At 33.1% G+C, this 121,896-nt stretch overlaps 5 protein-coding genes and 1 non-coding gene across 16 annotated transcripts in view; 1 reads left to right on the plus strand and 5 right to left on the minus strand.

Moving 5' to 3' along the window:
• LOC110992348 (protein suppressor of sable) overlaps positions 1 to 3,899 on the plus strand; it is a 6,603-nt gene extending 2,704 nt beyond the window's left edge. For all 4 annotated transcript variants that reach the window (XM_022258114.2, XM_022258115.2, XM_022258113.2 and 1 more), the window contains exon 2: positions 1 to 3,899. This exon is cut by the window's left edge and continues 233 nt beyond it. In XM_022258114.2, coding sequence (XP_022113806.2) covers positions 1 to 3,284 — 3,284 coding nt within the window. In that variant the 3' untranslated portion in view covers positions 3,285 to 3,899.
• Positions 3,900 to 4,010: 111 nt separating this feature from the next.
• On the minus strand, positions 4,011 to 5,519 carry LOC110992366 (intraflagellar transport protein 22 homolog). Its single transcript, XM_022258147.2, has 4 exons — positions 5,412 to 5,519; positions 5,054 to 5,226; positions 4,601 to 4,800; positions 4,011 to 4,355 (listed from the first exon to the last, which is right to left on the minus strand). Exons 1-4 carry the CDS (start codon positions 5,454 to 5,456, stop codon positions 4,231 to 4,233), a joined length of 543 nt encoding a protein of 180 aa, XP_022113839.2. The 5' UTR covers positions 5,457 to 5,519; the 3' UTR covers positions 4,011 to 4,230.
• Positions 5,520 to 6,098: 579 nt separating this feature from the next.
• On the minus strand, positions 6,099 to 6,170 carry Trnaq-cug. Its single transcript has one exon. It is a non-coding gene; the product is annotated as a tRNA-Gln (tRNA).
• A 7,007-nt stretch (positions 6,171 to 13,177) lies between these two features.
• LOC110992386 lies at positions 13,178 to 30,224 on the minus strand. Its single transcript, XM_022258188.2, has 4 exons — positions 29,904 to 30,224; positions 18,721 to 18,853; positions 13,811 to 14,901; positions 13,178 to 13,316 (listed from the first exon to the last, which is right to left on the minus strand). The coding sequence occupies exons 1-4, from the start codon at positions 30,183 to 30,185 to the stop codon at positions 13,191 to 13,193; spliced, it is 1,632 nt and encodes a 543-aa protein (XP_022113880.2). The 5' UTR covers positions 30,186 to 30,224; the 3' UTR covers positions 13,178 to 13,190.
• Positions 30,225 to 68,406: 38,182 nt separating this feature from the next.
• On the minus strand, positions 68,407 to 121,167 carry LOC110992367 (kazrin). 8 transcript variants are annotated; one of them, XM_022258150.2, is made up of 20 exons: positions 120,999 to 121,167; positions 93,291 to 93,481; positions 92,183 to 92,450; positions 91,686 to 91,928; positions 87,752 to 87,873; positions 87,076 to 87,238; positions 83,108 to 83,235; positions 82,647 to 82,823; positions 80,992 to 81,136; positions 80,457 to 80,600; positions 79,002 to 79,092; positions 78,056 to 78,243; positions 77,329 to 77,513; positions 75,396 to 75,605; positions 74,939 to 75,097; positions 73,184 to 73,307; positions 72,440 to 72,584; positions 70,348 to 70,459; positions 69,710 to 69,990; positions 68,407 to 69,512 (listed from the first exon to the last, which is right to left on the minus strand). In XM_022258150.2, exons 2-20 carry the CDS (start codon positions 93,324 to 93,326, stop codon positions 69,368 to 69,370), a joined length of 3,066 nt encoding a protein of 1,021 aa, XP_022113842.1. In that variant the 5' UTR covers positions 93,327 to 93,481; positions 120,999 to 121,167; the 3' UTR covers positions 68,407 to 69,367. The 8 variants fall into 8 exon arrangements, with proteins under 8 accessions (XP_022113842.1, XP_022113843.1, XP_022113841.1 ...); XM_022258151.2 differs by having other exon boundaries at positions 80,457 to 80,594; positions 81,001 to 81,136; positions 91,686 to 91,940; XM_022258149.2 differs by having other exon boundaries at positions 80,457 to 80,594; positions 91,686 to 91,940.
• LOC110992369 lies at positions 111,014 to 113,409 on the minus strand. The gene is made up of 2 exons (XM_022258156.2): positions 112,594 to 113,409; positions 111,014 to 112,492 (listed from the first exon to the last, which is right to left on the minus strand). The coding sequence occupies exons 1-2, from the start codon at positions 113,365 to 113,367 to the stop codon at positions 112,034 to 112,036; spliced, it is 1,233 nt and encodes a 410-aa protein (XP_022113848.2). The 5' UTR covers positions 113,368 to 113,409; the 3' UTR covers positions 111,014 to 112,033.
• Positions 121,168 to 121,896: the final 729 nt, after the last annotated feature.

The following is a 121,896-nucleotide window of genomic DNA, read 5'->3' on the forward strand; positions in this document are numbered from 1 at the left end:
ACAGGGAGAAAAATAAAAAATCTCGGAAAAATGCTAATCCTTTAGAAGAAGATTTTGCTGGCAATATTGAAAAAGCAATAAGAAAAGCTATGAATAGAAATGAAGATAACGATGGTCACGTTGAAACTGACGTTGACGAACGGCGGAAGCATAAGAGAAGAAAAAAATACGAAAATAAAGATGGTCCTAGTAAAAAACGTAAAAAGCAAGATTTCTCCGATGAAGTGGATGAAAGCGAGATGATGTGTGTTCGAGGTGCGTCGCCTGTACATAATCAATCACAAAATGATGACTTCCAAGAAGATGAGCAAGAAGAATCTTATGAATCGGATAGTAGTCAAGATTCGAGGGATAATCATCGCAGGCATAGAAATCAGCAGAGAGAAAGAAATAAAAACAAAAGTGATCGGCGCAGAGGGAACCATAACATGCAAGATTCCGAAGGTGTGTGCTTATATTTCATGCAAGGCAAGTGTCACAAAGGTGATGACTGTATTTATTCGCACGACGCCCACCCACCGCGTAAAATGGAGCTGTGTAAGTTCTATTTAATGGACTGTTGTGCAAAAAGAGATAAATGTTTGTACATGCATGCCGATTTTCCTTGCAAATATTACCATACCGGTCTTCCATGCGTATACAATGATGATTGTAAATTTGCCCATGGCAAACCGCTTAACGAAAATCTAAAAAATATTATACTTAAACATATCGAATCGGCACCTAAAGAAATTTTAGGTGATTTTCCTAGGTTAAACCGTGAAGATGCTATAAAAATGATACAAACTACTCAACTCCAACTAAAACAGCAGTATCCCGAGGAATCAGATAATCAGGAAAAATCTATACCATCATTGTTTGAAATTAACATCCCTAATCCTCAGAATAACGCAGAAATTATAAATAATTTTAATATGAGTAATGATAGATCAAATAAAATATCACCAAAAGTCCGACAATCAAGATGGCAAACTGATCAAACTTCAAACGCAAATTTATCACCAAGCTATAGTCATTCCTCGAGTGTTTTAAGTATTAAAAATTTAACCGGAGTTCTAACACCTAGACAAATCTTAGATCTTAAAAAATTGGGTATTGATAACTTAGATCAACTGGGTCAACTGACAGTATTACAATTGAATGGTATTGGAATATCCCTTAAACAAATAACTGATATACAATTAAATACTATGAGTATTCAGAAACTCGGTTTAATTAATAATTCTGAACAACAAATGCCGCTTATTCCGACTGGAACTGGTAGTAAAGATCTAGATTTACGCGTACCGCCAGGAAATATTACAAATAATGTAGCAATATCGACTGGTTTTCCAGGTCAAGATATTGATATGCGGTTTCAGTCTTCTGTGTCTGCAACAAAACATGAAGATTCTTTAACAAACAGCACCCAAAAACAAGATGGTCAGCCTCCAAAAGATACAATTGATATTGACCAATATACTAAAGATGCATTAAAATTTGCATCAAAAGATAAAGAGAACATTGACATTTCTAATGATACATTTGAAGCTGAAAAATCGATTACTCAAATTGAAACAAAAGATGTCGATCACAGAGTGCTTCCTTATACTGACGCTGAAACAAAATTTACCACATCAAATGTAAATGAGAATGCAGTTCGGCTAGAAAGCGATACAGACATAAGATTCCTTCAACCAGATCCAATATTTAAAAATCCAGCTAGAAGAAATCGGCGTTCTACGACAGACGACGACGAGGAAAATAATTTGCTTATTGATGAGAAATGGTATTCCAGCGACGAGGAAAAAGGTTCAAGAAAGAAATCCCCTAATTCTTCGCCGCAAAAGGGTTTCATGTCTCCGCCGGCGACACCGACGCCGCATGTCATAGAGCCTTCGGCCGTCTTGAGTAAGATAGGAGACTTATCGAAAATTGATATAAGTGAGGAAGTAACTAAATTGTTGAATACCATGAAAAATAACATGCATGAAAATATAACGCAAAATAATCAAACCGAGTCAGTTAGTGTATCACGGGATCCGAGATCGAAGCGATCGCCAGATAAAACTGTCGAGACGCCGAAATTAATTCCACAGAAAAAGCAATCTAAAATATCTATTTACGATTGCGTCGTCGGGGAACCGACGGACGGCCGTAGAAGAAGTGACGTAGATCTTAGACAATCTGAATTTAATCCCACTTTTGGTGACACGGACTTGAGACAGAGCGCAGGCGGAGATATCGATTTACGATTAAGCTTACCGTTTAAGGCCATACCTAATTACACTCCAGCCTCTGAAATAAACGGCTCCATTAATAACCATCCCCCTATACACTACAAATTAGTCTCCATTTACATACCCAGACCTGATTACACAGATATTAAAAATAGTATTGCAAAATCGCAGGCTCTAGTCGATCCGCGGTTAAGAAAAGTATTTAGATTATCTACAGAAGAATTCCACAGTGATACTGAAAAGCCTACACCCAAAACGGCACCTGTCACTTCGGCTCCGCGTGTCGATCCGCGAAGAAAGCCTAAAGAACCCCTCGAGAGTGTTAGTGTCGAACCGAAACCAAACGCGTTGGACTTACAAACGATATTACAGAATTCAAACTGGTACAAAGACTTGAGTTCTACCCAAAAGATTTTTGTAAATCAAAATTTAGCGCCTGTACAGCAACAGATTAAGCAGTTTCACCAGGATAAGACGCCCGGGAAGCAATTTGACCTCGCCGCGATAAAGAGTAGTTCTATTCTTTGCGGTATATTTACAAATTTAGGTATTACGCTTGGAGAAAATGCTGAATTTTCTTTACTGCCTAAACCAAAAGAAGCTTTACTGAAAACTCCAATAAACTTTAATCCAAATCCCATAGCATTCGGAGCGAATAATATGAACCCACCGGGAGGGATGGAACCCGGTATGAACATGATGAACGGCCCGCCCATGGGCATGGGGGGCGGTATGAACAACATGAACGTGGGACACATGCACGGCTTCAATCAGTCCATGTCGGATCCGCGAAACGGACCCACTCCGGGCCTTTTGGGCATCGCTCCTAACATTCCACATAACTTCAATAATAATAAATTCGGTCCTGCCAACAACTTCGGTAATATGGGGTATAACGGCCCAGGTAATGACTTCAATTATATGGAGGAACAGAATTTCCAGAGATTTCCACACCGAGGCGGACATCGCGGCCGCGGCAACGACAGGTGGAATCGCGGCGGGTCAAATCGAGGTCAAAGAGATCGAAAAAACTTCAACGATCGTGGTAATTGGAAAAATAAGTAATTTTATGACTTTATAAAATTGTAAATATAATTTTAAACAAATTAGGTAATACATTTTCTTCCACACCAATTATATTGCTAAATGTGATCTAGGTGATACATTTAATTATAAGGTTTTACACTCACCTGGGTAGTCTTTTTATAATTAATGATGAATTATATACAATATTATTGAAATAATATTTATTAAGGATTCTTGATTTTTTTTATGTACAAGTGAAATGTAAATATTTCTTACAATATGAAGGAACAAGCAGAAGAAGTTAAATTTAAGTTTTTAATGTTCAAGGTTAAGTTGATAAAGTACTCATTATGCGAGCCAAATGTTTTAAGACTGAGCGCGGGTTTATAATTGAGTTTAAGTTATTATAAGTAAGTACTACGTTAAATCAGCATCCCACAGCAATCGAACACAGGTGATTAGACTTAGCTAATTCAGTAATGTATTTTATCGTACGTGATTCAAAGCAATATCTAATAGGAAGTCGTATATTGATAATATAGGTGAATAGTCTGAAATCAATAGTTGTAATATTATAAGGTACGAAGCATATTTAGTTTTGTGGAACTTGTAAAAATGAAAGTCCATTGGATTTAAATAAATTATTTATATATTTTTCATGTATTAATTCAGCACCTGCGATTAATGTACCTCTTTTACAGGGATGACTTATGTATGACTTCGGTGACAATTAATGGATGTTTTTCAGTAATGATGCACACCTCACTGTTTTATGGGGTAAGTTGCCTTTCCCAAGGTATGCTTTTGAAAATATTAAGGAGGGTTAGGAGAAACATATTTAAAAAAATATCTTAACTTTTCCTCAAATAGATAAATCTCATCTCAATATCATCATTTTTACCTCAGATCTTTGACAATTATACACGTGAATAAATTCTTATTTTTACCATGTGGGATATGTATCCACAAAATTAATTTTGAGGCCTTAATTTTCACTTTGAGAAATAGATTGTAAAATCGATGACACAAAATTTATAAAATCTAATTTTACCCGATCTCTTCTTGTATTCATATGGATTTCTACTTGGGAAACTCTTGAAAACGTCGGAGCTAAAAAAATAAATAATTATTTGGCACAAAATTAAAAATTATTACTGAATGAAATGAAATAGTGTACTGAAGTTTTCCCTAATACAATTTTGTATCGGACCCGAAACGAAGATACTTTGACAATCTAAAAGCTGTTTCTATGGTAAGGTAAAAAGATAAAACGTCCAATATCACTCATTCCATGTCATTAATGATTTTATGACAATCTAAAGTATTATATTCTTGAAAAATAAAAGTGTACATACATAAGTTGAGAACACCATCATCCTCTTGGCCGTTGGTGGAGTTGCAGAATACAACACACTGTTTTGTAGATAATTTTGGTTGCGATACGAAATAATTGTATAAAAGTTCCAATTCTCGTGGTGCATTCGTTGAGTTAGACGAACATACAAATATAACACCGTTGACACCAACTCGAAGAGCAGGCCAGCAGGATTCAAACCTGTTCAATGATTCATAGAAATTTATTTAGTAATGGTATTTATAAATTACACCCAATTGTAGATCTAAATAAACATTTTGAACTGGATATCTTAATTTCATGGTTAACTTTAAGGCATTGCTGCTAAGGAAAGTTATGGTTTATAGTTGGAACTTTTAATAAATAAATTATAAAACCTACGTACTAAAGAAGGGACAGCTCAAAAATAATCTCGTAAAAATAATCGTAGCAGGTGAAGATAGATTAAACTTACTTATGATCTCCGCTGCAGTCCCAAAGTTCAATATCGACCTTGCACTGTTTGTCGTTTATACTTAGATTTGGCAGTTCAAATTCGACGATTCTAACACCCTGAGTTGGACGCGGTTCAGAATCTTCATAATTCACAGCCTCTGATATGAAATTGGCTAGCAAAGACTTGCCACTCTGCAACCACAATAATTACATTGTTTGTGTATATGAAATCTCCATTCCTCTCACGGATAAGCCATTTTAGAGTCGAAATCATTGACGGTAATTCCATAACCGCTACTTAGCTATGTAAGATTTATAAAAGAATCTAAAAAATTCCGTACACAATCAACATAACACATCAATAAAACAAAACTTACTTCAGAAGGACCTATCATAAGTATCTTGAGCTTTTGAATTTGCATTTTAATTATCGTAAAAAAATAAAACTTTACTACTTAATTAATTACTATTTTAGTCCTGATTTGTATTAAACACAACACACTTTGAAATGACAATGTTTTGTTTGTAATCCTTGCCTTGGTTACCATGAAGGCAACACATTCCACATTATCTAATCAATAGACATACTAGAAATATAAAACTTTCGACCACTAATAAAAGAAGATGATCTCATATGTTGGGAATCTCTTCAAATTGTTTTTCAATTTCAATTCTTCAAACCGTATTATATCCAGCTCTTTAACACACATACATCTTGTCTAACTGAGTCAGAATCATTTGAGCTCACCATACAAACATGCAATGTCAATGTATATAATATTATAATCATTGATCGTTTTGGTAGATTAGAATTACACATACATTGTTCCCATGTTCGATACATCGACTACTACTTACAAAACGCCTTAAGAAATGTTTAAACCACAAAGTATGATTTCGTCTACCGGGTTCCGGTAAACTGAAAAGAAGCATTTATTAACGAGATTGCTCCTGCAGCAAAAAAAAAACAGTAATTACTAGTTATTAAAGCTTTAAGGCGAACTCTTACTAATACATTACGACTGCGACATGTATTCTTTGCTCACATGTAACAACAAAAACTCAGGTTCCACCGAGATTTGAACTCGGATCGCTGGATTCAGAGTCCAGAGTGCTAACCGTTACACCATGGAACCGTATGAGTCATGAGACAAATTTATCAATATATGTTAATTAATCGAGTGAAAACAAAATTTAATTTACTGTCATTGACGAGGATCGTTTCACAGCGTTTCCTGCTTTTCATCATTCCTGCTTTTATTAATTGTGTGGGTCAATAAAATACACTGACATCATATTGAATATTGTTTGTAATTATAAATATTTAAAACAAGTAACTTAAAAGATTTTTATATTTTAAATTTGTATTTAAAGATTTTTATACTAGAGAAGCAGCAGATAAACGGCAGGCAACGCCGCTAAACAGGTAAAAAATTATAAATGAAAAATAGAATCGGGTCTAAAGCTAAAAATAAATATGGAACGATTGTATTTAATATAGGAAATGGTTTGAAAAATCATGCAACGGAATTATATTTTAGCACGCGAAGGCGAAGATATTATTTAAAGATCAGGCACTTCTTAGGAGAATTCCTATATTAGTGAAATAATCACTGTTTCTATTATGACTTCTTGATATCCTAACTGTGATCCACAATAGTGAGCCCATTATTGTGGCTAACCACAGATTTTGTTGTGGCATTGTACAATTGGCTCTAATAACGCCTTTTATGCCAGTTCCGTTTTATCATACTCCGTTATACATAATTATATAATTTTTAATTACATTTGGTTTTGATCATTTGAAAGAAAAATGAAAAAAAAAAGCCAAACTAAAATTTAAATATACAAACGTAACTAAAGTTAATTGTGTGTTCAAACTGTTAAGTTAGGTGGCATATTATATCCAAAATCTTACATGATTAAATAAAATGGACTGTTTTTAAAGTGAAACTTCTATATCGGCGTTGGAAAAAATTTACCGTCACATTTTTCCGAAGTTGAATCGAAGAGATTCGAAGCCATTAAATATTAATAACTATAACAATTATAATAATTCTATTACAATTAATGAGATTCTCTAATAATCTTAGTAGTAATAATGTAAAATTAAATAATTGTATTATTTGTATTCATATCTATGATCATAAAAGCCTTTTGTTAAACTTTATCTAATTTAACTTTATTAAATTCGAAAAATAAGGTCATAAAGATGTTTACATCTTACGTGTGTGCACTAGTAACCGCATACTTTTTTTATTATAAAGTATTTTACAATGTACTTGTTAAATTTGGAGGCGCGGCGTAACTGGAAAGCTTTTTAATATTTATAGTCTACAACAGATGGCGCCACGTACACTGTTCATACACCGTTTTAGATCAAAGCTTAGTATTGCACCGTAGAAATAATATATATTCGTTATCATTATTAAGGCGTTTTGACTATTTTATGTAATGTTATTTACACTTTATCTTGGAAATATTTTAATATACGTATATATTTCTATATAAGGGACTTAGATATCACAATGCTAACGGTAAATGATTAATTACGTCTCAAAATATTACATAAAACATGGCACGTAATATTTTCTCATACAATGTTGTCAGGATGGAATATTTCATCTCAGCACCATAAGTGGTGAATATTGACCTTATTATTATTGATTGGTGATTGATTATATATATGAAATATTGACAGCTACGCATATTTTTAGAATTATTAAATGTTTCTTGTTGGATAGAAATCTTTCTATTACGGCATATATATAGTAGCCACTCCATACTATACATTTTTGTTGCTACATATTTTGTTAAATCCATAGTTGTTATAATAACATCGATGCATTATTATTCAAATAGCGAACCTTATTATCTTACCAATAAATCAAACAAGCATCCGGGTTCGACGTTCTATCCAGCTTTAGACTAAGCAGGAACCTAGCTATCCTAACGTTCCTAGGTCATCGACCGAGCGTTAGGTTCGCAGGACGATATATATTTTAACTTTATTGGTTTATTAATAGAAAGAAGCGGTGTGTCAGTTTCGAAGGTCTAAAATAATATACTGCTATTTATTTATGTATCTATTTTTTTTCAAAAGAATTATAATGTATAGAGATCAGATCATAATATCAGATATCATATTAAAACTAACATCGACATATTTTGCATGGGATTTTAACTGAGTTGTTCTTTAAGAGATAATTAATAGCCACAAAATTCATCCTTAAATTTTGCAATAACACTGGTCGTTTTATTATAGGAGATAATTGAATAGATGACTCTGACAACTGCACATCCACAGAGAAAAGAAATGAAGAAACGAATTTATTTAATTCCTCGCCACTTCTGCAGAACAAATGTAAAGTCATGCCCTGAGGATTTCAACGTTTACAAGTTGTTGAGTGAAGACATGCTATTTAAAATCACTAGTCATTCGAAGACCTCCCTCAATTTAATTAAGAAAACAGCGAGCGAGTGCAAGAATGGCTTGGGCGAACATCTAGCAGTTGAATTGGGTAAAACGAATTGTTGTTAATATGACATTTAACATAAGTACATATTAAAATAACGAAAAACGTTTAATTTAAAAAAATATTCTAATAATATTTTCGCGTCTACATTGAAAATAACGGATATGGTCTGTTTTTTCAAAAGGACATCTCGGTAACTATTATAACTCACCTTATTGTCGTACACACTAAAGGCCTTAATATTAATTTTCTTAACTTTAGTATGTGAACATTATCATGAATATTCTTTATGTAAGCTGTTGAATGTATTGTAAATATAATAGTACTCATAAACAAGATTCATACTAATAAACCATTATAAAAAGCTTGCTTCGCGTTCACATGTTAGAATTTAATGAGCTCTAAGCATTAATTGCTGTAATATAGTAAATTGCTTTAGTAACTATAATTTAAAAATAAGTGTAACTATCACCTGCACCCGTTGCTTGCCTGTAATTACAAATAAAATCAATAAATTTTTAGTTAGAGTAGATTCCCGTGTCTCAGTATTGCCATTGTAATACAGGAATTGAATTTTTTTTATGTGATAGGAGGCAAACGAGCAGGCAGGACACTTTGGCTAAAGTCTTGAGTGACACCAACAACGCCGGGATGCCGGTATGTTGCAGGCCATACAGGGAACAGAACGCTCTTTTCTTGAAGACAACTTAGTTGTATCAGTTCGGAAATACCTAGCCTGGCAGCTGCATCCCCAAAGACGTGTTCCGCGGCAGAAAGTTCCGGGCGGGTCGTCGAGATGTCCACATCATCATACCCGGATGTAATTCAAAAACTCCAAAACCAAATTCACGATGATTCTTTATATAGAATAATGGTTAAGTGCATTGTGTCAGGCATTGAAGGTATCAACCAGTGTGTAAACTAAGGATCATTGATAAAATTATCATATAAAATTATAAACAGATTCTAGGTTTCAAATTCCCTGATAAATTAATCATAAATTCTTACCCTCAAGCACCGTACTCATTACTTACATATGGAGGTATGTAGATTACTATCCATGACTAGGCATGTGCCATTGCAAGTAATTCATATTACTCCAATGCTGATGGATATCTGATGCATACGATATGTTGGAGAAAATGATTTATGTACTTAGATTGAGTTATTAAATGGCGCTTTAACGATAAATATTAACTTAAATTATTATACAATAGCAGATAAAACATTTGAGCGTGTTCTTGAGTGCCCGAGTAACTCTCTGTTTAACTTGTTTTTTCTATTTGTTTTTTTTTTCACTGGCATTGAGAGTGGTCATGTGGCCATGGCCGGCGGTATCACTTAACATCAGGTGAGCCTCCAGCCCGATTGCCCCTTGTTCTATATAAACAATAAAAAAAAACCAATGGAAAAACCTTGGTACACCTTGATTTTTATTTAAAAAGCCATCTAAAAGGTACGACCTGGAGGTAATAGAAACAATTACCGACGAAATAATCAGTTCGAAGATGTTTAACGCTTCGTTGCATTTACAGAAATATAATGCAATTGACGTAGTTAAATCAAAACTAGCGGCCTTGTATTATGAGCAATCTCTTCTTAGATAAAATAAGCGCAAGAAATGCAAAAAAGAGAAAAATACACATGAATCACGATAACTTTGGAAGGAGAAGATGGACATGTGGACAAGTAGTGTCTGATATCTTTAAGAAGTTACCTTAAAGATGGTAACAACTGCTACCATGCAGCATGCTAACGAAATAGTGCACACTTTAAAATAAGGCTTTTCGGTTTAAAAGAAACGTATATATACTTTTCTTTAGTAAAATCAAAACTGTGTTTGTGCATAAAATTTCACAAATAATATTATCACGTTGATATTGCTACGCGAGTAAATTACTTGATTATTCAAAAAGATAAACAAAGCTCGTAATCTCGCACTAAATTCCACTTTATCTCTAATATTGTCATGTTTGTATACACGCTAGGTGATACTTTTAAAATAAAACCTCAAAAATTAGCTTTAAATAACAAGTTTATACGGAAATTTAATTGAAATACCTGACAAGAATGTTGACTTTTATCGTTATTTGTTGGTAACTGGTTTCCATTATTTTACTAATTACATTCATAAGCGTTTTCTAAATTAAGTTGTTTTTTTATACAATAAACGTTCAGCTATAATATAAAAGGAGTCCGTTTGTTATTTGACAGCAGTCCAATTTTTTTTTATAAAAAAAATCCCGTCAAATATATTATCTCCTCTTTCGGGTGTTAAAGTCACTATGAAGCAGAGGTGGTCTTAACATCAGATGAGCCCTTATCCCTAAAGAAAACCTGCCTCTATTTTTAAACTATGTGTCAGTTGCATATATAGATTTCATAATTTTATGTCAATTCCCAGCAAAACACCAACTCGTGACCAGTAAAATGCGTTCCATAATATAAACACAGTTGATGCATTTTATTCAATAACGTCTCCACAAAAGAGGTCGAGAGTTGCAAAATCGTGACATTTGGATAGCTATTCCAGATAAAACAAAATAACGGTCACGATTGGATTATTCAGCCTGAGAGAAAGTTTAATACGCAAAACAAAGTTTGCTGTGATTTTTACTCGCGAAAACAATCAGAATCGCAGAGGCAAGACGTTAACTTTTTTTATAACTTTCAATTCATATAGCACGATTTAAACTTTCGATACTAAGTACGCATATTTTACCTTTCTGTATATATAGAATTGCTTTATTAACGTTTCTTTCTTTTAACAAACCGAGTATTGATTAACCAAGTGAGATCTATTACAGTCTCTAGAATTTGAGTCGCTTAATAAGTTAAGTGAAATGCCAATCAACCGTTAATTGTTCATAAAAATTTAGATAATAATAACAGAAATTTCAACCTAACAAATAAAGTATGTTTTCTTTTTTATAGAACAAGGGGCAAACGGGCAGGAGGCTCACCTGATGTAAATAAATTAACGGAGTTCGTCGCAGCTAAGTTCCACAAAGCGCACTGCACTGATTCATTTACAGCCTCCGATAGCATCTCAGTTTATTGGACATTGTGCGTACGGTCTGATGCTTGATAAAGTGATATCAATGCTCACTACATTAATCAGCCTCTACCACACTGAAGCGTACAATGCAAAGACTTTTATTGCGTCCACCGCGAAAATTAAACACTACTCAGATCAAAGATAGCCTGTAATTGGATTTCGATTGCAATGTTTTATTTATCGCGTGTGTCGCAGTTGAATTGTTCAAATTATAATTAGCTCTGTGATGCGTAAAGTAAATAAAGAAATTAGCTAAGGGGAATTGTAAAATCCTGTACAGCCACCCAATGTGGCTAATTATTATAATTACCTTAGGTATTTGCTAAGTGCAGCAGAATTTTTTGACGATCCATATAAAAAATGTTTACTTAGAAAAGGGTGTAATGAGATGCACAGAAAGTCTGACCGATTACGTTGGTACTCAAGTTGTCATGCAAAATAACAATGAATTTAATAACATTGTTGATGAGCAAAAATTGGCCTCTCATTTCATTGCAATGCCTCTCTCGTGTATGCTATTAAATTTAATGTAATATGGAAATTAATGTGCTCACTTCATCAGCGGGACTAAACTAACTTATACATAAATTACACAAATGCAATATTGAAAACAAACGAATTTTATTTTACAAATGAAATATTACAAAGAAACAATTTCTTAATTAAATCTCTGTGATCGAAAAGGACCTATCAAATTTTAATATTTTACCTTTCTGTGTGTGCTTAAATAACTTTTCATTCTTTAAACAAATCAACTACATATTTTGCTAATGAAATTTGTTATTCCGAGAAGTGATAAGTTGAAAAACTTAAATTGCAATATCGCTTTGCCAGAGGCAACGACATGAACTCATATTCCCACACATTACAACGACATTACAGATTTATTTTGTCACGGATGATTACATTTCATTGTGCGCGAAATAATTTAGCAAGCCCTTTTTTTACCTTTCAACTAATTAACATTGCCGTGAAATACAGAACACGTTGGAATTTAAAGTCGGTTTCTTTGCAGTTTTGAAGCCAGTTTGACTCGCTGTTATTTTGACGTGTAACAAACACATTTATATTCGTAGCGTGAAGATTTATCTCCATAGGCGCCACTCACGTGGTTCTAAGGCGCTGGACGTAATTATAGAACTACTCAGGATTGCCATGAAGTATTTCTTTTGCTCATTTCCTTCCAATACATAGAATTTCTTACATTATGTTTAATGTGATTAATGAGGTACTAGCGAGTGCTCATTATGGTACCAACTTATCAAGTTTTATTTAATTGGTTCCACAAAGCTTAGAAATAAATACTGGTCAGGGTAGGTTATATGGAATGTAGACGCCATTCCGTACTGTCTTAGGCTTCGTAAAAAACTGTATGTTTATGAGTATGGACATAATATTGCCCATTTATAGATCGAACCTCATACTAAAAGTGATCTATTCTGTAATGTGACGTTCAAATTATATTACCTACGTTTAGTTAAAGTAAATAATTATAAAAATTTATTTTACGATGCATATAAAGTCTATATATAGTGCAACGGTTTAAATCTAGCAGTATCCACTTCCTGTCAAGTATTCGTTTTAGCTTTCGTCAAATAATGAACGATAATTTTAGAGATTGTTCATTTGCAGATAGTGTTGGCGATGGCTCTCGCGAGGCGTCTTGATAGATGAAGTGCAGAGCGATCGATGCGCGAGCGTTTAACGTATTCCGCACATTCCGGCACCATCGTGAAGTTGCAGGTCTCCTGTCCAAAATAAATTAATAAAAGTTATTTGAATCATATACTTATTTATTTCATTATTATTAGGTTATGTTATAAAAAAAAGAACACGATGTCATTTGTTTTATTGGAATGGTAACACCACGCTATTTCATAGACATCTTACAGGTTGTAAAATGTCAATGTGTCAATTGTCAAAGTCAATTTGTTAGTAGTGCTAAAGTCCTTTGCCTTTCCCATTAGGGATAAATTGAAAAAAAAAATTGTTAGTAGTGCGTTACACCACCACCGACCACCAATTTCGTAATTACTAATCGCGTTGAATCTGCGACATATATGTTTAAACAATTATAGTTGTAGATTAGTAAAGTATTGAATAATCTTCTTTAGCTTATGTTGCAATAACAAAACTTTTGTCTTACAAAAAGATTCTTGGATAAGCGTTAATTTACATTATTTTAAATTAGAAAATGGTTATTCATTTCTTAAACAGACGTTAGGATGTAGGAAATAATTACCTTGTAATGATTGAGTTGTACTTCTTTGTATGGTGCCGCCCAACCAGTAAAACCCGTTGCACCGATGCTGGCCAAAGGGTAGTGATTAAACGCTGTTAAGACCTTTCTAGTTAGCATAAAGCTCTTGCTGTAATATCCTATAGGGCTGATTGTGGCCGAGCTTACTATGTTTCGAGATAATTTTGGCACATCTAAATTGTTTGTACAGTCATTTCGTTCTCTCTCTATTTCGGTAATGTGCTTGTTAATCTCTTTCTCTGTACTATGAAGATCAAATATTTCATTTAAAACTTCATCATCTATTCGTACGTCGTCGCGCTTCATATAAAGTTTCACCCTATTTCTATTATCACTAGTTTTATTATTATTATGTAAATGTTGCATAAAGTCAAAGAAAAATACATTACGCACCAATATAGCAGAGTGATGATGAGGATCCCAACCTTGGCGAGGCAATCGTTTTAATAATCCATGCCAATTATAGGTTATTTTAGGAACTAATACCTCGTCCACATCTAGCGGAACAATAAATTCCGTTTCCAGTATATTTCTATAAAGACAGTCGTTATACGATACTAAATGATCTCGTCTCCTTTGCCAGAGGGATCGTCGAGCTGTATTTTTAATAGGAACTTGAAATAGTCTAACGAGTCCTTGGGACTGATAACGACGCAAGGTAGCCTCTGTATTTTTATGTACGTTATCGACGTAAAAATCGATAACCTCTGCGCCTAGAAGTCGATTTGTTTCTATCCACTCTATTAAGGATGGGGAAATGTCCTTTTGAAAATTCATATCTTTAACACATATAGTAAATGATCTTTGATACTTGTTATTTGTTTTTGGCACGATATGGAATCCATTTGTCGGGTTATCGCAAGGCTCCGTGACAATCGACACGTCGGCTCTATTGTTCAAAGGTTCTGTTAGCGGACAAGATAGAAGAAAGGGCGTATCTACATCGTTAGTCGATTTGTCCCAATCCTGCCACCAAATTTCTAAGGGCTTCGCAGCTACTACTTCTACGGAGCCACCGTCGTGAAGGACGCGCGTTTGACAGAAAAGGTCTTCCAATGAAGACAAATTACGACCTGCAAAATGGAATTATTATTATTATTTAATTGAATTAAACTAGTTTTATAAATTTCATATTCAAATGACGTTTCAAGACGGATGTAACATATTTAAATAAAACTCTGTGTTCGTGAGTCGCACAGGAAACTCGTTTGCAGAATTGCATGAAATTATGCCTTTTGTATTTAATATATAGTATCCTATAGGTAACAGGAATAAAATTACAGGAGCTTATATAATAGTAATTTGTTAGAATCATTTCCTTCGGTGGATCGCATAGCGGTGTCTTCCCGGGCTATCATTACAACGGTTTGTAGGCTTATGGCAAGCAACAACTGTGCCTATCATGTTGTTGGGAAGACACTTCCTGCTTTAAAACCAGTTAGGTTAAAGAGTTTCAATTTTGCGCTTGCTAGAAATAATATAGTAGTGTAATACGTAATGTATTTACAATAAAATTGTATAGTTGAGTAGAGTATGATACTGTATTAATGTCGTTGTGAGATATTATAAGTATTTTTAATTATGTAGTCAAGTTATTTTAATAAGGCAATGCTCAAACCTACCTACCTTTAATTTTGTAAATAATATCAATAAATACGCGCTTTATATAATACAGAGGTTTTATTCATATAAAATGAAGTTATTTTATATAGTGGCTATTTTAGAGAATTAACGTACTGCAGTAGGTAATAGTTACGTTTAAAGCAGAACCTCTATCTCCTATCCTTCTACCTATCACTTTTTGCTCTTCTCTGAGCTATCTCTTAGAAAGGGTTGCCTGGAAGAGATCGCCTTGTAAGCGATTAATGCCATAGCACTTTTACATTTATAATAGTATTTTATGTTTCATATTACTTGTGTGCACAGAAGTTTAAATATATAATTTATAAGTGTTTCTTAATGTAATTTGTTACATTATTATACATAACAAATAAGTGAGCAAAAGCGTTGTTTCTATAAAGTATTGTCGCAGGTAACATAAATAAAGGCGCAAAGTACAAAGCAAAATTCTTTTCGTCCCCTGAGAGAATTGTCTTAAAAGGAAAAGGATAGTTGTGTTTTAATCCGAACGTCAGTACAATATAGGATAGGCGTTTATCTCTCCCGGGATGGAATTTACACGACGCCTCTCGACTCGAGTGACAAATGAGTGCCTGCTTATCGCCTGCGCCCGCGTCGCTCTCAAACACTCGCGTTTCAGGCCGTATGTTACCTCGATAAAGGGTATTTTACTCAGTTTATGCCGCAGTTAGCATAATCTGATGGCTAAATAGGGTCAATCTGATTTATTTACCACAATTAAAGCTGTTTCTGTCTGAAGACGCAAAATGAGTGCGAAACGACGCATGTTCCAGGAATTTGCCAAAATCAACGAAGCATTCTTCATAACATCTATGAAAGTGTGTACACAAATTAAATAATTAGTTTTTTTAGTTTATAATACAATATATAGTTTTATGTTTGTTACATATCCAATGACACCCCCTTTACCCCGACATGGACAGCTTTGATCGGATACTTCATACGGTACCGGTCAAATTTTCAAATTAGTAATAAGTCTTAAATATAGATATTTGTTTTCAGCATCTAAGCAACGGAGGCTAGTTCTAAAATAGTTTTATGTTAAAAACTATGTCTGTTATAGTTAAGCGAGTACGAAGGGTCTTAAATCTTGTTTTGAGATTGAGATAAAAGTGTCATGTTCGAAAATAAGCAGTAGTTATTCATTATGTAAACATTTTTTATTAAATTTATCTGACACATCGCGGCTATGCGCCCACGGGCCATGCCTGAATCAATAACACTCGTCAACCGAGGCGTCTACATCTTAAGATGAAATGTAATATTAATTAGGCTTGTTCTATATCGATTTATCTGGCAAATTAACTGAGTTACTAAGCCGCTATTCAATATACTGCTATTTTTATTATATATGCATTATTTTATTTATAGCAATGTAAAATAATCATAATCAATAAGTCACAAACTTTATTATCATGGTAGGTAGAAGACTTGAGTGTATACCAAAGTGATACACTTAGCTTATCTTAGGATTTCTTTTTTAAATTGGTCCACGCCTATCAATATTTAGTTTAGAAATTTAAAGTAAGAAACGGTTTTTAAAACTTCAAAGTATTTAAAGATTTTCAGTGTGCTATATAATGTTTACTACATCACAACATTCAAACATTATTCCTCCTTATTATACATATTTAATATAATAATGTACTTTATATTACAAGCTTATTCAAACAAACAGTATTGAATTAATTTTTAAATTCACTGACATTTTAATATAAAGGTAAAATGTAAGATAACACTGGGACGGAAAATATGACATCAACGTAAAGTTGGCCACATAAAAAGGACCTTAGGCGGTAGTGGGCAGATTTTTCGATACGGCTTGCTCTACAGTCCTCAATTAATTGGTTTTCTTTATTTATACGACAAGCAAAATGCGTATGAACCAACAGTTAGATCGAATCTTGTTTAAAAGAAAAGCTTTATGAAGTTGTAAAGATATTATCAATTTAACATTGAAAAATTTATGTTGATTGCTAATTCAGGTCATATTTTTGACGGCAGCTTAATTATCTTCAACACTGGAAGTTGGTGTTTATTTTGTAAGCCTTACCAAGAGATGAGAAGTAAATTTGCTCCTGATCAGTAAAAATATTTCTAAACGTCTTTCTTATTACTATTCTTCTTATTATTTGATTTTATGAAACATGTGATATTGAAAATGCAAGAAAAATAAGGATTCCTACTAAAACTACAATAATGTTACCCAAAGTGTAATAAAATGTATATATAAATATCTTTAGCCGCATGCGCTACGAAAAGTATTGATAATAGAATAAAGAAATGTATCACAATATTAAAGAACATTATTATCAATATATACAAAAATTAGAAAAAAAATGTTGCGTGCGAAGCCGAGACCGGCCGCTAGTATTTTATAGTGTGGGAAAATGTTAAATTTCAGTTTTCATTCATTATTGTCCATTAATGTAATTACTTATGCTTTCTATATATGATTATAAATATTGTTTATCTATGTTATCTGTTTTAAATAAAAAATAACAATTGTTTGTTTCGGAAAACAAGTAGTCCGGTCAAATTAGACTAAAAAATAGGGGTAAGGTTACAAAAATTCCCACTTGGCTGAATATACTGTGTACTTATACATATTATGATGATTACAACTCTTTCAACTTTTTGAATCGTTATATCTCAAAAATGGTGGCTCTTAGGAAAAAAAGTATTTAGACATTTTTTATAGATAATTATCTGATATACAATTTTTGTCTGAGCTAATTTTATGATAAAACTTACCATTTTGCAGAAAATCGCGAAAAACTCGTTTTTGTGACCTTTGACCCCGAGAAAATTTTTTTGCACGTGCCGGATCGATGAGGACTTTTCACATTTCCTTTATAATAGTGTATTGAGCAATCCTACCAATATTCAGCCAAGTGGGAATTTTTGTAACCTTGGATGTCTAAATTGACCGGACTAAAGGTTCCATAACTATGTTAGTAATTACAACTTAATATCCTAAATCTAAGTGTTAGGTTTACATTATATTCATTTGGTTTTGTAAATTGCCTAAGTGTTTTATTTTATAATATGTATGTTAGCTGTAAGATTACTAATAAATAAATAAATAATTTAAACCTAATTGAATGCAACGAAAATTATGCAAGAACTACTTTTGGAATTACAACCTCAGTCTATTTTTTCTTTAGCTGTCATAAACAAGAGCTAATGTACCAGAGTCATGTTCCATACTTATATCATTACGGAGGCATTTGGAGAATGTCCTTACTCACCGTGGAAAATGGCGAGAACGCGTACGTAGTGCTGTGGCGCCCTCTCGTCGTAATACGCAGCATATAATGACACTGGAGTGCCTTCTACTTGTTGCCAAAGGGCTTCAGCTGCATGGGGTGACCACGTGCGGTTCTAGAACAAAACGTTGACATAACCTCAAAGGCATCGTTTTCAGAATGAGTGTCGACACAATTATGTTGAAATTGGCTTTTCAATTAATTATAAATAGGAATATATTTGTTGATATTTTAAGGACCTTTTTTTGTAGTAAAAACTTAAACTTATACTATAAATTATAAGTTATTATTTATGCAGAGAAGCAAGTAGTCAAAAAAAAGTTGTTAAAAAAATATATAAACTTGACAAAACTAAAAAAAATAATTAAATATATTTAAACTGTATGCATCAAAATGGTCTGTCTTGAATTCAAACTTTACTTCTAATAAAGTCTGAAGTGGTTTAAATTTACATTAATCGTATTCCTTAGCTTTTGAGAAAGTATATGTAAAACCTGATTTATTCTAAGTAATTTGAAATGTATCCAGTGAAATAGTACATTCAGTTTTAAACTTTATATAAATGATTTAGAGTTTATTATTTCATAAAGTGGTGTTAGAAGATGGCTTTCAGAGAGGCTTTAATGGTGAGGGAGTCGTGCTTGATTAGCCATTGTGCTTTCTATAAACATCAGAGAGCTTTTTGCAAAGCTCTTTCTCTATTGTTGAACTGCGCAATTTATTTATAAAATACTTAATTGGGTTTAAATAGTATGTTAGCTTTTAAAGTAGCTATTGATTGTCGATAGATTCATATTGTTACGAAGACGGGTCAACTGCAATGTTTTTAGATTTTTCCACTACTTAGAGAACTTTTCAGCAGGCTGAAATATGATTTATGACCGTTTCAGGAGAGGGTCAATCACATATTAGAAAATCGAAATTTACATAATGTTGCCGTAGTTTTCAGGAGGCTGAAACATTTTTTCAGTCGGTTTCAGAACACGTATAGACGAATGGTACACTTTTTAGCAGACCCGTTTTCAGGCGTTTTCAGGCCTGGTTATACCCCTTTGAAGAAGGAATATTCTAGAACGAATTTTCTAGGTGTGGGACAAGCACTGTTTGACACGCGAAAGAGAGAAAAGATAAGAACCTTCTCGAAGCTAGACCGAGAACTCTAGAACGCCGTACGACAAGCACGTAGCAGTGTGCGAAAGAGATAGCAAGTACGCGCGTTCTAGAATTAGGCGATCGCTACTCAGTAGCGCTCCCGCCTAGAAAGTTCTCGTAAACATCGGAAACATCGTTCGAGATTCTTCCCAGGGATATATAAGCGAGCCAAAACGCGATCACTCAGTTCAGTTTTGAATGCGATTCCAAGCGATAAACAGCGAAGAGAAAAAGTGCGATTAAGTGATACCAGTGATAAAGTACTGAGTGATTTAAGTGATTAGTGACAGTGTTTCATTGTGTGTGTTATTAGTGCTTTTCTGTGCGTAATTTCAAGATATTAGTGTAAACGAATTCCTCATAGATTTTATTGAAATAAACCCTTGAATAATTCGACGGCGTTTTCTATCCGATCCCCTAGCTCGTAACATTTTGGTGTCAGAATTGGGGATAGAAAAATGCCAATTACTCCAAGGGAGAATCCAGAGGAGTTTGTAGCAGAGTCTCCAGCTGCGGAGGGAGTGCAGACAAGGGCACAAGCAGCACGTGACGCCGCCCGGAGACAGAGTTTTGATGCGAACCGCGGAATGGGCGAAAGCAGCGACGCCAACATCCTCCTTGCTCTGCGCCAAATGATGGAAGAACAGGCAAGACGACAAGAGGAACAGGCACGACAAATGATGGATGAACAGGCACAGGCACGCCGATTGATAGAGGAACAGGCCCGTCGCCAGGAAGAACAAGTTCGGCGATTGATGGAGGAACAGGCACGCCGTCAGGAGGAACAGGCCCGGCATCAGGAGGAACAAGTTCGACAAATGGTGGAAGAACAGGCACGACGTCAAGAGGAACAGACACGCCAAATGGTGGAAGAACAGGCTCAGACACGTCGTATGATGGAGGAACAGGCTCGTCATATAGGAGAAAAATTAGGAGATCTTAAACAAGAAGTTGATAAAAAAATTGAAAATTTGGAATCTGACGTGGATAGCAAGCTATCGAAACAGGACAAACGGATTCTCGGATTGGAACATGAAATGCAGTGCTTGAAGACCACGGGTGTCGTAACGTCTGTAGCACCATCTGGAAATCTAAAAGTGCCTCCCTTTGATGGTAAATCTTCTTGGGGCGCGTACAAGGTACAGTTTGAGACTGTAGTAGAGTCAAACGGGTGGAATGACGATCAAGCTGTCACCGCCCTTATTATGGGACTGCGAGATGAAGCCCTCACCATACTAGATACCAAGACAGGTAAAGTGACGTTGAAGCAACTACTGGATGCCCTGGAATCACGGTACGGAGATGCACACTTAGAGCACGTCTATAGGGCTCAATTAAAGGATAGGATACAGCAATCAAATGAAAGCTTGCAAAAATGGGGAGTAGAAATAGAGACGCTGGTTAGGAAAGCCTACGCATCCTCACCAGACGTTGCAGACAAGATGCTGGTTCAAGCTTTCGTCGACGGTATTCGTGACCGTGAAATTCGAATGGCTGTGAACCTAGGACATCATAAGGACCTCAAGAATGCTCTTGCCCATGCGTTGGAAGTGGAAACATTTTGCAAGGATTCTCGACCTAACCGTATTAGGGTTGTCACGGAAAGACGTACTTCCCAACGTGGACCCACTTGTTACCTCTGTGGAGAAGTAGGGCATATGAGGTTTTCATGCCCTAAGAAAAATCTCCAAAGTGAAATGAAGACAAGACGTGGGGAGCCCGAAGAAGTGGATGTGACTGCCGCTGAACAGCGGCAGGGAAACGAATAGAAGCCAGGACCACGGGGCGGGTGCTGGCCGGATCTGTAAGGAAGGCCCCAAAAGTTATGATCTCTCAAACTCAGGATGGGAATACCATTGTCATCGACGGAGAAGTTAACGGAACTAGGTGTGAGTTAACCCTTGATACTGGAGCTTCCCGGACAGTTATCAGATACCAACTTCTGAAATCATTTTACAAAAGTCTTTCTGGTGGAAATGTACAGCTCCTTACAGCTACTGGCCAGCACATAACCGTTCGAGGAGAAGGTATCGCTACCTTCAAGATTGGTGGGAGATCATACAGACACAAGGTGGTAATTGCTGACATTGTGGATGACTGTATTATCGGCTTAGACTTCATGAAGCATTACAACTGTAAGATTGATCTGAAGAACGGCACATTCAAGTGTAGAGATGAGGTAGTTTCTCTAAAGGGCAACACGTTGAAAAGTGGGTACGACGTCTATAGAGCTATCACTGCAGATGATACAGTCAGTAAACAACGCGAGATAGTTCAAGCAGTATTGGAGGACTGTAAGGAATCTTTGACGAAAGAAGAAATTGCGAAAGCAGAGAAACTATTGAATACATTTTCAAACATGTTTGCTACACACGATGGAGATTTAGGAAGAACAGGGGTAGTCAAACATCAAATTGAGACTGGAAGTGAATCACCAATACGTTTGCGACCGCGACGAGTACCTGTCGCATATGAAAAGAATATAGACAAGATGATTGCGGAAATGTCAAACCATAATGTCATTGAATCATCTTCTAGCCCTTGGTGTTCTCCAGTAGTTTTAGTCAAGAAAAAGGATAACAGTTTAAGGTTCTGCGTCGACTACCGTCGTCTTAATGATATCACGAAGAAGGACAGTTATCCCTTACCTAGAATAGATGACACCTTGGATACTTTAAGTGGGGCCAAATGGTTTACAACTTTAGACTTGAAAAGTGGCTACTGGCAAGTGGAGATAGACCCAAGTCATAAAGAGAAGACAGCGTTCTCAACTGGAAAAGGACTATGGCAATTTAAAGTTATGCCGTTTGGGCTTTGCAATGCACCTGCCACTTTCGAAAGACTAATGGAGAAAGTACTGTCAGGGCTGATAGGAGAAGCCTGCTTAGTGTACTTGGATGATGTAGTCATCGTTGGGAAAGACTTCGATGATCACATACGGAATCTTCAACGGGTGCTCACCAGACTGCAGGGAGCCAACCTGAAACTTAGTGCTAAGAAATGTTTATTTTTCAAAAGAGAAGTCAGCTACTTGGGTCACATTATATCGCAGGATGGTGTTCGAACAGACCCCAATAAGATAGTTGCGGTAAAGGAGTGGCCAGTACCTAAAGATAAAACTGAAGTCCGCGCTTTCTTAGGCTTATGTTCTTACTACCGACGATTCGTGAAAAATTTCGCGGATATTGCAAAACCACTTCACAGACTCACCGAAGAAAAGAGGCTATTCACATGGGACAAAGAGTGCGAAGATGCGTTCAATGAGCTCAAGAACCACCTATGTGAGACTCCGATACTAGGCTACCCGGATCCAGATGGCGAATTTGTGGTAGATACAGATGCCAGTGGAATTGGCATTGGAGGTGTACTATCACAAGTAAAAGGTGAGCACGAGCAAGTAATAGCCTACTTCAGCAAGTCGTTGTCGAAACCAGAACGGAACTACTGTGTCACTCGGAGGGAACTACTGGCTGTTGTGAAGACGCTGCAGCACTTCAGCAAATACTTGTTAGGTCGGAAGTTCCGTCTTAGAACAGATCATGCTGCATTAAAATGGCTACTTCAGTTCAAGAATCCGGAAGGACAAGTGGCTCGATGGATCGAACAACTGCAAGAGTATGACTTTGCTACCGAACATCGCAAGGGCAGAGCCCACGGGAACGCAGATGCATTGTCTCGAAGGCCATGTGAGGACGATTGCAAACATTGTACAAGACACGAAGGTAGAGAGGTTGCCCATATAAGGATACTAAGGACAGACACCATTAGTCCAGATTGGTGTGGGAAATTAATTCAGGAAGAGCAACAACAAGATTCTGACATTAAACCAATTCTGGACTGGATGCAATCTTCAACTATCAAGCCGCGATGGAATGACGTTGCATCTACTAGCACCACGACCAAGAGTTACTGGGCTCAATGGGATAGCTTAGTTATTCACAATGGAGTATTATGTCGCAAATGGGAAAATACTCGAGGGGATGCATCTCATCTGCAGTTAGTTGTGCCAAGATCCAAGGTTCGCAACATATTGGAAATGTATCATGATGGCTCATCAGGCGGGCACTTAGGAGTGAAAAGGACTCTTCTGAAAATTAAAGAGAGATTTTATTGGATACATTGCCGCGAAGATGTAGAAGACTGGATTCGGAAATGTAAAGCTTGTGCAGCTGTTAAAGGCCCACAGACGAGAACTAGAGCGAGTATGAAGCAATACAATGTCGGAGCACCATGGGAGAGGATAGCAGTTGACATAGCCGGACCATTTCCATTAACAGAAAAAGGAAATAAGTACATCATGGTTGTTATGGATTATTTTACAAAGTGGCCCGAAGTATTCGCTATTCCTAATCAAGAGGCAGCTACAGTAGCTGAGATACTTGTAAATGACGTATTCTCTAGATTTGGAGTACCCTTGGAGATGCACAGTGATCAGGGTAGAAATTTTGAGTCTCAACTGTTTCAAGAAGTATGCCGGTTAATGGGAATTCATAAGACGCGGACTACTCCATATCACCCACAGTCAGATGGAATGGTGGAACGTTTTAATCAAACCTTGGAAAGGCATTTGGCAAAATTGGTGGACAGCCAACAAAAGGACTGGGACAAGTATATTCCGTTATTTCTAATGTCATACCGGTCTGCGGTTCATGAAACAACGAACGTTACACCTGCTTTAGCCATGTTTGGGAGACAACTTAGATTACCAGCGGATATTGTAACTGGACGACCACCCGACACCCCGGAGACTGTTACAGAATATGCGGCGGATCTGCGTAATAGACTGTATGAAATCCATGAACACGTACGAGCATCACAGAGCAAAATAAGTGAGACTACGAAGATAAGGTATGACAGGAAGACGAATCACATAGAATTTAAAGAAGGCTCGCAGGTATGGCTCCATAACCCGACAAAACGCAAAGGAAAATCACCAAAGCTTCAAGCCGACTGGGACGGTCCATACACGATAGTCACGAAGATTAATGACGTTACTTACCGGATAAAGAAAATGAGTGGTTTAAGGAGCAAACCGAAAGTCGTTCACATAAATCGATTGGCGCCCTATAAAGGAAGTAATGATGCTCGGGACGAGCATGTCTAAGGAGAGGGTAGTGTTACGAAGACGGGTCAACTGCAATGTTTTTAGATTTTTCCACTACTTAGAGAACTTTTCAGCAGGCTGAAATATGATTTATGACCGTTTCAGGAGAGGGTCAATCACATATTAGAAAATCGAAATTTACATAATGTTGCCGTAGTTTTCAGGAGGCTGAAACATTTTTTCAGTCGGTTTCAGAACACGTATAGACGAATGGTACACTTTTTAGCAGACCCGTTTTCAGGCGTTTTCAGGCCTGGTTATACCCCTTTGAAGAAGGAATATTCTAGAACGAATTTTCTAGGTGTGGGACAAGCACTGTTTGACACGCGAAAGAGAGAAAAGATAAGAACCTTCTCGAAGCTAGACCGAGAACTCTAGAACGCCGTACGACAAGCACGTAGCAGTGTGCGAAAGAGATAGCAAGTACGCGCGTTCTAGAATTAGGCGATCGCTACTCAGTAGCGCTCCCGCCTAGAAAGTTCTCGTAAACATCGGAAACATCGTTCGAGATTCTTCCCAGGGATATATAAGCGAGCCAAAACGCGATCACTCAGTTCAGTTTTGAATGCGATTCCAAGCGATAAACAGCGAAGAGAAAAAGTGCGATTAAGTGATACCAGTGATAAAGTACTGAGTGATTTAAGTGATTAGTGACAGTGTTTCATTGTGTGTGTTATTAGTGCTTTTCTGTGCGTAATTTCAAGATATTAGTGTAAACGAATTCCTCATAGATTTTATTGAAATAAACCCTTGAATAATTCGACGGCGTTTTCTATCCGATCCCCTAGCTCGTAACAATATATTATTTACGAGTTTTACGAGACATTTTAAGAAATTCTAAAAATAATGAGTTTCCAAGTATTTTCATTGATGTGTTTTTTTTATCGATTAATTACACATTTGGAAGTAAATTTAACTGTTGTGTGGTTTATAAGAAATTTAAATTTGTTGTGTGTGCCCTTCAGGTGCCAACCCCTTAATTTTTTTTGTTTTATTTTTGTACTTTTAGATATATTAAGCAATAATAAATAATATCAAAAATATAATGGATCTTTAATATTATAATTAATGCAACCATGGAGGTCCAAGACTTTTGGAGTTAAAAAAATACCTTTTAATACGTTTTTATATTTTAACGGTTAATTAACAAGTAAGTTTACGTTTTTAATATAATTTTTTTTTTTTTTTCATATGGATAGTTTAATTCATAAAAAATGTTCATAAAACACATACTATATTAATATACAATTACAAACTAAAAATATATCTAATAACTAACCTTAAAATTTAATTATTAAAAAATATTATTAAAAGGAGTCCCTTTAGGCAAGGTTCCGAAGATACTAGCAGCGTTCCCCCTTTGAATAGCTAGACTAATTCTTTGTGCGAGGTAGCTGCCAGCTCTTCGTTCTCCTGTGATGTCGACTAACCTTTTTGATAATTCCCTAAAAAGCTTTAATGCGCTAGGACCCCACGGACCAAGGGTCTCGACACCGAATGGGACAAAATCATATTCAGAGCCTAGACCCCTAGTTAATATAAAATATATTTTAATGTAGTACATCTTAATAAAACATGAGGTGTGCTAAGTGATCTGTTGAATGCAATTAAATAGCTAACCTTCCATTAATGGCGTTGAAACTACACAGTTACCAATTAAAAAGTTAAGAGATGACTAAATGTTAATGAAACATATTAATTTGAGAATATTATGGGTAATTAGCTGATTCTAAATGAATTGCAAGGTAATATTTTAAAGTACATTATATATAAATTTATTCGCTGAATGTATAATAGTCAGTATATTTCTTTATAAATTATAAATAATTCAGTGGCGCTTCAGCTTTTTAGGACTGGGGAACTGATTTCTGTATCTGTTTCATGATCATTTGTCAATCTAATAGGCAAGTAGGTGATCAGCCTCCTGAACCAGACATGCCGCCAACTTCTTGGGTCTAAGGCAAGCCGGTTTCCTCACTGTGTTTTCCTCCACCGTTCGAGGAAATGTTAAATGCGCACATAGAAAGAAAGTCCATTGATGCACTGTCGGGGATCGAACGTACGATCTCAGGGATGAGAGTCAGGCGCTGAAGCACTAGGCCAACACTCTTTATAAATTAAAGCGACATAAAATCCAATTATAAGGGATACATGTTATTATTTATGCATTTAATATTAAATTTTGCTTTGTTCTACCTATATGAGATACTTCTTACATAATTTAGAAATGTATTCTTAGTTAAGGATATAAAACCGGATCATTATTATAAAAGTAGAAACACAGCAGTGCAAGAGTGTATAAAAAATGCTTACGTTCGATACCTTCAATACTAATTTGGCTCCGGTCATGTTATATAATTATTACAATCAAACATAATTCCATTAAGCACAAAGAAATAAGTGATTGGAGTCTTAAATTACATAGCTGCAATTATTTACAAATTTTAAGAGCAATGTTATAAATCAACTACTTTGATTTGAACTTAAAAAAAATATTGAACCGTTCGTGCTAATTTTTAATTTTCTTGTATTTATTTTAAGTATCAAATTTAAATTGACTGAGTCTTTTACCACGTTGGGGGTTTGTATATACTTCCATTATCATACACATTTCTTAACAAACGTAAATATTTGCTTATAATTATTAAAATAATGATGATTCATAATAATTAAAGCACAGATACAGTAATCACGTACTTATATGTTTTATGATTTTAAAATTTTATTAACGATTATTAGTGGCATCTTTATTTTTAATATGTAAAGTAATAATACTCTATTTCTTATTATAATATATTCTGAATCTCTTACAATTGCTTGTATTCGTGTGCGTATGTGTCGGTGGCTTGTATTAGAAATAGCTCAGGAATATTGATTTCTGGTTTTGCATCCACTGCGATAGCTTATCACTATCATTGCAAAACGAGTTTTACTTGCAATGAGGGAAGAACACGTCGTGATTTGATAGCCATATAAAGTATCCCATTCTTAACGCTATTCGAAAATATATTTACGCCTTTCGGGGACGTCTAACTCTATCACAACTCTCAATTATCAACTGAGTTTACATATTTGATTACCAACGAAATAAATATCTCTATTTAATTTAATTAATAACTTGTCGTATGTGAAAGTCTGTGTTTGAAGCCGTCTAGAGAAGCAGACATAAAAGGTGTCTCTGCTTCTAGTGTCACACACGAATTCTCAACGAAAATAATCACACAAGTTGGTTGTCATGTGAGAAAAGTTCCATCTCAATCCCAGCATACATAGGTTTTCTTCAATCAAAAAAGAAATATGCCGAGTAACACCCACAGCGGTCCAAATAAAAGGATAAACTTTTGTTGACACTTTCTAATGTATCATACACTTAAAAAAAAACTTCGTTCCCAATCTTGAAAAAAATGTTTTAAAGAACATGAATAAATTTACGCTATTCCAAACAAGAATGTGTTTAACTTCTAACTAAGTATCTCGTTTATCGCCTTAAAGTTAAACTAGTAAGAGAGAGAATCAAGACAATATTAATTAGTTTAATATCGGCATTTTATGTTGCATTACAGTTAGGCGTAGGGTTGCTTTTTACTGTTGAACTATGCCAATTAGTCTTGAAATTACTGTGCATTCCTGCGTTATTTTTCAACTTTAACAAGGAATATTTTAATAATATGTAAATAGTTGACTCTATCGCCTGCGTGGTACAATAAAAAGTATTTATATAATTTTTATTGTACCACGCAGGAACCTTAGAAAAGTAGGTACAGGTACATACAGTACTCTATGTATGGTATGTTTTCAATTTATAATAGTTATACACCGTGAGTAGAATGCAGGAAGTGCACACAAAGTATAATTCACAATGCATCGTATTTTCCAGGTAACGTTTATATACAATACCTGGATGCATTATTTTAATAATATACTAACTCAACTTCATAATAATAACGCAAACTTAAATTTGTACGAAAGTTTTATAATAAAGTAGTTGGCTCACACCTTGGTGAAGCTAAAATACAACAAAACTATTCAAACTTTCAAGCTTGCTTGTGAATTAAATATTTTCAACTTCACTTTTGTCTTATTACCTGGAAGAAAAATACACGAAACTGTAAACAATGTTACAAAATATGAGAAAACGATTGAGTAATCCGGAGACCTTAGGTTCGATTCGCGGGGAAATTATGGTATGCTAATCAATACACTAATAAAAATATGTAACTAGCTGCGCAACATAGACAAACAAGCAACAATTATGTACACATAGGGAACCATATCATTTATGATACATGTTTTTTTCAAATGATTATCTAACAAATAGTACTCTTAGGGCCTGTTTCAAAATGTATGGATAAAGTGCCAAATAGCTATGCAACACATAAATTATTCGAAAGATAAAAGTTCCAAATAAGATACTTCGAATTTCATGATGTATAGCGCTATCTGACAGCCGTGAAACGCAAGAATACTATTTATCCTACGAATAAGTAATAAATAGCTTATTTGGAACTTATCCGGACATTGTGAAACAGGCCCTTAGTCTAATAGAAATTATATTTGTTTTTCAAGTCTTAAAAGTGCATTGAGCCAGGAAGTAGCCCATGCATATTTACACAGCATTTGAATGCATAATGAGAAGTATCGCAGAAATTATGCAAACTAGCTATTGTCCTATACACTTGGGTCAATTTAACATCTCCTATTTAAGATTAGATTTACCATTCAAAATACCATAATTTAAATATAAATATTTAACCCTTTTCTATGATGTTTTAGATTTTTTTATTTCCTTCCCAACTATTTCTATCATGGAGTATTTACATACCTTTATTGAACTTAAAAAAAACGTTCTATGAAATTTCGTACGAAACAATTGACATGAATGCTGAAAACGGATATGAGAGTAACTAACAATTTCCGGTATGACAGGATATTCCGGAAGTCGGTCACAAGTGACAGGAGACGGTCTATCCATTTCCGCCTGCTTGCCGTCCGAGTAGGCAACAATCGTCTTCATGGTGGAGTATCTCCGTTGTGGAGGACTCCAGTGCGATCTGGCATTCCACTCGTTGACACAGGCGATCCAACTGACACAGAAAACTGTAACACCGGCCAACAAATACTTGGTCACTCTAATTCCCTTCCTAGTTGAACACATTTTGGTACTAAGTCTAAGGTCTACACCGACGACCATTCGAGCGCTGTGCGCATGCGTTCAGTTTGCCCTACCATCGCGAACTGCGTCGGATCAGCTGATAGCGTATCAGCCCTTGCGTTTTCTAAGCTAAGCTTGTTTCTAGTTTTATGTAATGTTACGCGGAACAAGAAATTGTTGTGTTATTTGTCTTTCGCCAATCATGTAGCATGGATTTGATATGGTTCCATAATTGCGGACTTCACGTTTTTCTTTACATATCGTTAATCAGACATAGCCGGTCCTGTGACTAATGAATTAATTGGAATCAATTATATGTGTTATTTTAACGGTACTGAAAATATTTTTATTTTTATATTTACAAAAGATATAATAACGGGTAATTGTTTTTGATATAAAAAACGAAATAGGTAGTCTAAAAAAATAAGAAACATTAAGAACATTACTTGTGCTCATATTTTATATTACGTTCTCAGAAGTTAATATCCGTAATTGGTTTCTTATAAGTCGATCCGCCCAAAAATTAGGGCCAATAATTCATCATCATGGGAGGAGTGGTAGTAATATTATCTTCGTTTTGATAATAAGAAATCAACAGAAAATGATTAACATGTTTCTATGATAATGTACTTTAAATATTTGAAAAATATTACAATAATAGGCCATCAGGATCCAAGAAATACCGCTTTACGCTTTATTAAAAACATGAAACTTTAACAATCTTCATTGTAATAAAGGCGGCAAATAAAACCTCAATCGTAAATAACTTACGACAATTTAATATACACATCACGATTTAAACGCTTTTTCAATAGCTCCAGATTGCATCTGAGTATTAATTTGATTCAGCTACTGTGCGAAATAATTGTATGTCTTTAAAAACACTGATCGATTGTTGGGAGTACTTTATTTCTTAAACTCGGTACATGAAGGATTTTCTTTATCTTTTTAAGGAAATTTGCGATTGCAATTTTGAGGTAGAAATATATCTTTGAAAAGAGTTTCCTTTTCATCATAATATGACGGCTTAGATATATGTATAATATTCACGAATTAATTGCTAAAATAATTTTCTTTTTCGTTTTTTCTTATTTAAGAGCTATTGCTATTAAATATTTGTATTTAATAGCAATATTTATTATTAATAATAAATAAAATAATAAAAAAAGGAACAATTAGCCAATTAGAAATGGGCGTGATTTTAAATTGATTGTCAAAATATTATGAACTAAATTGTTATATATAATATAGTCATTGAAAACCAGTCCTGATATTTTTATAGAAATTAATTTACATAAATCTATTTTAAAATCAATGTAAACAATTATTGTAATATTGCTATATCTGAAATGATTACCTAAATGAAGGATAAAATTACTTCCTGTTTAAGACTTAAGCCGCACATAAGCCTGTTCCACAAATAAGCAGTTACGCTAAAGACGCCGATTGTTATTTTGCGGTTTCCTTCGCTGTTATAATGTAGTCGAGTCGATTAACCGGACTCGATTTGCTACGGTTTATTCAATTTAACCAAATGTACTTGTATACAATGTACTTTATTTTATAGAATTATTCTATAATCGAGAATACATATGACATAAGAAACCGTCATTTGTAAAATACTAAATTATAAATGTTATTTGAACTTATTAATAAACGTCATTTGATTTCTTAATTAACTAGCTATTGATAAACTAATTCTCATTCAACATAAAATGCAGTACTATTTGTAAGATGCAAGTTGAATAATGTATAAAACAAATATAAAGAAAGTGTAGCAGAGCGAATGTGACAGGTTACAAGGAATAGAAATGCAGTGTTTATCAGGCACGGGCATCTTGTTCGTTAGCTTAGAGCTGGCTCGTGTTTGTGGCCTAGTGCTAGTCCGACTGTTGAACCCTCTATCGGCGTTAGACCCAGCTCTAGGGTTACCACAGATCTTAAAATGTATTAATTAAATTGGCAACTTATCTCTTTTTAGATTATTCAACTTAAAAAAAAATATGAAGATAAATTTATCTAGCAATGCACTTTACAATGCACACAAGAGCCCTTTGGCATTGAGAGTGTCCATGTCCGGTATCACTTTACACCAGATGAGCCTCCTGTCCATATGCCCCCTGTACTATAAAGTAAATAACATAGGATCAAGTATAAATTCATGCAATATTCCTTCTGATAGACATACACAGTCCATTTTTAAATGTTCATACTGTTAACTTTTTAAAAATTGTATTTCTATATTAACTACGTAAGCAACAAAATAAAAACATAATTAGCCAATCTTAGGGTTGATAGAGTCCCGATGAAAATACAAATATTAAAATCATAGCGTAGCATTTTGAAGAAAACTGATGTGGGGTTCCCCTGACAACATAGGTACATACAAAAATAAGTAACAACCCTGTGGTCGTCTCTAAAACCGATATGAGTAGTTTCTGTACATTGTTCAAATTATATGGAACGGGAATAAATAAGATATTAATAACACTTTGTCATTATTCTTTACCTATTAATTTCCAGGAACATCTTTTCTAGTAGATGCAAATTATTTTAATAAATTATTCAAATATAATTAAATAACTACTTAAATGTAGTCAAACACTACAACTACTCAAAGAATACACGCTTTACTTATTTTTGAAATTATATGAATATATACCCGACGGTTATTATAAAACAAAATTATTAACATGTAACATGAATGAACATGAATGAAACAATATGAATATATTCAAATGACGAAATATAATTTTTAAATGCGCAAATAAAATGTGCTTACAAGTAACTCAATAGCAATTTATCTAAAAAAACATTCTTATAGGAATTATCACAGTAATAAACACAGTAAAAATAGCGATTTGGAATACTATTAGTAATAAAACATTATTTTATATTATTAGCTTTGGTATAGTCGATTCGAGAAGTCATAACTACAGATTGTATAGATGGTACTGTCAGCAAAACTTTTTCAAAATATATTTTAAAAGCGTTGATACAAATACCCCATTATAAACTAAAATGTCATCTTTTAATATGGAAATGCCTGTAGCATTTACAAGTCATAAACGCTAAGTTCAGACAACGAGAACAATTGAGTCGAATTCTTTGATTTTGCTGACAGTACAAATGGATTTCTTGACAACAACCCGCTAAAATAGCACGCGAAAATACCTAAGTATGACTTTATTAGCTTTAGCACTAAAAGACTCGCATTGACCATGTCCTGTCAAGAGCTATAGAGGCTTTAATTAATGTACGTGTGAACGTAATTGATGCTATACGTTCAGGATTTTTATACTCTATTTCAACCAGTGTGGGTTTTATGTGGGGTAATAGTAGGTTGGCTGGAGATGGATTACTGTTTGGACGTGTTAATTTAAGTTCCATGTACGATTTTTTATATATACATATAATAAAGTAGCCGTCGACTGTATATTGAATATGTTTTAAAGTATTTTGAGCAATAAAAGCATAAAGTATAATCCGAACTTCTCTAAAGTTTTATTTCTTGGAGTATTTATAATCAAGAAATTTCCTATACTACATAACTTTAAATAATAATTATTATACATACATGAGTCTCAAATTGCACCCGTTTTTATGATTTTTAGGTTTGAGAATAGCTTTGAGGTTTAGTTTTAGGTTTGAGTTTAGTTTTACTATAGAATACTAAAATTTGATTTGTGCACAGCCGTGATTAGAACTCAAGACCTTATTAATGAATGGTCAGTTAAGCCACTAGGCCAACACCATTACTATTTAACTGTGTTTTTTAAATTAGTTTCAATGCGGCGTGCGAAGCCGTTGCTGTAAGTAGTAAAATATAATGATGCTTATATATCGACCCGATTGGCTTTATCGATCTAAATAAAGGTGATCACGAAGCGTGAATCCGTATCATTAAACAAATTATTGTTGCTTTTTTGTGATTCGAGGTAATGATATAGTGGTCAGGATATTATCATTGAAGGTTCTAGATTGTATTACCGCAATTCCACTGACAATAATATTATAAGAAGGAATCAACTTAAACCGATATGTTTCATGGTCTGTTATATTCGCTTAAGTTGGGAGTACTCATAAAGAGAAGAGAATGAACCATATTTCTTTTAAATAAATGTCGGTTTGGCACATATTTAAAACAAATGTGGTACCGCTTGCGCTGGTGTAACAGTTATAAATAGACTAGCTTTTTTGAGTGGCAATCACGGTCATTAAAATACTGTACTACACTTTGATCTTAACCAAAAGGGCGAGAAGTTATAAATTTATTCACTGAACACACCTGCAAGCCCTCCGTTCGTTTGACTCATGTCCCATAAAATATGCAAAATTGTGTCTCGCCCAACTACAGTTGCAGGATTTCACTTATCCCGCTGTAATACATTTACAATATAATGTCCTCGTATTAAAGTAAGTACCCATATTTGAAAACATAAATATTAATAGCACATTTGAAATCCTGCGCACACTGACATTACAAATAGAAGGTCTTAAATTAATGGTCTCATCAATATATCAGAATTACATAAGCGAAGAATCCTTTAGAAAGTATCGCAGTTTGAAAATAAAAGGATTTTGAGGAGGCTAAAAGAGAGAATGCCCTGTGGTCAATATAAATTGAATCTACAATGCGGTATTGAGTGGTCGTTACAGTGATATGTGAGAGCGAGTATAATGGATAACATATGGGGATCATCCACTTTGTTCTTTAATCATTTGGTCCTGGTGATCCTGAGCGTAATAAAGGAATACATTAATTACTAAATAATAATGGTTTCATGACATACACGGCTGGTAAGCCGTACTTAGTAGATGATTCTCTACGATGTTTAGATGAAGACATCACATGCTTTGCCCAAGCCTTGTTGGTAAAACACGGAATAAAAAAAAATTAAAAATAAATCAGTGGCGCTACAATCTTTTTACTTCAGGGCCTTAGATTTCTGTATCTGTTTTATTTGATTGGGATTTGTCAATCTAACAGGCATAAACGGTGATCAACGTCCTGGGCCAGATACACGCCCATGTTTTCCTTCACCATTCGAGCAAAGGTGAAATGCGCACATAGGAATAATGGCCATTGGTGCACAGCCGGGGTTTCGAATCTACGACTTCAGGGATGAGAGTCGCACGCTGAAGTTGTCACAACTAAAAATAACTAAAACATACCAAATTTACGAAGTATGTATTTCAACATTTAGCTTTTATTATTATTACCTTAATAGAAGTTTAGCTCTGTTCTAACTTGTAGTACAATGTCTGTGGTTTGAGTCACATAAACAGCAAAGTAAGGCGGAGTAACGCGAATTTTATTACGTTACACGCTTTCCTTGCGGTGATATGAAGAATAAATTTTACAATTTATCAGGCTTTTACATGCTTAAAAGTGTTTCTTGGATAACATTTTATTAGAATTTCCTCGACATTGTACAACATTTGTTTTATAACTAGGACTTTCGCAAATGTTATTTAAGATACTGTGCGTTTTAATTTGTAAATTGTAAAATGTATCCTTAACAGATGTTTACAACGATAAAAAACATGTTTACTTATCGTTCGTTATTCGTAAAATTACATTCACGGGAGTGTCGTTTAAATATCGTATAAAATATTATTGAAAGTTATTATTATACTATTTTAAGTATATAATATTAAAAGGTCGTAAGTGGAATGTATCAGTTTTAATAAATCGCAGTCGCAATCTCAATAAACCAATTTGCGACGGGTCCAGATTCTTACGATACTACGATACATTACAAGTCCTTTGTTTCGGCTGTCCACATATTATATGTCGACGGGGAAACTAAGAAATCGCAATTATTCGGACCAATTTACGGTAATTGTTTGAATACGTACATGATTTTAGGAGTATCATTCGACATTTCTTTTATTTTTTTAAAGCTAGATTCAAAAATAATATATATTTTTGATTAAATATCATATAAAGCTACTTCGTTTTACAAGAAATGATCTAATTAATTGCGCCTTAATGTGCTTCAATACAGTTAAAATTAGTCTATGGTTAACCTGCTGTTATTAATATATTAAATGGAGTATCAGGATTGTTTTTTTATAATATCTTAGGTGAGCTCAAACGATTGTTTTTAGTTTAAGATATAAGCCATAAGAATATAGCAAAAAATAGTGTATGTATTAATATTTATTTATTAACTTCACCACTTTATATACAGTAAATGTAAATTATGGTAAACATAAATGTTACAACAAATTAAATTAGTAAAATTTTCTACATTATTATTAACTTCAAATTTTAGACTTTACCTGTAATTTTTTGCCTAATAATTAGCCAAAATTAATAAGTAAAATTGCGGATCAGATAGGCACTTAACATTACTTTTTTTTAATTTATCAGTGTTTACATTCTCATAAAACTTTTGCGAAGAATTTGAATGAAAGGTGTCTGAACTTCTTGATTAGTTTATGCAGACGGAATTTGATTTTTTTTACTGATTTTGAACCTTGGGATGGGATCAGGGATCACAATATTAATATTCTGAAGGTTACTTTTCTGTATTTGACAATTTAATATTACACAAATGTTTGCAACTTGCGTTTATTTAAAATACCAACATAACATACTTTTTTATGACTCACGTAGAGTTTATTATAGTGCTTACAGATTTAAAAACGTGTTATGTTTTTAGGACATAAAAAAGTCTGTTTATTTTTGATATGAAAGAAACTTTACATTTTAGTACGTCCCGCGTTCACGGCTTGACCAGCTTAGATTACCTACCCGTCACAATAAATTTATTAACGCTTTTGTGTACGCGTCTTGTACACCCAGTCATGTTTGTCTCAGTTAGTAGGTAGCTGATGGCATATAAAATCCCGTAAAGTCTCACGATCATCGATAATATTCTCATAATTAAAAGGTTTCTCGTGTATGTCGAGTTTGAGTTCGATCTACATAATTTGCTTTTATTAGGTGTAATCAGTACGTGGGAGCTTTACTACAATGAAGACGTACTATCAGCATACTTTACTACAGCCATGGACTTTACGTTTAATGCGTTATAACGCTACGTTAAAAACGTAATCTGAAATTCGTTAATGCTGCTTTATTTTATGTATCTAATGTATAATAAAAATTATTCCGGCGTTCTAGGCCAGCTGCGGTACCTACATTTTTATTAGCTACCCGCAATTTCTTGCGATGCGCAGAGCGTTCGAGGTACCAACAAATGGCCGCTCTGCAGCACTTACACACACTCCACATCAACCCACTTTTTACCTTCATAAATGTTAACCAGTGCTTTTCATCAACCATTGTCAGCAAGATACTTTAGACCGAAAGTTAGCAGACAATAATGTGATATTATGATTAGAACTTTTTGAAACGATGATAGCAATCAAATGTCAATAAATTTAATCAACTCAGGATTTAGTTATTTATAAGTATTAGGGAGCCGCTGCTCTTGCTAACAGTACATATTACACAGTACATATGCCTGTTAATTTGCATTGTATTGAACTTAACTGATATGTTTGATGTAAGTTTATTTTAATTTTTAATACACTTATGTTACGGGAATCGTGAATTTTATTTTAAACATGGATCATTTTGTAACAAGGTGTAGAGCTCGTGTAAAAATGTATGTGGAGATTTAAGGCAACATTAATACAAAATAACAAAACTCTTACTCATTAGTAAAATCACTATTTTTATCCTAAGAATGTTGTTAATAACAGGAATACTTAATCAAAATAGGTATAGTATTCTAGGCAAATATTTTAATAAAAAAGTTATTAACAAGGTGGTGATAAAAAGCTGATATACGCAAAAACGATATAATTTGTATGAAGGATGCATTTTATAGCAGGAACCAATTGTTCGTACGGCAAAAAGTCGGGTTAATGTCAGGTTCGCACAAATTAACTATACTTGTATAAAGGGGTTTTTCGCTCTGAAGAAGGCTGCTAAGGAGCTGAGCAAAAGCCGTACACAGCGTGGTAATGTAGTCAGTAATTTAGGTATGCGCATCAATAGATGTCGTTGATGAAGTTCTGTTTAAATGATACACTATTTCATAAAGATATCGATTAAAAATTATGAGAAACATAATCACGAGGCTAGTTAATACTATGACAATATTTTCTAACAAATTCTTGTTTTAGCATAAGTTTTACGGACAAACTAAAAAATTTCATACTATTAGTTACAAATAAACTAATAGTATGAAATTTTATTTATTTATTATATCTATCAGATTATTTATGTTCCCTAGCCCAATTTGTTCTTTTTGTACCATTTATACGGACATTTGTGCATCTACGGATTTAACATTTTGTCAAAATAAAATACACACTTTTCGGAATCAACACACAAAAATCAATAAATGCTTATTACTTACCAAGTCCTGTAGGGTTTATCAATAAGCTGACCGCTTACAAAATTGATTGGTTTAATTACATTAATTTTACTTTTTCGAAATAAAATATAAAGCACTGGTTATAAAACATGTCTCCACGATAGTCGATGATATAATATGCTGCGATCATCAATAAAATACTTATTTAAATCCAGTTTCACAGTAGTTGTCTGTGCATTTTACGAATAAATATTCAGTGTCACATAAAGAACAGCAAGGAATAAAAAATTATTCAGAAGTTCATAATTAATGACGAATGCTCGAACCTCGAACACCTATCATCGTTCGCCGTACAAATAGGATCCACCTTGACAAATTATGAGTCCATGAAAAAAGATTGTATTGAAATTGACACTTAATTTTACTTATGGGGTTCTGTTTAACTTTATAGCCTGTGTAGGTAATTAATATTCTCGAAATACTGGCCTTTTATTAAGTTTAAATTTAGTGGCCGAAATAGGGCTGCACTTCCGAAGTTATAAGGTTACTTGCGTAAACATAATATAATAATTTTAAATAATATTTTCGCATTCTTTAACCAAAGGACACGCCAGTTCCTGTTCAGTATTTTTTTTTGTGAGAACCTTCACCGTTAGTTGATTGATTAAGCTAATTAATTGTAACGGTGAAACGTTGAATCGAATTATATCACGTGTTATTGGTTAATTTATTTATCCTTATCGTAGTTATTTACAAAAACAATAATTATCTAAACAAATATAATTAATATCAGTTTTTATGTTTGTAAATAATCACGTAAAATCATTAGAATGTTAAACTATCCGTGAGTAAAATTTATTATGAAATTATTCAGAAAACATTGTCCAACTTTATAAAGGCGAGATGGGCGCGTATTATCTATATGTATATTGTACAATAAATGTTATTTCAATCGCAGGTAATGGAATCTATAGTTTAACCAGAAATCGTGAGTATAATTAAAAAGATCTAATTAATAAGAGTTATGACAAACATTTCTGAAGAATATATAACGTAGTTTCAATTATTGAAACAGGAATTTGATATGTTGAATTTTTTATTCTTTATATACTCTTATGCGACATAATGTGGCAAAATCTAGAATTCTATAGCTAAAATTTTGTGAAGTAAATTCAGACAAAATTGCAGCTTCAATTACCTACATTGGTTTACTTAACTTTTATTTGACTAGTTATTTATTATTTTACATTTAAATGATGTACATCGTTCAACGGTTAGGTTTAAAGATATTTATTGTCAAATTAGACATTAGTCAATTACATAAAAACACTTATATGCTAACGTTACACTTTGAAAAAAAAAACTTGTTTACAATCTATAACCATAGATTACGGATAGACCGTGATACCTGAAAATATTACAAGAAATAAATTCCAAGATAAGTTTTATTTATACGTCCTTTCCTCTCGGGTGTTGAACTTCCTCACATCTCAAAAGGGAAGACTTTTTATAGAGCCAAGTGTTGCGTAACTGGCCTGATAATGCCACTTTTTATTCTAATTCCCATAAACGGGTTTTAAGATCAAACTTAAAATAAACTCTATTTCGCTACACGTATGGCTGAGTAAAATGGCATTCTATTCGCGGGACTTGTTTTTGTGCATTTGACGTTATAACGTCATATTTGTGTCGCCCTTATCATTTACCGGTTTTACCCAGTTTTTGTTATATAAGTATAAATATTAATATAAGCCTTAATAGTAGGGAAGACGAAGCTAGTATTTCTGTAACTTTATAAGAATGGTAAATACGACATGTTTATATTTATAGTTATATGCAAACCACTTCCGATTTTGTGAGATTAATGAGATTTAAAAAATGAAAGATTTGAGCAAATTAGACATTCACAGAAAATAAATAGGATGTAAAAAATCAATATCGTTTTACTGTATAGCTCCTTCTCTACCTTTAGCATATTTTAGTTAATAAGAGGTTTATTAAAATGACATATATACTGGGCTCAAACTTTAATGCAAAGAAATAACTTAACATAAAATGCACACATTAGCTGATAACGCTTTAGGCAGCGCATTATATGAATTTGAAATGCTATTGTGAGACGCTTACTGAATAAATATCTTACAATACCACCCAAGGGCATTGCATAAAACGTTTCATGATTGATTATTGAAAATTCATTGTGTATTGTTTTAACTAAACTGCATTGTTTTCGTATTTCACGACGACGACCTTAATCTGCCATTTTTTCACGATCAATGTTAAATTGTAAGATTTAAATTAAACAGAATATGTGAGATGCCACCAGTCAAGTCAAGTCACCATCAATAAAGGTTGCTTATAGCATACTCTTCGTTTTACTCATATTACGAATATAGAGCGAGTGGTTTTCTGATAAATTAATTTTTCAGATACATTTAAATTATTGTAGGGAATTTTTAAATTATGTTAAAAAGATATGAGAGTAAAAAATATCTCTATTAGTAACAAAGTACATCCCTATTACCTTTAATTACTTCTCAATAGTAAACCGGCGTCAAGATTAGATAATATCCGAGGATCGCCTTCGGGTGTGAGGTTTTTTCAAATAAAAATCTATTAGATACAGCGGTTCGATTGCATCAATTTATTTCTACTTACATAAAGAACGCGGGTGAACTTATTTATTCCTGTTTTCTTCGCGGCTCATGTTTATTTTATTGAGGTCTGGTAAAAAAATTCTCAGTTCATGTCGTATGTAATAGGTGCGAATTGAACAAGAAAACAATTGTATGAAATTAAAGTGTTTGTTAAATATTAATGACCACAATTTGTGGTAAAATAGGCCGTCGTTAAAAATCTCATATTAAGTATTTTAGATTTATAACTCTTGTTATGTGTCGAATATGTCTCAGATCGATGACTTGTACTCTATATAATTGTATTAAATTGTATCCTTGAAAAAGTATATCTGTATCTAGTAATATTAAATGTTGTGTACTAGTTGTCATACTTATTTTAGTTAATCTTCTTTCGATACAATAAAGCAAACGAGTACGATTAAATTGTATTTTCTCTTCAGCGGCTTCTTTAACAAAAATAAATAATGTCGCATAAAATGTGAAGCCCAGGAGGTGACCACGGGATATCGTTTGACCACACTATTATGGTTATGGGGTAATATATTGGCGTCATCTCTGCATACAAGAATATGTTGTAAGTCGTAAAGTAGTCATAAGTTAGGGTTTATAAGTAATATTAACAATGTATCACGCATGAAGTTTTATCAATAAATTTAAGATTTTCAAAGGAGCCGCGTTTAAAGCTGACTACGGCACTTCGTGTGCGTGAAATTAAATTAAATATATTTTATATTATATTATAGATAAAATATCAATTAAAACAGTCTTCTAGATATTGTTTCTTGTGGATTTTGGTTACCTGACATCTGTAATAGATAATTTTTTCTGGGTATTTCGGGGATACGTACAAATATCTTTTTGAATTGTATATACATTTCAATCACCATAATAGCCACAAACATGTTCTTTTGATATAAATTACCTATGTTCACGAAAGTACACAGCAGATTCCCCATTTATGGTATTTACCTTTTGTTTGAGCTTTTTATAATGGATGTCAATCAGAAGTTTTTTACTTGTGTAATTGCACATCATAAATCTCCGTTGTTGACATGATGAATGCGAAATGGAGTGCGTAACAAATGAACTACAGTTGTACGTTAAAATATGCATCTTACTTTTAAAACGTATAAAATTATAAGAGTAGAAAAGTAACAGTAAAAAATTTCGCTCTAATTATGTGTACATAGTGAACCCAAACCTATCTTTAATATTCTCAACTTATAATTTCACGTTAGTTTCAAAAACAAGAGTAGCTTTTTATCTGTAATATTATTATGTACGACAAACGACTGCTGATAGCAAGTATTAGTTCCACAATGCATAAAATATTCTTTTTTACGCGTCTTTTTTAGAGGCTTATATGTGATCTATGTCATCCGACTAAAACTCATAGAGTAGTGAAATGTATAGTTTACCACAGAGCAGATAAAATAATCATGATAAAAAAGATTTTATTCTATGTTCCCGTATTTTATTAAACTTGAAAACAGTAAAAATAATTGTATAATTACTTAATTAAATACGAACTTTACAACTTGTAATTTTACTTATTTTTATAACAAAATAAGACACTGCTCTATTATTGACACTAATTGACGTCGCTTTTTCATATATCAAGTTTTTCCATGAATAAATTCAATACGTATCACAAAAAGCTTATATTTTTTTCTTGTTTGTATAGGGAATACTACACTTATACAGTGCCTACTGTAAGGTATATATTTGAATATATTTTTAAGGACTATTATGCATTACATTTATAAATTTGTGTTTGTATCCGTTATGTAAGTTTCATATTAATTTTACGAAACAATCGGTTTTAAAAGAGATGAATTAGCTAAAGTGCTAATTCGTCTCTGGTTATCAATAAAATACAATAAACTGGATCATCTGGTTTTTTAACAATGTAAGTTGAACTGAATTTTGAAAACCAAGTAGGAAACCTTTTAAATTTTAAGATTTAATCATAAATATCAAGCCGTTTATTTTTAAAGTACCATCAAAAACAAGTAAGCGTCAACACAAGGGCGTACCATTTGATTAATTTCTTTAATAAGTCCATGGCCTTAACACAAAGAAAAACTTAATTAAGCTTCAAAATTATAATAAGTCAATCAGATTATAACATGAAAAGAAATTACTGCACCTGATACTGCAATAGCGGCACGTTATGATGGAACTTTTGAGTTACATGTAGCCTTTTTTTAACTTTACATTTTTCAATGGGCAGTTAGAATCTAGCTAAATTGTAAATACCATATTTGTCATCATCATAATTATTGTAGAACACATAATGTGATAGTTATAAAAATATTCTTTTACGTCCTGTCTAAATAATATGAAACAACCTCAAAACGTTAAAATGGCCAAGCAAAAGAGATAGTATTAATGATAAATCGGAGCACGAAGATAATTTGACATACCGACTGACATGCTTATCGGACGACATAAAGCAATAGTATTCATCTCAGATGACAGCTCAATTACCTCTTAAGCATATTGCACCGGGCGTATTCGTGATACAATTAATACCCGCATTGCTTTTACTCAGCGGTTAAACACAAGCTGTATAATAAAGACAGAATCGAAACCGATGACACTGTGTTTAATTCTCAAAATTCATAGCGCTCAAATCGGTAAAAATATAAAATAAGTATTTAAATATAACCGTGTTGGTCTTGTGGTTCAGGGTAGTTTTCAAGGCTAAGGTCGTGCGTTCAAAACACCTCCAATCGACCTAAATTCTTAAACGGGGCAACGCTGCCAGTATTTTCGGAACCTTGCCTAGTGTCCTCCTTTTAATAATATATTTTAGTTATTATATTTTAAGGTTAGTTATTGGTTTTTGTTATATTAATTTTATGTTAGCAATTTGTTTAAACTCATATAAGTTTAACAAAAACCTATTAATTGAAATCGTTAAGTAGTTGACGAGTCTATGTCAGAAAAAGCTGTCTATCTTATGTTTCATAATAAACGTATTTTAATTTCTATATACAGGTATAAATTTATACCTGTATATAGAAGGTATAAATTTATACTATATAAGGTATAAATTAAGATTAATTTGCTCTATCTTAAATTCCTCATCTCGTTTTAAATATGACTACAAAAATATGGTTAAAAACGTATTATTCATTCATAAAAGTTGCAAAGATTTTTGCAGATATTGAAGTTAAACACGAGGTAAAATATTATATTATATAATAGATTTATGAAATATCTACAATCTCATAGGCTGCCATCTGGTGGAGGAATTTGATAATTTTCAGTAGGTTCTTTGTTTTGTACGTAGTATCTGATTTAGTATTGACAGTAACACATAGATGGCACTCATGAAAATATAGAACATGCACCTCCCGGAGCAGTCAAAATATTTTGTAACCAGGTTTTAAAATTACTTTGCAGCCGTGATGAGTATGAAAGTAAGTCTTTTAATTTGTGTAGAGCATCTATAATAGTGTGAGTTTTCCAAAATTGCTTCAAAACAGCCTCGTACTTTGTACAAATGCTTACTTAACAATTACTATATAATGAGATTTCCTAGCATTTATTAAGATATCTTATTTAGCTTTGTTGTGACTGAATATTTTTTAAAGGTCCGTAATATATTAACTAAAATAGTGTTTTGTGTTTGTGTTTTGAGCGTTATTATTATGGTAATATTTTAGTAAATAATACTCGTATAATTGCTTTATGAAAGCTGTGGAGTTTATAGAAGTTCTTCATCATCAATTACTTCAACAAATTAGGTTTTCGAAAGCAAATTCTCGCTTAAATAATGATCATGGGTTATTTAGAACGTATCCCAATAGAATATTTTTTCCAAATTAGTTGTTTTAATTGAGTTTTTGTTAATGATAAACGTACATAAAAAAGAGATAAACTCCTTCTTTTTGGAAGCAACGTTTCATTACACTAAACTACAATACGAGAAGCTAGCATAATAGATTAACGTTACAAGCGCATTCACTTTATTAATATGATTTCACGTGGGACATTTAAAGTTAATTTCGCTTGTGGAAGATATACCTAAATACAAAGTCTTAAACAGTGAGCCCATTATTTGCACGTGGTTTGCTTTGCTTTGTACCGTCAGCATATCATATATCTTTATTCTACATCAATAATTTACAGTAAATTGCTCTTCTCAATCCTGAGGTAGTGGGTTCGAACATAAGCTGTATTTATCTCTCCATATATATACGCGTCACCTTAAACAGTGAGGAAATAAGTGGGGCATGTCATAGACACGACCTGTCACAGGAGGTTGGAAATTTATTTGCCTAAATAAAAATGAACCCAGATGCGGAGATCTCAGCCCAAGACTAACAGGCGTGGTAAGCACAGAATTATAATTATTAAAAATTAAATTAATTTAAAAATAAACAACACGTTTTTGTGACGGGGCCTTGTGTACTAAAATTGATGATTCCTTGTTAATATACGAAATAAAAATAATTTTGAGCATTATGTAGTTGAAATTCTCTTTGTCTGCAGTCTGTACCTTTAAGGTGAACGGTTGCACGGCTGAATTTATGCTGATTTTATCACCGCTACATGTGCGAATGAAGTCTCGAAGGAATATGTCTACGCGTATAGAACATGCAACATCACTAAGTGTATTTGTAACCCAATGAATAACGTATTTCATTTATATTAATTAATTAATTGATACGCCTTTATACTTCACGTTTATAAATCTGTTTCATGATCATTTGTCAATCTTATTGACAACCTGCTGTGACACAAGCCGTCGACCTTTTTGGGCAAGCCGGTTTCCTTACGATGTTTTCCTTTAACTTTCAAGCAAATGTTAAATGTAAAATCGGGGACCGAAGTTGGGAATCTCAGGGATGAGAGCCGCAGGGTGAAGCCACTATGCAAACACTGCTCTTTGTTACATTATTTGCTTTAATTTTTATTAAACAGGTTAAACAAAAACGTAAATATGGTGGATAAAAAGAACTCAAAAGAGTATCTTCGCGTTTTTCTTGTTGTTATTTTGCCCACTTTTAGACAAGCGGTGATGTATGTAAATACGGTTGACAATCATTTGATAGATTCACCATAAGAATTAATTTAATAGTTTAATATTCTAATGGTGCATAGTAGATAAGAAAAAATATTCGTTTTTCAAAGATTCTTTTAAACTATATTTCTACCAGTAGTGTAATAATTGTTGTTTGAACTGACTTTACATTTACCTTAACTATTTCAAAACAGTAGTAACTCAATGTCGATAAAGTAAAATCATATATCAAACTCATTTATCAATACGCACTGACCTAAAAACTGGCCTACCTTTTCATCGGTCGTTCTACAAGCAATAAAGCTTTATTATCTGTTTTAGTACATGTTTTATCGCACCTAGCGCCAGAATTTTAATTTAATGTTTAAAATTATGGGTCTCAGAAGATAGTGACAGCAAATTTCAGCATAAAGTCACTAGTGGAGAATTACACTAGATAACGTTAACTGTGTTAAATTTTATAGAGTAGAAAATAAGGTGAAATTTAAATGATCACATGTTATTATAAAACAAAAAAATCCTCTTTTATCTGTCATAGATTTTTGACTGAGTCTTTGTGCCTTAAAACAAAGTATCTTTTAAAAGTTTAACTACAAAGAGACCTTTGATAATAATGACAAGGCAAAACGCAATGTACAAAAGCTGCAGCCAGGGTCTATGATGAAGCCGGTCACTATCAAATAAAAGCTACCAAACATCAGCGTAACTATCGAGTAAAAAGGAAAAACAGAAAGAGCAGTTTCAAAGAAAAGTGTCCACGGAAGCGGATAATATGGAAATATTCTTTGACAAGACCACTGAAGCAAAATAAATGAAATAACGTATTTGGGCTACATAATTTCTAGTACAAAACATTCCAATGGCTAAAGAGTTTTATGTGGGTCCAGCATTTTCCGCATATCAAACATATTATTCGGTTATTTAAGGAAATCCTAGGTTTGAATCCGATAAAGCATAAAGTAAATTAAGAATAAAAGAAAATGTTTTTATGTTTAGACATATGTTTGACTCAAATTTTTGTAATAGCGCACTATAAATTTTTTAACCGCTCCCATAGGCTGAACATGACTTGTGAACTGTGACATTACATGCCTTAGCCTAATGAATAATGAAACAGGCAATCCTTCGTCAAGCGTTTCAATTATTTTCAAACCCTCAACTCGCATAATTAGTTAGTCTCGGCGACATTGACGAAACTAAGGATTATTATCTATCTATGGTATTAATGGAAGTAGGGGTCTTAAATATTTTGATGTTTATGTTCTGTTTAGTAATATATGGTTTAGTAGTTTTATTGCTATGCGGAAAGGACAATACAAGCTTAGATTACTAGTTATTTTAAGTGCAGCACTTATATTCTTACAATGTTTATAAATAATTCGTTGTTGTAAAAAGCGTCCAGTAACAATAATAATAATAATATTTATTTGCAAGAATATCATACAATAATGTTTTGGTGATACAATCTAATGTTCGCATATTCTTATACACATACAATGGCGTGCAAATTTGTCTTAAATTGAATTTTACATAGATATTACAATTAGTGAGTTATCCTGAAAATCTTTTTCGAATGTAAATAGTTGATGAACGGCCGACATCTGCTGCGGCTTTCGACGGAATTAATATGGCCCGTTATATACGAGTACGAAATCGGAACCGTCCCATTCGTTCCTGCAATTCATTGCCCTGGAAGCAACGAATTTGCTCTCTAAACCTAAATAAGTTCTTTATTTATTTTCGCTTTGAATAATTATCTCTCTAATTGAGTAAATAACAAATTACAAAAGTAACACAATGGTTTTTAAATCAATGGCGCCGGATGAATTAGAAAAAGCTTTTTCGTACACAAAGGAGCTGAAATACAATAAAATCTTTTGATATAAGTCAGTAAATGACGAATTTATAAGAATTATTAACAGGAACCGAACTTAAATTACTAGACTGAAGTGAACCGAGATCTTAATAGTATTTTTTTTATTTTCATACTTTCTTTGCTGTCCGATACAGCTGGGGACATAGAAAAAACCGATAACAAATTTTTAAAAGAAAATGTACGTTCTTTTTATGGAAATCCGTTGCGAACAAATTAGCGTCGTTGAAAAAGTTTGAGTAGTTAATTTTAAGTCTCCTTTATAAAAGTTATTCTGCAAAAAATAAGAACAAAATATTATTTTTCAATTTATATGTATTTTAATTTTTATTTCGTTGCTGACACTACAGGTGTTATTGGAATAGAAAAGAAATATTATTTAGGTATTTCTAATGGATCTGTTTCCATCTGGGAACGTAAACATCAACGTTGGTAATCACATTTATAGTAGTCTATAACTCTCTCATATGTCTGCTAAGAAGTTAGCTCCTAAATCATTTTAATAGGAAATCAAGTTGAGTTTCTGAGGAAGTTCAGTTTTAATAACTGCAATTATTACCACACTTACCTTGGAGAAATTTGTGGAAAGACTTGAAGAATCGATTCACTAGTTTATCATTTTGAGATTCTAGGTTCATATATATATATATATATATATATAAGAAAATTTCTTAAAAAATTGGATATTTTTGACGTCATTAAATTGAATAAAATTCATGAATAAATGGTTTAATATTGCTTTTCATTAAGGTACACTTTATTTACCAGGAAACAAACTGTGTTTACATACTCGCTTAAATGAGGTTTTATTACATTTTATTGACAGAGGCGAGAACAATATGAGATTTATTGTTTTCACCAAATTACCTTTAATGAATATGTATTGTTCTACTATACAAACGAGTTGAATTAACAGACAGATTTATTTCTATGATTTAATCCCTTCGAATAAAAGCAATTAAAACTTCCGAGTAAAATTGTTAACAATCTCCTGTCAATAAAATGTAATAAAACCTCATTTACGCGAGTATGTAAATACAGTTTATTTCCTGCTTAATAAAGTGTACCATAATGAAAAGCAATATTAAACGCATAAAATTAATAATTTCAAACTGGGGCGGAGCCTTGTAAAAGCCTACTCGATTCGATGCCTTTGAGTTTCCATTTAGAGCTTTTAACCATGACCTAGAGGCTTTTACTATATATTTAGGTAGTTAAGCGATGTATAATTTCAATAAGACCTAAGGACGCATGAAGTTAACAAGAAACTTAAAAAATAAGAATAACGGAAATGAGTGTGTTTATAATTTAGCTGAACCGACGGAATATGCTTGAATATAAATGATAGAAGTAGTTACGTAAAATCAAAGCCTTTGGTTATTTTTGTTATTACTTATTTAGTTAAAAAAATACAAATTTGGTAGAGTTTTCTATTTGAAGTCTCTTATCTATAGTTCATAATTACATTATACACTTGATCTATTAAAGTAATAATAATCTATTTACATCTTAATTCTTTCACGTGGGTACCACTGAAAATGTCTGGAATTGGCTTAGTGGCCTGGAATACTTAGAAACATTGCTCATGAAGAGAATTGAATGATTTATTATGACTTTCGTTGTGGGCTTACTCAACAACAAAGCTATGATTGTCTGCGATTAGCATTTCTTAATGAAGCCCCATCTGGTGCCACTATTTACAATTGGTTTTGTTTGGTTCGAGTTTGTGTATGTTGTAAGCGTGGACGAAGCAATCTCAGTGATGATCCGTGTGAGGGATTTCCTTTAACAGCGACTACTGAAGATAACATCAGTGCTGTGACGCATGGTAGAGGAAGATAAGAGAGTGTGAATGTAAGTGAATGACCTATCAGCAGATACGGGCAAGCCTAGGCATTGGTATGAGTCAAGTTTAAATATTATACACGAACATTTTGGTGTCCGAAAGCTTTGTACCAGAAGGATTTCCCATACTTTAACCGAAGATCAGAAACAGCTTCCCATGGACTAGTGTCGCCAAATGTTAGATAAGTTCAACGGCGGTGACATCAGTCAGATTTGACATCGTCAGAGGTGATGAAAGCTGGATATATTACGACGAACCCTAAACCAAAAGACAATCAGCTCAGTGGGTGTTTCCTTTCGTGGATCGGCCATCTAAGGTAAAGAAAGGAAAAACTAAAGGAAAAGAGATGAAAGGACAGTTACTGCAGATTGGTATGTCAATCAGTGTATGCCTGTTGTCTGGAATAAAAATCGACTTCAGCGCCCTCGAAGCATGATTCTCCTTCATCACGACAATGCTTCAGCGCACTCCGCAAAACGGACTGTTGAATATTTGACTATGGCAGGTGTCGAGACAGTCCTGACTTGGTGCCCTGCGACTTTCATTTATTCCCTAGAAATAAAGATACAATTCGAGGTATTCGCTTTTCGAACCCAGAAGATGCGGTGAGAGAGCGCTAAGGAAGACGGCGATGATGTTTAGAGAGAAACGGATATTACTTCGAAAGACAATAAAACTATTCAACATTACGTCGCTTTGTTATTTTCTAAACATTTTCAGTGTAACCTAGGCATCAACAAATTGTGCAACTGCTTCTATTGTGGTATAGAACTTGGCTCCCATTTTGGTTTTAAAAGATGTCATAATAGATTAAGGTTCTATATATTAATATAAATTTATTTTGTTTTTTATATATTCTTCTGGTTATGCACTTCTTGCACCCATCATTTTTTTTTTATTTATTTCTTTTCTTACTAGGGTTGCCTGGAAGAGATCGCTTGTTAGCGATAAGGCCGCCCGTTGCATCCCTTGTAATTTATATATATTGTGTTATTTGTGTTCTTTAGCAACGAAGTGTAAATAAATAAATAATTTGAGTGCTAAGTTTTCTGAGGAACTCGGCAAGCATTCTCGTCGCATACTTATAAGGTATGTACGACGTAGGTACCTACGTTTAAGCTCATACTATGGCACTTTTAAGGTCTTTATCAAACTTTAACGTAAGCTATACTTAGGACGACAGTCATGCATAAATAAAATGCTTAAGCGCTCTTTGTGGATAAAACTTTTTAAATTTAAAGTTCGGCCTGAATTAGGGCATCGAAACTCGGTTCAATTCTGAAAACCCGGGTTTTCGGGTCTAAGAGTAATCAAAACCCGGGTAGACCGGTTTTTTCGAGCATTTCGATCTTTTGGCCTCAATCAATTGTAAGCATTCATGGACCCGTGAATGCGTATGAGACCTAGATTTCGAAAACTGCTATCCCTTGCAAAATTTGGTGAATGTAAAGTGATCCCTATATATCTTCTATTTTTCATAGATGTCCATTCATCGAATGATATCGAAAACTTCTTTTCATCTGACAGTATAATTTTTATCTCCTTTATTATTTCTAGCTTCCTTTTATCAAAGTCTTTGAGAATTATTTGGCGAACGGTATCAGCAGTAGTTGGTAATTTGTTGCCGGTCTTTTCAGAAAGGTACTTTAAATCTTGTGATTTTGAGAACGTTCTAAGAGAAATTCCATCAACTGCAGCCATATGAGACACCATAACCTGCATACTTGGGTTGGCATCAGTCTCAAATGGCGCCGGTATTCATCACCCGCGCAACGATACACCCTCCCCTCTCAACTGCTCCACAGTTCACCCCTCTCATGTCCTGAGATGGACGCGCATTTAACTTGCATGTCTTGTTTATGGGTAGGAACGTAGCAAGGAAGCTACTTTTTGTGTCATAAATAATAATTTATCAAAGCGAATTTTTATTCAATTTACTTATTGCATTCAAAGTGCTTTAAACTTAATAAACAACAAAAACAAAAGTATAAAAAAAAACCCGAAAAACCCGAAAACCCGAGTTTTAAAAATGGAAACCCGGTTTTTTTTGTAATTCTCAGAACCGGGAAAACCCGGGTTTTTACGGCCCGGGTAAACCCGGGCTCGATGCCCTAGCCTGAATACTATCAATGTAAATAAGGCAAGTTAGTAATTAATATATGGTTAAGAAATACCAATAAACAGAGGACAGGCCAAAAAAGGTCGGTTGATGACTTGATATAAATAGTTTGAAAATATTGGCAAAGACTTCTTCTATGGCTTGGCTTTTGGAATTGGCTTTCATCGTTTGGGGGAGGGTTGGAGCAGGCTTTCATCCAAGAGAAATCCACAGGTGACTTACATATTAATACTTACATTTAGCTAAAGTTGTTAAAATTTAAAAAAACTAACAAAACTATTAACAACATTTAAAATGGAATTTATAGGTTATGGAAATAAAAAAGATTAATTAATTAATAAATCAAAATCAACTAATTTTTACCCGTACTGGATAGTTTTAATTAATTACACTGATACACGAAATTAAATAATATCTAATTCCTACGCCAACACAGCTACATATACAATAATTTTAGAAGGTTAAGTCTGAGCTTTAATTAACATGATTAAAATGATAACAAAAAGAAAAGTTTTATATACATTCGGCGATAATTATTTTTAAAAATAATCATATAAAGAATAAAACGATTGTCTCGTCCTATGTATTTCAAGTGTTCTGGAAATCACTATCATATACGTTAGTGCGAAAAGCGCAGTGTAAATAGTGAGAACGTGATTGTGGCTTTATGTATAGCAGGATCGTGACCTAACTAACGTATATCCGTGATCACATTGAACACGAAGATTGCAATTCGGCTTTGGGCAGAACCCGTCTGACCATACGTTTGAATGTGAGGCTTTGCCCATTGAACTCTCTGCCACGAACCTGTATGAAGTTTCCGAGGCGAAAAGCAGGAGATGCTCTGAATACGAATGGGCTTTAAATCGTATATTTTGATATAAAATACAGAACTACGAGGTGGAGTATCGAAGCTTTAATATCGAGAGATTCTATTTTGTAGCCAATTTTATTTGATTTTAATTTAAAAGTTTCAGTCAAATAATGCCTACAAATTTTGCGCATATTACTTACGTTTTAATTCTGAGAACTGGACTGATTGATTACGGTACTGCACAGCCAACATTGATAAAAAATAGAACCATATAGTTCCAAAACCTACAATATAGTACAACGTATTCAAACACAAAAGCTTGTTTGCAGAGCAAAGACAAAGGCACGATTAGTCCGAATTGCTCATTAAATTACGCGAACAACATTCCGATGAGTTTACCTGTGTATCACAAACCACATTGCTTAACTACATAACGTAATTACGCGTAGATCTATGTAGGTAAATTGTTTCGCTCGTTTACAGCATCCAACGAATAGCAGGCATTATACAATTCAAAGCATTCGAGAGACTGAATTCAGGCTGTGCCACTATATTTAATGCTCCAGATTGCGAAGCATGTTCTAGGCACTCCATTTACGACAGATTCTTTAAGGCCCCGTCAAAATTTTGTCAATTTAGTTTCAATTCCTATTTCGAATTACAAGAATTCATTTAAGATTTTATACCAACATGCCTGTTTTAATGTTAGCTTTATGAATAACTAAAATAAAACATTTTATACGAAAGTTAGAATTATGTATTTATTAACTACAACCTGTAATAACGATTAAATAACAAATAACTTGAAGGACACATGTTTTATTCTGCATCTTACCTTCACAAGTTATTATTAATATATTATATATTATAAACTCTTATATATTTGAGTGAAGGTTGGCCTATAAAAAATAACACTGGTTAAATAGAGATACATATATACAAGCTTCAATCTGTATTTTTCGATACAGTTCAAACCGGATAGTTGTTAATATTCATACGTAGTTTGCGGTTCAATTGATTCTGTATTTCACATTTTAATGTTATTCGTTTACGTGTTTTGCTTACAAATACATATTACAAGTTCATAATGTTGGTTGGTACAAAACTGGATTCGGTGTTACTTATAGGTAAAGCAAAAATGTATCTATGAAAATATACTGTCGGTCGATAGTATGCAGTATAAAATGATTGTATTTCAAAATGCTAAAATGATGTCTTAAGTCTGTTAACCAGTACAGAATAATGCCTAAATGGTTAATATTAGTGCATACTAGCTGAATAGCTACCCTGAATTTTTCGCATTTAGATCTTATGAGTCAATATGAGACAGGATTGTACGGCATGCCGATTTCAGAATTTGTCGTGGTATTTTATTAGGTAAGGTATTGTAATCAAATTCTTCAGCATATACAACATCACGTTACATAATTTATTTCAGATGAACAACGAGTTAGAATACATTTGAACCTTGGTAGGGTACAGTCAGTTTGTTTTTAAAAATGAACTATTTGCACAAGAAAACCTTAAATTTTTCGAGCTTGTAAAAATAGCAACTCTATATTTTAGTTATGGTACTATCTATTGGAATATGGGAACGTAATGTATTTTCTCGCGTGTTTGGGTTTTTTGTTGCTTGAACTGGAATCCAATAGGTCAGCATATACAAATATCATTCATGGGAAACACTTTTTTTCTTTTTTTTGATAGTTTTTAAGTACAGTATCAAATTTAGAAATTTCATTAACGTTAACTCTCTAATCGAAGCTGTGGAGCAATTTAAGAAAAAGAAGCAAGTGAAATGTACAATTATTTAGGATAAATATTTATTTATTTATATTTTTTATAGATAAGATTTTTTTATGAAAGTCAAGTAATACAAGTTAAATCAAAATAAAACGACGTTAATCATGAAAATGTGAACTCAGCAATTTCTGTGAAAAAGAGCACATACACAAAGGACAAAACAATTACAGCAACGATTTAAAAAAACGCTTGAAAGCAGTTGAACATTGAAATAGTCCGTGTTATAGGAATTCTACGAATATAAAAGAGAACGCGAATCCCGATGTTAATTTGTTTAATAGATAAATTAAATGTATTGCATGAGCGAAGAGAACCAGATAGGCGATACCTTTAACGCTGGTAGCATTTCCTCCCTGTATTGCGATGCTTCATACTTGAGCGAGGAAAGCACCAGCTCTGTGGTCACCGGTACCATCTAAAAGGTGCCAATTTGAATCTTTAATTAGCGCCTGTGAACAAAAAAAATTATGTTTCAGGTTTAACATCAAGTTAGTAGTTAAGTAGTTATTAAGACCCAACAATGAGTGATTGCTTCATTTAGTTCGACTAAAATCTATTTCGTTCGTTAATTAAAATTTCCTTTAGTTTTTCTCAGCTACGAGGTTCATACATCAACGTCAGTAGCTTTGATGCATAAAGGAGTTAAAGAGAAAATTTATAATGATAAATCGTTGTTTATAAGGGCAAGTAGATAAGAAAGTTAAACAATTATCTGAAATAATATTAAAAATGTGTGTATCCGATTTCATATAAAATGTTAGGTTAGGCTAAATTTGTATTCAATGTAATATTTACTTGTGTAAAAACTATTGCTTTAAAAATTATTACCAATACCCGCTATCTTTATGTTAAATAGATAACACTGAAGGTTTTCAATTTTTAGAATTTAGTGTGAAACCTGACAGCTAAGGAATAAATTTATGACATATCCTATATAAAACTTCAGCTTTAATAACGTAACTCATAAAAATAAATTAAAAATAATCAAGCCATAAACAAACTTCAGGGAGTGAAAAGGCAAAATAAGGTTTTTCTCAATGTATTTAGTTCCAGGTCAGCGGTTCATCAAAGTCGATTTTCTTTCGTTTAATTGAGCAAAACTCCGTTGAAGTTATATTTACAACTTTTACTTGGAAAACAAATCATTTGCACAGACGGTACTGGAGATCGATATTTTATCTCTTTTAGTTAGGGAAACATAAAACTAAGAAATACATATACATTTGCTGTAGATATGCTTATCTTAGGTGTATTTATGGAACGGCAGTTTGGTAAATACAATATTTTATTATTATGGAGTCCAATTAATATTTTTAAAGTTCGGAAGACCTGGATAGTGATATTATTCATTAGTTAAATTATAAATACCCAAATCCTAACTAAATCATTACTAACCACCAAGAATTGGTGGCTATCACGTATCCTGGTAACCCGGAGTCTATCCATAGGTCTTTCTAGAGGTAAAACCTCATTGAGTAGTCAATAAAATCAGGCAAAAAGTGCCTAGTGCAAACAAATGCAATATTAGGTTACCCGAGATAAAAGATCCTCACTGAAGGTAAGTTTGTAAATAACTATAGCAGGCAACTCTTGCTATATGTAGGTTCTGTAAGCGATTGTAATTCTGCTTTTACGTAAACTAAACGCGGCCGGAAACCCTTAGCGAATAGTTAAAGTTAATGAAGGCGAGCCAACGTTGCCTACTTTTGAACTTCATATTGTTTCCGCAGCTCGCTGTTTCCTTTTCATAGCTCCTGTTTATTGGAGTTCTTCCAGATTGCGATTGTGGCTGGGTAATGTTAAGTGGTGAAAGAAAAGGTATAAATGCTAGGCCGTTACTTTCTATTACGACCTGCGTCTGGAGAGAATAAAAGATCTTATATAGTGTGTTTCTAATTGATGCACAACATAATAATTTTTTTTTGTATATATTGTTAATTTTTTTTGGTTTAAAACAGTATCGTATCGACGAAAAGACTATACAATTCTATTTTTTTTTTTTGAGGCCGTCAGTTGTTTTTTTTCTTGAGGGTACTGACGACTGAGACCGAAACTGACGATGCACCGGGCTGTACGCTGTTTTAATCAATCTCAACCAAACAACCAAAAAAAAGTAAAACTAATATTTTTCCAGGTTTAGCTATAGAATCAGACAAATAAAAAGAATTATGATTAAACATTTAATCATATTAACGGTATTTTTGAAGAAATTAATGAAATTAAGAATTTTGTTATGGAATAACTTCTTATTAATAATAATCTTAAATATAAAGATACTACACGAAGTTCGTAAGGTATAAAAGATATTCTAACAATTTAAGAGAAATAAACAAATATACTCATTGCTATATTAATGGCAAGCGTGACCAAGTTGTATAGATGGATATCATTGATATACATCACAATCATTGACTGTGCAAATTATTGCAGACACGAACCACGAACTATATTGCACCGCATGCAAGTGGAGTGATTGTATTTGCTCCATTTATTCACATTCAAATTGATTTGTCTTACCCTATTTATACCTTGTACGTAATATTTATAATGTACAACTATTAAGGGACAATGGTTTCATATGAAACTAATTAATGAGACGCACGTTGGGTGCTATTCTATTTTATAATAAGCTGCAGAGGTAATGATATAAAGAGTTACCAAAACAATGTTATCGCATATAAGTTCGCTTGTAAGCATTAAGGGATACTTTACATAATTAATGTATGATAGTTATGATATAAATGTATGTAGTATACAAAAACTAATCAGAAAATGTTATGATTTTACCAGGTTGTCGCTTATTGTCCGGTGATAGTTAATAACTGTAGCGAAGAATAATTTTCCTCTCTCGAGGCTTTAACGAAATTAGCTCCGAGATTGACTTTGAAATACGATAAATATACAAATTGCATACGTAAATTCTAGAAAGTAGTGTTATTTTTAACAAAATGAAAATCTACTATCTTAAAACTTAGGTTTAGATAATTTTGAAAAGTAAAACATTTAAATACAAATTTTTGTTAAGAAATTCGTGTATTAAACCCTAGTTATTGTAGAATCTTTGTTAATTTAAGGTATATAATACTAGCAGAGCCCCGCGGTTTCACTCGCCTAGATACCCGTCTTGTGGTAGTAGAAAGTCTATTGAGACGGACCTAATTATTACATTATTATTATTCCTATTTTGCTTAAAATAGTAATAGGGGAAATATACCCTATGTGAGTCTGTGAAGATGCAGTTTTGCAATGGTGAAAGAAATTTCAGGATTTTCAAATTTGAAATCAATCCTTTTGTGTAAAACCATTACAAATTTACATTCATACGAAATGTTGTTAAATTTCGTTAAATAGACTAAGAACTGTCCTTGAATTTATTTTACAATTAAAGGACATTGTCCGTTTGTAGTTTAGTTAAGCCTCGTTGTTAATGATTACGTAAACGTAAAACATAGGGAGAAAACCAAGTCATAGAGCATCGTTTTGCAACCATTTTTATGTCGCGACCCACGAAAAAGCCAAAAATTTAAGTATAATGGTCTTGCGAAAACGTCACTGTAAGTTTTATAACACTACACTATTCATTATTTATTTCGTTCCATTAATAAATGAATATTTTGTATATATGTAGTTTGTATTTATTATTTTTCAACGGACTGCGGCCTCTTTTAAAAACTAAACCCCCCGCTTGAGAAACGATGTCTTAGACTAGGAGAACAAAGGTCTTTTAAAGGCATACTCTTTCTTATTGTATACGTTGCAATTTCCCTTTACTTTATTTTTTTATAATTTAATTGAATCATATTACGTCTATCGGTTAACTTACTGAATAGTAATAAAACTTAAACGCAATAGCTTGCATCTAGGCTAGGTAAAACTTATTCCTGTAATCATGTAACGATTAAAACAATTTGTTCCACGTTTACCGATTAAAGTGTTAAAGTATCATTTCTATTTGGATGTAACTGGTATTTTTTTTGAACTAAAACGAAGTATACAACCAACAATAATATAACTTAGATAAAATTTTCTGATTACAAAATCCATTAGTAATAATTGAATAAAATTTCAATATTGTCACATAAATAATAAGTATAAGGCCAAAGAGAACAAAGAACGAATTTCGTTCACAGATTAGAAATTGACTCTGTTCATTACAGTGTAATTCGACGTAACGAAGTAAATGTTTAAATGAGGTAACGTAATAACTTCTCGTTATTAAGAAGCGGCGCGTATTCTTGTACTTTCGTGAAATTAAAACCGCACCTGTCTCCGAGCTTTATTACGGGGACGTCTGTAAAATATTTTCTAGGATATGACGGGACCAACGTGTCGTAAAGTGGGACGTTTATTGCGTTTGATAGTGTCTGGGTTGAGGTATGTTCATCCATATAAACTTTGGGACGGCAACAAGTTGTTGGTGTTCTATTTCATAGTAGGTGCTGGATCGGTCTGCGTAGAGTTATTAATGCTATATATGTTCTTTTACAAGATCCTATATAACATAAGTATAAGCAAAGATATAGCCCGTACCATATTTTTTCTCTTGATTTTTATTAATCAATTTAATACCCAGTATCATAATGCCTTGGCGTGGATTTTAAAAGGGAAGGAAAATCCAGCTTGAAAACAAAAAAGCTTTGCGTACTTAATTTTGATTTCGGGTAAAAATATCAAGGACGTATATAGCGTTGAAAGCGGCTTACTGAAAGAAAACAAAATTTCAGCCGACAGATTTTCATGTCAGTCATGTCAAAGATTTTTGTTAGCGAAATGAATTCTATTTGAAGAAATCAACATATTGTTTGAGACGATTAAATTTATTTATATTATATATATTTGTGAAGGACTTTACATTATCTTGTGCCCAATGAACGTTTTTATAAAGCCCTCTAAAATACATAGATAATATACGTATCTTTTTGTCTTAACAAACTGTATTTATTGTATTCTTATATAACGAGAGATCAGAAATTATTAGGAATTAATAAGAATGAAGCAAATACATTTGTACTTAAGTAAATTGATGACGAACGTCGTATCAGGTATAAATCCCCTGTGTAGGGCTTTTCGTGGGATCATCTCTTCGATATTCTGATTGGATGGGCTTATACAACGAATTAGGATACACCAATAAGCTTTGATTGCGAGTGTCTCCACTCATCCCGGCGAAATTAAATTATCATCTATCACAACAAAATGAATTTATGATACAACTAATCAGTAAAGTGCAAAATTATTGTTTTAGAAACAGAGCTTGATAATAACTTGACTCAACGAGTAATTAAAAATGTGTTTATACATTTTTCATACTCGGATTATTATCTTGACGTATTTTGAGTAAATCGTATTCGGCCTTTGTCTAATAAACATGTATTATAAGCCTTTTGTATATATTATATAATCGTGTAAAAAGACACAACAAAATATTGACGTTTTTATATATAGAACAGGGGTAAACGGGCAAGAGGCTCACCTGATGTTAAGTGATACCGCGGCCCATGGACACTCAATGCTCTGGCATTCTGGGCTCGCGAGTGTGTTGCCGGCCTTTTAAGAATTGGTACGCTCTTTTCTTGAAGGACCCTAATTAAACCCCCGTCGAATTGGTTCGCAAATACTCCAGTAGAACTGTTGATTCTATGTGTGCTTGTTTCGCTCGGTTGTATTTGAAAAGCATTAACATTATATATGTCAAACGTTATAACAGTTTCATTAAATAAAACTCAGTTCCGTGTGGTGCACAGTAAACATAAATAAATTACTCGCATGAAAAGCCTTTGACATAGACGTGATGTGCAGGATTATTTATTCCATAGCGTACTCGCAAACAAGATAAACATGAAAGCAATATCCTCTCGTGTTATCGCAGGAATATCATAACAAGTTGGAATTGCTGACAGAAACTATGCTGGGATAACTAGCACGTACGATTAATTGTTTATAAACTAGTAAAAGCGTTAATGAATTACCGAGGCTCAGAACTCAGTGGGCACGGCAGACTTTTACTCATTATAGAGTATATTCAAATATATAATTCCGACTTAAAAAACAGATTTTAATCCAGGAACAGAACCGTATCTACTCTCGTATAATTAAAATAAAATGCACCGCAATCACGTCTCTAGGGCCGCCATTGCAAACACGATAAAACATACTAAACAAAGGACTGTACATCCATTTCCACTCAGTTTAAAGATCTGTGCAATCCTCTCAGTGCTCTTTGCCCTGGGATATTGAAATAAACATGTTACACCCTTTGAACGTTTACGGGAAAACAAATCATCTTGAAACTCTTTCAAAATTCATGCCAAGTGTACAACGAATTTGTTTTATGTTTCCTGCTTTATTTGTATTTGTTTTGCTGTTTTAACGAGCGATTCTTGTTTTTATTTGTAGAATGATTGGTCGATTCATGTTACGCATTCAAATGGCAATTCGAATCAATATTGATTTATTATAATCTCATTAGATTTCATTAAAAGAAGTTTATTATTATTTAGCAAACGAAGTCTCTCGTCGCTATTTTTAGTTCATTTTATAAAATTCTGTACGTGTTCTAATCTACTTGGAAATAATTAAATTTAACTAGATCAACATTGAAATAAGTACGCAATTTTCCTGAAAATAATCAGAAGCTTAGCCTAGTTTATAAAACCTGCCTTTTGTTTAAAACTCCGAGTCAACTTAGAAAGCTTCTTAAGAAACAAAGGAAATCGGAAAACTGTCAAGATTGACGAAAGTAGGATTCAATAAGAAATCTTACTGAATTCGAAAGTAGGTAGTTCGTCAAGGTTCACGCACAAGTGATTTCCAAATGAACTGGCTTCTTAAAGTCGCCCTAACAACCTCTGAGGCTTCGCGGGCTGTTTAACCGACAATAAGTTTAGATTTCTGCCGAGAAATACCTTTTACAGGCTTAGCAATTACTTTCACGTTTAAAGTGTGCGTTTTGGAATTTCTTTTACTCTATTTGAATGAAATCTTGTCAATAATTTTAGGGAAAATCATGGTTAGTGTAAAGGAAAAAACGTATAAATAAAACTGGACTTATTGAATGCAAGTGCTGTACTCCTTTTGTACGAAAAATTTGACAAATGACAAACATTTTTTTATTCATATACCTACTACTACTATAATGTAATAAATGTAAAAAACTAAATAAATAATGATAAATGGATATCGCCTGAGGTCAATTTAGTTTTTATTACATACATTATTTTTGTATTGGCTAGATTATACAAGTCAATAAAATGTAATTACATTGTGTCTAATAAAGGCAAATAAAACTATTTTTACTACAGCAGAGAACTGAAAGAAATCCCGTTATTTTAATGTGAGATGTTTTAACTGGAAGCAACATGTTTCGCTTCAACTAGAGGAGATTTAATTAAAGCTTTACTACCTAAGAGATGTTTGTCGTCTTAGTCGGGATTAGGGGGACACACGCAGTGGTACAAAACCAATTTTCTCTATTTACGATGGCTTAGGGTAGAAAATAACAATATTATTTTAGGATTTGTACCTAGGTAAATTTCATTACATAGAAAAGCCTACGACCTGGAAGTTTAAGGTCCACATTCTAATTCGTATCTCAAAATTCCAATCTCGCCTTTAGCGCTGTTAAATTGTTTGACAGCTCTTAAAACTAGGTTTAAGTCTGATTGACGTTCTGAGTATTGGTGCAAAGACTCTAATTGTAATAAAAAGAAATGGAGATATAGCAAAAGTAACGTAAAGAACTGCTTAGCGATTAACGACGAACATGCGAATAGTTATTTCATTTGGATTTGAAATTTCCTTCCATTTTTGACCAATTGAAACAATTGTATTTTATATAAGTTAAGTATAAAGAACAACCTATTCTAGTAATTCTTTAAGTTCTGTTAACATAAATTAAGTATGGCTAGAAGCCGATACAGTAGTTTTTCATGTCTTTAACAAAATGTTGGGTAACATTGTTGCCCGATTATTCCTATAATTGCTTTCATTTCTTAAACGTATTCGATATCTACAGTGTAAAGGAAATGTGATTATAATATGAGCTTCTATCCACACGTTGAAGCAATCAAACCAGAGCGTCTCCATGAGTCGACTAAGCCGATATCAGACCGATTGCGAGCCGATAAGCTGCGTCCGCGACTTCTCACCCGAGATGCCACTTACGATCACAGTAAGCTTCCACATCCCAATTTAAAGTTCAAATCTCTCCTTCGGTTTAAAGTTGATATTCGGTAACGCTCGTGAGGAAACTTCTTTGCGTTTAAATCATGGAGATAAGGCAAGCTGATGAAACTGTACACGTATTACGATTTAAAAAGGGGTGTGAGTCTTATCGTTTTATATACTGAACAAGCCGAGCACGCACACTCATATCATTTCTGCTTACACTGGGTTTTCAAAGTTTTATAAGCACCACAGCTGTTCTGATCTTTAAAGAACTGCCTATATATTATTTTGTAGTAAGTTATAAGGGGATTAGAATTGTACAAATAACAAATTTACATGGTGACATCAGAAAACTTAAGAGTCAACTTAAAATGAGTTTAGGACAATACCCATATTACATCAGTTAAGAGTCATTCTATAAACCGACATTAAACAGTTATAAATAACAGATAATATGACTAGGTACATATCTAATTCATAGAAAACGGAATACTTCTGGGAACAATATCAGGTGAGAGCCAAGTTGGTGAAGCTTTATGAGTTAGCGACGTGTCTGGAGCGTGCAACCTTATTCGAGAGCATTGCCCTAATGCTATATTATTAACACTAACTGTAGTTACTGTTTATTGTAATTTAGTTCAATATTGTATCACAGTTAAAAACTGCAACTTCCTAGGAATCCTTTAAAAATGTAGACAATTATTGTTTGCATCATTCATATAAGGACGAAAATTGGAAATAATTTATAATAATAAACATCAGAGATGAATTACCGTTACATAAAGATTAATTGTTGAATAAAAATACATGCCCTCCCTTCGTATAATCGTATTGATCATGAATATTGTAATAGGAAGAATACTCTTGGGTCTTTGTACACTGACCACAGTGTGCTTTTACCAAAATCGCATGAATATATTATATCAAAAATACGATAGGGGACATCGATTCGTCTTCATAGATGACACACGGGAAGTAAGAAGTAATCATTTTACTTGCGAAATATTGAGATAGTGATTTATTGTATACAAAATAAAGAACAACATTAATACTATAATAGATTACGAAATTTGGGTAAAACATTAAACAGTTGGTGGTGGTGTGGTCTCTCATACATCTCTATTACTGCCCCCTTGCGCAAGATATATTAGAGGTATAGTTTCTATGTTTTACATCATACTATAATATGGAACAGATGTCCAAAACGACGGAAACCAATATAGTATGTTCATGTGAACAAATAAATGAATCAGTGGCGCTGTTACCTTGTCAGTGTCCTTGTGTTCTAGGCCTCAGATTTCTGTATCTGTTTTATGATCATTTGTCATTGTTATAAGCAAGTAGGTATTGTTATGTATAAATTATTGTTAATGTTATGTTACACCCTATGTAACACTTACCGTCGCATTATTGGGTCTAACGCAAGCCGAATTGTTACATATAATGTCATTAAGAATTGGTGGCTTCCTTGATATCGAATCAATATAATTGTAAAATGTCAAATACGTTAAAAGCTGAATGCGATATACGAGAAATGGAAAATATTTTATTCAATTGAAAGGGTGCTGTAAGTAATTTTCATTTAACAATTGGCTAAACAATAGCGCCAAATTGAAAATTTGGTCCAAAATCAATCAGATCTCCTCAGAGCACATGAAATCGGATTAACTCCGGCCTCGTACACGTAGTGCTTCACGTAAAATCGTTACACTTCGATTCCAATACAATTCCCCGACAAATGTTGGTTGTATTTTGTAGCGATTATGGTATATTCTCGAATGTAATGATTGAAGGCAAATAGTTTTCAATTCTTTGGATAAAATAAATTAAAAAATAAAATACGTTTATTTTGGAACATAAGACCATCAAGGTATCACTTATTCCACGTCATTAAATTCGAAACTGTGTGCATCCCTACTCATGGGCAAAGAAGACAGAGGGTGTAGGCCGAGAGAAAAAGCCAGCGTAAAAAACTCTCGGTACTCTTTTAAAAAAGCAAATCATCAAACGTTACTACAATATTTAAAACAAATATAGCAAATTAATTAGAAGTAGCCTGCCCAGAGCTAGTCCCAGGCCCTTTTATCAACTCGATAATCGCTAACTTTATAGTAAGCCTTTTTACACAGCTTTTCTTTAATATATTTTTTTTAATTTATTAAAAGGCAGAGATAAAGGGGCCTCTGGGATTAAAGAAGAGTATCCCTTTTCCCAGAAAATAATTACTAACTTTAGATAGTCTAGTACGGAGAAATTGCATCCTGCGTTTGTTCCGAGTATTGACATTGTGCGTATGTTCTATTCTAGTATACTTATCACTATTTTTCTATACATACTCACATGTCACTGTCAAAATAACTTATCACGGTGTCTTTATTTTAAAACCCGTACGTTTTTTGTATTATTAAGCGTTACATATGTTGTGTTTGATGAAGGTCATCAAATATTATAAAATTAAAATTATGTATTTCGAACAGATAGGTTTATCTACTTGTGTATATATAAATTATGATGTTAGTTAAACGCGTTTATATTGTGTTTTACTTAGGAAACCGCGTGGGTGTGAAAGGTCATAGATCCATAGACGATTGAATTTGATGCCTTCACATCTACAGGTGAGAATTATACGTACCGTATTTTCATTAGGATTAGAGGTAGAGCTTGTCCTTGCTGAATTATGCGTCGAAATTACTAAAATTATACCCTAAAATAATGATTTAATTCATTGTAATCTTTTGATAAAAATAATTAAAAGACTAAAAAATTAGAACACCACAGACCGATTTTTGCTTCCATTAAATGTGAATCTTTATGTATATCGGAACAGAAATTGAGTTACCATATTAAAAGACACCGTATATGTCCTTTTACTTTGATTATAGGGAAATGTTCTAGTAGCAGAGGCGTATTAGAAATTGACCAAAATAACACTTTTAAAAACTTCACAACCTCTCACAACTATTTTAGAAAACTTTCATTGAGCTTGAATATGTTTTAATAACTGATCTGTGTATTATTTTTCGGATATAACATATTATTAACTAGCTGTGATTTCATTACTTCTGTGTTACCTTTACCTCGATATTATAGAAGTTTTTTTCTTCAATTTGAATCGGTCCAGCGAGATGGTATAAACTAAAGATGAGTTGTTTATAACACTACACACTGTACTTGCATAAATGTAAGAGAAAAAATAAATGGTATATTTTGGCAAGCATAAAATTTAGCCATACCATTGTATTGTTCAGTCAGGCGTCTGCTGAGTGCTCGCTCATCCCGATTGAAATGGTAATGTGACCTCAGCCAACGGTCTAATTGCCATGCAAATGTACTTGACTTTCAACTTAACGTTAATACTTGTAACGGGGGTATTCGGAGCTTTTGTAAGCTCTGTTTAGAGGTCATTTCACTCGAATACTTTCACCTACTTTTAGGTTTATGTAGATTTTTAAATGTATGGGTCTTTGAATCAGTAAAAGTTCATTTATTGTGTTAGGATTACTTTGACTACTTAGTAGTTTTGTTTTTGCATTTCCTTTAATACTTTCTTTACTGGAAAATCTAAGTTATTAAATCATAACTGAAATATACTATATATAACTTGAGGACAATATTAACAAATGTAATTAACAAAAAGGTATAAATAAAAATAAAAATAGTTCTAACATAATCTGAGTGAAACAAAGCAGTGACTATCAAAAAACGTGACGATGGGCTGAGTTAAAAAATCTCTCCCAAATTTACTAAACTAAAATTATGTGTTTCGAATGTTTAAGATATTTTAAGATGCTCAATCTCATATTATCTGAAAATATACCTAAAAATTCGAAATTTTTATTCGATCGTAAATGAATTTCCTAAATATCTATACAAGAAAGAAAGTACTTGGAATATCTACCTAACTCAGAAATTAAACTTATGCAAACTTCCACTCACTACCAACCAATTATTGAAGTAATTTATGCTAAATCGGGCTCTGGCGTGTTCATTGTTATGCAGCCGGATTTAAAACTACGACAGCTCAATATAGAACTGGGACTGGAATGTCCTTTCAAACTTTTTCTGTTTATAATGGAAAAAAATTATTGTTTATAGAGAAAGTTTGTGTTGTAGTTTTAAAGCAATTGAATTTGCTAAGCCTATTACAGTACTGTTTTTTTAATTAATACATTTCACTCATTACAATAATATTTCTGAGAATAATTGCTATTGTTGTTGGAAAATATTGACAAAACACAATATTGTAAAATTACAATAAAATATAAGGCTACATTAACATTTAATAATCATATTATGATAGTAAATATTTTAATTATTTTTATGCCCATTTCAAATTACTTGACGCTACATAAATTTTAAGTAATAAATATTGTTGCTTTTATGTTGTAATTACACACCAAAATATTAAATGCCGGTGGGGCTTGTTTTATAAAAAGATGCAATAATCACGAAGATAGCTCGGCCTCGTTTCATAATGCCTTCGAAGCGGGATGTATTTAATATCGTCGTAATAGCACGGGATGAGAATAAAAATGTGTCGAGCACTATGTACGTTCAACTACATATATTTCGTAACGAACAACCGGAAATTATGCAAAAGTATGAAATTCATGATGTTTTTTGTTATATCCCAAAAAAATGTAGTAGTCAGTTAATCACATTTTTTAAGAAAAAATATATGAACTGAATATATAAAAATTAAGTTAATAAATAAATCAATAGCGCTACAACTGGTTTTAGGTCTGAACCTGAGGCTCTGAATCTGAATTTCTGTCCATTTAAATGATAATTTGTCAATCTAATAGGCAAGCAGGTTTTCAGCTTTTTGTGCCTGACACCCGCCGGCGACATTTTGGCTGCCTGTAACCCAAGCTAAGCAAGTTTAAATGCACTCATATAAAGAATGTCTTAGATACAGCCGCGGATCGAATGGACCTCAGGAATGAGAGTCGCAGGCTCTAACACAACGCTGCTCTGAGTACATGCCTTGACTGAAATCAATGAGACGAAATTTGGTAGGCATGGGATAAGGGAAAAATTATTACAGGAACAATTTTGTAAGGTTAGACTGATAATATAACATTATCTTTGCCTATACGTGCATCTATAAATAGTAACAAACAATACACAACAAGTAGGTGAGGACGTAATTATTAAATAAAACTGAGCATTATAATCAAATATTTGAGGTTGAAATTGAAAATATTTGAATAAAATGTGACATTAGAAATAACAGTAAGAACGGAACAACGAGCAATACTCTAACCAGGAAGACGGAAAAAGCAGTCACCCGAAAACTCTTTCCAAAAACTAAAGTTTCTTATTTAAGAATCGAAAGTTTCAATATACCTATATTTGATACATATTACAACAAACATAACTATTAATATTAGTTATAATTAATAATACTTGTTAGGTATAAAACCATTCAGTAATAATTTCATATGTCTAAAATGTATACTCTAGACAAAAAGTCGTTCCACATTGATTATGATTTACACAATAATGTGTGGAACGCCGGAATCAGGATAATAATAGTGCTTTAAGCGTGATTGGCTTTTAAGTAAATAAAACACTTAAATACAGTAAACATTTAATTAATAGTTATAAAATCATTTCTACCGCATATCACTCTTAATAAGTTAATACAAAATAAAAAAATAATAACAAAAACAAAAAGTGTAAAGCTCGCTTCAAGTCGATAAATTACTTTAATACAAAAATTGACTAATTAGTAATTTGATTAAAACTGATTTGTTAGTTTTTATCACAGTGTAGAAAAGAAAAACATCGTACAACGACATACAATACAAAATATTCTGGCTTCATTGAGAAGATAATAGATGAGTCACCAACACTGAAATAATGCAATTTACATTACCAGAAATATCTCGGCTATTTGTCGTTCATAAACTATAATGTTTTGTATAATGTCATTGCAATATAGTGATAAATCAGTACAAAATAAGTCTTTAAATGCTGAGTCATAAGACAATTGATATAGTCAGTCCTTAATTTAAACTGGTATAGGATATGCTGCATAATATGTAGGTAAGTTAGTATTAGCCCTTATTTAACACTTTGATTTAAACTAGTAATATTTATTTATTGAACATTAAAACATTGGTCCTAATTGGTTTACCATTGTTGTTTCAACTGTTGAGTGCGTAAATATTTCTTTGAATACCTAATTACACTCTTTGATCAAGACGTTGTCCATATTTAAAGTAAATCAAACAGACGATTGATTAAAACAGTGTTAATATTTTTTTTAACAAATAATTCTTCATATGTTGGTTTTTACTACATATTTTCAAAGGCGATTCCGATTTCAATATGCAGTTTTCATAGCACTAAATTCTATGTAAGGTAAATCAGCGCTACAAATGTTGAGGGCCTTATCGAAGTAGAGTTTCGTATTTATATTGAGACATTAAGATTCTTTGTTAACTAATTATCTAGTCAAGCGTTGATAACGCCATTGCAGTGGTAAGCTTGCTGTATCCTTTTTCCTAATAAGCTGATGAGCACTTTGCCATGAAGCACATTTGAGTTTAGATATGTTAGATAAAGGCAATACGAGGATTTCAAACTGAGGCTTTACTGCAGGCGTTGATGTCGCCGATACTTTTGACTCGTCTGTGCCTTCTTTGCCTTACAACCGAATCGTCCACGGATTTGGAGGGCAGGGGAGAACTCACCCTGTGTGAATGATCCACCCTCTGGCCGTATCTGTAAAAACAATATTGATAATAACCAATATTTATTATGATAGTATATATTGAGGATATGTGAAATCTAGCCATAAATTTATAGGTAGCGTTATAAATATTTATGCTCTTAACTAATATTAATCGAAAGAAACTAAAAATATCTAAAAATCTCGCAATGTCGCATTTTATCTCGAACTTTCCTTCGAAGCAACTCACCTGTGCGTAATCCCTTCTTTAATCTCGTTCAACCTCTGCAAGCTATCTCTTGTAGACACGCTAGACTGTGAGTAAAGGCTTAGCGGTGTGTATATGGGCTCGTATTCTTGCACCGTGGGCGGTGGGGCATAGGTCATACTTAATTGCGAGAGAGTTCTACCCCCTATCGGTGGGGAATAGCACATCTGATACTGGCCTAGACTAGAGCTTTCACTGGAACTCGATGGCGATTGTCGATCGTGTTTAGCCTTCAACGCTCCTAGTGCGCGGGTGATTGAGCCCTGTTGAATAGTTTTATCATATTTTAGGCTATGATGACATTGCCTATTTCAACATCCAATAAAAAAACTGATTCCTACAATTGTCTATACGAATCGAATAGAACAAAGGTATTTCCAATTATGTAATCTTTTGTGAACGATGATTTATGAAACATTTGTTGTGGATTATGAAAAACGTTAATAATTACACTGTTATTACAAAAGTATCGGCCAAAGCGAACAATAATTATGACTGTTTCTTCATCACTGAGCCTTATGTTCGTTTTATGCACAAAAAGGCCTCAGTATTAACTTTATGCCTCCCAATGAAAATATTATTTTCAGTATAATGCCATAATATTGCTTTATTATTCTTACCCGTAAGCTATGTCGTCTTGAGTCAGCATTGAAGTCTATTCCAGGCAAACCAGTAGCCACTGATCTGGAGAAAGGTCTACCTAACATTCTTATTTGATGGCCGAATGTGTTCCTGAAAGCGCTTATATATTAATATTAAATATTTTTCAGAATAACACCGAGAAGCTATACATCAGCCAGAGATTTATCATTTCGTTACCATTAGGCACATTATTGTCTCTAACACAGAAAGCTTCATGCAAAATATTTGCATTTTTTTGATTTCACACCGGTCTTTAATTTAGAAAATGAAAACTTAAAATGAATCAAAGATTATGTACAGAATAAACTCAGCTCACACCAAAAGCATGATGCACGGGAAAAATACAAATCATGCTAATGTGTACAAAAATAGTGAAAAAATTACCTAGCACAAAAACAAACGATGGCTACCAAAGAATAACATTGTATTGGATAAAATCGATTCAACATTTAGAACTATGCAATAAGCTTTAACAATATGGAACTTGAAATCTTTTAATTAAGTTAGATAAAGCTTTTTTGCCGACAAACTTTTTACATCAAAAGAATTCGGTGTAAGTTTCACCAACGTTTCCACCTCCTAATTTTCACTTTGACTCTTTGTGACGAAAATTGTTCTAAGATAAAAGAAAAGATAGGTGAGCACTCGGCGCGTGCCGCTGGATTAACTTTCTCGAAGCGGAACAACATTTTTCTTTGGTAAGAAGTCGATTTCACAAGAAAATTTGAAAAGAAATTGAAGCAGAAATCTGTATAACAAGAAACAAAATTACGTATGGTTATAAACAAAGTAATCGACAATGTTTTATGAAATAAATTATCGAATGACAGAGTGGACTAAGCCCGAAAAAGGTGCGCTCTAATGATGATGACAGAGAGGCATTCATGATTTATCGATAAAATGATTTACCGTTCTGCCTCGATGATCGCCAAGATAGGGGTGACGGACAAGATAATGACTCGACAATTTCATAGTTTTCTCATTTTTGATTTTATTCACATTCATATGCCGAAGAATACCGTTACAATTGATCTAATATACATACATAATTCAATTTTACATTAGGAATGTATACAATACAAGTCGAAAACATAGATATCTTACAATATTAGTAATGCTATTTATTGTATTAATCCTAAAGCTATTTGATCGTGAACGGTTCCGATTTAATAATCAAAATTTATTCGATGAATTTAAATCGTTTCCTTTAAATTCGTACGATAAAAGGAATGCATTAGTAAATATAATAATGAGGGACGATTGCCTCCTATAATAAAAACACGAAGCATCAAATGCTACGCGCAATTCATCTAATTTGAATATCAACGTTCACTAATATTATCATTGATTCGAATCTGAATTACATTAAGATGTGCCAAAAATCTATAACTCCTACGGGTCGAGTTCCGATAGACCGGTCTATTGGGACACGAATTCTAACAAACACGACGTGGAACGTGAATAAATGATTGCGGTTGTTCGTCAAACTTTTCGAGACACTTCACTTACAAACCTCGATACCTACAATAACTTATCAGTCTTCACCGTTCGTAAAGTTTCCGATCAAAAAATCTCGAACGAGCAAGTTTGACGGAAGAATTCTATAAAATACATTTCTTGCAAAGAAATTCTTTAGTGGAAAAATAGCACTTTACTATACGAGTATAAGGGGACTTTACATAGATACACGCGCGGGGACCGGACTCGAAGCTTTATTTACTTTTTAAACGAGAGCTTTTTAACTTTTCTATGTTTATCTCTGTTTCGTGGACAACATGGATGCTCGGGCAGCCTCCACTTGCAGTTCTTCCACCTGGCAAAATATCGTATACCTGCAGGATTGCACCTCACATTATAATTAACTACCAGGTATCGCCTACGGGTCTGTGACTGTGTTTAATTATTCCATGCAGTGCCTTTCGTATTGGAAGAATGATCAAATGCTCAACTCAATTCTCGTGGACTTTATTGAAAGCGTAAAGTGAACTTTGTCCAGTGACTCTCTTTACCTAAACATTTGTTTTGATATTTTGATGTAATGTGTTCTCGTTAAAGCCACAAAATGTTTACCTTGCGGGGATGATGAGAGCGTCGAACTCGGCCACCAGATGTCTTCGAATTATACTCTTCGAAGGCGGAATCCCCAGAGCAGTGGCCATCGTTTCTCCAGTGAATGATGGTTCCAGTACGACTAATCCTCCGTGAACTCCGCTATCTAAATAATTAAAAAAACATATGTGCAATTCACACATGGTAGAAGTGAAACCTTCAAAAACATTTTTTTTATTATTAATCATATATAAATTAATCATTTTCCATTATCTAAATGTGTGTGTTCTTTTAAAACAGTATATTTTAATGATAAATTTTAATTTATAAGTTTAATATAAATTTTTAATTTTGGAAAAACTAAAACATCGAAAGTTTGAAATTCGATCAAATGAAAAAGCGGCAGTAAAGAGAGGCTGTATAATGCCTGCTATCTCATTTTCTCCCACGTTAAATCATATGATGAATTGATGTTTCTGTCTCTCTTTACCGCTGCATCCGGTTTGAAATCACGACGATTCGAAAGAAGTTTATCTATCTCATTTTCTCCCACGTTAAATCATATGAATTAATGTTTCTGTCTCTTTTTACTGTCGCTTTTTCGTTGCATCCGGTTTGAAATCACAACGATTCTAAAGAAGTTTCACTTCAATAATAATAATTGACAAACAATATAACAAAATAAACACTAGTTGCTATTGTTTGATGAAAACGAAAGTTAAACAAAACTAAGTATATATATTCTGCTTATAACAATAAAGTTACCTTTGAGATTGTCAGCAAATTCACCCAAGTCAATGTTGTGTGCCCAGCGTATAAAGCGCTGGTTGGTCCACACCAAAGGATCTGCGTCAACATTTTCACATTGATGACGACGAACAGCTAAAGCCTGTCAACAACATCCATAATCACCTTAACAATAAGAATAAAATACGTGTTATTTTAGTTTAGGTAAAATATGTTTAGAATTTAATAATATTCGTTATAATAATCACCACAGAACATGACTTCTATCCCATTATCACTGGATTTTTTTATGCAGAACATTTAAGCATATGTACTGCAGAATAGCATCATACTCGTGAACGGGTGCTACTTGAGGTCGTACTTGAATTCGTGAATGCGACGATGTTAGTTGTTTCTACTATGTATTTGCGTGTTGTTCCCACGAGAATGTAAGTACGTGCTCCTATTTCACCATGCCTCCTGATCCTCTATCAGTGATCTTTGAAAATCTGAGACACATCTTTGTTTATAATTAGTATTATTTATTACTTAAGATATAATGTGAAACGAAAGAAAAAACTTGGCGATTAAAATGAGTGTTCATTGCCAGTACTTCTTTTCCGTTCTACGTGGAACTTTTACTGCCAGATCTCAAATCAAGGACGTCCTTGCACTGGCAGTAAATGTAAAATTAGAAGCATTCAATATATATTTCTTTTTTCACGTTCATAAGTGTACATCGTGTTACCTATATAATTAAAGGATTTTTGACTTTGACCTTATGCAGAAAATAAAAGCGTATATAGCACGCAATGCCTACGCTTTGACCTAATAAGATTACCTCCAGGTAGAGGCTACGCTGTAGCCCGAAGCTACGAAATTAATATAACAGAACTCAGTGATCCGTATGATATTATTTATTTGTTGTTCGTATATAGTACAATTGACAGAATATATTCAATTAGGAAAATTGTGCAGTGCTTTCTCGCTATTTAATTATGGAAAATGCTGTACTCTTATGACGCTGAATTCTCACAAATTGATTGATGGATTTTATTTTATTTGGACTGTAATTTTAGGTACAAAATAAAGTAATATACACTGTTGTATAATAACACAAAATGGTTTTGATAAATGGATACAAAATGGCGGTTTTTGAAACGGAATAAATTGTTATAAGTTTGTTAATAAATTATATACGCAGATAATATGAAAAACGAGATAAAAAATGAAATTTCGCTCACTGTCACGAATTCAAAAGAGGTTCGAGTAAGAAATGATTAACGACTCTTCTATTGGGGAGTTCGTAACGAAAAACATTTTATAACGGGCTTCAGTGCATAATCCCCTGTTTGCTTTCACCTTTCTCGTTTATCGAAAAACAAACTCCGGCTTACGATAAATTATTTCCTTGTATACAAAAAGGATATGGTAATTTTGCCCCATTTTAATCCACATATAAAAAAATTCAGATGATTATCATAATATAGTCCATTCATTCTCTATTTATTGAAATTATGGAGGAAAAACAACAATTTTATTAGTTTAATTAAGCGTAAGTCATAAAAGAACTAAAAATTACATATAAAAAAATATATTCAAATGAGTTGGCGAATTAGATTTATCTGTGTCGTGAGCAGCCAGTATTCTTTTTGACATAATATGCATTCGTAAAATAAAGCTAGTAAAAAATATTAGCAGTCCATTGTAATGGTTCAATTTATTACTACATATTCAGTTTAAGAATAATGAGCGTTCACGACGTTTGATCAATTTAGGTAGATAAGCACGTACCTGGCGATCGTACTTCATAATTCGGAGCAAATGGATCCCGTGGACGATTGAGGCTTGATGAAATTTCCTCGTCACACCTAAATACTTCTCCAATTCCTTTTTGCTGATTGTGTCGAGCATTCGAGCGTCCACCAAATTCGCCAAAAACGACTCAGCATACTGTACATTGATATTTTATAAATTAATCTTTAAATTTCGGATATTACTGCTCACGCCAATTTGTTCGATAGCAGTTTTTGGTAGGAGACTAATTTATTAATTGGTTTGTGAAATTGAAAAACTAAAAGTGAATTGCATTTTTAATCCTCAGACGACAATTTGCAGCAAATAGCTTTCCAATTTAACGTCACGTTCAGTCGGTAAGTTGTTTATTTATTGTGAATATCCATTTCAGTTGGGTTCAGATTAACCAAAAGTTAGGTTAATCTAGTAGGTATGGGTAATCTCATCGACTAACCTGCGACAATCCGAGGTCAGGCAGCCACTCCGCGGCGACCCAGGCGTGCGACAGTTGCCCAATGCTGGGGTTCCGCACGAGGTCTGGCCGTCGCCGCTCCTCGATGGCCAGCCGCAGTTTCTTCCTGTGCATCGGCTGTGTAATCCCCAAGCCGACCTCAAGGTCCGTGTCTGTCAGCTCTAGCAAAACCTGCCCATTCAAAGCACGGATCTAGAAACAACCAGAACACAATATTTGACGCTTCTATTGCGTCATCTTATAATTAGCCAATTTGTTTGTTCTTTTGAAGAAATTTTGTATTTTGTTTTGATTGTTACTATTATAAATAATTGAATGATTATTTCCATATCTGTAATCAATAGTAAGTCATTTGTAAGAACTTTTTGATAAGATGTAATGAACGTGATAATTGGTCAAGTGTTTTTTATTGTAAGTGTGTGAAAATTTTATAAAATAGGTCGTCAACAAATCAACTTCTTGATGTTATTTTGGGAGCCTGTATGATAGGATTTGCCCGAGCAATACAGTACTTAAAGATCATGTCATCAAATATTATCAAACAACCGCGACGTCACATATCAAAATTTTATAAAATAATTCCGTAATTTGCTACGAATTATAGAAATGAAGTCCTTAATCCCACGTAGGAATATGCAATCGTTAACATTTCACCCTAATTATCGCAACAATTGAACCTCCAAAATAAGCCTCTAAATAATAGCAATATTCCCGGCACGTAACAAAATTCACTTCAATATTTGCAAATGAATTCATTATGAAGCTGGGTTATTTCGCCTATGTCCATATTTCTCTTATCACTTTATTTCCAAATTTAATTAAAAGTTTGAAGCTGTTGTTTGTGTTTGGTAAACGAACATATACATTAACAAACATATATTTTATAATATAGGTTCCAAAGAATGAATATTATCCTACATAAATAATACTGCCTTTAAGCCACCATCACACGGCGTTTTTTCAGATACTCAGTTCGATTCCGGCGAATTATGAGCAAAAGTTTGGTTAAGATTTGCGATGCTAATGATCAATAAAACGGACACATAAATATGTCTGTCCGAGCTCTATTGACTGTTTATATATTAATTTGTATCTTGATTATTTATATTTTCTATGATTGTGTAAGACACTTTAATATGCCAGGTATAGAAAAAAATCGCTCAAAAATATTTTTCCTAAAGGTTATTTTTCTTATATAAATTATATTTTTTATTACCTTTCTGACAAAGTTATAATTATTTCCATTTGTAAATTTGATTAAATAAAAATATAGCATTAAATTGCTTAACTTTGATTACAGTAAAGGAAATCAACTTCCAACGCGAATCGTGATTATGAATAATAATATTATGAATTTATCAGGGTTCTACTGAGAATATAAATCTTGGAGTTCGGAATAAACAAACAAAAATATTTCCCCAAATAATTGATCGAAGATTGCTTTAATGTTTTGCCTATGGATTTATCGGGAAAGTGCTTTCATATATTTATTGGAAAACTCATTATATACTAGGGATCAGTTAGCGTAATATATATAATACATATGTCGATTTGCAGATTAATATTAGCCAACTATCACTCAGGTCGTCTGAAAATTCGATTATTTTTAAACAAGTCAAGATAAAAATATTTTTACACTCTGACAATTTACAACCAGGAAGATGTCTTTGATATTGCAGGTTGTTGCCTGTAAAAAAAAAACAAATGACATAGGATTCTCATATTACATTACCTCTGACATATAATTACTGTTTTCTTTGAAAATGTGTATTATTAAAAAAAACTGAAATAAAAAATCTCAATGTATAGCGATTAATACACGCGCAGTTCAATATTATTTCATCACAAAATATATTTTTAAGAAAATGATACACACATAAAAGTAACTGTAAAAAAACTGTGTACACAAACTCACCTTTCCACTCTTGACGTTATCGGCGATGGTAGCAGCATACTGTGGCATTCCCAGGGCCAGTTCAAGCCAGGCAATGATGGCCGGTGCTCGCCATCGCGACAAAGGCAGAGAGGCCGCCTCACGCAAGGCCGACTCACTGCCCAAAGGCGACCAAGCACGGCCGCTGCCGCTGGCATACACTGGTTCTTGGAAAGTATTTTTACGTTTTATTCTAATGCCTTTATATTGCTCATATGCCTTTATGTCATTAATTGAACTCTAGAAAATATTCTAGAGTTCAATTAATATGTTATTACGTGCAATTGTGAAATGATTCAAATAAACTTAAGTAGTTAAGTAGTTTAAGTAGTTTAATTAGTGTATTATTTTTTAACACTACTACATATTTGCTAATATGTCACACAGTAAAAGTAATATATATATAAAGCGATATCGTTTATGCATGAAATGAATTCAGACTTTAACCGGTAGTGGTCTGCAATCTTAATATAATTAATCTCAGTCTTTTCCAAAGTATTATAGATGCAAATAAATATAAGTCCCACGTGACCTAAGAAGAAAAGTAATGTAAAAAACCAGTACTATTTATGTGTCGTAATTTAAATCAATTAGCTTACACTGTTTTTCAAATAGATATTAATATTTTATTGATTTGAATTAGCTTAAAACAAATATCAACCGAAGCATGCAGACAGTCTGTTAATCCTAATTGAATCAAAAATCCTACCACTTTCATGTCCACTAGAAGCCGCGCTGCCTGACTTGGTGCGATGTCTACTTCTCGCGAAGACTCGTGATATGGAGCCCCACGCGGAGCCCCGGCCTCTGCCCGATTTGCTGGCACTCCCACGTGTCCGCATCCCTCCCAACAGCGCTGATTCACACTCCCCAGGACTCGACAGCTGTTCCACGGACCTAGAGAAATCTTACTTTATAATTTAAGCTAAAATAAACGGGAAATAAAGGAAAGGACCACGGTCAGAATGCGCTTAACAAGCGTAAGCCTAATCCACTAGCGATTACTAAACGATTATTACAGGATTAACGTGAAAGTTATTGGTTGAAAACGGTAAAAGATGCTGATCTTGCAAATGGCTGCCTATAATATATATACTTGAAACTATATAACATTGTAAAACGCATAGAATGGTTAAAACGTCTAACTTGTACTAATTAAAATGACTACACACGTGAAAGTTTAATTAAGTTTACGTTAAGTATGTGATAAACGTACGAGTATGTTAAGTCACCTTATCACATTAGCAATGTCGTCATTTTGTCCTAAGCATTTAATCTCGTTAAGAGGCCTTCAAACGTTTAGTTTAATGTCTGAGACCCTTGCCCAGATCCTTTTACACTTTGATGATCATGTATCTATAAGTTCTTATTACAGCATAAGCTCAATGATTTAATTGGTTTTTACAAATAATGATTACCGTGTCTTGATTACGGGCTACTAATTTATTCTAGAGGCCGCAAAAGCTGCAGGCATACATTTATAATACAGTAAAAAAGGCACAAATTAAAATCGAAACTTCATTTTAATTTACTCACACTATGAAGCCTTTATTTACAGTGAGTATATGATCCACAGATTGCAAGTATAAAAATTATTTAATAAATTATAGCGTATGAAATGCCTGAAAGGATTTGCCATTAAATTAAGTTAGTACCTGGAGAGCGAGCCAGCGTCGACCGAGCGGCTGAAAGGCGAAGCGCTATTGTGCGGAGACAGCGTAGGACTGCAGTCACGTGGTGTACTCACTTGAAACAAAAATACTATAAGCTATTGTGTCGATTAATAATCTCTATAAACGCGATAAACTTCTAATGGTTTTCTGTAATTTAGGCGTTATAGAAAACAGCTGGAACATTGCGAATTGAAGCAAAATGCTAGCGTAGTTCAGTAGTTATAATTAGTATTTGATTTATAAAAAACATTACTAACGCAACACACAGAATAGTAATAATAAAATAAGTTTTTTAATCAACATACATTTTAAGTGTGTAATTGTAACTGGCCCTAGCTTAACATTATGAGGAATGGATTAATTATAATTAAACACGTTATTTGGTTTTACAATTATTAATATTTTAACAACAATTGAGAACAAAGAAGTGTATGCAGTTTGGTAGGCATTTTACAAAAGTAATTACAGCATTATAGTTAACTGCAATTTGTGAAAGCGAAATAATTGATCAATACTTTTGAATCCACGCGAAGTAAGTTTACATAGCGACAATGCCCCGGAAGTAATAATGTTAAAAGCATTTCAGACGTTAAGTTGGTTTGCTGTGAAATCCATTAAAATTAATTTCATTGCGACGGAATTTTCGATAGCGATTTCATTTTACAAATTCATTTTAATAACTATGTTAATTGAGAAACCTTTTAATTAAGTTTCCTATATTTTGTATAGGAGATGGATAGATATTATAATTATAATATAACATAGATATTATTGGAGATCTTGGACAGCGTTATTAATAATGCAACATCTATATTTAGAACATGATAATACTGAGCTGCCAAAGGAAAATTATTATAAGAACCGAAAGATTGATGGAGTACTTAGAAATATTAAATACCTTAATTTCAATTATACTGATGTAGAAATGTTCTAATATTTATACCTAAATGTCATTTGTGAGACCGATATATTTAGTTGCACATTGGCTGAAATCACAAAAATACAAAACTTAAAAACAAAAATAAACGTTTATTTATTCATTTATTAAGTCTACAACATCATACATATTACGAAATCTACTGATATTTTATAAAATCTTATATCTAATATGTACGACAATATATGTAAAAATAAGTTATGCTAAAATAGGAATTAAAAAAAAACAATTAAAAACATAAACAAGATAAGATCATTACACAATAAAATAAAATAAAATGCCTTATTTATAATAAGTTGTTTAGGTTTTAAGTTTTTGCTTGTTTTGTTTATATTGTGTTTAGTTTAATTTTTATATCACTATCTTTCTATTGTATTAATATTAAGTTTCTGTAAAAATAGGAAACAAAGAAAATAAATAAATAATTGTTCTGGTGTAATATTGCAGCTATGAGGGTGCGTTCACATTCTGAGAGAGTTGGTTAATTCGGTAATACTTACATTGATATATAGGATGCGCAGACGACACGAGAGAGACTGCATCTGTATCGTAGGGGTCTATATTCAGTGGAGCGCCCTCTGCCGTAGAATCAGAGAGATTTCCTCCGCACACCGATGTGGCACCCCCATCGCTGCTACCTGTCACTAACATTAATGTCATCTTCGTGTCTTAAGTGCTACAAACCAATCTTATCTGTTGAAATAATTAAAGGACGTCTATTTTTTACATTTTCACATTTAAAATGTACACTAATCTATTTTTTCACATTTTTCATTTTAAAACAATTATTCATTTCAAACCGATTAAAACCAATGAGAATAAAATAAGTATATTACATACGTTATGAAATACGATTTAATATTAAATACGAAAATTTAATTCAGTAAACTTCTGTACTTTAAGCTACTATATTATGAACTGGCAAAAAATGATTATCAAAAAAGTTTAATAAAAATCTACCTAAAAAGTTACATGAAGTGTACCACGTATTTTTAAAAAAAAAGCTTAAATCGAAGTCCTTCCTTAACTGTATACCTCTAACACCTGAATCAGCGCTGCAGCTGCCCCTGTCTCCAAGAAGACCTGAAGGACCACCGAGGATCATAGGTGGACCGATACCCAACGATGCCACACTCTCTCCCTCCGAAAGACATCCCGCTGCCTGGAGTTGTCTACGTGCCTATTGTAAAAATATACCAATCAGCTGACTGATTTGTCTAAGCTACAGTGATTACTATTATTTGAGGTTAGGGGACTTGACATATAAAAAATCTGTTAAATTAACTAATTATATTTGGCTCCATTACAAGTTGCCGAGCAAAAATATAAACAACGAAAACCGAAGTTTCAAGTGTTTCGTGCTGTGGAAACAGCTGCGCTTATTTCTCTTCACGATTTCAATCAGTAATTTGAAATTCTAATTAACACCGTGTGCTGATGATGGATGAGAATTTACCGGACCAATTCATCATAATTTCTGTCGATATTGCTCTGTTTATAGGTTATAATATTTACCCGAACTTGTGTAGGTGTAAGAATGATTGATCTATTAAAGTCATTATAACAAAAACAACAATACATCCGTAAAGATTTGTTAACCACTGCTACTTCTTATAATTTGTGAACAGCTTACGTTCTGCGAGAAAACCTCGAGCCAAACTCGCGTCACTTACGTGGGACAAGCAATATCATCATAGGAACATATTTGTTCTGTATTCGGAGGAAGGGCTTATATAAATGAACAGGTTGGTACATTACATAGAAAATCAAGCACATAAAATAATTATTCGTTCATAATACAATCGTATATTACAAGAAAATAAGTATCTAAAATAGTCTCTCTTTGGATTCGATCTTTGATATTTCTATGTTATGTTTGTGACATTCTCAACAGATAATAAGAATAAACGATCTTTAGAGACATAAAAAATGCGGGTTCGTCAAAAAATAGTCTTGATTAAATAATCAACAACTAACCCAAAATTATGCACTATTAAAATAATGTTAACGGAGGCCTAAGATAGTTCACGGAGAGCCGAGGCTATTATCATTCTCATACGAGCTCATTTCCTATGGGCTTCATGAACGTGACGTGGGTTTTGTCTCTAGTGGCAAGTTATATTACTGATTTAATGGTTTAGGCCGATGCCTATCTTCTCTGCCAGGATATGACAGGCAACTTTGAATTGTAGATTCAGTGATTTGTACATAATTTTTTAAATATAACACATATTTGCTATCGTCATAATTCGTAAATAATTGTTAGTTTTGAACATTTTTTTTTCATTGGCTTGAATCTTGTGTAAAATATTGGTTATAGTTGACCGAACTGTTCAACTCATATGAAAGTACTTTAATTGAACTATTTGTAAAGAGCGAAAGCTAATATTTCTCCGACATGGCTTGTCTGAAACTTCCTTCGTGTGGCACGAGTCTGGGCGAGGTATTAGTTGCGGTTCTAGTCATAGTTCGGACTTCGGACACGATCTACTTGACTATCGTGGTTTATCACAATGGCTATTTGACTAACGTACTTTAACTTTGTAATTCAGTGCTCTCTGATATTGAACTTTACGCAGTCAGAGCTAAACAAACATGTACTCGTATATAAGTTGTATAAATTGATTTGAATTTAACAAACATTTAACACACATATATATTATTATATATATATAGCTTATTTTACATACTTCATATAATTGTTCCCTTGCATGTCGTAGCTGCGTATCTCGGGCACTTAACGCCGCGGCCAATTGTAAGGACCTCTCCGCTTCATCTCTGGCGTGACGCAAAAGAGCAGCCCGCTCGCGTTCCCGCTCTGCACGCTCCGCTCCCAACGCAGAGGACGCGCCGCTTCTTGACCGCATCTGTGAAACCAAATTATGTTTTGTTTGTAATTGTTTTCACTGTCGATTTATTTACACTTACGCGAAAAAAATTTATTAACTAAAATGCCAATTTGTCACTAGAAAACCTGCCTATGCAGATCAGAACAATATAAATTGTTAAATGCTAGTTTTGAGGCAATTAAATTTAACATACAAAACGTCGAGACTCTTTAGGATTCAGACGAGTCCTGATATTTTATTCATCATCTCAATAGGTTTATATTACTTGTAATAAGCAGAGAGAGCTCAAATATCACTCGAACCTGTTCATAATTTCTAATGAAGTCCCGGAGCTCCTTCTCTTTGTCCTCAAGAGTCGCGTAAAGCTGCTTCATTTGGTTGAGTAAATCGAATTTCTCAGCTTTAAGCCTCTTCTTATCAGCCTTCAGAGCTAAAATATAAAGTATAATCTTGGAAAAACTATTTTCAGTTTTGGACATGTACTGACATACATTTTTCCTATCTAGTTTTTGCAACGAGTATAAGTTTAAGTTAGTTTATTAGCTTAGCTCTACAATGCGTCGGTGTAAAATGGAATTATGTAATTTAGGTTATAAAGTTATATGTATTCATTTTATGTCTTCTGGTGAGTTTATTTACTCGAGCTGACCGCTTCTTAAAGATATGCCTTGTATTCGGTAGCCTTCTTTCAATGACTCTTGATATAAAATAAATATGTCTCTTGTTATAATATACTATTTTAAATAGATTCTTAAAATATCATCCTGTCTGTCATTTTTCCAATACATATATATTTTTTTAAACTAAAATTATATAATATGCTGTCAAATTAAGTGTCAAATAATATAATAATAAATGTTAAAAATTTTGGTCAATTAATCAAATGCTTGTTATTGGGTTCACATATTCTACAAAAATTCACCTTTAAACACGTATTTTTATTCAGTTAGTATTTTAATAAAAGGGATAAAATTGAAATCGTTGAATATGAAGCAGAATATCGATTTCAATTACGGATAACTCGAGCAAATGAAAATTGAATGAACCCAAGTTTTCCAGTTTACAGCTTGTCGATTTAGTATGTAAAAGTTTTGGTTAAAGTTATTTACTTCCGAAAATTACGTAATATTTGGGAAAATGAATTTACATTAATTTCTTTTAAATAAAGGATTTTTTCGAATTATATTTCATGTGAATCATATTAAACTCACAAATATTTACCGATAGGTCTAACTAGTGAAATTAAAAATTCCAGTACATTGATGTATGTGTATGTATAGCAAGTTCTCTTACTTGTAAATTGTAAATACCTGATTGGTCAAAAACATAGTTTTTGAATATATGAGTTTTTGAATTCTTCGTATTTACATTTGATATAGATGGAAAGTTGACAATATTAATGAAAGAATAAAAAGCGAGCTTTAAACGGAAGGTATAAATTACGTGAGCATTATCGCTGTAAAGGACAATAAACCCGGCTGGCGATTAGCAAGGCTCAGTTGCGCAGATAAGCACACTTTGATCGGCATTTTATAGAGCGAAACCGTTTGACGTAACATTACGCTTATCCAATATTATATTTGGATTTAATAATAATAAAACTGCAAAGGGTTTACGAGCTTCGGGTCTTTTACTTTAAGTAGCATGTGGTATTACGCTTTCAATATTGAATATTAGTTTTCGGGAATTCCTAAAAGTCCTATTTTCTTCATTTTAATTGATTGAAACGTTATCCTGTACACACGTCTTACATTAAAAAAATCTACTTATATTAATTATTCTCGACTCCACTTGAACACACAAACATATTTTCTGCTTTTCAAAATCTGCCCAGCAGTTTAGGAGTTAAATTATGAATATAGGCACAGAAGTTTTTATATATTACAGCAGATAAATAACATACATATCGACTGCGTCGCCATCTGCCGTGCTTATTTGTGAACCTAAACGATCCAAGGCGCCACCCAAACGCATACAAAAAAAGTTAATTGAAATCGGTCTAGCCGTTTAAGAGGAGATCAGTGACATGCACACGACCAGTAGAATTAGGCATTTCAAAATACAAATGCCACTATTCATATTTGTATTTAAAAAAAAAGATCAATATTATCAGTATTTAGTTACTAAAATAGCTTATATGATAGATCATTTCTTATTTCATAGGTTGATTGATGTAATTGCAGGATAAATACAGTATGTTACATGCGATTGAAATCATAAATATTAAGTAGACTTCACGAACGCTTCACTTGCTAATACCTGATTAAAAAACTTTCTAACCCTTTGTTTTATTACACGCACTTGTATCCCCTTTGCGGTGTGTAACTTTACGTTCATGCTTCAGTTATCGGCTCAAACAAACGGGCCGTTTGCTGCTTATTCAAAATGTTAACAACTACACTAACGTGTTAAAATGTTCTAATAAAATGCTTCAGTACATTTTACGAATTGGAACGAACTTTTACATCAGGCTCGATACTTAGGAGTCTATAAAACTATTGTCTTATCCCTGATTCCATTTTTGGTTACACAATAATAAGTTTGTAACACTTGGTTGTTTTAATAATCACTAAACAAATGAGCAATCTTTATATGCCCCCTAGCGCACGAGTCGTCACACACACTTTTAATATATTATAGATATATTAGATATTCCTAATATAATAAACGTTTATTATATTAGGTGTATCTGATAAAGTTAACGATTGACGAAGGCTTACTTTAAAGTTAATGATTATCTAGTTTTTACCTAGAATTAGGCTAGACAGGCTTCTTCTGATTAATTTGCTATATTTGTTTTAAAAAAATAAGTGTTGTTTGCCATTTTGTACGATGATTTGCTATTTTAAAAGAGTACCGAGAGGTTTTTAAACCGGATTTTTCTCTCTCTTACACCTCTATCTTTTCCAATGAGTACGGATGTCTGTGATACAATTTTAATGACGTGGAATAAGTGATACCTGTATCTTATATTTCATTATAAACATATTTGTTTTAATTTTACTTATTTATTTTGATTTTATTCTCAAACATTAAGCAAAAATATCTTCAGAATCAATTACTTGCATACCTTTATCATTACAAAATTAAATTCATAAGTGAGTAATGTTAATAAAGGCAAAATCTTGAGAATTTAACCCACAAGTTAATATACACATTGTACGAAATATAATTTCACTATTATAACATAAATTGAAAATAGATTACGTAGTAAATTTATCTCAAAAGCCAATATAGTTCGGTGTTCGCGAAGGTAATGACATTAGTGAAATGCCAGTGGAAGTTACAAACCAACCCACGAAAACGTGACCCGAAAACCAATTCACAAAATCATTCGGACTCTACCTATCTATAACGTAATATAAGATTATTATGTCAACCTATAAGTCTGAAACGACTATTGTATGTATGAGTCACTTTATATGTCATATGTGTGTCATTATGATAGATTGAACATAATACTTCAATTATAACCTACATAATATAAAGTAAGTGGGTAGATAGTACACCATTACAATATTTATATATTTAGCTTATTTTGTGTTAGGTATTCTAGAAAATATATTAGTTTAATAAATAACCAACACTCATTGTATAGATCGACAGCAAAAAGTTATGACATTATAAAGATAAAAGCAGTAGTACTGATATTTCCTTGTTCACAATCCCTATGAAAAAGCACAAGACCGTTGATTAAAGCCTTTACAGGTGGATACAATTTTCGTTCTAATTTCTCTCTTTTTAATTCCAGTAGTGTTCTTTATCGTCTAACACAAAAGGTACAATTAAAAATGCTAATAAAAGTGTTCTTTGTGCTAATAAAAATAACCTAATGACGCTTATTCAAATTTCAAATATCTAATAGTAGTAAACTCGTCAAATTCTCTGTATTTTAAAGTAATTTGTTGTAAATTTTCAATGAAATTTTCTTATTAATAAAATCAAATCATTCTTATTAGACTGTTTCAGCTCTTGTTCTACTTAATTCTATGAAACTGAGCTTACGCTGTGGGATGGTTTGTTAAAAGAGTTTGTTAAATATTGTTTAAGATATTTTTTTACTGTAAACCAAAGGCTTTTAGATCAACTACATTAGGCTTTGTGTATTATTCAAAAAACACATAATCAGTATATTTTCTTAACAAACCTACTATTCTGTTTCTTTTCAATACAATGCAAACGTAATTTGAATGAATAAGTCTAAAGACTTAGTTATTTTTATAAATCCTTTCAGTGACAGAATGAGTTGTATAAAAACATGTATACTAACAGCTAACAGCTTCCCTGGCTAACAGCAGCTCTTTCTCCATCTGCTGCGGGTCGAGCGGCGGACTCTCCTCTTCCTCCCCCTGAGCCCTTTCGATAAGGGCGTTCCCCACTTCTCCCCTCTCCACAGCCGCTACGAGCAATCGTCGAACCCGGGTTAACTCCGCCTGTATCCAAGATTAATTGCCATCGATTTGTTAACTTTCGAACACATGCGACGGGTAAAACATTGCAGTCACGCAACACGTGTCCAACTGTACAATATTTACCATTTTATCGTGAAAATAACTCATCAGATAATGGTTAAAGTTGCAGACATAAGATAAGGCTTTCACTCGATTGTCTTTCCATTAATTATTAAATCAACCTTATCAAGTGTTGCATTGCGTACACAAAAACCATACTAACGTGAATTGTTTAATGAAACCGTCAAAATTTACGGTAATTCGTTTTTAACGACTGTATTAGTAGTTGGTAGTTATATGTACAATGACCAATGAAAAAATAAAATTAGACTAAAAATCTACTTAATATAGGTTTAGTGTGATTACTTGATTACTTGTGATTATTTTAAGGAAGAAAGTAATTTGAAAACCACAAATGAATACATCTCTACAGAATATCATAAAATAAGCTTGTACCTAGGCAAAACAAAATGAATCGAGATGAATGAAAGTAACCTGTAGCCGTTCGTTCTCAGATCGCAGCCGTCGAGCCATTTGAGCGGCAGAGAGCATCCCGGGGGATGCGGGAACATCTTCCTGACGCGATCGGTCCGACCGACCGCCTGGAGACGCCGCATCTATTACATAATAATTTTAATATCATTTCCACGGTATCTCAATTTAAGCAGTGAATATCTAAGTTCCACGTAGTAACCAACTTATTAGTTATATAAAGGCTAGAGATAAAGTTTCCTTTTCAGATGAGTCTTATTAGATACAGTTTAATTTGAAACTCTAACAATTTCTTTAAAATTTAAACCGTAGATATTTTTGATTTCGTTACGGTACATTATACATAAAAATCACATTCAAATGTAATTTTATAAACTACTTAAGTAATAATCAATTATTTTACTATAGTTTACGTGGCCTAGGGATTATTTTGAATACCAAGAAACGCAGTGCAGTGCCGTTAATTAGCTACTAAAACCTCTATACCTCTTCTGACGACATTGAACATCTCGATTAAATAATTAAATAAGAAATAATACAAAAACCCATTTTAGCTGCTCTCTGGCAGCATAATTCTATTGATCTTTGATTTTCCCTTTAATAACTTGTGTAGGTGGTATTTGTTTATTTTTTCTTATTTTGTATAAAATATTATCTTCAAATTTGTCTATTTAATTTAGGTTTGCTTTATTGATACTGTCACACTGGTGTCACATTATTAAACAGAGTTTAATGAATGTCAAAGTCTTGCCTGCTTTACGCCGTTGACTTGCGAACTGGTAGTAGTAAATGTAAATTTAGAATCAATTTAATATCTTTTCTATTGAGTTAGGATTCAAGACCATTATCAAATATAAAACGATGATATACTTAATATAGCTTTATTTACATAGTTATGTAAGAGGCGCCATCTTGACTTTGGATAATGCGTTCAGGGAATGCAGGACAGTACTGATTGAGTATTCAATAGAGTTGAGTCACAATCTCTCCTTCTGCCTAGCATAGTCCAGAACCAGCATAGTCTAGATTACTAGTTCTTGCCCTTATGATCTTAATTAGGAATTTCTTCATGAACTGGATCGTTTTCAAACTGTCTATCCGTTTCATATTTGGTCTAAGTAAGTTAGACCATATCTCTGCGTTCTATAAGCAGCTAGGCTGGTTACCCATTCATCAACAGCGTAATGCTCCCGTTCCTCACCTATTATATTCCATCCTATTTAATCCTAAAACTTCTTCTTATCTTAAGAACGACTTCAAATTTATAGGAGCTCATAGCTATAGCCTACTCTATTCTGAAAACTAAATTTCATCACATAAAATGGCTATGGAATTCACTTCCTGTCCTAATCCGCTTAGTTTTTCCTGTAGTGTTCTTAAAATTTGCTATTTGCTAACTGGTTAGCTGGCCAGATTTTATCGCAAGCGTTCGTACTAAGTTTGAAGTTAAAAGAAATTCTTTTTACCCACTGGTTGCCAGAATGATATCGCTTGAAAGCAATCGTTTTTATTTAATTATTTAAAATAGAAAGAAGGACAGCTTTTTATTGAATTACTTTAATTGTCTTGTATTTTTGCAACGATGTGTACCCAAATAAAAATACTATTAAGTTTTGTTTAATCATTACAGAAAAATAAATTAAAACTTTAAACAAACTGAAAATAATACAAAACCTTTTATGTATTTTACAATATGCAAAAGCGATAAACTGAAATAAACGAGAATGTAATTGATTTCTCGCAACGATAAAATAACTATACAGCCTGGCTGCTGTTACTTCTTACAAAAAGGTTTTAGTTAACTTAACAATTGTAATTTATTTTAATTAAAATCAAACTATATATGGACGTTCTATATTCTATAAAAAGTGTACATATATGTTATCTATATATTTAGTAAATTAATTTCCTTATCAAAAGTCTATGACAGACTTTATATGTAAATAATGAGGAGTAAACGCCCGTTCTATAAAGCATTATATTTGGACAATCTAAACATCGAAAACACGAAACTCCTCTCAGTCAGGAAAGTGGTTGGTCCCGTCCAGACAAATCGATTATTTGAATGTATCACGCATCGCAGCGCGGCACAGGTGTAGTGGCTTTGATTGCGATTCACCAAAAGAAATAAAAACATCCTTAATTGTACTGAAATTCTATTGAATGTCGTTAACACATTTGAAGGTACTATACAATACATGGCAAAAATTTAATAAATACGTGGGATGTTCTCTTTCATCGCCTTTCGCCTTTATGTTGCCTTTCGGATATCCTTCTAATTGTTATATTGGTGCAAGTATACGAAGAAAGCGCCCAACCACAGTTCCAGGAGTAGGTCTCAGAACTGGAGCTGGGGTCACCAGTTTAGTGTTTAAGGTACACCAATGAAAACTTGTATTACATGGCGGTTTTAGGGCGACTGACCTGATCCACGTGCCAAATAAAATTACGAAATTTCTATATAGACATAATTACACCTCTACAATATTATTTAATATAGCTTAAGCTTCAGATAACTTATTAACAATCGGAGATGAAATTTAGTTACCTACTTCGAAATAACTTTTAATTGCTATCTAATTATTATCAACAAAAATATGTGTATAAAACGGTAATATTATCATACATAGTATATACATAGTATGATAATATTACTAAAACTCCAGCTTTAAAAGCTAGTATGGAAATCCTTTGTTCTATACCATGATGATGGTCATGAAAATATACCTAGGTGTTTACAAATTTTCATCGAAATCGGTCTATACAGAATAAGATATCTTACTACTCGTTAAAACTTGGAAGAAAACTGCCAGCTAATCAAAACGACGACAAGTCTTAAATGACAAACGACAACATCACAGTTCCTTCATTGTAAGCCGGCTGCAGTTAGTGCAAATGAGCTTATTCCCCAAGGCAGCCAGCTCATTAGCGCACTGGGGCTGCGAGGGGAAGACAATGTATGAGAACTGCCTAATATTTCCATTATATGTGGAAAAACGGACACCAATTTATGGCTTATTATTTCGTTACATCCGCATTATTTTGTCTTTTAACTTTTTATTTACTTCGATGCTATTTTTACAATCTTGACCGATGCTATTAAACTTGTGCATGTTTGTATGAATGTTAGGTCATAGATACTGAACCATTGATTTCAGATTCAAGCACATTAACTCAATTTTAATTACGAATATACACCTTTATCAGGATATATCTAATTAGGTTTTTCGTTCATGGAGTATAAATTTAATTAAGGAATTTTCACAGTTTGTCTCTAGAGGCGAAAACTGCGGACTATTTACATTATTGATCATACTTTCATTGTTCAACTAATTAGTATTCAGCAAAGCTTATTCGAGACATTAGTGACAACACTCGTAAGTTTAAGGCAGCATTAAAGAATCTCCAAGTATGTCGTAACTTACTTCATCACCAACTCAAACAGCCCGAGTAGTTACCAACTATTATCTCCCGTATAGTCCGTAACTCAAACACAGGAAACTTTATATTTTTCTTCGTAATATTTTACCTTACAAACAATGGTATTTGCCAGATAACAATAACATAATTGCTTCTAAGCCGAGATTAGCCTGATTGTTTGCAATTTCAGTGCAAGAATAGCAAGAACCCTTTCTAGGAAATACTAATACCTATAGGTACATGGTAAGATAACTTATGGAGCTATTTTCTACATTATTTTTGTTTGTAAAAAAATATAACACACTAATCAGCAGCCAGCATCGGTGAAAGCAGAGAGGAAGCTCTCTTAAAATGATCTTCTACTATGTAAAACAAAACAATAATGCTGGTAACATTCTCTTGAAGGAATGTCTGCCATGTCAGTTAATGAATTTCGGTAATTCCAATAATCGTATATTTAATGTGGCCTATCTATTTTAATATATCAAGCCCGATAACTTGCTACTTAAAAACTTACCTCCATCGAGTGTAGCCGTAATATCAGCTCTAGGTTCCGGTCCATCGCTACTCCGACCTGGTGAGGTGGCATCAGGTAACGGCACCTCCTCTTCCGAACTATCAGCTGGATCCAAAGGATTCTTATCGCTTGTATTGCTATTCCCTATTTCAGCATATGTGCCACTGTCACTACCATTTTGAGCCGACCATTTCATTGGAGAATCGAGTTTACCATTCGTATGATTTTCTTTATTGTCATCATCTGGAGAAGAAACTGTTTTAGAGGTTAGACTAAAAAGTAAATGACATCCATGATTAATTAGATATTATTCCAAAGCAATTCTTAATTGAACTGATCTTAGAGAGAGGTTTATTAGGTTTTTTTGAAATTAGATTCGAACAAACGTAATTTGAAACGTATTTTGAACAAAAAAAGTTATTATGTATGTTTTCTGCTTTTTGTTTGAATTTTAAATCATTCCTCAAATTATAAATGAAACGTTTTAGAATACCAACCAATAAATGGGTTATCTTTTCCATTTCTAATAGATAGTCTAGTTGATCTATTAAGGGTGGCTTGGTCCCCGTTTAGAGATCCGTTCCTTGGCTTGTCGAGTGTGCTAATAAGCAGTCGTCTTTCGGGAGGCACTGGTCTGTCCAAGTCCGACCTATCGAGAACTGAACATGCTGGAGTGATGAGAGGATCAGCAGGTTCCGGCTCCGCCTCAGTATCAACCCTCGTCCCCACCGACACTTGTTCATCGACCATTTTTCGAAGTTTCGCCTGGACATGGTAATTATTTGTTAATTTATTGAAAATTCGATTATGTGCCTTATTGAAATGGTGAGTTATCTGATAAAATAATTTTATTTTGAATATACTGTCGTGTTTAGAGCAAACATTTGTTTATCAAGCTTGTATTGTTAAGACTGAATTCTAATAATATAATGTCTCTGCTATCAATAGTATAATGTATAATGTGGATAGTGAATTTCATCATCCAACGAGGTAAAACCAGTAATCTAAAAACTATTACTACTTAAAATGCGTTTAGCTAATACTGATATACGAATCGAAATTTATATTTAACATAGAACATTTCGATAGAAAACTGGCATTACTTAAACCAATTTGGAACACGGTTTCCCTCACTGCCATTAATCACGCTAAGGAATCTAATTTGTTTTATATCTAGGCCACAATAGGAATATTTAATATTGCATTCATAAAAACAATGCCCGCTCCATTTAAACTACGAGTTATGGCGGCTCTGTGAGTTCATTTCATAAACATGGACTCATATTAAATGACTTAGGTTTCGACGACCTTCCGTCTTATCATTTTCTATTTATCTAAACAGCATCGTCTATTCACTTTCCAACCTGTCATTTAAAGTAATAGACAGTTCATGCGTTGCTCAAAGTGTATTTTACGTAGCGTACTCTATTTATTTTGGGATATATTGTGAATTATTTTAATTTATTCCAGCTTTACTAAACAAAGCTAATATTTTTCATTTTATTATTGTAATTACTATGTAGGTTAAGAATATTATAAATACTGTATATTTTTCTGTTGGAAATAAGTTTAATTATATATTTTACTCTTAATGATAATAATCACCTGGGCGTCGCCTAGTATTCGGCGCATTAGCGCCATCAGGCCGCGGTGGCAAAAGCTGTCATGCTATCCACCTGTACCTCGCATTCTTGTTTTGTTCAGCACTTTATTCAAACAAACTATTGTCTGTCGCAAAACTGTTTTAATAAAGTTTCCATTAACAGGTGCTCCCCTTTCTCCCTTATCTGTTTTTCCTGAAACAATGAAACATCTAACATTTTGAATAGCTCGTGAAATTTGTGTTTTAACATTAAGTTATCTTAAACCGACGTTTATCAGCCATAGTTTCTAATATTATGTAAACGGGAGTAGGTACACATTTTAGGAAAAAATTGGTCATAGTGTGGGGGCGCACGTCTGTCGAAGTACATTTTATATTATTCCAGTTCTATGTTAATGTAAATATCGTAATTTCCTGAGCTTACGATATTTACATTAACAATAAACTCAACAAATGATGTTGAAAAGCCATCTGTTGAGTTTCTTTCGTATCAAGTACTCGTATACAACTAATCCTAAATTTTAAATAAAAACAGTTTCGTATATTTGTTATCTGTCATATGTCATATGCCTATAGTTAATACATCTAACGGCACGAATGTGAAGTGAATGTATCATTTTATACCTACATTTAAGTTTAGAGGCACAATACCGCGCCCGCATTCATTGGCAATAAAAGGACTATTCAAAGCGAGGTACAATAGCATTTTGTTACAATTCAAACATTGTTAGACATTACTATATACCTCTATTTATAAGTTTGGATTCTTACGAAAATATTGTCTTTTACGATACGTACTACTACTATCTATCAAATATTACACATTCACATACTACTTACTATCAAATATTATCTATGTAACAGCCATTTGTGTGAAATATGTAGGTATTTATTTACATGTGCAGTTATTTAATGTGTATATTAAGATAGGAAAAGAAATTATCCACTTATATGTAGTCGCAGATGCTTTGTCACAAGTTGTTTTACATCATTCACTTTAAACTTACGTAGTAACTTATTACTCCAAGCATGTAGCTTTATGTGAGTTACGTAAAAAGCTGAATTCATCAAGATAATCCAAGTGTCTCATTGGCAATCCAGTCACATCCTTCAAGATTTACATAAAAGGGTCTTGCGCCAACAAGGGCACTCCAAATTTGGTTTTGTAGGTTTTTTAACTTATCTCTACTTTATGTTCGAATTTTTTTATTTGGGGCAAAATATGCCAAAGCATGTATTTCGTAGTTTTCAACTTTCTCTTCGTTCAAATTTCCAACATTGTGTCGAAAACAATGTGAGGTAAATGTTACAGATGTTTTTATCAATAACTTCCATGAAAACATTATAATTAAGTTAAATTATTAAAATATAAATTTTTTTGTATCCTAATATACGTATAACGAAAAGAATACGATGCAAGTAAAAGGTAATTTCCAGAAAACTTACATTATTATTCTTACTTGCGCTTATTTGTACTGAATTGTTTAAGTTTCAGACTCTTATTTTATTGGTATGCAAACGTATTAGATAAAGACTTTTTACTACTACTAACAACCTTAAGAAGTCTAAATATTAGAAAAATAAAGAAGATTAAACATGCAGTTTTCAAGAAAAGTAGTGCTAAGCGCCAAGTAGGTAACAACGTATAACATTAATCAAAGCTTACGTAGCCTTGAAGTATGTGAAAGGGGCGTGTCAACATGCAAGCAACTTCAGTAAGTTACGTGCTTCTACGAGCTTCGTTATTGCGGCCTTTGAATACTCCACTCCTTAATTAAAACGTAGTCAGAGATTTTATATCTCATGTACCTGCATTATATTCAAACATTAAGCATTTGTTTATTAAAATCTTATTTTTACATTCTATTTTTAACTTTATAAATTGAAACCTTGTGGACGAACCCGTTATCGATAAAATCTATTTCTATTGTGAAAGAACATTCCGACAGTTAAACAATAGAGGCAACAGAAGAGAACAGAAACAGTCCTTATGAAATTATTACATAAAGGTACCTTTAACAAAACTTTAGTTTGGCAAAGTTTACTTATAAGCATAAGTCAAAAATCTTTCTCACGAAAAATTATGTTTATCATATTCTTGTGATATAATTAAAAAACTTGAATAATTCGTTATTCAAGTTTTTCTCGTAATTTGCCTAACATGTAAACAACTACTAAATTAAATAAAGAACCCACGTAAACGATGCCCAGGTGCTTTTGAGTCGAACTTCATCACAGTACATCACAAGTTGCAGAACGTTATACATACATAATGGCCTCGTAAATAGTAATTTAATGCCCCACCCTTAAATCCACTCTTTATTGCCGTGGAGTATATTTTATTCCGTTTTAAGTTAGAAAGAACTGTCTATTATAAAAAGAAAATGTAGACTGCAAGGTGCTCTAAAAATAGCCAACATTGTCATCCTGACCTGGAACATTTACTCTGTTTCCTCAACGAGTTACACGATACAAAATCGTCACGAATGATAATAAAGGCTGGCCAAAGTTTGATTTAAACGTCCGAGAATGGCCTTTCTCACTCCATTCTTTGTGTGTCTAATGTAGATATCGAAGTGCGATAGTCAGATACACGCAATGCCTAACCATTGCTTCGCATGAAAGTACGGGTAGGTTTAATACGTTTTAATCTACTCACTCAGCCGGAATTTAAATTTAATTTAAACCCTTTTGAAAACCTTTGATACATTGGCTATGGTAGCATTGTGGCCACCGTATAGCACCAGCAGCTACTATTATTAAATGTATTTTATAGACAGTTATCCAAGTTTTTGAACTTCAATACAAGGTTCCCTATCCTCACACCGACAGTTCGTTAAAGTAAATCAGTTACAACGAGCGTAATACAAATTCTTCTTATGTAGCACGTGTCGAGTCGATATTAATATTTAGAGTAAATATGATCCTATGTAATTTAGGACAAGTGTCTGATATCCATTATCCTCAAAGGTGATTGATACCAGGCACTCTCTACCCCTTTGTTCCTATAATAATATCCGAGCTCATACATCACTTATTAGTTGATGCTGATCTTGAATTAAATTATTATTATCGTATGACTTACTACCTACCTACACCGTCATTTATAATATTTTTTAGCAAGACAAATAAATAACATATTGTATCAAATGACCAATTACCAAAACTATAAAAAACCATATTAATTTAGTATTTTTTATTATATCTTGTGTCACACCGCGAGATATAAAAATTATATATTGTGTATTCACGAAACCAAACTTTCAGACATTCATAAAGCTAATGGAACCTAAATTTTTACGAAGCAACGAAATAATGTAAAAAGTTTTTGATTTTGAAATAATTTACCGCTTAGTTTTATGACAGTTTGACGTGGAATTAGTTTATATAGAAGCAGTGGAGCAAGGCTTGTGGGAGATACGTAAGCGCTAAAACTTTCAACGTTTCGCGAAATTCTCAGTAAGTGCCGCTGCAGCATCAGCAGCGTTGAGCTGTGTACCTTCGCCAAACTTTGCGGCACGCTGCACAACTCGCTAACTAAATATAAAGAAGCTTCCGAGCCGTGCTGCTCCAATGAGTTACGTACTTAGCAAGGTTTTGTACTAAATACCTTTTCCTCTTTTTGGACTAGTTTTACAATATTTCAATGCCGTTTATAAATCGTGTTTAATTTTAACACCAAATTTAAATTGCATTATAATTAGTTGCATACAATGTTTAATTTACTACTGCTTTACGTGTTTTGTTTAATAAAGATTTGATGTGGTCATTAAAAGAAACCAATCCACAAACAATGATTTATTGCGCAACAGGTGTTTCCTGAAATGAATTGTGGCTATTATATATGTATAGATTGTACAGTTTGTTCATCTGTCCATAAATCATAAAGCAATTCATTTTAAGACCCGTCCGTCCGATACTGGTTAAATATGCCATTTATCATTTTGAGGCATTCGCTCTAAATGACCTGGGAAGTCTAATCTGTAATCATGACCTAAAAGCTGCATTAAAGATTGAACAATTGCTTTAAATAAAATGTATTTTTCATTTGAAGATTAAGGGTCACTGAACGAATGTAACCTCAAAACATGCTTGAGTCAAAAAAATATGTTATGATTTCGGTACTTAATATTTTACAGGGATTTTATGTTTTTAAATAGATTTCTTTAATAATGTGCTTTGTTTTAGCTAGACGATGTTGGCGTATTTATACATCGAATATACATACTGAAATTTAAGTTTTGTTGAGAGTCTTGCTAGGATTAGAGAGATAGATTATGACGGCATACAGGTCTATTTAATGCAAAGACAGAGAACATGAGTTCAACGCTTGAAGCTGAGACGGAAGCAACAGCTGGTAGAAATATCGCGCTCTGGCACCACTTTGGGATGGTACAATGGACAATTTAATTACCAAAGTTATTACCTCCTTTCTTATAATATATAGGATGTACATGATTTTGTTAAATAAAGTTCTATGCTAAAAGGTCCCTAAAAGTATTAGTTTATGTAAATGGACATCTATTTAACTGTAATGCATCACATCACGAATAAATAAACAAAAGCACATTATGGCATCTTTTCAACTAAATTCTGGGAGTCTCGAATGGAGCAAACAGTCTCAAGTGACCATCGACTCTTCGCTCCACCCAGACCATTAACTAATAGTGCTTTCGAAGCTCTTTATAAGCCTTGATTGCCTTCAGGCACAAGCAGAGAAATATTTACTAAATTCTTATTGAATATACTTTATCCTAATCGTTTTCAGTACTTATTGACAGTATTCACTTAATTGTAAGTATACTTTATCACATTAATTCACTGCTAGATTCCATATGTTATAATTTTACTTTTTAACCTAGTTTATTGAAAAAAGGAATTGTAAGTACTGCTTAATAAAGTCAGAGTCTTCCTAAAATTCTCACATCCTTTTGGTAAAGTGAAAAATATATTCATGAATTTTATTATAGTTAACTAAAACCCGATTACCTATTAGCGAATCACGCAGATAATTCAAGTTCATACACATCTTTGGATTAAGCATTTTTAATTGAGTGTGACGAAGTTTAAAGTGGACTCTGAATATTTAAAGCGTGGTTATTGTGGAACTAGTCGAAACAGTAATTGCATATGTAAATGGAGCCCTGTGTGGGTTAGAGAGGTCGCGACCTGCAGCTATGACCTTGTAGCGTACGAACTCCTTGAACGCTTCTTTTAACCAAAGCCGGTAAAACATTTATGAGGATTCTGTTACAAACGAACACCGTTTGACATAGTTTAACAATTGAAAAAGAGTGATCATTTTTCAAAACGTTGATGATAGAATTAAAATATCATCTCAGTAGATCTGTATCGGTAAGCACGATTACGATGATTTAGCTAATGTAATATAAAATATAATCAAATAAACCTCTTTAGGGCTTAGCATCAGATTTCTGAAACTATTTCATGATCAGTTGTTAGTCTAATAGGCAACTAGATGATCAGCCTTCTGTGCCTGACACACACCGTCGTCTTTTTTGGGTCTAAGGAAAGACCGGTTTACTCACGAAGTTTTTCTTCAACCTTCAAGCGAATATAAAATGCGCTCATACACAGAAATTCCATTGATGCACAGCCGTGGATCGAGCCTACGACTTCAATGAGACTCGCACGCAATAGTTATTTTAATAAACGACTCTGGGTAATGCTGTTTACATTCATAGTAATTAAATCAAGAAGTTTTCAATAACAAAAAGCCGAATAATAAAATTGTATTATTGCAGTTTAAACCCATAAATGATTCCCCATTTCATGAGGCGTACAAACATTATAACTTCAAATATCCGGCTATAACCGGTTCAAACCGAAATTCTACGTAACGAGCGTTAATTAAAAAGCCCAACGTTGAAGCACTTGCTAACAGGGAATCACAACACTCGTGCCCTTAAGTACTCCGTGTCCTTTAGAAGGAGCGCTTAAAGGTACGCCTCGAGCCGTTTGGGGGAGATACGGCACCGCACTTTATAGGAAACTCAAACACAGATTTGCCTGCATCTGATATCATACGAGAAGTTTCCACACGCATTTATTACAAAGAAGAGATCGTGTGCCACATAATTAATTTCCATTCCTCCCGAAACAGTCTAGTCTATATATTTACTGGATTTTAATTTGTATTTCAAATAAATACCTAATTCGTTTTTTTTTATAATGCCATGAGAAAAGTAATTAAAAGTAATTTTTCAAGAATATTCCATTCTGCATTCTAAAACTTTCGCGAACGTAGGGAAGTTTAAAATGCACCGAACATGAAACATGTTAACATTTAAAATTTAAGAAGCGCATACTTCGCGAAAATTAAACTCCTTGAACAGAAGAGCTTTATATAAAATGCTCAGGATACTGTTTGCCAATATTTATACTAGTAATTGTTCTTAGTCTATCTAAATAATAACATGTCGTAGATTCAACGGCTTAGAACAGTTTTTAATGCCAAAATAAATAAATAAAATAACTGCCTGTCACCTTTGTAGTTTTTTTTATGTTAGGAGCATATACATAAAGACAAAATATCAGCAAAGTCTTAGAACGAAAGATAGAGAAACATTTAAGAAATACTTGCCTTCAATTCACTATAAGTTAAGAGCCAATTATTCACTCTAAAACCTACGAAACATAGTTACCAAGCGATTGAATACAAATTATAACGGTTACAATTTAAGCCAAACGAGTCGACAAAAACAGACTTTTCGTCGAAAATCAATGCTATAGATTTAAAATTTAAGGTATCCGATACAAAAAGCACGTTATAAAATGTGGAGTGTAACCCAGTTTGCAGACAGACATTGTGGAACATCTGTTCTCTGAAGTTCATGCGTCATAAATTTCACTCATGATTTCCAATTGAAAGAGATGCTTCACAAAAGCCTCATCCCGTTGTAAAGATGCCAACGAAGATATCCCATTGTCCATAACAAAAAGGTCACGCCTGAATATTTTCGGTTCTGTGTAAAGTGTAGGTTTAAAAATATTGAAAGGAAAACGACCAAACTAACATCTGAAGAGATATTGGTTCAGTTATTATACGTCTTTTTAATAATGCAAAGCAAAAACGTACTACTAAGTAATATATACACGATAAACCGCAAATGCCCAAATACGGTATGGTCACGTAATTTCAGTCCTCGAATGGAAACTCCTTCGAACTGTAAACACTTGATAATTCTGTTCAATTAAATTCCCAGAACGCAATAATTATCGATGACATTCATCAATGTTCAAAATCAATTGATGTTTACTGTGTACTAGAAATTAGACCTTTAATTATATTTTTACTATATTTAGTTATCAGATGCATTACCATACAGTTGTGCTCAACAGTGGCGAAGAGTCCATACAAGCCGATTCCCACCGGGTTACCTTTCAAAAATCAGTTCCATATTCATACAAAAGTATTTACATTCTATTTCATTAACAAAGTATTATTAATTAAATGCCTGCGCGATTTACAATAGCAATAGTAATTCTTAGCAATACCCTAAGTATCACATTTCATTTTATAGTCGTAAATTAATCAGCGCGTCAATTTTTCGTACCTAAATTACATTAAAGGTAACTCGACGAATTACAGCTTATCTCGGCCAACGTTTTACTATGAGGCGAAAAGAGACAGAGCGTGTCAAACCATCTCTTTCTAATGCTCGCTAACTGTACGTAAAATTTAAAGAAAGATAAGGCTGATCGCGACCGGCTTGCAGTTCTCTCCTCTCCTCTATTAGAAAGAGACAAAGAAATTATTGTTATTGAACCACGGCACGGGAGAAAGAAAACACGACAAAATTAAAAAGAATTAGCGTTATAATGAAATCCTTCGCAAGTCATATTCTTTTTATTTTGGCATATTTTCGCGTTCCATTTCGTTTGGTTGAAAATAGATTATTTTTAGTATGTGACATGTGTTCCTATACCACTGGTGCGTGATAATTTCGTTTGTTATATTTTAATATTTGTGTTATTTAAACTGTGACTGATTCTGTAAGGTAATTTAATCGCAGATTTGGTTAAATACTGTGGATTTTGTTTGTTATTATGGCTTTAATTCATAATTATAGAGTGCTGTTCAACATTTTTTTGGACCGGCATCCCTTTGCCAAAATTTCACCCTTCGCCACTGGTGCTCAATCATTTTTTCTAGTAAAACTGTTCTACGGGCCATGTTAAAACTTATACACGATCATTTAAAAAATAATGTCACAAAAGCATATTATATGGCTTAAATGGCATGATACCGTAAATAACTGTCAGCAACAAAAGACGTAATTTAACTTAAAAATTTCTAATTAAAGACACAAAAGACTGTTAAGGGAGCAAGTATTACGTGTAAGTGGGGGTTTAGAGGGATCGTGAGTCTTAAAACGTTTTCACCTGGCAATTTGACGAGGTTACCCCAACTTTTAATTACGGGCGGCTAATAAATCTACGGCCCCGAAGGATTTAGATCGAGACAGGTTACAAATAGTTGCTATCTGCGGAGATAACTTTTATATATTTCCAATGCTCATTTTACTTCCCTTAGATAATAATAATTAGAAAAATTTGTTTTAGTGCTCATCTTTCAGATAATACATAATTAGTAATCCTAAGTTACATTTACATTTACCCGACTTATAATACTTTTACAAAGTGTTTTTTTGAAGAAATAACAAATGCATTTTTACTTTCATCTAAACTAAGTTTTAAATTATTATATTATATATTATAAATTCTATTATCAAACACAAGTAATACATAAATAAATAAGTACAATTATTATATTATACCTATTTATATTGCTATATGTACGTATAAAGCTTAAATTTTCTATGAACTATAATTTAACGTTATCGAAATCGCATTAAGCGCACTGAGATACTTAAGGGACTCACTAAAAGTTCTATCAACATCTGCCAGCGTTGGGCCAGATGCCAGAACAAACTGGCAGATAAACTTTCCAGGAAATCTGATATCAAGTCCCTGACTAACTGTGTAATATTATCTAAAGGTCGTGTTGCGTCAAAATCTATATGAGAGATTCACGTGGGACGTATAGCCGACATTTTTCAAAGAAATTGACTGCATGAAGAAATTACTTTGCTATGAATAAAATAACAATGGCATGTATTATTTTGATAATTTTTATGGTAAAGTATTGTATCGTAAAACATTGTATTATTTTAAAAAAACTTTAAGAAATTAACTTTCAGCTCTTCACACTCGTCTTTCTAACAACCGTAAAAGTTTGTTTAGATGAATGAAACTTAAGGTAATTAAGCTGATTGTTAATTTAACTTCGCATTTATGTTAAGTATGCCGGTGCGTTTAGAAGAAATTACTGAAATATGAACTTAAAAATATTTAGTTCAAGTATTTGAATACTTCAGACACTTAATTAAACATTTTTTCCCCATTTTTTTCTCGGAGAGTCAACAACTCAGTTTGCTGTTTTGGTAACCTTTTGACCTTTAAAATTTTGAAACATGATCAAGTATTAAAAGAACCTTTATTGTTAATAATTAACATGATATTAACAATTTCATAAAAGTCTTAATCTTTATTTTACATCAGATTTTACACGTCATCACAGTCCTTTGGTTAGGAGTTCCAATGCCAGTCAATTTCTAATTTGTTATTGAATCGAAATCTGTATTGAATATATTACAGTCAAACCAATAATACTAAGGGAAAATAAGTCCCTTTAGTTTATAAGACGAAGTTTAAGGTATAACGAGCAAAGTAGAAGCGACTATTCAATTGTTATCAATCTTATTCAGCCTACAAGTTTTGTTCCATTATCCTTCGGGACTACATCAAAGTTATAATACAAACACTCTCACCACACAATCAGAACAGTAACACAAATAATGTTTGAAAGAGAAGAATAACTGTATTATGATCGTCTTCATGTCATGGAATTACTATAAAAACATTATAAATGACAATAAACATCTCGTTTATATTAAACATCAATGATCAATGCATCAATTTAATATAAGTAAGTAGATTTTTTGTATAGTAATAATTGTTATCTGTGTTTTGTGTTTATGTTTGAACGTGTATTCCGTTAAATATACAAAGTAAAGTATACACCAATAAAACAATATATCACCTCAACAGCCGTCGTTCCCACTTAGGCAATGAGTGTCCATGGGCGGCGGTATTACTTAACATCAGATGAGTCTCCTGCCCTTTCCTATTCTGGAATAAACAAATAAATAAACATGAAGTAATATGCAAATAATTCAGTATAAGTTAACAGATCTCTTGACCTGCATCCTTTAATAAAGTTAAAGAAAAACTTGCCCTAAAAATATAAAACACTCGGTAGAACCTAATGTAAATACAATTTTCACGAAATGTTGTCTCTCGGCGTAATTTTGAAATTCAGGTCAGCCTCATGTCATAAAAAGGTCCCCACTATATTTCGTGAGCAAAACTGCGGTTTGCACAAAGCGCACCCATTACTTTCGACGTATACTCCGCTAACTACCAAGGCTTCATGTTGAATGCGAGTTGAGACTTTTATTACTATTTATCTTTAAAAAAGCAAGAAAGAAATCTTTGTAGATTGATTCGAACATTTACAGGAAATGGTTTTGATACGAATGAAATGATGAAATGGCGTTTTGTATGGGAGGAACAAAGAGTAGTTTTTTTATAGAATATATTTAAGTAATCAAAGTATGTACCATTGTTATCTTTACACTATTAAAATGATACTCTGTTGAAGTACGGCCCGGACAGTATGGTGGATGCCTTTTATTTCATATGTATGGAACTAATATAACAATTTTAACAGCAAGTTATTTGTCTACGCATTGTAAATAAGCGAAGCCATTTGTTCTATTTTCTTTAAATTACTTAGTTGAGTGGTTTTTACCAATATTACTCAAAGCAGACGTAATCTATAAGTAAATTAGAGCAATGTGGAATTTGATTAAATCTTAATCCAATATTTAGATAGGCTGTGGAAGTATTCCCAACTAGTGAGTTAGTATTTCAAACATTTCCATAAATAGTCTCGTCACGTCTCACCCGTGAGTAGACATTCCTTAGTACCGATATTGTGTATCTACTGGAAGGGACTCACTTATTGTATAAAAACTCTTGAAGAATTTTCTTTGAAGTTCGTTGTCTTTGATAAAACCAATAACTGTGTATAAGCATTCTTTAAAATTTCAAAGAGAACGTAGGGTTTAGTATAACATGTATAATTTGTCTGTTGTTATAATAAAAGATAATCATAATGATAATACTGCTACTCAATATAGATGGTACGAGTCACCAAGGTAACCCGTCACCGAAATTAAATAAAAATGTATTTTTTTTTGTTTATTCAGTCTTTTTTAAAGTAAGAACTTTGCCTAGGACTGAATATTATATAACTGATTATCTCTAGATAATGAATGTACTGCAATAGATATCAGTACCTTGAAGCCGTGTATTGAAATAAATAATGTAATCGGAGAAGATAGATACGGTCGGCTAACAAAGCGGTCACTCGGTGAGACAACATAGCCTTAATCAATCGATGCCACACGTGATATCTCAAGCCCTAAAGGAAACCTATTAAATTAGATATAAAAGCATATCTTTAATAAATGCGTGACAAATAAGACTAAATTAAATAATATAATAAAATTATTAGGGATTTCACAAACACGATGGTGACCTTTCCTATTTAAGCAAGGTTAAAAACTCTAGTCTGAAACTACTAAAAAAAACGCAATTCTTGATTTAATTACTTCTAATTGATTATGTATGTTGATAAGTTATTCATGAATTTATAGTGAATTGTATGGGGCTACCTTAGAGTAATTAGTTTTAAAAGCAGTAGATAGCATGAAAGTAATAACTGATGTTTAACATGGCACAGCGCCCAACCTTATCGCTTGTTTTACGATTGTATATTTTTTGCTAAATGTAAACTATAACAATGAAGTTTTCATACAAATATAGGACGCAAAAATGAGCAAACTGGCATTTGTTTCATATTTGATAATAAAATGTTATTTCAAACAGTTTTGTGTACATTTCATGCAATATATTTAAAGGTAATTACATTTTAAAGGCATGGTGTAAATTACTTTATTTATTATTATGACATCATGTTAATGTTCTTAATATATATGACATAATAAAAATCAATAATGACTATGACTATGAGTGCGGAATAATAAAGCGTCACAAGCATAGAGTATTCTTAGGAATCTTATAATTTCATCGTGTCTATGACATAGGATAGCTAAGCCATTATACATATCTGTTCGAAACACTGGAAACGTTAACGCCCTGACATTCTCGCCTGAACAAATGACAAACAGTCGACCCTCCAACTTTAATGATTTGTAGACGCAGGCTCTAGTTTTACGTAATGTGCTTACGAACTTGTGTCAACCACGTCGAGCTTTGTGTACCTTCTGTGATGTGTGAGCAATTAGCTGATTTGCCTCGTATAGGCATAAACCAGGTCTGCTTTATACAATTGCTTCCGAGGAATATTCCCAATAATTTATTAAAACGGAAAAGCTATGTCTTACTGCATTGTATATTCGGCCAACACTATAGCGAAATTTTGATAAAAGATCAAATTGAAACTAAACATTTTATGACATAAAATAATACTGATACGCTTTAGTTTACCGTTTTAATTTTTATGAATTTTATATTAAAGCTTTTCAAAAAACTAAATGTTGCTATGTACCATGTCGTCTATTTTATTAGTAGAAATTTGGTATTTAAAAACAGTACCTGAATGGACAACTAACAGGTAGGCTAAGAGGAAGCAGAGACATTCATAAAGAAATAGGGCCCAGAATGGATGAAGTTTGCAAATGAAGGATAAAGTAGGATATTTAGATATCATTCTATTTATATTTTTAAAGTATGGATTTGATATTTTAAATACGTACGTCTTTATATTAATTAAGATTAATGTTTACGAGGTTAATTGAAGCTTAATCTTAAAATTACAAAGTTAATGAAAGAGGGTACCCGTTATAGTTATCAAACAAAGTGCTCGGTTCATAATGTAAAATTGTTGGCGAGAAAATAATGAAAGATGACGTCACAGCACTCGTGCTTAGGCTTTCAGGCTCGGATATAAAACTCACAACTTTACTAATAACGCTCCTTCAGTCACGTACTTAATTTATTTATGGAACATGTTCGTTTGAGAATTACTTCATTTATTTTATTTATTTCTCACGGCCCCGTCGACATAATCCCAAGGGTCTCTGATAAGAACTCATATAGTTTTCATTTTATTTGCAACTGATGAAAATTTATATAAATTTAACTGTGAATTTCTTTTTTATCTGTCAGTTGTCTTCTTTGCCTATTCAATTATATTTCGCTGCGAATCATATACTGACTAATAAATAAGATATTCACTTACACATATCTCATTTAAAGCCATTTACAATGTTAGGAATAAAATTAATTTTACTAAAAAAAAGTAATTTAAAAATGAATAAAGAAATTAATTTTAAAACATAACCACTTTAAATACATAATATTTATGTCAATTGTAAAACCGTAGATGTAGTACATATTAACATGTTTACACTCAGAGGGTGTGTCTATGGCGTCTAAATTATAGAATAATGCATCGAGCATAATGAACGAGGTAAGACGATGGGCGTGTAACAAGGTAGGGCATTTTGTTGGACGATACGTAGACACCATAAAGTCTAAGGCTACTTTTATTTTCCATAAAAAAGCTCACATTGTATCGGATCTATTTAGTTTAATCTAAGCATTTAAGCATCTAAGTGACTTTCCTATGCACAAATAGATTGTGTAATAAATACGGTGAAGGAATACATCGTAAGGAAACCAGCAGTAAACAGTCCTGCACAAAGAAGGCCGGCGAATTATTATATATCTAATTAACAAATTTACTCATGCTACACTTACCAAATTATAGATTACCTTCTATATAAAATGATATTCTACACTAATTACACTATCTCCTACACTAAACGGCCTTTATGCGGTTATCGATTTATCACAAATCGAGAAAATACTTCTAACAGTTAGGACGTATTTATAACAACAATTATGAAAAAATGACCTTAACAAAACCACAATGATGAATCGTCGTTCATTTTCCATTAATGAAACCAGTAATGGAATGCGTCAGTGGTCATTATGATAAGAATGAAAAAACATCGTCGTTTAATATAGCCAATATAAATCTGAAAAGCCTCGCGCTGTGGAATTTCCCCATTAGATTTTATGGATTTCTCTCTTGCCCGCACATTAAATTATATCCAGAAGGAAAATTAAACGAACGATTGCAGTTTAATTTTCAACTCTATGGGATTTAGTGTGATAGAATAAGATCAATTTGGTCTTAACGTTTCATTGCCAGGCTATAGAATGCTTCAACGTTGGGAATAATACTTTTAAATAGCTTTTAACCTTGCAATGTAGAAATATTTTAATTTTGAATACGTTTTATATGAAATAAAATAACAACTTCCTTTGTCATACACGTACCTTAAGATTCTAAAGACGCCCATAATTAATAAATTATAAAACAAAATAATCTCTTAAATGCGACGCAAAGAGCCCAAAGCTTCATTTAATATTACAAAAGATTTGGTTTCAAAACCACTCAGCCGAAATTAGATAATGAATTAACCATAAAATGTACGAAGAAATCGCTTTGGACTTACAGTTTCAATGGGAAAGATGTTTTTTGAGTATGTTATTTCTCTTTTTTGGGACTAAATACGATTTCAAATCTTTCCTGTGAGAATGTGTGTTATTTATCATACCTTTACCTGCTAGGAAATTTAAGGATGAAAAGAAAATAATATTGAAACTGAAATATGATTTCATAAAACTCGTTAGAAAAAATTAGAAGCATTGGTCTTGTCTATCAATATGCCCAGTTACATTTTTTATTTCTAAATAATTAGGCTACTAAATCTCTAGATACATATTTCCCATTAACTTAACTCAGTAAGTACGTATTCATTTCGTCATGGCCGAGTGTTTAGTCTTATTTAATGCAGTCGACAAATACGAACAGAAATTAAAATAAAAAGCGACCATGGAAGCGTATTTACAGAAATTTAATTAGAGTCCACCCTCAAAACTGCTTGCGGCGTTAATTCTATACATTTCAGAAAGTTTTCTATTTTCTTTATGTTGGCTGTTTTATTTTGTCGTATACACGGATTTTCGACATTGCTATTTGTTTCTAGCATTGTACAATTTGCATTTTAGATGAGCTTATTATTTAGTAGAATTTATTGCCCTAATTAATAAAGAATGAATTTAACCATTAAAATATTCATTTATTTGCCTTTAAATTTATTTAATCACTATGATTACATACAAATAGTGTGTTAATGTTTAACTGTTGAAACAGTAGGATAGGATGCGGATAGCTTCACTTTTTTTTCAAAGCTATGTATGTGTCATACTTTAGCCCAAACCAATAAACATAATATTAAGGTTCATAGAATTCACAAATCAATAACGAATCTGGCGCCAACCCCAAACGTGATTTGAAATAATGATGGGCTCTTCAACAAGGGCTTAATCTCAACACAAACCGGCCCACTTGCTATATTGATTAAAATAAACATTTCACACATATAGGAGACATATAATATGAGAAATAAGTAGAAAAATTCGTATATGAAATGCTATTTTTAACGTTATAATATATAAAAAAAAAACAAATTTCTTTTGGAAAGAATGAAAATGCAGACACCAATTTTTGCGAACGAACCATATATAATTATAAAATGGCTTTTTGTGATAGTTTTCAACTACGTACAGTCTAGTACTGTAATATTTCAATTATTTATCAAACGTCCGACCGCACAGTGCGACCACTCCAATCAATGATTCAATGCACTCACTACTGTACGAAAGGGAGAACTAATGAAGTACTGACCGAATAAAACTAATGAATTTTAGTCACGATTAATTTGTTCATAAATAAATTATGGTAGGTACAATTACGTAGCGTCAAAAACAACATTTGATGAGCATGCATATTGCATTTAAAATAAACATAAATCTTTAACGCGTAATAGCAGAACTGAACCAACAAAAGTAAAAGTACAAGTTATTTTCTGCGCAATGCAAGTATAAAGCTCGAGGGTGTAGTTAATTACAAATTACGGTGTAGTAACATAGTTAATTACAAATTATGATTACCACAAACAAACTATCAGACAGTGTTTTCTAAATAAAGTCATTCCACTGGCTATCAGTGTATCTCAAGTAACAATTTTCGCGCCCACTCATCCTTGTACGAAGAGCGGGCCGACATTAGCTGGGGAAAAATTAGATTCGACCCGGCGCGACAGTGCCGTAGGAGGTTTTACCTCTACATCCCTTTAGCCACTCCGCCCTACAGTTTATCCATTTTATATTTCCTCTTCCTTACAATGGACGATATATTTTGTCATTTTGGGTGTAAACGACGAAAAATGATATAGAGTGATGAGTGTGACTCGTAGATTGCATTAGCATTTTATTAAATTTTATAACGATTTATGTTAATCGCTAAAACGGGATAGACCTAATTACGTAGGTAAGAAGTTAATATGATTTTACTTATATATCATACAATTCTTATATCTGAAAATCAGATTTTTCTGTCGAATTGTTATATTATTGTTTTTTTAATAAGCTTTGATTATACGACCTTCTAATACTTCCTGTAAGTAATAACTGAAGTTGTATATAAGGGTAAATTAAAGTATTTTGGTGAACAAAGAAAAAATGCACATCGTGTTTTAATAAGAGGTGCTAAAAACAATTAAGCGGAGAATGTTAGGCGCGTTAAGAGCCCGTTTGCCGGAAAAGCAAAACACGAACGACTTTATGGCGTCCCTTTGTTTCGCGACTGAAAGGGTTAACGGAACACTTAACCCTACTTCTACAACTATGAGCTGTCATTATCTGTTGATGTTACACGTTTGAAAACTGTTCTGTGCACAGACCAGTACCAAGCGACTTATTTTCATGAGAATTGAGAATTATGGATAGCAGGCATGCGTTTACATTAGAATTACTTTTTCCGTTTGAACACGACAAGTTCTTAAGAGGCTGGGGTGAATAAAATATGAATAGTAGTCTAAGTTTTGTCAATATTATCATTAATAATTGTGATGACTGAACCAATTAAATGAATAATTCAAATATTTTAGGTAAATCTACGATTGGCATAGTTAAAACTTAAATCAGGCTTAGAATAACAATAAAATTACGTGTTTATCCCCTGATCAAGGGGTTCATGCGCATTTAATTTCACGGCTCAAGTAACGAAACCTTCATCGACCATTAAGTGACTTCAAAACTACAATGAACCTGACACCTCGTTGGGTTTGCAATTGTAAAAAAAGATTTATATCTTGTTGGATAAAAATAGTTGCAACATTCGTGGATTTACTTAATGTTGCTTTTGTCCTTACTATTATATATTCAATAGTTATGGTAAGTCGTACGTAGGTATATAAGCCACGCTTGTGCACTCAAATTGTGTAATTCTTTAATATATAATTGAACCAGTGATACATTTCATTGGGTTGGCTTGTTTTGCCCTAAAAAGTTTACTCATTAAGACTTTTTCGTAAAAACCAACTGGTTTTACCTGCACCCAGATAAAAATACATTAATCAGGGCCAATGACCTCCCCAATAATAATATACAGTAAACAACCGGAAAATTTCTGTTTTTTTCTATCTTAAATTAAAAGAATTATCTACTAAGATTTTAAATAGAATAAAAAAATAAAGCATGCAATAGTGCTCTGCCTCACCAAGGTCCTTTTAGTATAACATTATAACATGTCATCTGTAAAGTACAATGCAATAAAGTTTGACTTTAGTTTCAACTTTACTTCAATTAAGATCTCACTTTAAGTCTATCTAAATTGGAACCCTAAGTAGGTATGGTTGATTCCGTAGTCTTCAATACTATACAATAGAATAACAATATCATTGAGTTTCAAATAACGATAAAAAAGAAACTAAGACAACAACAGAGATGTTCAATAACATCGAATGTTCTCGGTGGTACCATTGAATTGTGTACCTGGTTTATTTAGTACATAGCCGGTAGCATGCCGATATTGACACGGGTGCGGGAAAATTCACTATTAATGGCTTGAGGAGGCAAGTACACGCCATGAGCAATTATGTTCCGTCGTACATATTATGTACTTTGGTAGGCTTTAGTTTACAGAAGAGTTTCGGTTTTGAGTCAGTCAACTACAAAATCGAGATTCTATACAAAGCCACCTACTTCCATGCTGAGCTTTCCATGTTATACTCGATACAGAACTAAAGTAGGACTTCATGTGGACATAAGTAATAAATAATTGGAATTTTTAAATTACAAAAACAGTTTTTAAAATAAACGCTATTTCTCATCTAAGAATCTTCAAGAAAATATCTTAGGAAACATAAAATACAATTACCAGCCAAACAATTTCAGAGAATTCCAGTGAGTAACAGCTTGGAAATATTAAAGCGACAAAGAATCTTAAATAATGTCTACCTATACCCACGTTATAATTTTCCGCGGAGACAATTATGCCCGAAGAGAAAATCTTTATGGCGACAATTAATAACTGAGTAATTTATTTCGTCCCAGAAATTGGTTGTAAGTTTTTTAGACAACAACAATGAATGACTTCCAAAGTAACAACTTATGCTTAATATTTTAACAATTGTAATCTTAGCTTATAAATATTTTATGAATGCTGGGTATCATTTAGTGAATAATTTCTTTTAAAGAAGAAATTCACTATTCCATTCACTCTATTTACAAAAATATCTTGGTTTTGAATCTCGTAGTCCTCTATTTGGACATCATTAGTGACCTGATGTTTTATTTCCGTCATTTTTTGCGCTTCCTCTGATTCCGCTGTTATAATTTTCATAGAGATCAGGGCTTCGACTAAACCAAATTGAGAATGCTCCTTCAATTGTTCTTCAAATACTGCTCTGGGATAGACATCTTCGATGTCGATATTACATTCTCGTAATACAGCTGAACAGGTCCCGTAATAAATGTCTAAGAGCTGGTCGTAGTAGTTTGAGAGGAAACGGAAGTCGGTACACATGTAGAAAAAATAAGAGATATCTGTGACAGGTGATGCAAAGCGAACTAATTGGTAGTCGACTAAGATAGCCTCGACTGGTCTGCTTGCCTGAAATGAATTATGTGAATGCTTTAGAAGATTCTGACGTTAAAGACCTTTTGTGTTTACTTTGTAAAAAGTGAAGTCTCGTAAACGAAATAATAACTTACCCTATATTTAAAAAATATGTTATTGTGCCAACAATCCGCGTGGTAAATCACATTGTATTTTGTGGTGGGAGCCGAGTATTTATTAAGTATGAAAGCAATCCGCCGAGAAATATTCCTCAATTTATCCTTGTATTTTTCATTTGATATAACAGAGAGAGACGCATTAAAGTAATAAATCAACGATTTCGGTATTTTCCGTATCTCTGAATATTGGACGTCTTTGTTTAATTGCTGTTTAAACTCCTCAAATTTATCTGGATACAGTTTCGATGTAATAAACGAAAATGCATGTAATTTTGCTAGATTTTTTATGACCAACAAGACATGCTCGAAATCAATTGTTTGGAATCTATCAAAAATCTTATAACCTTCAACGTTATGCAACACTATCACTTCCTTGTTATACTCTATTGATGATAGTATACAGTTGGGAAACTTGTATTTTAAGCCTTCATTGCAAATAAGAGACCGTTGAATATTCAAATAAACTGGTGTAACTATATTGTAAAATATGTATTCTCTTTTATAAGCCTCTCTGAAGCACGCCCGATCTGTAATACTGTGATGCCATTTTATTATTATTCTCTGGTTAACTTTAAAACCATGTAGTTTTCCTCTGATTTGTACTTTATAAAATCCAGATGCAAAGCAATCGACATCTTCAAATCCGAATATAACATTATACTCAATGTCCGTCATTTTCTTGGCTTCGGCAACATTTTCTATTATTGCGGAGAGCTCTTGGTGAACACGGGACACTTTACGAGTACACATACTATATAACGTGTTCGAGGTAAACTATAGTTCCGTTATCACCCTTCGACCACTAAACTCTGGTGATTTTATCTTTCGAGATTACGCCTCTATCTCGATACGCATAACATACTTTAAATTACACAACACTTGATAGATTATTCAAAAGATCCAATTGTTTTAATTATAAACTGCTTTCCTTTGTTCGCCATTGTAACTACAAAATATAGGAAACGGAATGTTTATATCATATTTAAGTGGTTTATAATCAAGTATGTAATCACACGGTTTGTGTGTAAATTTGTAATTTATTTGTTTTCTTCGTGGCACGGATTGGTCAAAAGGGTAACTATTATACATCATATTGATTCTAAATTAGAGAACACACGATAACTGTTAAACAATATTTTTAGTTTATCATAACACATGAGAAGGTAGACGGTCAGGTATCGTATGGAACTTTATCAGTCCGGAACAAGTATGTCCGAGTGAATACGAGATAAGCCAGACGTCACACAATGCCTATTGTGACCTCTCAGTGCATGAGCTCCTATGCGTGAGTGCATCAACTGATTCCATGTAACCAGCTCAATACAACGGCCATACTAAGTCTAACAATAGAACAAAGTGAATGACTTAAATAACTGACTGACGAAATATAAGGATTTTCTAAGTTAAGTCGAGTAATATTATGCTCATAGGTTACCTAAATACCTTGATCAAAACCTAGTAAAGTGAAAGACAAATCGGATGAGTACACAAACAATAAGAAACTATTCAACTAAAATATCAAGCACAAAACATTTTTTCTTGCTTTTACACGCATACGAAGTATAGTAATAATAATTAAAGCAGGAGTACTTTAATTTCCATTCCATTTGGAGAAGCAAATTCAGAAGATATATTCATCCCTCCTGAAGGACATTATAAAAATCCTGAAATTATTGATCTAGCTCAATGTACTGTTTAAATCTCTCCACAAGTGGCGCAGAATATACCTACTCGTATTTAAAGCCAGTAAAGTTGTTTATACAGTTATCATCAAATCGTTTGCATCAATTGGGAAATTGCGAATAGGAGCTTTGCATACTGTGAGCTCAGACCATGGCCATATCTTGACGAGTATCTTATGAAATTCTCTTAAATATTTAATTCATTAAACATCTGTATAAGAAATGTTATAGTTTGGTGCAAATAGTACGTAGTGTCGTACACTAAGATTATTTAAGCTATTTAAAAACTTCAGCAAAGAGCCAATCAAAGCTAAAAAGATCTTTCACTATCCTATGCTTATTTACGTGTATCGTACCAGATCTTTACATCATTATATTCTTATCATATTGAATGCCAAAGGACTGAAAATAAAATTCATGATTCGGAAATTAGTCTAGACTTTTAGGAAATAAACTTTCCGTTACAATTTGACTTCATCGTACGCGTCATGTCTGTAATATTATTTGCATTAGACTTCTTTATTCGATTTTATCGACCTTTTTTAAAGCAACTAGGCTGTTCTTCATCCTTACCTTCGTCTGCCTATATGAAACAATTATTGTTTCGTCAGCAATCGAGCCCATAGCCACCGAGTTATGTGGAAATAGCTAAGTTATTGTTGTTATTATGTATAAGTAGCTATAATACCTTTACATCATTACTACTAATGTATAATTATTACTATAAAATCTAAATAATAGAGACTCTGTTTGAAACAATCACCATTTGGCATTTATTTTGTTTTACCCTTTTTTATAACTACTTGATTTGCCCGGGTTAACAATTAATTATGCCTTCACCGCAAATGCAATCAAGGAATAATCAGTGTATGACAAATAACAGTTTGGTGGTAGTCAATACACAATCATACATTAAAATAATAAGTCTTGAGTGCACACCTTGGTAAAATGTCTCCTTACCAAGAAGACAGGTACACAATATTATCAGTCGTAAGGATTTGGATAATAATGATACATCGCTTCTCAATAGTTCACAAAAACGCACAAAGCACTCACCATAAAATTATAAATTGAGATCATAACTATTGACAAATATTATTACCAAAAAGGTATAAATAAAAATAAAAATGCGTCTAACATAACCCGAGTAAATATCAACAATTACTAAGTAAAACATGTGACGATCGGCCGAGTAAAAATATTGATCATCTTTATCAAATTTTATTAAACTAAAAATTTTATTTCGATAAATTAGATTTGTTTACTTTGCGGTATGTTATAACTGGTTGTGTAGTGAATGACTGGCTTTTCAGTAAAATGGGTAAGCATATTTTTAAAATTGTATTGGCGTAGGTATCCACGTGGTTCAATTTCCGGCAGAAACACTGGACTTTATGCCGACATGTCTTAGAGAAGTCGACGGCGTATGTCAGGCACAGAGGTTCATCACCTGGTCTATTAGAAAAACAAATTATTACGAAACTATATTTAAAGCACACGCATTAGTTTCTAGTGCCATTTCTTTCATAATCATAAAAAAATGTGTATTCGCAATTTCAAGACAAATGTTTAATGCTAAACCCTGATTTCCCAAGAACCGCTATCCGATTTAAAGTAATGCATCAGCACAGTTGAATGTTGAATTGCATTAGGTTCGTTGTCAACAATTGTTATATCATAGGACAGGCCGACCCAGTTTATCTTGGACGGTAGAGGGTTGCAATTCCTTTGAGCTGCACTGTACCGTGGTGTCAGGGGTGCCTTAGGCCCAACAGGGGTGCTTATCGATTGGGCCCGCCCGCTCCCCTGATATTACACCCCAAGCCCACCCTTTCATTACACTGCGTTTATTTGTTTTAAATTCTATATCATTGTTTTCAATGCAACGGATAGTTCATTGTTAATGTTGTCAAAGAATGAAGAGGAAATTTTGTTAAATGTCGCGCCTTTTATTGTTATCTATCACAAACATGCAAATCAATCAACAGCTAAGAAATATATAGTAATCGTATTTTAAGTAGGAAATTTCATTGTTTTTAATATATCTAGTAATATGTAAGCAATGGATGTTATTCTGACTCTAGCACGTACATTCAGAGTTCATTGTAAAGTGATAAATTAGTATACATTGTGACCTAGTTAACACACAATTGTCGGGACATCATGTCATCGTTACATACCTAATCTAATTCATCGAATTCATTTACGTAATAGAGCTTGAATCTATTTATATATCAAATAATAAGTTACTACAATGCTTTGTTATAAATCTACTTATATTTAATCTACAAATAAATGAAATATTATACTTCATTAATAATATTTCATTTATTTGTAAAATTATTATTTACCGTACAATAATAATATACGTGTCTTAATATAACTTTATCAATAAAATTCAGATATTTCACAAGTGTTTTAACTATTAATTAAATAGTTGTATGAATTGCCTTTATGTTAAATGCCAAATGCCGACAGGGGTCCTAACGTGAAGAAACTAAGAATGTAACGATGCTTCTGATTAAACCAAAAAAAATTGTCTATCTCAAAGAAAAAATAATAACGAATAACCTATATATTTCTATATTATATCTATATACATAGATATTAATATTATTATTGGATATAATATTCATATTATTACAAATTTTCTAGTGTCATTTATATTGGAATATAATAACTCCGTGGGTAAAGAGAGACACTATTGACCACGTGTTTTTATATTCTAAACACAAAACAAAACTTACTGCTCCGTGTGTCGTATGAGATGGCAGATTTTTAATAAATAAACTGCTCCTATGTAAAGTAGACGTTTTAGTGTTTAGTGTTCGGTGCAATGAGATATCTTTTTATCTCCATGAAAGATGCGGGTTGTCAGGAACAATTTAGTGAGCAGTACGTGTTTCAATTGGCGAGAAGTGCTCAGTTCCGCGTAATGTAAGTAGCTATCTGATATTTGCATCTCCTTATAAGTTTTATTTATTCAGCAAAATTTTCTCCTCAAAATAGAAATACAAAATGAAATACTAAAGCAGGAATCGTTTGAATACGGGAAGCGAATTCAATGGTTATCGCGGAGTAGACTAATCTCGAAAAACGTTTAATAAGTCTGAATATAAAAAAGGGACTTTAATTATATTGTTTTGAATATCACAATACATTAATTGAAATATGTACTATTCAATTTTTGATTAGTTACCGAAAAAAGGCCAAGCCTGAAGGCAATTAGGCGTGCATTGAACCGAAATCGTTGAATCTCTAGGCGATAAAACTAAAGTTTAAATTCATGAGACTTAACCATGCTATGTATGTCATCCGTAACGTTTATGACAATGGGTCTATCTAAATTAAAAGGTAAATTAGAATCAAAACTGAACATATATTGAAATTTTGCATTACCGTGGCTAATTAAAATAAACAGAAAGCAAAAAGACCAATAAACTAGAAATAATTATAACGTTATACGATAAACAAGCTGAACGTCTTAAACTAAGGGTTATTAACTTCTCAAAGGTCACGTCCATATGACCTGTTCATAAATTCTATCACCTGTTTATTAATGATTACAGTTGTTGTCGCTGTGGGCGTGTACTGAGTTTAACTATTAAAATGAAGTAATAAAAAGGTAAAAAGATCTGTACTTATGAAATGTTCTTCTTCGTGAACAATAAAACTGACCCATAAATTCTATACAACTAAAGTAAAATAAATTAATTTACAAGTTGTAATAAAACCGTTTTTGGATTTTAGGTTTTCTATGAGGCTCATAATTATATTAAGGCATGTCGTCCAAACCAGTCTCAAATAATCGTAGGCGTTGTCAGATACAGGCTTATTATAAATTATTATTATTTATTATATTTACTTATTATAAAAATCAGCATACAGTTTTACAATACAGCTCGTATTATAAAAAATCTGCCTAAGCAATTCGAGCTATTTTTTTTTGTCACCCAAAGTTAAGTAATAATTCCCAAACGATTTGAGGAGCGCAAACGTCTTTTGATCCCTTAAAACGACAAACGTTTAACAATGGCCGTGCCTCATTAAGCGTGATAAATTACGATTTCAGATAATCGAGTATTCAGCAAATAATCCTCTAATCAAAGGCAATATTCCGTATTTGGCAGTTTCGACAAAGCAATTTCGATTGAGTTATTTATCAGGCAAATTAGCCCGGGTTCGATTTTCAAACGCATATAATTGTTTCATCACTGACTATCTTGGTAATTATGTTGGGATGATTCGCCAACTTTATTTTTCTTTAAAAACCTGCCGTTTATAATATTGTAAAAATACACTTTTTTATGAAACTACAACTGATATGTACTAATAATGCCATTTGTGTAGGTGTGTATTAAGACATGTAAATGTTGGTTCTTATTAAACTCAAATTCCTCATAAACTATGCTCGTTTAAAGCAAACATTAACAAGCATCGATCAACTTGTTATATATAGATGGGTGTAATTAGTAAAATCTATCTAGTTATAAATAAAAACCAAAACAATGTCTATTAGGCAATGGCAGATTAGAAGGGAATATTACCTGATATAAAAATTAATAAAACAAACGCAGATATATCAGTCCTTTTTGTAATAGACTTAAAAAAAAGTTCTCATAACTAAATAATAGTAGCCAGTATTAAATTTAAGTTAAATAAGTTTTTACTATTGAATCTAGTCCCCCAATATAAGCTGCATAGGAACGCGTTATCAACGAAACGTTCCCTGTATCTACAGGAGCACGTACAAAATTCATCCTCGCGAAAAATTGTTTCCAGAAAATTTAAAGCTTCGCCCTACCATCGCGTCTGTGAAGCAAAAAAAACTTGTTTATTTCGGCATTGAATACGCAGGATGTATACCTTTTAAACAACCTTTTTCGCGTCAATAAGCGAATGGTACCTAAGTTCAGAATATGAAGGACGGGACATGTGTTTTTGACGTTTGATATGCTATTTTTAAGATTGAATTTTATGTGATAAAGTGCGGAGTAATAATATTCAGAGAACTGTTGTAAAAGATTGTAAAAAGTCGTGTACAGCAATTCAAATTTTGTCGTTAAAAATAATTAAATAACATACGAGGCAGGTAACTTTATGCTAACGGAATAACAGAAGGAAGAAAATGAGGGTTTTTCTTTACAGACCAGTAAGTGGCATTCATCGTAGATTTGGACCATAGACGTTCTGGTATCATGCTGTTTACTGGTATGATGCTCCAGGGTAAGAACGTACGATCTCGGGGTTAGGTTAGAATTGCTATACAATATAAGTAAATAACTTTAATTCTTCACAAGAATTTTAATCATAATCTTACTTTCTCTCGCCGAAGCTGAAAATGTTCTTACAATGGTTGTTATGTCTTTGGGAGAAAACTTTTTCAATTTTCATTCAAACGCCGACTCGACGGCACTTAACACGAAAGCAAATTCCAAAATACGTTTAACGTGAATTTAAACCTTTAATTCTTACAACAAATGTTATTATTTGTGTAACATGTCTACAGTTTTTTGTACACACTTGTTGTTCCATAAAACTCTTCTATAAACGTAACAAATTTCAGAAATTCAAGAAAAGGGTTTTTGTAAGTTAAGTAAGTAAGTAAGTGAGGGTTTCCCGTGCATTGAACGTATTATAAAACGTATATAATGGAATAGCAGTGCTCACTGCTTCAGTCAGTAGCGCCCTTTTAGGTTCTCTGCACCCCAACCGATCTCAATGCAAATTAAGATAAATAGGACCACAAACTATGACCATTTTATATCCAAGATCTTTTTATGAAATGAAAATCCAAGTGTTCTTCAGTTGATTGGTTGTACGCCTCAAATCCGTAAGCAAAATCTTTGAAAAACGATTACTTTTATGATTTTCTTGTATCTAAATACCTTACATCAGTTAATTTACGTATAGTTGGCGTTTTGCCAAATGAGTTCACCGGGAATATTAAAAACATCTATGAAAAGTGGCAGAAATCGGCAGAAATCTGAATTGAGATGTTAATTAATATGTCAAATACAGAAGTGAAATCAGAACAAAAACCTCCAATAGCCTTGTATTGTCTATTTTGAGTGAGTTCTGCCAATTTGTAATTGATACGCTTTCGAGTAATCATTAAATTATAGACCTTTCATCCGAGAAGTCTAATTTTTTTTTTGTTAAAAAATGTTTTAAATTCGTCTTAACCTGCATTGTTAATATATTATATTATGTTATCAGACACACCGCCTGAAAATCTCGGTTTACGCCGACTTCAGTCAGGTAGGAGCTATTTAACACATCTTCTTATATATTAGATCCTATTGATGTACATAATTTATAAACAAAAAATTATTTCAATTTCCCTTCAAACTAGAGAAACTTTATTAATCTAATAGGTTAGTAATGGACTGATCTCAGAAATATTTTAAAATTCCAGTTGCGAACATTTCATATTCATGAAGCTCCTAACGCAAGGTGGCACCTTTCCTTATAAATTATTCCAACCCCACTTTGGATACTATTCCTTTGTCGCGTATTACATCTTATCATTAAAAAGGACAACCGTAGGTATATATCGTTCATATAAGAATTCGCACGTCAAGGTCGTAATCATGAAGACAAAAGAGCATAGACAATTCGTAGAACGAATGTTTGATCAATATCTGTGTCCTTGACATTTAAATCTGAACTACACAGATAACACATTAATTCACCCACCTTAGAGAAATTCCACACTATTAAATACACATCACGCACACAAATACCAGTCACGAATTTGAACGTGTCGTAGTCGAATCGGCGCGTAATAATTCTCGGACATACGTGTTGACTACGACGTAGCGACTCGTAGCGAACGCGCGTAGCTCTCGCGAGTGACTCCGCTGTGAGCCCCGCCGATGCGAATACGGACTGCTAAGCACAGAGTAGAGCAATACTTCAGATCCATCTACGCATGAATACTTATGTACATTGCACGATAATAATCGGTAATAACAACCCAAATGACCTTCAACCAAAAGAAAGAGTGGGGAGAAAAGTTGATATGTTAATTATTTGGCTGTGATTTTCTAATTTTTTAATTTTATTTTTGAGTTCAGTAAGACGTAACGTAAACGTATGCATTAATTTATAATTCGACTACAATAATAACTCTTTTTAATAATACACATTCACAGCAGACGCAATTCATAATAATATCTCATATGAAATTCATCGAAACAACACATAATATGAAATCGTCTGCTGAATTTGCTGGAGACTAGTACTAGGCCTTTATATATCAGGTGATGAATATAAAAGTCTCTATATAACCCTCTACTCTGCAATCAAGGAGCATCAATTGGCGCATGCGCGCGTGACGTCAGCGCGTCTCGCCCCGCACACAAACAGTGGGGCAGCACACGTTCCGTGCCGTCACCCTGCGCCCATTCGCTTCAACAAAATTTATGAAACAGTCCCCGTACCTTTGTTACTCACTTTTAGCCAGCTTCACCGGTGAGACCGATCTGTTTAACTCTGTACTCACTTTTACTTATTTTAACTGGGACCTATAGAAACTTACAAAATCAATGTTTAATTATTAGTATTTTAGTTAAGATACCTATCGAGTTGCTAA

The sequence above is a fragment of the Pieris rapae genome, chromosome 14 (assembly GCF_905147795.1).
Source record: "Pieris rapae chromosome 14, ilPieRapa1.1, whole genome shotgun sequence".
Classification (NCBI taxonomy): Eukaryota; Metazoa; Arthropoda; class Insecta; order Lepidoptera; family Pieridae; genus Pieris; species Pieris rapae.

What these genes read in the sequence shown, in the direction of transcription:
- LOC110992366 (XM_022258147.2), bottom strand. Translation starts at nt 5,456, where the DNA reads ATGCAAATTCAAAAGCTCAAGATACTTATGATAGGTCCTTCTGAA. An exon ending in TTATGATAGGTCCTTCTGAA is followed by an intron (nt 5,227 to 5,411) that starts GTAAGTTTTGTT and finishes TTGTGGTTGCAG; the next exon opens with AGTGGCAAGTCTTTGCTAGC. An exon ending in TGATGGTGTTCTCAACTTAT is followed by an intron (nt 4,356 to 4,600) that starts GTATGTACACTT and finishes TTATTTTTTTAG; the next exon opens with CTCCGACGTTTTCAAGAGTT.
- LOC110992369 (XM_022258156.2), bottom strand. Translation starts at nt 113,367, where the DNA reads ATGTGTACTCGTAAAGTGTCCCGTGTTCACCAAGAGCTCTCCGCAATA. An exon ending in ACATATTTTTTAAATATAGG is followed by an intron (nt 112,493 to 112,593) that starts GTAAGTTATTAT and finishes AATTCATTTCAG; the next exon opens with GCAAGCAGACCAGTCGAGGC.
- LOC110992386 (XM_022258188.2), bottom strand. Translation starts at nt 30,185, where the DNA reads ATGGTCGTCGGTGTAGACCTTAGACTTAGTACCAAAATGTGTTCAACT. An exon ending in ATCCTGTCATACCGGAAATT is followed by an intron (nt 18,854 to 29,903) that starts GTTAGTTACTCT and finishes GTTTTGTTCTAG; the next exon opens with AACCGCACGTGGTCACCCCA. An exon ending in TACAACTCAATCATTACAAG is followed by an intron (nt 13,317 to 13,810) that starts GTAATTATTTCC and finishes TATTTTGGACAG; the next exon opens with GAGACCTGCAACTTCACGAT.
- LOC110992367 (XM_022258148.2), bottom strand. Translation starts at nt 93,326, where the DNA reads ATGGCGCTAATGCGCCGAATACTAGGCGACGCCCAG. An exon ending in TGCGCATCCTATATATCAAT is followed by an intron (nt 79,093 to 80,456) that starts GTAAGTATTACC and finishes TTTTGTTTCAAG; the next exon opens with TGAGTACACCACGTGACTGC. An exon ending in AAAGAAGGGATTACGCACAG is followed by an intron (nt 69,513 to 69,709) that starts GTGAGTTGCTTC and finishes TTGTTTTTACAG; the next exon opens with ATACGGCCAGAGGGTGGATC.